At 43.5% G+C, this 144,179-nt stretch overlaps 5 protein-coding genes and 1 long non-coding RNA gene across 6 annotated transcripts; 3 read left to right on the top strand and 3 right to left on the bottom strand.

The window, feature by feature from the left end:
- Positions 1 to 55,400: 55,400 nt before the first annotated feature.
- irf8 (interferon regulatory factor 8) lies at positions 55,401 to 63,820 on the bottom strand. The gene is made up of 9 exons (XM_007889234.1): positions 63,409 to 63,820; positions 62,709 to 62,905; positions 59,525 to 59,708; positions 58,780 to 58,853; positions 58,145 to 58,253; positions 57,687 to 57,743; positions 56,888 to 57,280; positions 56,165 to 56,280; positions 55,401 to 55,758 (listed from the first exon to the last, which is right to left on the bottom strand). Exons 2-9 carry the CDS (start codon positions 62,886 to 62,888, stop codon positions 55,588 to 55,590), a joined length of 1,284 nt encoding a protein of 427 aa, XP_007887425.1. The 5' UTR covers positions 62,889 to 62,905; positions 63,409 to 63,820; the 3' UTR covers positions 55,401 to 55,587.
- Positions 63,821 to 71,763: 7,943 nt separating this feature from the next.
- On the bottom strand, positions 71,764 to 96,359 carry dusp22a (dual specificity phosphatase 22a). Its single transcript, NM_001293020.1, is given in 7 exon segments — positions 71,764 to 72,459; positions 77,867 to 78,038; positions 78,954 to 79,028; positions 84,523 to 84,572; positions 90,417 to 90,499; positions 92,281 to 92,314; positions 96,112 to 96,359. Coding segments are annotated over 7 exon segments (642 nt in total). The 5' UTR covers positions 96,133 to 96,359; the 3' UTR covers positions 71,764 to 72,252.
- Positions 96,360 to 97,856: 1,497 nt separating this feature from the next.
- LOC103175926 (cytochrome c oxidase subunit 4 isoform 1, mitochondrial) lies at positions 97,857 to 103,438 on the bottom strand. The gene is given in 5 exon segments (NM_001293015.1): positions 97,857 to 98,119; positions 99,017 to 99,148; positions 100,073 to 100,240; positions 101,225 to 101,298; positions 103,336 to 103,438. Coding segments are annotated over 4 exon segments (510 nt in total). The 5' UTR covers position 101,298; positions 103,336 to 103,438; the 3' UTR covers positions 97,857 to 97,982.
- Positions 103,439 to 105,989: 2,551 nt separating this feature from the next.
- On the top strand, positions 105,990 to 111,426 carry emc8 (ER membrane protein complex subunit 8). The gene is made up of 5 exons (XM_042340206.1): positions 105,990 to 106,570; positions 107,337 to 107,413; positions 108,315 to 108,384; positions 109,228 to 109,322; positions 109,796 to 111,426. The coding sequence occupies exons 1-5, from the start codon at positions 106,319 to 106,321 to the stop codon at positions 109,953 to 109,955; spliced, it is 654 nt and encodes a 217-aa protein (XP_042196140.1). The 5' UTR covers positions 105,990 to 106,318; the 3' UTR covers positions 109,956 to 111,426.
- Positions 111,427 to 121,057: 9,631 nt separating this feature from the next.
- LOC103175924 lies at positions 121,058 to 123,842 on the top strand. The gene is made up of 3 exons (XR_487550.2): positions 121,058 to 121,118; positions 122,090 to 122,250; positions 123,128 to 123,842. It is a non-coding gene; the product is annotated as an uncharacterized LOC103175924 (long non-coding RNA).
- Positions 123,843 to 126,907: 3,065 nt separating this feature from the next.
- gins2 (GINS complex subunit 2) lies at positions 126,908 to 132,387 on the top strand. Its single transcript, XM_007889227.2, has 5 exons — positions 126,908 to 127,044; positions 129,304 to 129,418; positions 129,816 to 129,915; positions 130,269 to 130,395; positions 131,187 to 132,387. The coding sequence occupies exons 1-5, from the start codon at positions 126,955 to 126,957 to the stop codon at positions 131,310 to 131,312; spliced, it is 558 nt and encodes a 185-aa protein (XP_007887418.1). The 5' UTR covers positions 126,908 to 126,954; the 3' UTR covers positions 131,313 to 132,387.
- The last annotated feature ends 11,792 nt before the right edge of the window (positions 132,388 to 144,179 follow it).

Below are 144,179 nucleotides of genomic sequence, written 5' to 3'. Positions count from 1 at the left end.
GCTCTTCATAGTGCTGGATGGGCACCTAAACTGGTGGTGGGAGCTGAAGGTGGTGGTGAGGAAAGATAATAATCCTTGCAATTGATACATTGCTTTATCACGTCATTGAGACAAATCAAAGCACTTCACGGAATATACTGTAAAGTGGATTGACTGTGCATTTTGTGGGGGCGAAACGCACAGCAGTATCCCATAAACAATCGTGGGGGCGAGGGAGAGGGATTATTACCCTTGGAAAGCAATCCACCATTCGATTAACAACCAGGTTTCCTACGTACTGCTAGGAAAAGATGACCTAAAGAGTGGTCAGTGAGGTAGATTTTGAGACGTCCCTTGAAAGTAGGGAGGGAGCGAGTGAGGGAAGAGTTGAACGGACTCTGAGATGGAGTCCTAGAGAGTTGGGTCAATCGCGTTATCAAACTTGACCAAACCATGTTGTGCCAAGGGGTGGCTAGGAACAACTACCTGAACTCGATACATAAAAAGTAACGGCTCGAGATGAATGTTTCCAGGATCTGAACTGAACCATCCATGTGGCAGAGCGGTGAGGATATGACTTGGCCACCCATGACGCAGAATAAATACCTTCAAATGTGAGGCTGACCAGATAGCTGTGGAGCCGGTTATAGTTCTCCTGTGTGTGCAGATGTTTATCATAATCCACGCTAGCCAGGATGTGCTGTATTTATAACACTTGTACAGTAGTAAGGCCTGCAATGGAAAAAATGTGGTGAATAATGTACCCAAGGAAATCAGCCGTCCACACGCTCTCTCCTTCCTACATCCTCACTGTGTTGAAACTGAGGCTCCTTGAACTGTCTCCTTATGCTTAATGCATTCTTTCCCAGTATCTCACGGCTACAGAACTCATCATCTCCCCCAGTCTTCCCTTCCTCCGACAATCTCCAGGCTATTAAAACCCAAGTAACTTGACTCCGCTTCTTGATTTTATTCCGTCCTCTCTCCTCATCGCCAAAGTCCCAGGTGGGGAACTTGGAACTCGCCCAGTCTAGGCTGGCGTCCCAGCGCAGTGCAGGGGGAAAGCTGCACAGTCAGAGATGTCATCCTTTGGATGAGTCGTTAAACCAAGGTCCCGTCTGTGCCTGTTGAGTTGGACGTTAAAGATCCCATGGCACTGTTTGAAAAGTGAAGGGAGCTTTTCTCTCCCAGTGTCCTGGCCAACAATCCCCCAAATAAAATTGATCATCCAGTTCTTGGCTGTTTTTGTGATGCATTGGTGTCCCTAAATTGGTTGCCGCTTTTGCCTATAAATGCACAGTCACTGTACTTTATGGTAAAACCTTTGAGACATCCTCTCAGAATGAAAGGCGCAATATCAAATGTAGGGATTATTATTATTAAAATATAAAATTACACTGTACTGGTGTCAGGCACTGTCTTTGTATTCCTTTTTCTGATGAAACTAAAGAAAAACAATAAAAAAAAACACATTGAGATATGTGTGGTAAAATGCGATGTTTCATAACCGCTTCAAAGTAAGAATTAACACATCAAATCTGCTAAGAAGCATCGTATTTTGGAGTCAAAAGTTTTCTTTCACCCACAAAATACACAGTCAATCCACTTTACAAAACATCCTGTGATGCACTTTGAAGCATCTGAACAACATGATAAGGCGCTATATCAAATGCAAGGATTATGATTATTATTATTATTTCACTGTGCAAAAAGTGCTGGACCAAAGCCATTTGTTAATTGAAATCGATGAATATTTAGATCAACCATGATCTTTAGAGAGAAGGCAAACAGGCTCGAGGGGCTGAAAGGTATTCCTGTTCCAATGTGTTCCTGTGGGATGCATCATTGATTCACTTATCAGTGCCTTTTGGCTCCTTGTTGTAGCTGCAGTGCACAATTTGTCCAAGCTTGAGAGCTCCACATTGGAGTAAGGGACAAGGAGCTGATTAAAGCACTATATCACGGCTTAATGTTTAGTCAGCTGGTGGGCCTCTCTTGTGGAATAGAGCTCACACATTCATGCAGTGTAGCCTCTGCGAGGAGGGCTGGAATATGTGTGGTGCCGGTCTGAATTTTAAATAATTTCTCGAGAACATACGGGTTAGTGATTGCTCCCAGCAAAGCACATTCCTAGAAAATGATACACTATGGAGAATTAATGTTTCCAGTCAATCAAATAGTGGGAGCTTGATAAAAGTATGCACTAATGTAAAATAAAGTGCAGTCATATGGCTCATTTGACCGATGCAATTGATGGAAAGGGGGGAAAAAAACTGTAATGCGTTACATCTGTCCAGGAGTGTAGCTTGAATAGTGATTCAGGCGTGGACACTTAGCAGTATTGTATTCGCTAATAGTGCAAGTTGGTTACCTTGATTTATTTTAAGGAAAAGAGAGGGAGGGGGGAGAGGGAGAAAAAAAAATCCTGTTAAGACTGTAAAGAAATGATTGTTGAAGGGGAACGCATTGGGTTTTAGTACTTAGTCTCAGCGGGGAAACAACTCTTGATAGAGACATTTTCCCAGCATTAGAAGTTCTTGGCTTGTATGTTTGGACGTGTTGAATGGGTTTGAGAGGCTTAATTTTCAGCACATCTTCAATGCTCAATGCTCTCGCGTGCTAGGTTACAACAACAACAACAACAACAGTAACTTGCATTTATATACTGCCTTTCACGCAGGGCATAGTGTCCCAGAATGCTTGTTATCACTGTCCCCTTGCATCTCAAGCTTTGTGGGGGGGAGGGGGCGGTGGGGGTGGGCTTGCGGTGTTGTTTATTGCCACGGACAGTGTTCGGAGAGTTTGCAAACTGCCCACGGGGCGCAATTAGTCAACGTGGAGACGACTGGCTGAGAAAACATTCAGAGGAGAGGAAGAGGAGCGCAGAGGGGAGCGGTACCCTCTGAGAGCTGCAGCTCAGCCCAGATGATTGCTGTTGACAGGACTGTGATAATGTGAAATTGGCAGGAAGACGTGACTGAGATATACGCGGAGACGTCTGCCAGCACTTTCACTGGAAGCCTAACACAGAGCTTCTGCTGGTGTTCTTTTCTAGTGATAGCAATAATAATAAGAAGAAGAATTTATAATTGATTTGGTCACTCAATCCATGACTGTTTTGTGGGACACTGCTGTGCGCCATTGACTGCCGCGTTTCGCCCACAAAATACACAATCAATTCACTTTACGTTCTATCCTGTGATACGCTTTGAGGCGTCTCAACGACCTGATAAGGAGCTATCATCAAATACAAGGATTATTACTGTTATTATTATTTGATGTGTGTATTTTGTGAGGTAGGATTGTATTAATCTGTGCGCCTCCTGGAAAAAACAAGCCCGGAATGCCACTTGCTCTGAGCTTTGAGACGTCTAAGCAAATGGGTGGATGACAGTGTGGCAGGGTGTGTGTGGGGGGGGGGGGGGAGTGGGGAGAGAGCACAGATTTTCTGCCCCAGGAGAAGACAGGACTGTGTTCGGGTGCAAACCTCCCGTAGACTGGCATCACTTGCACTCCGGGCTCACACATGAAGACATTTTTCTTTGAAGGGATTATTACCCAATGAAAGAAAAATATTCAATCAAAATAATTTTTGTTGTCTTACAGTTTTCTGTAATTTCTTCAAAAAAAAAGGCTTGTGTCAAACCGGCTTTGCCAGTGCTAATTATCACATCAGGCGTCCCAATTTTGACCCTCTTGTGAACTGCGGAGTTTTGAGCCAACGCTGTATAAAATGTAAACTGATTCATACAATGCGAGTGACCTCTGTGAGCTGGACATTAATTCCTGTGAATTGGTTTCTATTCAGGATCCTTATTATAACATTGAGTGAAACAATTAGTCATTATTGCCAAGAAAAACAACTCCGGTGCCAACTAATGAAAGGGCAGGATTATTGCATAATTTATTCACTGTAACCTGATCCGAAAATGGTTTTGTTATTTCACAAGTAAATCTCTTATGATAAGGCTTGTGGATTTTTGTAACCTTCGCTAAAAAAAATGCTCAGCTGAAAGTAGAGTGGTTTGTTTTTATCCGATCTTAATCCCCTACCCCCCCTCAAAAAAAATAATTCCCCGTACTTACGATTGTCTCGAGGGAAAATAATAATTTCTATTGCACTCCAAAGAAATTTGCGGTGTTCCTTAATGCGTTCCTTCAATTAACACTGGGAATAATTTAAGGGATACTTGGGGACCTTACCCCATTTATTACCAAAGCACTAAAATAATTATAATAATAATAATTAATCATAAACCTTGCATTTGATAAAGCACCTTTCACATCAGAAAACTATCTCAATGAGCTTCTCAGGATTTCTGTAAAGTGTAGTGACTGTGTACATTTACAAAAGAACATTAATAAAAAAAACTATCGATCCCCTGGTTGTTATTACTGTTCTTAATTTTATTTTTAGTTTCGTCTTTTGAAATCAGTGGCATTCAACAAAATGAAGCAGTTTTTCTTGGTCCAGTTGATGAAGCCTCACATCCTTGTTGTTTATCCTTTCCCTGGTGTTTTGCTCTGCAAACGTCTAAGTCTGAAATGTCAATGACATAATGAGACAGTATCTAGTAATCTGCTCCTGAGAGAGTTTCTCGGTACAATTTCTCCAGTTAATAAAATGTACAAAAACTCTCCGGGACGTTTGGAATTTTAATTTAACCCAAAAAGCTTTTTTCAAACCATTCTCTTGATGGCATTTCACAGCAAGCAATAACGACAGAGGAAGCACTCTGTAGATCCACCTATCTATCTAACTAGCCGGCTATCTATAAAATCTGGGCAAACCCTAGCTATTTGGCAGATACTTCTGCGACATAATTAGTTAAATAATCAAAATTGTAGGTAATCTCTGTCTACTCGTAGCCCATTTGGAGAGTGCTTCATTTTACACAGAGTGATTAAAGTGCTACCACACACAGTGCTAAGTACACTTTAGCAGCAGTTCTGATCAACTAAACTCATTCCCAGTATGAGCAATGGGTAGATATTGAAACAAACACGGTGACACTACTTGAGGTTAGGTGTCGATTCATTGAATGCTTGTTTGTTCCGTGTGTTTTGTTTCTTTGTGTCTAAAAGAAATTTGCATACATCTGAAGGACTTTGCGTTTTTTTTAAGATAAGTTGCGATTACCTGTGATTTTGGTAGGGAAATGGGAGCTTTAGATACACCCTGGAATAGTGGTTATTGGAAGCTAGATCCCAGGATAAATATGACGCATTACACTGTGTAATATGTTTTAAGTATTTTATTAAAGGGCTACATCAACAACGCCACCAAATAAAATTGGTCATTCACTCCATGGCTGTTTGTGGGATGTTGCTGTGTGCAATTGGCTGCCGCGATTTGCCCTCAAAATACACAGTCAATACGGTTTCCAGTCTGTCCTGTGAAGCACTTTGAGATGTCTCAACGACATGATAAGGCGCTATATCAAATACAAGGATTATTATTATTATCATCATTTTGCAGGGGAATAAGCAGAAATGGACTGTATAATTCAGTGTCCCTTTCACTTTTACCTACATGTAATGCCTCAATTGATTGCCCCTGTCGAGACTGCTAAAATAACATTGCATTGTAAATGTGACCTCCCTGCTCCTGACTGTTAACGAATAACACCATTAATTTGTCAGGGCGCCCATTGCAGACTGGAACCAAGAGGTTGGCTGTGGGGTGTGGTGTGGGGGACACACACTAGCATGATATTGCTCAGCAGGTCACAGAAACAGGATGCCGATAACATCCTGCAAGCTTCCTCTCAGTGCTTGTGTGGAAAGAATGACTGCCGCAAGGCACACAATGCCCATTCATGCATCGCAGAATCACTACTAGATTTAGGGTTGAATTGAATTGAATTGCATTCGCTCGCAGATTGGGAATTATCGCTATTCCACAGAATTCACACTCGGACATGCAATTGTTTCACTACGGAACACACCGAAAACAACAACAACAACAACAAAAAATGACATATGTATAGTTCCTTTCACGTCAGGAGGACGTCCCAAGGCCCTGAACACGCACGGACTTAGAAGTTTAGAAAACATTGACAACTCAGTATAGCTTTCTTGTATGTGTTATTTCAATACCAATATTAATTCTTACTTTTGAAACAGCTCCTTATCTTTCTCACTTGGCTATGATGATTATTATTAGTTATCAATTTAGTTATCATTATTATGAGTAGTGATAACTTTATCACTTGGTTGTAATTACTCCTCACGGTTGAATAGGCAGCCAACAATCACTGTCTGGCTCACACACGAAGAAGGAACACTTGGAGTGAGGTAACAGAGGGTAAAGCAGGGCCTGTGGAGCTATTATATATATATATATGTACACACACTTATATATATCCCATAGTGAATTGGCTTCTTTGGGAGAGAAGGAACAAAAACATAACTTAAGAAAGAACAATGACAGAGAATAGGAAGTGTTAAATATCCATCTGATGAATCATAATGTTGTGCAGATGTATAGCTTGAATGTTGCATTACTTGAAATTCAATAGCGCTTTTGTTTGCTTTGGCTGTACAAGAAAATAAAAATCGAAGATATCTTTTCTTCCCCCCCCCACCCCCACCATCCAACTGGTTAAATCAAAGCGAAATGTGGCATTAATGGGGAGCAGAGAGATTTTGCAAATCATGTATTTGTAGCATTGCTCTTGCGTCCAAATGCAGGAGATGGAATTTGAGATAATTAGCGCAAGGTGGATGCTATGGAATGACACAAATTTCACCCCTACTGTCCTCTCATTGAGAATTCGAGAGTAAAATGATAACTTTCCGAGTGGATAAATAATCTGTGACGTCTATAATGTAATGCATGAAAGTTCCATTCAAATTCCAGTTAAAAAAAATCTGAACTACACGTGTGGGTTTCTCATGGGGGTAGGGATTACGTTAACTCGTGTGCTTATGATTGCTGTCGGCAGTTTGACATCTTGGTGAAATGGTCTCTTCATAAGGAAGTAAATGAAATGAATCTGCTGTACTGCGTCTCACGGTGGGAGGGAGGGAGGGAGAGAGGAGGAAGGATATGATAACAACAACAATTTGCATACTTTCACAAAGGGAGAACCTATATAAATAATAATAATAATCCTTGTATTTAATATAGCGCTGTATCATGTCATTGAGACGTCTCAGAGCGCCTCACAGAATATACTGTAAAATGAATCAACTGTATGTTTTGTGGGTGAAACATGGCAGCCAATTGTGCGCAGCAGTGTCCCACAAACAGTTGTGGATTGAGTGACAAAGTTATTATTATTTTTGGGAGGAGGGATTATTACCACGGGAAAGCAATCTACCAATCGAGTAACAACCAGGTTCTTACATAGTGCTAGGTAACGGGAGAGGTGCGGAGTAAGGAAACTGGCTTAAGGTTTTGCCCCGGATGGGAACCGAACCTGGGTCCTCTCTCTTGCCAGGCGAGTGCTCTAACCACCACGCTACAGGTAGTAAAGTTCACACGGGGGCTGCGACGTAAAACAACATGGTTGTAATGTGGCCCTTGCCGGTGAGTTACAGGGTCGTTTTGCCCGTGCTTTTAGCGTGTTGCACAGGGGTGGTCCTGCTCACTCGCCTCCCCGTCTGGTGGCCGGGCCAACGTGACGGAACCAATTAACAAGAACGCCTTCTTACACTTTAGATCTTTGCCAAATGCACAGGCGAGCTCCCAGGAGGGGCCGCAATCCTTCAGCCTTCAGAACTGCGGTTGGTCTGGTAAGACTCAAGGTGGCGTTTAAGATATCAACACATCTCCTCGCGTTCTGATTGCAAAAATAATGGGGGCGTTTAGCAAGGATTGACATTTCACTGCTGGCAAAGCGAGCGGTAAGTAAAGGGGGATTGGGAAACCGATGGTTGTTTGAGAGTTTATAACGACAAGAGGATTCGTTCACACAAATAACATCACTTTACCCCCATTAATTCAGGCGTTTCCTCCCTGCTTTGTGCCACTTGTTTTTAACTGCATTTCCTTTCTCAGACTAGGTCCCTGCACCCAGTTCCTGCCCTGTCCAGGAGGGTAGACCAGAGTCTCAATGTCCTTCAGGGCTCCCCCTCTCAGAGGAAGCTCTGTATCATCAACAACAACTTGTGTTTGTATAGCGCCTCACATTTGGCACACTGTCTGCGTTTTACAACTCCATTCACAGCGTAACAACACGCAAGTCTGCCTATGCCACTGGGACATCCCATTGTTGTTTGCTCCTAAAACACCTGTACACTATTCCTTCATTCAATACTGCCTCTGCCTTTACGAAATATCCAGTGGTTCAATAGCACTGCGCTGTGTATCCAGGCAGACGAGCTAATAGAGAACAGAACTCTTTCTTTTTGTTCCTCTGAGTCAAACACAGCGATCACAAGCCTTAATTCTGCGGGACATCCCAACCCTGTCTTAAAACTGAAGATGCACAGTTTGAAAGCCACTTCCTTTTTTCGAGCAAACTGCGGAAATCCGTGTTTCTTAAATTAAAACTGATCTCGGAGAATTTTCCCATTAATTCGGCACTGGGGCAGGGTTTGGAGATGGAAGACTAGGTGGATTTTCAGTGCCTCCAGAGAGTGAAAGAAAAAACACTCTATTGATCGGTAAATCATCATGAAAATCTTTATTCATTCACGTTTCGAGCACAATATTAAAAAAAAGTTTCCTCCCCTTTCCTCAAAATGTGACGTTAACTCTGTCAAAGATGCTATTACTGCTTCTTCTATCTTTTAGTAAAATCTCCTTTGACTTATTTGTGTGATTTGACTTATTTATCGGTCATCTTTAAATCATCAAAGTTATGGATTCAGATAATGATTCGCATTTCCCACAACACCTCAAGCCCTTTTTAAAAAAAATTTAAAAAACAATTTTTTTTAAACAACTCCAAGTCAGTTTCTGGCTGCTGGGTTTACAAACAGGAACTGGTATTAAACATTAAGAATGCTGTATCATACTTTAAGGGAGATGTCAAAGTATTATCGATTGCTTGTTTGGATTAGAACTCTGTGCTGGGAAGAAATAACATTCGAAAGAGGTTTTTTTTCATTGAGGACTTGGCCCTGGCTGAGTGTGTGTAGATGGATGTATTGTGCATGTTACATCTGTCAGCGGAGTGTATTTCTGGGGGGGGGGAGGTTTGGAAAAGGATTTCAGAGGAAGGAGATTTCTGGGTCCTTCACAAGATCCCAATAAACAGCACTTTGAACATTTTTAACATTCCCACTTTTTCCGAGCATTTTGTCGCAATTCCTTTTAAAAAGAATAGTTTGGTCCCCCTGCAAAATACAGGGTCACTCCGCTTTTTGGGAAGCACTTTGAGATGTCCTCCCGATGTGAAAGGTGCCACTTCAAATGCAAGGATTATTCTGACAATTAACGACAGTTTGTTGCAGAGAATCTCACATTCCAGCCATTCTCTGTGTAGGATTTTCAGACGGTTTTGAAGCCACAGAGATTGAGGCGGAGGGAAATTTAGGAGGGAATAATACCGGGTAAGAGCCATGGTGTCTAAAAGTGGAATTGATACACACACTAGGTGCCGTAATCCACAGTATCTGTTCCAGTCTTGCAAACACTTTGTTCATTTTTCTTTCGAAGCCCCGACTGAGGGTTCTGTGTTTCATTTTCATTTCTCTCCTAAATGAAAGCACGATGGAACCGAAATTCACAAAGACTAAAATCAAGACTGGCTACCACACTCAGAGAGAGCGAGAGACAGAGCGAGAGGTTGCAGAGAATTATTAGCAAGAATAACGAATTGTCTCACTCTGTGTGCCTTGCTCGCTGGCTTCTCAGTAAGGTAGGATTGGAATGGAATTGCGTTTAATGGCAACTTTGCTTCTTTATTTACAGTTGGTGTACTGTGATTGGGGGGGTGGGGGAATGAGTGAGGAACAAACATTTTTGATGCTACGTGAGATTTCCCCAGTGCCTCAGTCAGTGAAGACACTGTGAAACCCGGCCATGCAGATCAGGAAAGCCCCAGGTGCTATCAGTGATGAACATGTTTGTTACAGTCATTGGGATGCAGCAAGGGGTCCCAGTGCGCCCTGGGGTAGTGTAGGGAAGGGAAGGGGTGGCAGGGGAATCAACCAGTGTTAATGATCAGTGAGACATGCTACAAATGGCTGGCAGGTGTGGATATCAGGTGATTTTTGGCAAGATTAGCTGATTTCCTCCACTTACACCCCCTTTCCACTACCCACCCACCCACCACCACACCTGATCACATAGCCAGCCAGGTACCCATGGGGAGAAATTGGGACCACCTGCGTCTGCATTTAATCTATTTATGTAACAATTCAGAGCTTTCAGAATGTGGCCTATTCCGAAATACAGTCTTAATTTCTTTTTCTGTTAGTTCAAGTCTCAGCCTGGCTCAGTCGGTAGCGCTCTCACCTCTGAGTCAGAGGTTTGTGGGTTCAAGCTCCACATCAGGACTTGAAATTCATACCGTAGAGGCTGACACTCTAATGCAGCACTGAGGGTGCGCTGCAATGTTGGAGGTGCCGTCCTTCAGATGAGATGTTAAACTGAGGTGGTTTGGGATGGGGGTGGGAGGGGTAGGGAAAGGGTATGCGGGAAGGGAGAGGGTGGAGGAACATTTGAATTAGAATTGAACGTACAGCTGTCTAAACTGGAGCCAAAGACAGACATGAGATATCTATTGCTAACTTGTAGATATGTTGTGTGAATTCCAAGCATACTTCTGTTATTCTCAATAAGGTTTGACACTGGCCGGCTCGGAAGCCACCAGTCAATACTTGGCTTTTGCTACTGAGCAAGTTTTCTACCAGGAAAAACCCACCTGATTTTCGGCACTGTCTTTCATCCTGGCTCTCCCGCTGTTTAACCTTAAAGCTGTTCCTTGTTTGAAATGGCAGAGGTGCGAGACTTGTTCCTGAGATGTTTCCTTCCTCATCCTCATGTAAAACTTTTCATTCTCTCTTGTACCTGTAAAGTTCAGACAAGATGATAAGAATTTGCTAGGCGAAAGAAGACCAAGGTCCATCCAGTTCGCCTTCCACCATCCTGGCAGTCCCATGTTGTATCCCGAGGTATTATCTCCTAACAGAATCTAACAGATAAGGTGGGTTTGAAGGGCTCTTCCTGTCTGTGCCTTCTTCCTACCATTGCCTCTGCTTTGTCACTTCCTCCAACTCTGAGGAATTATTAAACAAGAGTTGAAGTATTAAGGCATGAGCCATGGTGGATTGAAGATGAGAGGACATTTCAAAGCATATTAATGGATATACTGTAAAGCGGAGAGACTGTGTATTTTGTAGATGAACGTGGTGGCCTTTTTGTTCCACGGACAGCCATGAAGTGAACTGGGGCCGTCAGCATAGACTGTGTGAATTCAAAACCTTGCCGTGGGACTTTAACCCACCACCTTCTGACTCGGGGGTGAGAGGGCTGTCGGCTGAGCCAGGCTAGAACAGCGAGAAGAGAATCTATCCTCCATGAAATAAAACTGGCGCAGGGCCAATTCAAGTAAACCTGATCAAGGTGTTTTTTAAACTAAAGACCTTTATTAATCCATAAGGGTTTCCTTTCTCTCGCCCCCAAAGGAGCGCTGGCCCTTTTTGCCTCTTGTTGTTTCACTCTGACACACTTTATTAACCCGCAGCTGCCAGTGCCGGGCATGACACACTACTGAGCACACAGGAGGCTCGAGGTAGCTGCCTTTTTTCTCTCCCCGCCCCCACCCCCCCGACTTCACTCTTAAGTATTCTCAGGCTCTGGTTCCAATCCAGCAAATCAGGGCGTGTAACAAAGATTAGTGTAACTTTACCAGGTTACCATCCAGGTGCCACCAGACACCACCACTGCCCTCAAACTGATGCTAACTTGACAAGAGGAACGCCAGTCTGTGGGCCCCTTTAGCAAGGCTATTCCCATTGATCCCATGGAAAACCCCATCCCCAGCAGAATTTCCCACACACACAACCTGGAAATCCAAACCAATGATTTGCGCCAAGGCAGTAACTTGCTGAATTTAACACTGTGTTATAGTGCCAAGGTCTTTGACGGAGCCTGTATAGAAAGTGTAGCCCAGGTCCCCCGACCGGCTTGGGATTTTGGAGTTGTGCGAGGGGTCTGTTTATTGCCAGCCTGCTCTCAGATTGATCAAAAACAATCCCAACCACAAAGGATGGAGTAATTATGGTATTTAGCTCGTTGGCTTTGTGTGGAGAGCGCTGTTTGTGAGGGTGGGGATGAGTGGCGGGGGAGGAGGTGGGGGGGGGGGGGGTTCTGGCTGGGGGAGGGGAGCTGGAAAGACACTGTGGTGGTTGAATCCGGCTCGTCTTAATCAAGGAAACCAAAGTATAACTTCAGCCAACCTGCATTTAACCAGACAAGAATTCTGAAATGATCATCCTTTAATTAATAATATAAATGCTAATGGTCGTGGTTTTTTGAATCATGTCGGTATTTGACTCCGAAAGCCACCAGAGCAAAGCCCCTGCATGAAAGGGGCCAAGAAATACTTTGAATAAAGTTTCCATGGTCTTTTGTTAACTTTAGCCAGTTCTTTAAATGCCTTTGGCAGCTAACTGCTACTTCTCTGCCCTCCAGTGGCAATTCTCTGCAAGGCTACTTTTGCTGAACACTCAACAAGCTTAAAGCCCATCTGACACTTTCTTAAATGTTAAATGGGCTTCACTGCCCATCAAAATCCCGTTGCAGTTTGGTTTTGCTGTGAGCAGAGACGTTGGCATTTCCCTTTACCTTGTTCTTCTTTTCAACTGTATTTTTTGAATCATTGTTCAAATGCAATAAACAGGTTGCCGTAGTCCATGCATTTTGGACTGTGGCCAACAATGCCCCTGGATAATAATAATAATAATAATAATAATCCCTTCATTTGATATTATGCCTTATCATGTCTTCAAGGCGTCTCAAAGTGCTCCACAGAATACATCATAAGGTGAATTGTATGCTTTGTGGACGAAACGTTGGGTACCAGGATGAAATCACTCGTTCGTTTTGTGTCTGTCTGTGCGATGCTGCTGTGCGCAAATCGGTTGCCTTTTTCGCCTAAGTACAAGAACAACAACAACAAGATTACACTTGTATAGCGCCTTTCACGTCGGGAGGACGTCCCAAGGCGTAAGGTGTATTCACCTTACTGTGTATACACACAGTCACTGCACTTTACAGTGAACTCTGTGAAGAGCTTAGGGACATCTTCCTGACATGAAAGGTATCCAATTTTGAGAGTTATTATTATTATTATTGTTATAGAAATGGATGACACAATAGGAGACCGTGGGGCCCGTTTTGTTTTCACTCGCTCCCCCAAGAAGCCACCCACCCCGATCGCTTTAGTCTTTCCCCGTCTCCTCTAACACCCATCCTCCTGCACACACACTTCCAATTCTCTCTAGGGCCGCGAGCACATGGAAGAGCAACAACAACTTGCATTTATATAGCTCCCGTCATGTGGGGCAGCAACTCAGAGCGCACGCTTTAAGATCTGCATCCAGCCACCTTGAAAAAAGCGCGGAAGAGAGAGCTGAGGGATTGAAGCTCGGGAGGGAATGAATTCACACCGGGTCTGAATGTTTCTCCCCATCACCAGAGGGAGTAGGTTTGCCATGATGGCTTGCACTGTCTGTGTGTGTGTGTGTCTGAACAATTTACAATAGTTATTCCCCACAGAGAGTCGTGTTATCTCAACAGCATGCTTTCCTGTTTACACTTCCTGTAATTCTGCCAGTAAGATTACCCTAATTGTTGTAATAACACCAGTTGTAAATGACAGGTCATAATCGCAAGAGCTAATTGAGGATTTCATAAATGTTACACAACTGAGAATTTTCGGAATGTGCATTTTACGTCAGAGGCGCAGTAATTTATCTCCCCTAGAGTGGGCCAAGCCTCAGATTTAAAGGGCTGGACAGGTCACTGCTTGTTGTGTGTGTGTGTGTGTGTGAGATATTCAAAAGATCTCCTAGTTTTTGCCACCTTTTCTGCTTCAACCTCTCAGAAGTTTTTGTGGAGCTCTTCTTCTCTGACAACTGAGTCTGATGAAGCAGCAGAAGTGTCCGATGAGATGAGCAAATGGAGCAATCGCGTGTTTTAATCATTACCGAAGGGACGCGGAGATAATGATGGGAGCGTGAGGTTTAGAAGGATAAGCTGTCAGCCTGGCTCAGTCAGCAGGACTCAGGTGTCTGGGTCAGAAGGTTGTGGGTTCAAACCCAACCCAACCCACCACATTGGGGGGACTTGATCTCACTGGACAAGGGTGACATTCCAGTGATGTACTGGGTGGGGGGCTTACCGAGCATTGCATTGTCAGAAGGTGCTCTCCTTTGCCTCGCTGACAATCAATCGCACCCTGGAGGGAGGGCTCCAGCTGTTTCCATGGAGCCCAAGGGGAACGCACAGCTGAGAGAACAGAGTCCAGTGACCACGGTTTGCATTGGGGAAAAAGGCCTTGTGGTCCCATGTGGAAGCACTGCAGACCCACCTCTTTACAGGCCCTTGCGTAAATGGACTCACTGGAAGACTGATAATAAGAGATACCGAAAGAAATTGCCGGTAATACACTGCAGTGGAGGAGACACGTGTACAGCTTCTTACGGATTGCGTTACAATGTCCCAGGCCTGCATCAATCACTAACATGGAGTCCTGTAGCGTGGTGGTTAGAACGCTCGCCTCGCAAGCGAGAGGACCTGGGATTAACTAATCAAGATTAATAGGCTAACCATGCAGAGCTGTCCTTTTGTTGGGTGTTTCAGTGGTGAGGTGAGGTCTTGCTATCCTTGCCTATAAACACTAGAGGGCAACAGTATGACAGTAAAAGGATCTTTTTACACTACAGTACGTGTGTAATATGCTTTGGACATCGGTGGGTGAAATCATGTAAACTACACTAGTTCGCACATATCTCACCGTCTATTTTATTCACTCAGGCAATAGAAGGCCTTGGTTTAACATCTCATCCAAAGGACAGGCACCTCCAACAATATATCACTCCCCCAACACTGTATTGGACAGTCAGCCTTGACTGTGTGAGCTCAAAGCCCCGACATAATAGCGTTCTTTCACAGGGTGAAATTTGTATTGTTTCGAAGTGCAGTCCTTCCAGGGATAATTTTCACACAGAGCGCAATATAATTATCACAAGGAAAGTGCCACAACTTTCATGCTCTTTCCTCTTGCCCAACTCTGCAGTAATAACATCTACAGAAAACCAGCATGATGGTTGGCTTTCAGATTCCATGCTGGCAATCTCTTTATCATTCTCTGCTTTCTTGTAATCTTCTTCTCTCTGTGTCCTCACTGCCCCTAACCCGCACCACCCACTGGTTTTAAGAAAAGCCTTATTGGAATTATTGTGCTTTACAGTGCAAGGCTGAGGCAGAAAGCCTGAATTAATGGGACGAAAAATGTGACATTAGAGTCAATATTTTATTCTTCAACTAAACAGATACACATTTGCTATTGAGGGGCAAATCCCTCTCCAAGTCTCAATAATAATAATAATATAATCCTTGCATTTGATATAACGCCTATTCACCCCTCAAAACACTTCGCAGAACATACTGCAAAGTGAACTGACTGTATATTTTGTGGGTGAAACTCGGCAGCTAGTAGCGCACAGAATCACCCCATGCCTCTGCTTTCCTAGCCTGGTCATGTACTCTGTGTTACCTGTTGTAATCGGTTGAACTTTCTCGATCACCTTAGAGCTAATGTCTCAGAAACCTATAAGATCATTAAAGGGCATAGAAACCTATAAGATCATCAAAGGGCATGACAGAGTAGATAGTGGGAGATTGTTTCCCCTGGTTGGAGAAACTAAAACCAGGGGTCACAACCTTAAAATCAGAGGCAGCCCTTTCGCACTGAGTTGAGGAAGAACTTCTTCACTCAAAGGATGGTGAATGTATGGAACTTGTTACCCCAAAGGGCTGTTGACGCTCAGTCCTTTAACATATTCAAGACTGAGATAGATATATTTCTGATTGCAAAAGAGATTAAGGGATATGGGGATAAGGCAGGTTTATGGTATTAGCTGGAGTTAGATTAGAAGATCAACCATGATTGAATGGCGGGGCAGGTTCGAAGGGCCGAATGTTGTGTCATGTTATGTTATGTCTCACCTCAAATCGGGTTAGAAGAGAGTTTCTGCTGACAGTAAGACTGATACCAACTGCATCATCCCCACCCACCCCCCTCACCAAGCTCCCCGGCTTAGTATCACTTCCAAGTGAGTCTTTAGCCAGTGCAGTGAGTGAGAGCTGGTCAATTTGTACTGTGCACCTGGTGAGAGTGGGAGGGGAGAGCAACACTAGAAGAATTTGGGTCACTTGCTGGTTGCTACATTTTACCCACAATTTAACACTACCCAAAGTAACTGTGAATATGGATTGATTTCCACTCCAAAGCCAGGCACCGTCTTAAACGAGTAGAGAAATCATAGTTGTTGGGCAGTCAGATGCCCTCCCTGTATGTATCATCCCATTTCCCTGCATTGTTTCTGTTCCTTGTACAGTTCCATTTTTGCCTTAGATCTGATATAATTTGTGATCTTTTGACTGGCAGACATTTCATTATCAGTAGAAGAGGAAGTACCTCTCACCAATATATTAGTTAAAAATATCACCGTGGAGGCAAAGCCTTTGTAGGCTGGACAGTTCCCAAGCACCAGGTTTGAGTTAGCAGCGTTTGGGTAGAAAAAACAGTGAAGGGAAAGTAACTCCATTGGGGTTCATCTCACAGCCTCACACAGTGAGCTAGTTCCTTTCTCACAAAGAAGGATGAAAAGTCCCAGAAAGAGACACCTTCACAGACCTCCTATACTGAGTTGGGACCATTTCGACATCTGGGGAGGGAGGGGAAAGGGTTGTCAGAGGAGAAGATAAAGGAGAAAAATCTATTTGCTAAAACGAAAATACCGTGTTTCAACATCTGATAGAGATAATCTGCTTTGCTGCTCAGTTTGAATTGATGCTTTTACAACATGTTTTCCCATTGTGTCAGGCCACAGGTTACAGACACAGTCACTACAGTCACTACACCAAGCAGGAAGCGAAACCAAATTTTAGGCAAAAATGGAACTACAAAAGGAACAGAAACAATACAGGGAAATAGGACGATACATATAGGAAATGCATCTTGACTGTCTTTGCAGGTAAAAGCCTGTGAAGCGCTTTGAGACGCAGTTTCGCCCAGAAACACACGGTCAAATCATTTAACTGTGTATCCCACGAAGGACTTTGAGATATCTCAATGATATGATGAGACGCTATATCAAATGCAAGGATTATTATTATTAATAATTTCATAAAGGTTGAGTGGCACAGACGCTGCCCCCTCCCTCCCTCCCACTCTGAATTTTTTGTGTCAAACATTGCCAGTTTGTCTGTCCTCCCAAGACATTGATACAACACACCCTTATATTTATTATTATCGACAGCTTGGTTTAGTTGATACCACTAAGTCAGGAGGTTGTGGGTTTAAGCCCCAAGTTGGGGATTTTGAACCCGTAACCTATGCTGACACTCTAGTGAAGTGCTGGTGGAGCCCCGCATTGCTGGAGGTGCTGTCCTTTGAATGAGACTTTGAATCGAGATCCCATCTGTACCTTTTTCGGGTGAACATTAAAGATTCCCTCGGGCTATTCGAAAAAAAGAAAGGAATTTCTCCCGGTGTCCGTGCCAACAATCATCCAGATAAAATTAATCACTTACTCAATGGCTGTTTGTGAGACATTGCTGCGTGCAAATTGGCTGCTCCGTTTGCCTACTAAGTACTCAATAATAATTACTATAAAATACTTTGAGACAATTTGACGTTTTAGGCACTTTAGCACAGGCAATTAGTAGCATAATATCTTGTTAAACCAGTGGGTTCCACGTTCTTCCCTTAGTTCACTAATGCGACCAGATTTTTTGTTAAGTCATTAGTCGTTGCTGAGAATCTCCCTTGTATTAATACAGATGCTCTCACAGCAAGGTTCACCATGAATGAGTCTCTGATAAAACCAGTAGTTTGCCAGGCTTGTATGTACTTTATGCTGAGTCTCCCTGTTAGTTAGTAAACTGAAAGTTGAGTTGAAAAGAACTATTTCAAGACAGACACCAAGAAGAATGTCTTCACCTAAATAATAACAACTTTTGCATTTGATATAGCACCTTATCGCAACATTGAGACATCTCAAATCGCTTCACAGATTAATAATAATAATAATAATAATCCTTGCATTTGATATAGCGCTTTTCACGTCGGGAGGACGTCCCAAAGCGCTTCACAGAATAGACTGTAAAGTGAATTGACTGTATATTTGTGGGTGAATGCGGCAGCCAATTGCACACAGCAATGTCCCACAAACAGTCGTAGATTGAAAATGACCAATTTATTATTGTTTTTGGTTTGGGAGGGATTATTATTAGGCGTGTGGAGTAAGGAAACTTGCCCAAGGTTTCGCCCTCTGCCTGGAATTGAACTCAGATCTTTCGCTTGCAAAGCGAGTGCTCTAACCACTGAGCTACAGGACTCCACACTTTACAGATTATACTGTAAAGTGTGTATTTTGTGGGCAAAACATAGCAGTGTCCCAGAAACAGGCATGGATTGAGTGATCACTTTTTTTTTGGAGGGATTATTACTCCCGGAAAAGTGATCCGCCAATTGACTAACAACTGGGTTCCTACGTACTGCTAGGTAAACAGAGGTGTGTGGAGTGAGGAAACTTGTCTAAGGTTTCACCCTGCCAGGAATCGAACCCGGGTCCACTCGCTTGTGAGGTGAGGGCCCTAACCACTATGCTGCAGGACTCCACATAGGTGCTGCGTGTCAATGAATATATCCATCAGTGAGGTAGAAAATGCAGAAACTTCGCTTTTGATAGTGGATTGCGTTGGACAGAGCAGAGCACCCCCAGGGCTGAGTGACACACTTTCGGTTATTGTAAGGAATCCCTACTAAGAAATCTTACCAGTAATCAACATGTTTTAACCTTCCCTCTCCTTCCAGGGATGGACACTCTTTCAATGAATGTTTTTTATGTCTATAAGCCACCATCATGACACCAGCCAATTGATCTAGACCAGGCTGAGCGGGAAGTCCTTTTGCAATGTTTGAGTTCTCATGTCTGCCCAGATCCAGGCTATTTCTGGGCAGTCAGGCATGTAGAAATACATGTGCAATATTGCGCAGAAGTTAACAAATCAAACAATGGGGGTGGGGGTGGGGGGGTGAGTGTTAATGAAAAATTCCCAACTCGCTCACCAAACATTTTGAAATTGCAGTCAGAAAACGCTGCGATTGATTCACGAGCAGATTGTGTTTGAACTCTGTTACTTGAATCGATTTGGCAGCGGTTCGTAGATATCGATTACACGGCGATTTCCAAATGAAATAATACCGTTCCTAGATAGGGAAGCGCATCAGTTAATGTGCACCAGCAACGTCCCACAAAAAGCAAAAGCTGAGAAGCGCTGTATTGTCAGAGGTTCCGTACTTATAGAATCATAGAATATTACAGCACAGAAGGAGGCCATTCAGCCCATCGTGCCTGTGCCGACTCTTTGAAAGAGCCACCCAATCAGTCCCACTCTCCCCGCTCTTTCTCTTAATGACATGTTACGCAAAGGTCCATTATCTGTTCAAGTGGATGTCAAAAGATCCTGCAGCACTATTTGAACAGAGAATGGAGTTCCTCGCAGTATCCTGGCCAACAAGATAAAAATTGATCATTCACTTCTTGGCTATTGTGCATGTTAGCTCCCGCGATCATCTACACTTTATACTAAAATCCTGTGCTGGCCTTTATGACGTTTTGATGCCACGATAAGGCACTATATCAAATTCAAGGAGTATTACTATTTATTATTATACTGGCCAAGGTTTTTATAACTGCTATTTATCACAATCACCTGCACACCAGTGGCTTATACAAACACATGGATCAAACACAATCAGCATTTTAGATCAACATTCTCACTGTGCTCTGCAAATACAGTGTTAAGTAGATGCATATATCAGTCTCTATTTAATGTGTGTATCTTGTGAAGTAAAGTTGTATCAATCGGTATGCTTCCTGGACAAATACAAGCCTGAAATGCCACCTGCTCTAAACTTTTAAGGCCATTTAAGATTGCGCGGGAATTGTGGAAAATTCTCAAATTCAGTCTTTATTTGGAAGCCGGTACATCCGCAGTTGTTAAAAATAATAATTATAATAATCCTTGCATTTGATATAGTGTCTCATCACCTCTTCGAGATGTCTCAAAGCGCTTTGTAGAATATACTGTAAAGTGTATTGACTGAATACTTTGTGGGCGAAACGCAGCAGCCAATTGTGCACAGCAGCGTCCCACAAACAGTCGTAGATTGAGTGACCAAATTGTTATGTTTTTTTTATTTATTTTTTTGAAGGGATCCACCAATCAACTAACAACCTGGTTCCTACTTACTGCTAGGTAAACCGAGACATGTGGAGTAAGGAAACTTGCCTAACATTTCGCCCTGCCGGGGCATCGAACCTGGATCCTCTTGCTTGCTAGGCGAGTGCTTTAACCAATACACTACAGGAAGAAAATGGCTTTTAAATTCAGACTGGTTTTAAGAACTGCTCAGCAGTTTTGTGCAATCTTAAATTTTAATACAAAATGGTCTCTCAGGCCACCACTACTGTAGGTGAAATATCGCACCAGGCACTGAAGGCTATTTGTTTTATGTTCAAAAGATGAGTCATTTAATGATCCACAATATATTTAGGGAAGTCAGCATATGTACAATCCCTAACCACATAATATTGGTTCTAACTGCACTTTGATTTACAAGAAAAGGCAAACAAGGAATAAATGAGCTTTCAGTATAAGTCAGCACGTTTCCCAATTGTAAAAAAAAGATAGAAGTGAGTGAGAATATGATTTATCTGAAGTACTTAACAGCTCAGTGCTGGTTTGCTAGCACCTCTGCAAGGCCAACTTTTCATCTGCGAATTAAATTTTATAGCCCGTACCTGATCTGCTTAAATGTGATCTGACTGGGGAGATATCATTCATGACGGCATCAATGGATGAGATCTTTAAATTGATGTCCGTTGCATCTATCTCTCTGGCTGCCTGTTGAGGAGCACATAAAAGATCTTGAAGAAAGGGCAATTCTCCCACTATCCTATCCAAATTCACCCCAAAAACAGGACATTTGGCTGTTCAATTCATTCCATTAGAGCCAAGTAGCAATAAGCTAACGATGTTCAGTGATCAACCGAAAATAGTGTGGCATTATATGCACATAAATTATTTCCATTTGATGTTTGTGTGTTAATTAGATTCTTCAGAAGAGAAATATATCCTGTGTGGCTATGTGTCACCAGTGAATCTTGACATTTTTTCTGGCTCCCGTCCCATGAGGTGATGGCCTTTGAAGCTATTTATGAAAATAAATCATTTGAAACCCAGGGGTGTGGTGTGAGAATTGGTGTTAGCGACCTTTTGTCACATCACATGCCTCATTTTTTCCAATCCCGATATAACTGATTGGATATTTGCCTCTGTTTACCTAGCAAGTAAGTAGGAACCTGTTTGTAAGTCGATTGGTGGATCGCTTTCCAGGAGTAATAATACCTTCAAAAAAATATTAATAATAATTTGGTTGCCCAAGCCACGACTGATTGTGAGACGCTGCTGTGCGCAATTGGCTGCCACGTTTCACCCACAAAATAAACAGTCAATTCACTTTACAGTATATCCTCTGAAGCGCTTTGAGACGTCTGAGCAACCTGATTGGGGTGCTATTTGCACATATTATTATTACTAACTATGGATTGTTTTCTTCACTCGTGAGAAAAATAATTTTATCAATAATTTAGCAATTTTACTTCTAGCGGCAGAGGGGTTACTTGAAGAGAAGTTTCTACAGTGTATTTGTTGGATTTACTGGGTGTGCTTGTTTATCAATGGTTTATCTCAGCCACATATCACACTGATTTCCATCCACGGTTATTTTGATCCCCTGCAGCACTAATTAGCTGACAGCGAGTTTGGACAGCTGTTTTTTTTAGCTCATTCAGTTTGCATTCAATAGAACAACATCAACAAATTATACTTATATAGTGTCTTTCACTTCTGAAGGCACTGGACAGTTAAGGGTTGCACCCAAACTGGGGGTTGGAATCAAATGGGCTGGAGGGTAGGGAGCATAAGGGTGAGAGTGTGGCCGAAGGCATGGTTAAAGAGGAAGGACTTGAGATGGACCTTGAAGGAGGCAAGGGAGGGGGTGAGGTGGAGGGGACAAGATGGAGGGATTCGAGGATAGAGTTCCAGAGGGTGGGGCGGTAAAGCTGAAGACCTGACTGCAGATGGTAATAAACAAGAGATCTCTTCTGTGGTTTGGTTCTTGTTCAGTCCGAGTGATTAGAAACCTCTATACTTGACTTCCTCGACATTGTCTCTTGTTTCATGGGGTAATAAATAATTCCTGAGTTTGCTTTTCCTGCCTTTGCGAAGTCCCACGGGTGCTTTTAAAGGCAGCTCAGTCTCGGAATACCACCCTGGTGATAACGGGGGTCAATTTTGCTGTATTTCTTAACAGAATTAACCTGGATAATTGGATCTCTACATGTGTTTTATATCATAATAGTAATCCTTGCATTTATCAATGTCATCAAGACACTATAAGGAGCTTCACGGGAGTTACTGTCAAGTGCAGTAGTGATTGGGTATTTCCAGGTGAAAGCGGCAAATGTAAGGATTATTACAAATCGAGTTCCATGAAACTTATGCCACAATTAAGTCCTTTAGGAAAGAGGCATCCCTCAATCAGCCAGGATTACTAGTCCTTCGTAGTGCCAGGGGTCAACAGATTCGGGCTCAGCTTTCTCTCTCCTCCCTCCACCACCACCTCAGTGAAATAACTTTTAGAGACTTTTAGCCAACTCTCATTATCAAATCTCTCACCATTAACAATGGTGACTGGGCCAAGTACCGGAGAGCACACAATACACAGGGAGATGCACCCAGAGAAGAAGGAACCAAGAGTCCAGGCATCTTTGGTGAGATTGTCATTGGAGCAAATTGCCACAACAAGTAAAAGTTCTTGTTCCTGCTTATTGAATTTCTGACTTGGTTAATGGGGCCAGCAGGGGGTGTAGAACACTATGAGTATCAATCTCTTTCTCTCTCTCTTTCTCTCACACACACACACACACAGAGCTTTGCCAAGTCCAGTACAATAGAAAGTCAAAGTGGATCTTCCTTTGATACAGTGCCATTACCAGTGTGGAATGTCCAGGGAACAGTCTCCTGAATGGTGTGTTGTTTCTGACAGTTAGCAGTGGAACACCGGCTCATGCTTTACACGACACAAATCTGAACCTTGGTTTTTTTATTGCGATTTGATTCCAGTTTACTGGCTGGACATTTCCACGAGCTCTAGTCTTGAGGATGCTATCAATGGAGCAGAGAGCATTGACATGACTGGCTCCCCCCTCCCCCACAATCACACACACATACACGCAAACACATTTGCCTTGTCTTAAGGACAAAAGAAGGCCCTTCAGTCCATCATGCCTGCGCTGGCTTGAAAGAGCAATCACTCAATCCCATTTCCCTGTTTGCCCCCTTCCCAGTGAAAATCTCTGAAGTTAACGTTCTAAAATTTCTCAAAAGGTAATTTCAAAAGCGCTCGCACAAATCCATTGCAATCCAGAAATACGTTTGGTTGAGTGCAATGACCTGAATGACACGCAACCACATTATTATATCATTTGCTGATAGTATCATCACATTGATAAGATGTTTCGCCCACAAATGTAGAGTCAATTCACTTTACAGTATGTTCTGTGAAGTGCTTTGGGCTGTCTAGAAGACGTGAAAAGTGCTATATCAAATGCAAGGATTAATATTTTTTATTATTATTATGTGTTTTCCACAATAAATGACATAGCTGGCATTTTGTGGAGAATATATTGATAAGTATAGGACAACTCCCTCTATAGTAACGAGATGTGTAAATATTCCAACACTCCTTGATTCCTTCCGAAACACACACTTCAGCTCAGATCAATGCCGCTAACACTTAACACTTGAAAAGCCACATTTTTTGTGGTATTAAAGTGGTGTTAAATGAAACAATTATTGCATCACACACTGCATTTGTCCTCACAATATATTGTGCTGATTTGAATTCCGTCCTGTAAAGATTGTTTAAAAACTATCCAAAGTGGTTATTAACACAGAGTAAAAAATTTATTCTCTGGAAATACCCCCCACCCCCCCACCACCACTTTACCCCGAGCAGTGAAAACCCCTGTATATTATATATAGAGCTTGACTTATTATTAAGTCAAGTTATTATTGATCTGATTTAATGTGAGGTAACAAATTGATCACTTGTGTAAAAATTAGGAAATGCTTCTTTTCCTCGTCGAAATGCAGGAAGAAATTTATTTTCCCTATTGAGTCAGATGCTAAACTTTAGATAAAGTGCGACCTTTTGATAACAGGATCGCATTGGTAAAAGTAAAGTGAAACCAGACAGACTGGTTAATTGGCATGTCTCAGTGAGCCCACCGAGCTACACAGTGGCTGGGCCTACGCAGACAAGATGAGACGAGAGGGGCATTTTTGCAACTTTAATCCGCTCAATTCGACCATTCTTCCTCTCCCCCACCCCACCTGCACCCCACGCCTCCCCAAAAATTTCCCTTTTCATCATCCTCGATGTAGAATGCCCTGCAGAATGCAGACAGGATCCCTTATAGCTACCAAGAGGGAAGTCAACAGACATATCAAAGAGAGACATGCTTGAAGGGATATGGGGATAAGGTGGGCGGTGGGATTGAAGCAATATCCTTGCTCTGTGAGACGGTGTGGACTCAATGGGTCAAATGGCCTCTTTCTGCGCTGTAGAACTCTTATGTTTTTATGCTATCATTCATAATGCACGGTTAATTTGTTTTTATTTGTTTGGGATGGATTTCCCCCTCTAACCATATCTGATGCAGGAACTCGGATGCACGTTTGATTTTTAACGTCTGTTGAAAAATAAAAAAAAATTAAAAGGTTAATTTGAAAGAAAACTAAAGCTTTTTGCGTGTCTTAATTTTTGAGCGTGATCTTGAATGTGAAACTGGTCTAAGTGAATCCGTGATATTACTGCAATTTTTTTCCGACAGCTGTGAATCTATTGGACAAATAAGTTGTGAGGTTGTGGGTGACATTTTTCATATTGTTGTGACTTGCGTTTTCTCAGAAAAAATGTCAGTACCATTTACAAGAAAGGGATTGCTGCTGCTTTGGTGGATAAATTTAGACTAGGTTTGTAACCTCCGTTCCTTTGTACTCCACCTTGTGTGTAATGCCACATAATTATCATCTTGATATCACAAAGTGGTATTTAAAGCAAATAGCAAAAACAGACTTGTGTTCAGTTGTAGAACTTACAATGGCAAAATACCTGAAACGACCTTGTATGTGATTATTATCGGGTGTAGTGACTGTTTTTGTAGGTAAACACGGTCTGAGGGCAAAGGTCAATTTAAATGCAGAAAGATTGTCGGTCAGAAAACCAGGAGAAACTCTCTTCTCTTTTCAAACAGCCCTTTGGATCTTTACATTCACCCGAACTGCCAGACGAAACAGGTTTAAGGTCTCACCAGAAGGATGGAACCTCTGGGTTGTAGAGCTAATTCCCCCAATGCCCCTCCAACCCCACCCCAACATCCAAAGTACAGCACTTCCAAAGCTATGAGCTCAAACTCCAGATGTGGGGCATGAACTCACAACTTTCATACCCAAAAGCGAGAGTGCTATTCACTGGCTCAAGTTGACACCCTGCCAACAGTCTATGAAAACACAGAAATAAAAACATAGCAGAAAGTGGCCGAGTTATAGAAAACCTTTAACCCTATTCTGTCACCACAACAATTTTTTTTTGCTTCTCTTCATCAGGCTCTTATTTGGCACTTCTATTTTCATCTTGGTCGAGTGGTTTGACCTGAAGCATTTAACTATTCAACTATCCTCCTCGGGGGGGGTGGGGAGGTAAGCAGGGTCTGCTTGGAGCTGAACCGGCTCCAAGTTGACATGCCTGGCAATGGAATGTCGGAATCGATCCAGCCCTCTGTGGTGGTCTCGGTAGTCCAGTTCCTCGGTAGCCCAGGCATGTCCTTGGTCTTCCAGGGCACTGCTGATTACAGCACAGCCCAGCCTGGCTCATCGACAGGACTTGAAAGGGCAGACAAGTCACCGGGGGTAGGAAATTATCCGACTCAGCTCCTGTTTGCCCTGCAAACCAAAGCCCTAAGGGATAGGGTGGTCCTAGCTGGACAAGCAGCGGGAAAGCTTGCCCGAAAACGATGTCAATGGCAAGCTATGTGGTTTTAGTTTTTAGCCATTTATATCTTTGTGGCTGATGGAAATCCTGACATTAAAAAGATGCGTGTGACTCTTGAAATAATGCAGACAAAATCTTAAAAGTGACACCGTTCTTAACCAGCCTTTGTAAATAATGATGCTTTGCTATCAATTAAATATGCCAACTAATTGAAACGACAGAGGAGAAAAATACGATATTTCAGATCTGATAATAATCCTTGCATTTGATATATCACCTTATCACATCTTCGAGACATCTCAAAGCGCTTCACAGAATATACCAGAAAGTGAATTGACTGTATATTTTGTGGGCAAAACGTGATGTGTTAGTTATCATATTTCTCCTGCCCATCTGTGCTTCCCATGAGACTTTTATCGCAGATTCTTACCCCAGTAAAAATCTACCTTAACCATTAATGTGACAAGAACATAAGAATTGCTAGACGAAAGAAGACCAAGGTCCATTCAGTTTGCCTTCCACCACCATCCTGCCAGTTACATGGACATGTCATGTCCCAAACTATGATGGAAGAAAAAGTTCTATTTATCCAGCAGCGACTGCGGAAGATATAGATTCAACTCAAAAAGCTGATGTTCAGTGCAAAAAAAGGTTTCTTTAAATGCTGAAACTTTAGGTGTCAGCCTGGCTCAGTTGGTACCGCTCTTGTCTCTGAGACAGAAGGTTTGAACTTTGAGGAGGTCCATAGTTTGACCAATCTCCAAAACAAACCATCCACTATAAGGGCTGGAGAGAAATGTTCTCACAACTTTTGCAGTATAAATTTATAATTCCTATAATTGCTTCAAGCTTACAATTTGAATGAGGGATTCAAACTTCTTAAAATTAAATCTTTTGGTGGTATTAATGGAAGATTTATTCAGAGACGATCTATCTTGAAGACCCACGCTATGATTTTAATAGATTTTAGTCTCGTGATTTATTTTATTTTTCTCGCAGTTGACTGAAACAAATCAGGATTTGACTGTGTTTCTCTTAATAAGTAATGGCTTTTATAGTAATGTTATTTTTTTTCCATAAACAGTTGTAAAGGGGATTTCCTGTGACTTAAAGTGAACCAAAATGACATCTGCTCTATTGAAAGGTCAAAATATTTTCTGTGAATGGAAGGAAGCTTTGCTAAATACAATAGAGATATGCGGGTTGTGTGTAGACTCAATTCAAATGATTCAAAGTCACTTACTTTTACATTAATTTCATAAAGTTTGAATTTGTTTTACCAAGTGGTACGCTGATAATTCAAACTTTGAGTCTTTGGACGAAGTGAAGCAGAAGCCTCCTTCACCAGCAGAAAGGTGCGTTTGGAATTTCAAACGTAACCATTTTGCACAACACAATTTGCCCACAAAACACGCACATCGTGTCGCCGGACGTCACAGTAAATCCTGCGAACCTCTTTCAGAAGTCCTCCCGACGTGAAAGGTGCTGTATCAGATGCAAGGATTGTTACTATTGAAAATGAGAACTGCTGCTTTTTATTCTGTCAAACGTTCCTGCCCCAAATCTGGAAAGTCACAGGATGGACAGGCGGGATTTAATATCATCGTTGACAATTTCTGCTCCGCCAAGCAAATTAATGTGCAGTTGTGGAAGCGATAGCCGGACTTTTACGGTTGAAACACTTAATTCTTAGCTGAACTAATTATTTTAATTGTAGCTGATCGATTGAAATTCTTAACTCTTCATTCTCGATAAATCTCTTTAAATCAATGATCTTGGGCGTTATATTTAAGGAACATCTGGTCTGGCTGACATTTAACCACAATTTTTTTTTGCTGAAATTCAACTTTTGTGATTTCAATGTAGAATAATTTGGTTGCATTTAAACCTGTTTCTTCATTTCACAAGCTCTACACCTGTTATGTGTTACAGACCAAATAATAATAATAATAATAATCCTTGCATTTGATGGAGCGCCTTTCAAGTCGATAGATACCTCAAAGCGCTGCAGTGCAGTAAAGTGTGTGTTTTGCAGAAAGATATATAACGAAGGTTCGGTAACCAAAACGAGTTACACAAAAAAAACAATTCACGGATACATTTCAGAGTGAAAGTTGTCAGAGTTGCTTCTGAAGTGGGCAAAGGCTCGGGATGATAACCAGATTCCCTGTAACAATTCAGAGAGGATGCACGGTGTTTTATTTGGTTATGCGGCTAAGAGAGGCAGCAGCTGCTTGTTTCTCTTAAGTTTAGGGAAGTGGTGTGCACACTGGAAATCTCCCGCTTCCCACAGTATTTTCCTGATGGGTCTGAGTGTTTATCACGTGATGAGCCCATGACCTGCGTAAACTAAACTTCGGTTTGAAAACCCAACAGATTTTTACCGTGTTATGCAATTTTTTATTTCCTTTTAAAACTGCCAAGTTCATTATATTTGCTCTTTTTTTCAATACATTTCTTTACCAATGGATCCGGGTTTTCTTGTGGCTTTCTGTGACAAATAGCAAACTTGTTTTGTCAACAGACTTGCTGATTTTTTTTTCTTTTTTAAAGTAATGGGCTTCTTTATCATTTATTTCTTGATTGGTTTGAACTGTATTGACCTTTGTACTTTCAACGCTAAATGTGTTTTACCTAGCTTTTCTTTTGATAAAATCATTTTAATAATCCTCGTGTTTGATACCGAGCCTTTCACATCTAGAGCACGTTTCAAAATCTTTCACAGGATTCACTGTACAGTGTAGGGACTGTGCATTTTTTTTTGTTCCAGGTGAATTAATATCGTTATTATAATAAAGGTGCAGTAGCTTAAAATCAGAACCATGACAGTACTGAGGTCAGAAAGCATTTCTTTACACAGAGGGCTGTGAAGATGTGTAACGTTCTGCTCCAGAAGGCTGTAGAGACGGAATCTAGCATTAGTTTAATGCAGGAAAATCTATGGCTCCACTGCATCGTGAGGGGCAGTCGGTACATACTGAAACACGGGCATGTGCTGGGGAGGGAATGAATGCGTCTATTGTATGACATCGATGTGTCTCGACTGTTGTCGTGCGAAGTAACAGTTAAATAGTAAAAAGTAAAACACAGAAAAAACAAGAGTAAGGTTTCACGTGGCAATGAATAATGAATCATCTCACACCCAGAAAATACTGTTTTACTTCACACCTCTCCCTCCCACTCCAGGGTAACCAGGTTTTGTGAATTCTATCACTGATGGAAGGACTTGGTAAATCTCTGTGCAACAATGAGGCCATAAAATCCCAAACATGATTAGTATGGACACCATTGCCAGCCAACACTTGTGTTTTCACCCCTCCATTTGGAGGAAAAACCAGCCGGCCAGCGTGTGGGGAGCTAAAGTGGCTGACTTCTGGGTCATCAGGTCAAGCCAACATCACTTGCCAGGGGCAGGAAGTGACACCAGAAGTAATCTGATCGCCTGGAAGTTGACCCATTTTTAGGGTCCAGGAAGCTTTAGTTCAGACTTTGTTCTGAAACACTACCTTGATCGCACTTACACAGAGCTCTCTTGACCCCTCTCCCTCCCCTTCCCCACACATAGAGAGTGATTCATAGCGGGCAGCATAAATCAGACTCCCCCTCCCACCCCCTTACGCCCCATCAGTCAGCCTGCTCACAAATGAAGCTTCTCCCCATCAGTGCTTCAGAACATCTATTGGATTTCTCCTCTGCTTTTCTTTGAAAACACTTCTGTTTCTGTTCAGCCTTTTACATTGGTGGCTGTGTGCGCATTATGTCCACAAGATTTATGGCTACGAGAAATCAGTAGCAAGAGAGAGAGTCGCACTGTATTAAATTGATGTGCAAGTCAGTGGCTAATCCCCAACACGGTTGGGTTGCCATTTGTTGACAAAGCCATTATCACTAACCCCTGTGTAATAGCACTTCATCACTAGACACCAATGTAGGGTTGACAGACCGACCTACACAATGCATTGAATAACACTGGTTATTCGCAGATTGTTTTCTTCCCCAGTAACAAAGTCATTTGTAACTATTATTATTTCTTACAGCATTCCAACTGTGATAGAGCAATATCATTTTGAGGAAGTGGTTTGACATCTAAAATACCATCATTTCTACTCTCAACAACAGTTTGCACTTACCAGTGGCGGAGCCTAGCTCCAGGCCGGGGGTGTAGGTGGGTGGGGTGCTGAAGGGAAGTGGCCGTAAGTTCGATCGTGCCTACGGTCACTTCCACCCCCGCCCTTCTCTCAGCTCAGAGTCAGGCTCCACCAATGTTAAGCACTCTGAGACGTTAAATAATAATAATAATCCTTGCATTTGATATAGCGCTTTTCACGTCAGGAGGACGTCCCAAAGCGCTTCACAGAACACACTGTAAAGTGAATTGACTGTATATTTGTGGGCGAACGCGGCAGCCAATTGCGCACAGCAATGTCCCACAAACAGTCCTAGATTGAAAATGACCAATTTATTATTGTTTTTGGTTTTTGGAGGGATTATTATTAGGCGTGTGGAGTAAGGAAACTTGCCCAAGGTTTCGCCTTGCCTGCCCCCGTGGAGGGTGCTATATAAGTGCAAGTTGTTGTTGTTGAGCATTTAAAAAATAATAATAATTTGGTCACTCAACCCACAACTGTTTGTGGGATACTGCTGTACGCATTTGGCTGCTATGTTTCGCCCACAAAATATGCAGGCAACTCACTTTACAGTATATTCGCTTTGAGACACTATATTAAATACAAGGATTATTATTATTATATATTTTTTAAGATTGCAATCAATTTGTTTCTCTCTCCCTCTCTCTATTTCTCTCCTGTGGGGTAAACTAAACAGAGATACTCCACCTTTGTTTTTGAGAAAGAGTCATTTTATTCCCAAAGCTTTGGGTTTTACAAACTTCCCACTGGCTGTGGTAGGCAGTGCCTTACCTGTCTTGTATTTTAACTCGGTTACAAAGGAATTTTTTAACAGTTGTGATTGCACAACATCGAGGAGTGTGGCATGCCTTCAGTTCGCTGGAAAAGAATGGTTAGGCAACTGTGATTCGGTGCAAGGTGCTGCCTGACAAGATAAGGAAAGAGCTGCACCTGCATTGCTTTTTTACTCTTTAATCTGTCAGAGTCCTGTAGTGTAGTGGTTACCATGCTTGCCTCGCAAGTGAGAGGACCCGGGTTCGATTCCCAGGTGGGGCGAAACCTTAGGCAAGTTTCCTTACTCCACACACTTATGTTTACCTTAGCAGTTAGTAGTAGTAGGTTATTAGTCGATCGGTGGATCACTTTCTGGGAGTAATAATCCTTTTAAAAAAAATCCATAGCTGTTTGTGGGACACTGCTGTGCACAGTTTCGCCCACAAAATATACAGTCGCTCCACTTTACAGTATATCCTGTGAAGCGCTTTGAGAAGTCTCAATGACGTGATAAGGCGCTGTATCAAATGCAAGGTTTCGCCCCCAAATATACACTCAATTCACTTTACAACCTATTCTGTGAAGCTCTTTGAGACATCGAGAAGACGTGAAAAGCGCTATATCAAATGCAAGGATTATTATATTATTATAATTAATGTTATTATTAATCCAATCTATTGCTGTTTGTGAAGGGCCATTTGCAGGGTCACTTGCACACCAGTTGCAAAACCTGCAACCTCTACTCTTCTGATTGTTTTATTGCACGTTCCCCAATCCCTTCTCTCCACCATATCACTTGCCTGTGCAATTTCCAAGCATGTGTCATTGCAATACTCATGCCTTAACATCAAGATGTCCGTGCAGTCATAGAATGCCCAACACAATGCTGGTCAGATTTAAACTCAAAATTCGATAAAGCAGTGATTTTACAACGCAATTTGCCTCCAAACACAACAACTTGCATTTATAAAGCGTCCTTTACAAAGGGTAAAATCTCTAAGCACTTACTGTTATGGGGACTGACACTGTCCAGTAAACATGACTTTAATTGTTCCTATAAATTCTTGGTTCTTTTCTCTGTTTGAATGTACAAGAGATTACCCCACATCTGAGCTAATTGTTCCTTTAAATGACAGTTCCCAATAGCAGAGTCCCCATTAAGTGGTGAGCATTGCACTTGTGGTTTAAGACCTCAAATGTGTGCCTAAGGATTATTTGCATCTACCATAGCTCTAAATCTATAAAAGTCCCTTTTTCTTTATTTGACACTGAAAGGTGCAGGTGCTCAATTGCGAAACATATTGGGAACTCAAAAGGCTTCACTACTATATATAACTTTTTTGTTAAAAGTATGAAATTAGGCTTTGGCGTGCATTTCACAATGAGTTCTTCCAGATTCATTGTGTTATGTGCCACAGCTAAAAGTTGAAGTTGGATTGTGTAACAGAACCCAGTGTGACAGATCATGTTCAATAGCAGAAGAAAACATTGTTCTTTCTATGAACAATCCACAACAAATATAAAACAGATAGGTTCTGTGCTGTCTTCGACAACCTGCATCCATTGGGATCTGAAAGAGATTCTGTTTGCAGGGTGAACAAGTTTGGAGAGAATACAAAATCTGTTCCCTCATCCTCATTGTTTCTCTCTTTCCCCTCACCCATAAGACAAAGCTTCAAAATACGTAATAGAATCTTTAGAGAAATGGCCAGAATTTCAAATAATGCAAAATTCTGCACAATATCTTTTCGCAAGCCAAGTTCTCAGTCTTAGTCTGAGATGAAAACTTTCCCTGAAGCAGTGACGGGGGAAAATTAGTCCAATGCAATGTGTTTTTAATGCATTAACCTTGTGGCTTCAATTTCAGATCAACGTTGTTTGATTTGTGCATTCTTTGTTAGGGGATGGGATATACCAGGGATATGTTTCTAAGGACTTTGGGAGGAATGGAATTGATAGATGTGACCATCTTTAAATAGACTTGATAAATAAGAAGAATTGGATGAGTCCAACATTTCGTTCATCAAGAACATGTTCCTATGAGTATTCTGCAAAAAATACCCAAAACTTAACTTGTGCCCAGGAATGAACATTACATCTCAATGTCAATCAAACATCTTAACATATTTGGTTCTTTTGACTTGACAACACCGATAATAACCTCCAAACAACAGAAATTTGAGCAATTGAATGACCCAATTCCATGGCATGAGACACAAGTTTCACAAGGACACAAGGATATAAGTGCTTTGGGATGTCCTCCAGATGTGAAAGGTGCTATATAATGTCAATTTTTTATTATATTGTATTGCAAGTTCAACTGCTTCCACTATACACTGAGTTCATGAGGTTTTTGTTCTTGTTTGAAATTGAAGATCGCAAACTGAGTGGAATCATGAAGACATTCAGGGAGGTTCACAATGTGGACAAGCTTTAACTTTGGAATAATTGAGTTTGTGCAATACTTCTGCTTACCCTTGCTTTTACTTTGTCTTTCACGTTAGTTTTTGTTGAAGGGGTGGGAAAGGTGAATAATTTATTTTATTGCAAAGTTGCTTCCTGGATGAACTACTTTGAAGGAATTGAGGTTGAATTCCTTTTCCCTCTTTCTGACCACAAATTATTTTTTTAAAATCTATGGTCTTTTTCTTAACAATACAATGATTGTTTACCAGAACAAAGACGAGGTCAGTTCTGATAACCTTGTGTGTACTTGCACCACCCAGCTTGTTAGCTGGACCTAGAAAACAAAATCCCAATCATGAGAATGAATGCGAGCGTGACATGAAAGTTAACCTGACCTGTGATAAGGACACATCTTATTGTGCAATTGCGTTTTGTACATGTGTGATATTTTTCATGGGTGAAAGACAAATTGGTGCATGAAGATTCTTACCTTTACAAGTGAGCTTTCCTTAATACTTGCCTCTAGCCACCTATAACAATGATTACCGCACATTTCGTTGATATAAATATTGGATTCCTTCAACCTCAATAGTCATTGTATGACTCAATCACGCCTTGATTTTGAAGTAGAGATGCTTTTGGTGTGTCTTCAGTATGCCACAATCCTCGCTCATCTACAAAAATATACACTCACCACGCTTTAAAGTGGATCCTGTGTAGCACTTTGAGAAGTTCTCCTCTTATTGAAAAGCGTAATATCAAATGCAGTAATTATTATTTATTACTATTTTGGTACCTTGTGTTCTGCTCATGCTAGGAATGTGTAACAAAGTCGAGATCTGTATCTTTAGGTCATAAGCCCAACTGTACCCTGAAGGCAAAAACACTTTGTTCAACGCCACAGCCAGAGATGACTGGAAGAAGATGAAGGAGTCATACTTTTGCCTTCCAGCATACTGGAAGCCTTTGTACTTGGGGCGAATGTCATCAAATTGGCCATTGAGGCCCATATACTCACCACCAGGACTCTCAGTCACGCTCAACCACCCCCCCACCCCCCCAACCATAGACCCATAGAAATGTAGCGGTAATGGGAAATGCAGTGAATTATTGCTAAAACACCAACTTTTATAACTGAGTTGCAGGTGTCACGTTGTGTCTGTGTTTGAGGAACTTTGTTAGATATCAGAGCAATGCAGATGAACAATTATGGACCACCCCTCCACACACACAAACATACACGCTCACATGAAGATTGCAGCGTTTCGTAGCACGTTCCTTGCTATGAAATCGCGCAAATTTCACCCCGCCCCATCATTTTGTTTCTCTCTCACCCGATGGACCCTATCCTGAGCTTAAACCGAAAGCTCCCCCCTCCCCCAGACCACCAAAATTTCATATCTCTGCGGTGCGTTGTGAGATCTAAAAGTTGATGAAGTTTGACTAAATCAAATGTCATGAAGTCTGAGTCATACAGCAAGCGAAAGCAAACTTCGAAGAGTTTGGTGTGAGCACTATTCTGAAAGTATCGTCGTCAATTCTGTGTGGAGAGCAACAATAGTATAGAATCTCTGCAAAACCCTCTGATCTCCTAACCTCAGACCTCTTCACCTTTGAGGCAGGTTTGCTCACCATGCTGTGTAGGGCACCACCACCCACCTTTCCCTTTCCCAGGAGACATATGCATTTTGAGTGTTTCACTCACAAAATACACAGTCACTACACTTTACAGTACAGTCTGTGAAGCGTCTTGAAACGTCTCAAAGACGTGATAAGGCACTATATCAAATGCAAGGATTATTATAGTGAGCAATGTGTGCATCTAACTATCCTCCACTGATGATTTATCATTATCTGAGCATTTCGGATTGAATCCCATGATATGGTATCAATTGTCTTTACATCAATTGTCTTTACTGATGTTCACTAATCAAAGGTGGTACCCAGAAAGTGATCCAGGGAGGAGTCAACACCTTCAGGGGAAGGAGAGGGGCCTAAGAAAATTGGTGAGAGATAAAATTACATAAGTAGTAGAGAAAAGCATAAGCATGATGTTTCATGAGAGCTGCATTGTGACGCTAACACTAGATGTGTACTTATATCACTTACACTGTTTGAAAAGAGAAGGGAGTTTCTCTCCCAGTTTCCTAGCCAACATTCCTCCAGATAAAAATCAGTCATGGTTCATTGCTAGACGTCGCTGTGTGCAAATTTGGATGTTGTACACATTCACCTGCAAAATACACCTGCAATATTTCACAGTAACAGTCACGTGCAGAGCTTTGAGATGTTTCAGTGACGTGATAAGGCTTTATATCAAATGCGAGGGTTTTTATTATTGTTCTTGAAATGGCACATTTTTCATTCCATATTTGGCTACAGGTAGAGAGAGATTCACATGCAAGGTTAGAGATGAATAGGCAGAAAGACAGATGCAAGTATATAAATAGTGTACCCGGACATTATTTTTAAAAGTAAAATTTTTTTTAATTTTTTTTTAAAAGGCACTGAGTAATTACAGCTAATAAGAAAAGGCGAATTCCCTCTGGGATTTGTGTTTGATAATTGAGGGGACTTTGGGTACCCTCAAACAAATGTAAATTTTGTGGTGAATGCAGGCTGGTTGTAGAGAAGAAAGAAGGGTACAAGACACCAGGCACAGGTGCTGTGAGAAGATAACAAATTTTCACATCAGCGGCCTCGCAATTTAGGAGTTCCATAGGGTAGTACTTAAAACATTCGCCTCGCAAGCTAGAGGACCAAGATTCGATTCCCGGGCAGGGTGAAACCTTAGGTAAGTTTCGTTGCTCCACAGGCCTCTGTTTACCTAACAGTAAGAAGGAATCCGGTTGTTAGTTGATTGGCGGATCGCTTTCCGTGGGGCTGGGGGGGGCGGTGGTAATTAAACCAGTATGCTGCAGGATGTCATGTAGTGTGTTGAAGATACAACGCACCGCATGGCAAGCAACCTCTCCTCAAGGTCAGGATCACCTCTGCAACAAATCACGATACTCTGCTGACCATTGTACCTCTGTATAATACATTAAACTCCCTTCTCTGCCCTCTTTTCTTTATTTAATCCTTCTATCACTTGTCACCCCAGGCAGCTTTGATCTCTTTGTCACTTCGTTCTGTAATCTTGCTAGTTATAGCCCGTGCAGGCCAACCATTGTAGAAGGTAATTGGAGCGGTTTTGCCAGCAGCAGGGGAGTTTGGGTATTGACGTTGAGCGTGTGCCTTGTGCAGCGTTTGTGCCTCAGTGAAACTGAGAGGCGAACGTCAGAGATGCTTTAAAAATAAATGTTCATCGCTAAGGGATTGGAACAGAAACAGGGATTCTTCTCACTCAGCTCCTGCTAACCCTGCAAGCGAAAGCCCTAATGGTCCTAGGAATCAATTGCAATCAAGACTGAGGTCAAGGGTAAGGGTACCAAGGGATATGGAGCCACGCTCCCCCCCCCCTTTCTCCTCTTTCTTCTCTTTCTTTCCCACCACATCTACCCTCTCCTTTTCCTCTTTCTACCCCCCCCACCCCCACCCTCCACTCCGCACTGTCCTGTCTGTGCCTTCACTGGCCATGCAGATAGCACAGTAGAGATTGGTATAGGCGGGAGGCTTGAAATTCTCAGTCTGGTTTGGTCAGACACCCGGCTGACCGAAAAGCTATGGATTGGCACCTGTGTTAAAAGTATGCTGAACCTATCCATAAGAAATCAATGAAAAAAACTCCTTTAAAAATGCGTTAGTTATGAAACACTCACTGTAGGGCAGTAATGCAAGACTTTCAGACCTCAATGAGAAGTGATATGACCAACACAACACTGATGCAAGAATGTTGTCAGTCAGCACTTTATACTTAGAAGCAATGGCACATGAGAGGCTTCTTTGTGTGTTCAACAAATCGTCCAGAAAAAAAAGTGTCCCAGTCTGCTGATTTTGTTGAACATTACTCAAGCTGCCAAATTCAGCAAACGCAGCACATTTCTGGCCATGTCAGTTCATCCGCCAAAGAGCAGAGAAAAAAAATAAAACAATCAGCAAAGAGGTTGAAATGAGCTTCAAATAATTTGGCTGGTTCTTGGCCAAAAGTCCCTCGGATAAAGCTGGTCGTTCATTTCATGGCCATTTGCAGGTTTGCTGTTCGCAAACTGGTTGCCACATTCGCCCACAAATACCGTCACTACACTTGACAGTAAAACTCTGTGAAGCTCTTTGAGAAGACTCAACAACATAATAAGCTTCTATACTAAATGCAAGGATTATTAAAATCCAACCTTTTTGGTTGGTCGGCCAACAAGATGAATTTTCTTGATTGAACGTTTCTTCATTCTTGCCATAAATCAAGAAATATTCAAATCAAGAAAAAAACTGGAAACAAAACACTGATTTAAAACAGACTAGTGTGAATGTTCAGTGGGGTGAGGGGGGTGGGGGAGACACTTATGGACAGACCTGAGGGCCATTTCCCTTAATAGTAATCAAGTAGTGGCCATGGGTTCACCAACACTAGATTATTATTATTAAGAAGGCCTTTCAGCCTATTTGATCTCATTCTTTCACAGTACCCACTCTACTGTCAATCCAGCACAGCTTTGAGCTGTTTCTTAAATGAATCCCAGCATTCTGGCCTCAATCACCCTTCCCAATAATTTCATTCCAGTTGTTTGTGGGACATTGCTGTGCGCAATTGGCTGCCGCGTTCGCCCACAAATATACAGTCAATTCACTTTACAGTATATTCTGTGAAGCGCTTTGGGACGTCCTTCCGACGTGAAAAGCGCTATATCAAATGCAAGGATTATTATTATTATTATTAATTGCCCTCTGGTTAAAGAGCACTCCTGGTGTCTGTCCTGAAATTGCACTCTCCGACTCTGAACCTGTTTTGCTGCCTTACTGTACCTGAAAGTATTGTTCTTGGCAATGTTCCAAGTGCTAAGCATTGTCGTGAGAATGAGGATCAAGAAAAAGCTTCCGGCGTACTTGGCAAGTGCGAAGTACATTAAATTACAATTTTTGTTGCTGTTTTCCAAAAAGCTAGAGTACATAATGACATATCTTAATGTGTGATGCCAAACTGAGATGGGTGTGAAGCACTTAGCACAGCTGGATTCAATGGATGGCTGATCTTCTGATAAGCAAAATATATAAATAATGATTTTTATACAAAGAAAACCTCACATGGCTTCATTTATTAATCACGTACTTCTTACCTCTCTCTCTCTTCTTTCACCCCCAATCAGAGCAGGGGTAGAAACACATCTTTTGTCCTGCAGGCAATTGCCCTTTTTGTGAGGAGTCATGTTTCCCCCCTTTCATTCTAATGGGGAACAATAATAATAATAATGATGCAGTACAGTGCTGTTTAATCAAAAGGTCTCACAGCGAATTGCTGTAAACTGCACTGACTGTGTGTATGTTGTAGACATATGGAGCAGCCAACTTGCACCCCCAGTATTATTGAGGAGGAGCGGGAGGTGGATTGTTGGCCAGGACACCAGGGAGAAACTGGCTACCAATCGCCCAGATAAAACTGATAATCAGATAAATCAATCATTCATGTCATTGTTGACTTGGGGACTTTACTGCGGCTAAACAGGTTATCACGTTCGTTTATAAATATAGTCCCTGCCAACAATGACTGAAAGAAGTTCACAATTGCGAAAAATTGTGATCTTCTTTGAATCATTATTGGCACCGTATGAATTACACAGATTATTGTTTAATAATAATAATTCTTGCATTTGATATAGCGCTTTTCACGTCTTCTCGACGTCTCAAAGCGCTTCACAGAATATACTGTAAAGTGAATTGACTGCATATTTTTGTGGGTGAAACGCGGCAGCCAATTGCGCACAGCAGTGACCAATTTATTATTGTTTTTTTTTTCTTGAGGGGTTATTATCAGGCGTGTGGAGTAAGGAAACTTGCCCAAGGTTTTGCCCTGCCAGGAATCGAACCCAAGTCTCTTGCATGCGAGGCGAGTGCTCTAACCACTGAATTACACGACTCGACATCATAGAATTATCATAGAATCATGGAATCCTACAGCACAGAAGGAGTTCATTAGGCCCATCGTGCCTGTGCCTGCTCTTTGAAACAGCTACCAATTAGTCCCACTTCCCCACTCTTTCCCCATAGCCTTGCAATTGTTTTCTTTTCAAGTATATATCCAATTCCCTTTTGAAAGTTATTATTGAATCTGCTTCCAGGACGGGTTCAGGCAGTGCATTATTACAATATTATTTCCTTGAAATCGACTCTAGAAGTCCGCATAACCACGAGAACAGTAAGCGGTAGCACATGTGAGCTCTAGCCATTCTTGTTCAATCTTAATAAGCGGAAGAGATGAGTAAGGGCTTACTGTAAAAATGGGATTGCTTCACTCATCCGTCAAGAATAGATCGACTGGTTCCCATATACCTAGACACCATTAGACAGTCCCGTCTTTTATTTTTGGACAGGGAGACTACGCTGCTAACAGCTAGAGTGGACTGCAATGGTGTTCTAAGTACAAATGACAGTTTTTAACTTTGCTTAGAAATGTTTCAGTGATTTCTCCTTGAAAAACCTCCACGAACAATGTGCGAGTTGGTACCTTTTTTGTGGCCAACTGTAACAAATTCACCTCTTGTGCAACACTTTTACATTTGTTGTCAACAAATCATAAGAACAAAAGAAATGCTAGACGATAAAAGACCAAGGTTCACCTAGTTCACCTTCCACCTTTCTGGCAGTCGCATGCACATATGTCCTGAACTACCTATGTAATATATCCTGTAACAACAACAACAACAACAAAATTACATTTATAGAACGCCTTTCATGTCGGGAGGACGTCCTAAAGCACTGAACAGTCAGATGTCGGGGCACGAGCATGGGGGAGGGGTGGTGTAGGTGTGAGGGAAGACAGAGAGGTGGGAGGGAGACCAAAGGCACGGTCGAAGAAATAATAATGTTATTTCCTAAAAGAAAAATCTGTGTTTGAACGAATCAACACTTCGAATCACTGGAATTCACCAAATAACTTCACCAAATTGACCCTTCCTCCCACCCGCTGGTGAGACCGAGAGCACCCAGCCTCCCCCAAACTCACGGTTGTGTGTCAGCATGCGCTAGGAGCCTCCCAACAATCCATTCACACCACTTTCTCTCTTCCCAGCCTTCTCCTCCAGTCCTGCACACTGGACTGTCACTCCACCTGCATTACCTCACGCATCCCTCCCCTTGGAGTGGCTCAGGTTAGAAAGAGGAGCGGAAAATACAAGTGGCATCCAATAATTTTTGTTAGGTGAGGATATCAAGGGATATTGGGCAAAGGCGGGTAATTGGAGTTGAGGTACAGATCAGCCATGATCTTACAAGAATGGCGGAACAGGCTTTAGGGGGTGAATGGCCTCCTCCTGTTTGTATGTCGCTACGTTCCAATGTTCCCGTTCACCATCCCAGTAACAGGGCAACGCCAAATAGCACTCATATGCTTTCATGTCATGTTGGGAGAATGTCCCAAGGCGTCAAGGGCAATGGGCAGTCAGCACCATGTGATACAGTGTGTCAGTCATCAAAGTGCGAAGCCAAAGAGCCCCTCTCCCTCTCTCCCTTCCTCTCCCCCCCTACCCTTTGCAAATCTCAAACCTTGCCGGAAATGGCAGTCTTCCTCAGCCACTAACTGACTTTTCTGTTGTAGAATATAGCATGGTGGCAGAATTCATCTTAGCAAAGGCGGAGAGGGAGTCAGACAGACACCCTTTGGTTTCCTGTCTGCTAACCTTTCATCTAAGACTTCAGATGCCTCTGTCTGTCTTTCTGGTGCTCAGGATGTACTAAAGGCAGCAAAAGAAAATTGTCGGAGTGGTGGGAAACAGGAGGGGAGAGGAATTTATTTCCAAACGTGTGCTTGCACACAATGTTTCGCTGTTCACTCTGCTCACATGCAACCTCAGCCACAGCACCTGGTATAACTACTGACCAATGGCACCACAGAAACCTCAGTATTGGTGTTGCAATGACTTGGGTCTTGCCACATGCTCGCTCTGCAGAATCAGTCGTGAAGAGACAGCACACTGACCCTGGAAAATAACTACCAGGCTATTTTGAGTAGCCTGAGATTTTCAGAGGCTGTTAATTCCTACACCCCCACCCTACGCACACATACATACACACACACAAACACTACAGACCTTTAAACTTGAAGTCATTTGACTAAGCACAAAAAAAACGAAAATCGTCAAAACACTTCCTTTTTTTATATAATCCTTAAATCACATTTACGATTCTTACAGTTAAACAGTTCGGTGCATTTTGAAGACTGAATAAGAAACATCTGGACACCTGGCCAGAGGACAGCTTTTGTGTCCAAGTGATTTTAATGGGGCAGAATTGCCACCCTTGGCTTTTGATTAGATTCAGTCCATTTACTCAGCCTTTCACAGCGTCCAGAATTCAGGGGAAGGGGAAAGAATCCTTGAACGCTGAAGCTGATTCTGACCAGTTCGTCAAAGAACCGACAGACAAAAAAAAACAACTTCGAAGTTAAGACCAAACTCCCTGAGGATTTGTCAATTTCTGATCCTTCTGAAAACCTTAAGAGAAATAGAGTAGACATGGAGCCAGGTGGAAGTTTTCAACCCCTGACATTGAGCGGTCACATTTGCTCTTTAAAATGTCTACTAAATGGCCACTGCATTTGAAAGAAAGCAACAACAACTTGCGATTTATACAGCGCCCGTCAAGGAGCGGTAGCGTCTCGAAGAACTTAACAGCAGCGTGGTTTGATACCGAGCTGGAAAGAGAAGGGAGGTGACTGAATTGCTTGGTGACTTGCTGCAGATTTGATTTGGTATCCACAGTGTGGACAAAGTTAAAGCAACGACCTCTTCAACTCTTAACCTCACAGTTTAAGACAAAAGCGAAATGCCCAAATTAAAATTTTTCATACATGTGTTCTCCACTAAAACAACTGTGTTTACACGTGGCGTATAATTGCCCCCTGCTTAAGCAACAGTCTATTTGAGGACTACTATTTGCCTGCACCACTTGCCTGTATCACGACAGGAATTATACAGACAAAGCAGAAATTTTGCTATTAATTTTGCTTACACTAGACTTTACTGTGTTGTTTAGAATCACGCGAGGAGTCATGTTTCCAGACAGCCTCACATTGCCAAGAGTCAGTTAATAAAGAGCTGAATACAGTGAGGTCGAGAAAACTTCTGTCACCAGAGGCTCAGGTTTTTTTTATTTCATTCACCGTGAGACTGAAAGGAAAAAACACAGCATCGGGTGAAATTTACAAACCATCAGGGCAGCTTTATTACCTTAATGACACTTCTGAGGCGCTAAATTAAATACTTATTAAAATTAAAAACAAAACATTGTTGAGGGACAGCAGTGTTAATGGCTGAGAGGAGGGAGTGGGGGAGGTGGGGGAGAGACAGTGATTAAATACCAGAATCTCATGAGCTTATATTGATGGAGTTGGAGAAATCTCGACTGAGGGAATTCTGTCAGCTCGTCACCATTGGTGATGATGGTGATGATGATGAAGAAGGCACCCTGTCTGCAAACGTGTTTATGTTTTTGTTTGCTTTACTTAGACACACGGGTGAAATTTACAACATCTGTGTCCGCAGTGCTAGGTCTATCGAGTTGGGTGGGTTGCAAATGTTACCTTCCTGTTCTTTTTATTGAACGTGTGACCAGCGGTGCAGTCAGCCAGTGCCGTATGTGCCTGGGACCGACTGCTGTTAATTCGTAATCAACGCAGAAATGATCTTATCTGGAATTTGAAAGGGCTTCAATCTTTTTTNAATTCATCTAACGTGAGCTGACGAATTAAGGAATAGCAATGAGACTAATTTGCACACCGCGAGAGCGGGACTGAGAGATCTGAAGAGAGAGAGAAAAGAAATACTTGGTTTCCTGTTTATTTATCGGTTGTGTTGCAAATATCTTTGAGGCGGCCGGCTGGCTTGGAGTCAGTTTCTGACAGATATCTGAAGGGTCGAAAGATTCATTGTCAGAATTATAAAATAATATCTAGATAAGCAATATATACACTTATTTGAAATAAGGAGCCCGCACCTTTGCAGAGCCCTTTGTAATAGTAATTAATAATAATAATTTGCACTTTATGCAGTGCCTCACATGTAAAAATGTGCCTATAAAACACACAGTCACAGTACTTTACAGTACATCCTGTGAAGAGCTTTGAGACATCCTTTCATGTCATGAAAGGTGCTATATCAAATCTCACGATTATTATAATCCCCTTACATGCCACAAGCCATATGTACGTGAATGTTATACAAGCAAACCCAGTATCACATTCATGCAATTTTCTTCAGTGAATTTTTATTAAGTCAACTCTATTTTTAAAACTCTGCATTGTTGTTTTCCCTCAAGAAAAAATATGTTCTGTTACAATGGATTCTGTTAACAGAGCCAGCCCCTGTCTTTGCCATTGATCTTTCCGAAATAAATGTCTTACAACCCGAAAAATCCTTCTTAAACAATCTGACCTTTATTGATTTGCATTATCAATGTGTGTGCATGTCATATTTGTGTTGCATATTTGCTGGCGCTGAACAGATTTTGTTTATGATGGTAGGATGAGGGTGTTATATAATCATGGCACAGAATAAATCTTATGCTTTTAAACTGGACATTCTGTCTTCTAATGAATTATGGCTCTAGTTGGCATATTGGTATTAAAGGTGAGGATCCCTCATTAACAATAACAATCTTTTTGTCGGGTGTTTACAATGGGATTTTCGTTTTTTTTAACACATAACATGTCTGTTGCTCGTGTTAGGACCATAAGAGATCCCTATCTCTTCTCCCCCCCCCCCACCCCGCCACCTCTAACTCTGAGCCCTCTACTGTCTTTCTGATTGTTCAGATCTATTGTACACAAGTAACAACTCCTAATAAAATGCAATCGTTCAGTTATTGAAGTGTCGTTGTGCAGCCAGTGTCTTGGTCGCAACCAACACTCTGGCATTGGCTCAGCTATGTGAACGGGGCTGGATTCAAAGGGCTTCTGATTTAATTTTATGTTTCTTCCATCGATATTTACAAAGCAAATGTGTACCTTGGCAATACCGCGGCCAATTAAAACAGTTTGGAACAGGCAAACAGGATGTTGGGCTACATTGCCAATTCAGCTGGAGTTTGCATCCCCAGAAGTCATGCTTGAGCTATACAGTGCTCTCTGGTTTGGCCACACATGGGGTAACTGCGTACAGTTCTTGTTGCTGTGACATCTATAGTCTCTGGAGGCCGTGCAGCAGAGTGTTAAACTAGCATTAGAAGGATGAGCTGTGAGGGGCTATTGCTCTTGTGTCTAGAAACAAGTCATCTCAGAAGCAATACAGTATAGTGGTGTACAGATGCTAAGTACGAAAGAGAAAGTAAACTCAGAACAATCATTTCAGATATGCCGAGGCAGAGGATAAAAGGGCAGAGGATTTGAGTTGTGAAGCGTGGTGTTTGGTGATTCAACAAGAAGTGACTAAGAAACAGTCACTAGCCTTCAGTGAAATTCATTTCCGGGTGAATGGGAATTTGCAGTGTGCAAATTGCTGTGTTCTCCTACAAATACAGTCACTACACTTGACCGGAAGAAAACCGTGAAACACTTTGAGATGTTTCAACAAAAGGAAATGTATCACATGCAAGGATGATTATTATTATTGCTAATATCATTGGGGATTATTGTATTAGACAACAATTCTCCCTCCCCCTCAATACAATTGATGATTCACTGAGAGGCACATTGTGGTGCTGTCATGTTTGTCTGCGAGATATGCCTGTGCTACAATTGACATTAACTTTGAGATGGCCTCTCAATGCGAATGGCTCTATATCAAATAAAAGGATTTTTAAAAAATATTTATGAGATCGCAAGGTCGAAAGGGCCTTCTTCATCCAACGGTGTGAGCGATTGTAGCTGGTGATCGTTCTCATTTTTTGGACAAAAAAAATGGGGAAAGGAACAAAGAAATGATAAACGTTCAGCTTTGCCCAGTCCATGACACACTCCAGTGACCTTGAAGATACTCCTACAATTCACATCGTAAAGTTAATAACTCCCTTTGAGGTTTTGCTTCTAAGCCCCCTGGGCACTTCGACTTCTTTTCCTTTCATACTTCAGTAGGTTTGCGAACAGTAAATAATAAAAGTCCCACAGCCACAAAAAGTACTTCCTACTGTATCACTGAGCTCTCCTCCAACCTTGGTCACAACAGTTCCATTTCCCTTTGGGTTCAGTGTCAAAGATAAGTAGCGGGCCCTTTGCTGTACATATCAATACACGTAGTCATTGATAGGTTGTTCCTTTCAAAATAGTATTTTCTCCAAAGTATTCGCTATTACATTTGATTCACACCCGTCCACTCTTCCTCCTTACTATTACTGCTTTCACTCAGTGGTTCCCCAAAGACCTGCTTGTTATGGAAGCTGCCTCTATCTGTCACTGTAGGTGCAGCCATAAGAGAAATATTGTACTAATTAATGCTAATTAATTTCCTTGGCTTAATTAAAGAAGTATCCCCATTGCTATCTAAAGAAAAAGAGAGCTCCTTTTCTCTTTATTTTTATTCATCAAAATTATTTGGAAGGAGCAGTCTGATAGTGGAGCACATTAACAATTAGAAGGCAAATCCATAATTATCTTTTGCATCTGATATCTCATCTATAATATTAATAAAGCAATAAATTACTGTTAAGCACAATAACTGTGTATTTTGTAGGCAGATGCAGAAGCCAATTTGTGTACAGCAATATCCCACAAATTGGTAGGAGGTGACTGATCAATTTATCTAAAAGATCGTTGGTCAGGACACTGGGAGAAATGAAGTGCTCTCAATGATTAAATGAAGTGAAAAAATTAAACACAGATCCTTAACTTGCCCCAGCATAAAATATAGAATTTAACATTTTAGAACGAGGCCATTCGGCCCATTGTGTCTGTGCTGGCTTTCTGAAAGAGCTCTTCATTTAGCCCCAGTACCCTTTCCCTTTTTATATTCTCCTATTTCGACCTATTTCAAAAGAAATGCCTTTTAAGCGCTCCAAGACGGTACTCCACACGCAGGGTCTTATATAAATGCAAGTTGTTGTTTAAGATTTGTCCAGCTAGATTCTGGCCTTCTCTGCGACTTTCACGATGTGTTTTAAGACTGAACGTTAGTTAGCATGCAAGGCACACACAAGACAGATCAATCTTTGAATAATTTGCCGTTGAACAGACATCATAAAACTGATTCTGTGGAACTAAATACAAAAGGCGCCAACGTGTAGAGGTTTATTGAAGGTTACCTTCTGGTAAATACTTACTGAAAACTTTGGACTCTATCTGCCGGTCAGTCATAAACATTTTAGCAGGTTGAGTCCTAAATCCAAAGCATAATGACTTTTATCACTGTAAGCTATAAAAAAGCCTTGATAATCGCGATAACATCCAGTAAAGCCCTGTTAATATTGGCATTAGAGACCATTAGGGGAAATTGTGTCACTGTGTCTCAGAAATTGTCAGTCAAACCGTATATGGAAAAATATGATAAGGTGGAGATGATTCCCTCATGACAAACTTCTCCTGAAGTCATTTGAATTCCTTTTCCCTTCCACTCGATTGTTCCTTCCCCAAACTCCACAATCCCTAAGTCCTTGTCAGGCTCCTCTTGACCGACTCCCAATGGATCAATTCCCAACAGATTAATTTCCAGGTCCTTACCCTCGCCTACAAGGCTATAGAAACTGATTGACCAAATCTTGTCTGAATCTAATTGCACTAAAATGGTGGGAGACAGGCCTCGTCACGGAACAAACAATTCAGCCATCCTCTTAGAGTTCTCTGATTTATCGTAATATCGATTAACAATCCATGCATATGATACAACACTATAACATCACAGAGCCCCTCACAGTTGTTGACAAGTGTAGCGACTGTGTATTTGTCCTTTAACTCTTCTTCTGGCAATCTTATATCTATATCCCCTTAGTTCCTAACTCCCCAACCGGAAGAAATAACTTCTCTCTATTTACCCTCACAAAACCTCTCATCGTTTTTTACACCTTAATCAGGTTCCCCCCTCAACCTTCTACGTTCCAAACACTGGTGCATCAGACATTTATGTGGGACACAAAAGTGGTGTCAGATCAATACTTTTCTGTACTGATCATTATTACTTGATTACTTGATTAATTTGTTACTTCATTAAAATCAGTGGTAAATGATCTTTGTTTTTAGACGAACAAATTGACAANCAACAAAATTACATTTGTATCGCGCCTTTCACGTCGGAAGGACAAGTGGTTTGGGTTTTTTTTCAAAGTGTGAGACAAATTTGTTTTCTAAAGTTTGACAGAGAGACAGGAAGCCGCTAGCAATGATTGAGAAATAATTCCAAACTTAGAGCACTTGCTCGCCAACATGTGTGATTCCCCAATACCAGATTGAAGATGGAGAATGAATAAGGTACAACTGGTTACCTTGGTTGGTTATATTGGCACAATTCTCTCTCTCTCTCTCTCTCTGTCTGTCTGTCTGTCTATCTACCCCACCACCCCCTTCACCCCCACCCTCCCTCCCTCCTCTTGAACTTTGTGCATTCAGACCACAATCGTCCCAGTATTGGCAGCGTGCCTGAGCAGACCAGAAGAGGAAGCAGATGTTATATAGAGAGAGGCCTACATTCCACATTAAAAAAATTGTACTGCAAGAAACAGATTTGTTTCTCTTCAAACAAAAAAAACCTCTCTCACTCACTCTGTGTCCCTGACAGCCCTCGGCAGAGATGTACAATGCAACTGTCTGCTGCATTTTTTTTTAAAAAAGGGCTTATAGCACCTGATTATCAGAGAGAGAGAGATCAGAGACAAGGGGAAAATTGCAACATGTGAAATTACATCCGAGCGGTGCAAAAAAAAACCCAGAGTTGAATGGCTCGATTACAGTTAAGTGTTGGGAAGAGGTGAAGGTTACATAATGAGACAGTGATAACAACTGGTTATGGTCAGATACAGATAAATATAGCCTCAGCATTTACACGGTTGCTTAGTTCTGACTGATTTTGCTTGTGACCCCACAAGAGTGATTGATTTCCATGTGTAGGTGGGATGCATGGAAATCTCAGCTTGGTTTGGATACTCTTATGCCTGGAGATGGGTTTCCACACGTGTCAGACTCCCGGCTGACCAAAAAAAAAAGACATGATTGCACTTTTTGCATGTGGAACACAGTTTAAATCATTGCGCCTCCAAATCACAGAAAAACTAACTTTGCCAAACACTTTGTGATCACAGCAAATACTGCTCCTGAATCGCTGCCCTACGTGAAGAGTGCTATTTAAATGCAAGACTTTGTTGTTGTTTCTGTTGAAAAGATGCAATGCACAATACACAGGATTTTCACTCATTTAATTTTTGGAAAAAAATTGTATTTTTCTATCTGCAGTTGCGCAAATATTTCAAGCTGAGAATTAATTATAGTTGGAATAAAGAATTGCAAAACTCTTTCTCCAATTTCTGTTGCAGCTTTTCCTGGGGAGGCGGGGGGAGTTGTGGTGGGGAGGAGTGGGGGGGAGGGAGGGGTTGTTGAGGGAGAGAGACAGCTGCTGAACTAAGTGATTAGCTGTCTGTATATCTATTCAGAAGCCTAGAAGGCTTTGTACTTTCACATAATAATTGCTTCTCATTTTTAAATTTATATCATTTGGTAAGTTATTCTGCATTTTGCTTCCTCTTGCTTTGTTTATTTCTCTCTCGCTCTGATCTAATGCTGAACACTTGCTCAACGTTCACTTGTGGCTATGAACAGGGCAAAGATCTGGGTAATGGCCAAGGCAGAGCGGCACTGGCTTCACATGACCCAAGACCATTTTAGAGGGGAACAACTTGACTACACGCCCGATAGCATTGCTAACTCCACACGCCTCTGTTTACCACACAATCAGTGGGAACCCAATTGTTAGTCAATTGACAGATCGCTTTTCCAGGGTTTGTGGGACATTGCTGTGCGCAATTGGCTGCCGCGTTCGCCCACAAATATACAGTCAATTCACTTTACAGTGTGTTCTGTGAAGCGCTTTGGGACATCCTCCCAACGTGAAAAGCACTATATCAAATGCAAGGATTATTATTATATTATTATTATTATAATCTCTCCAATATTTGACCAAAAAAATGTGGTCACTCAATGCACAACTTTTCACGTCTCAAAGCAAGTCACAGAATATATTGTCAAATGAATTGACTGTGTATTTTGTGCGTAAATGGGGCAACCAATAGCGCACAGCAGTGTCTTACAAACATTTCATTGAGTGCTTTAGGTGACCACATTTTCTTTTAATTTTGGAGATTATCATCCCCAGAAAGCTATCCACCAATCGATTAACAACCGGTTCCTTTTTACTGCTAGGTAAACAGAGGCAAAATAAATATAATATCAGTATAATCTTCTTGTCAAAAAAAGCTGAATTACTGTGATCAGCCACAAGTACTTCTCGTTCATGTCCAAATTCCACCCTCAACAGCAGATGTGTTCAATGCAGGCACACCCGTACATCTTTAGAGTAATGTGTTGCCAAATATCTGTAATCTGTTTATTTTAATTAGGGACCTTTCACATTTCGTAATCACTTGTCCATTCACTCTTCCCAAATTAGAGATTTCAGACATCTCCTAAGCAACTGGACTTTTCGGATGAGAGGTTAAACTGAGGTCCCATCTGCCAGGTTAGGTGGACGTCAAAGATCCCCATAACGCTATTTCATACAAGAAGGTTGTTTGCCCCAGCGTCCTGGCCAACAATCCTCCAGATAAATTGATCTTTCACCTCATGGTTGTTCGAGGGACTTTGCTAAATATAAATACTGTTCATGATATTATCTACATCTGAAACATTTCTTACTTGAGATAAGGTGCAGTAACATGCAAATCCTATCTTCCTTCCTTATCTAATCAATGGATGAGATGATGTAAGTGTATGTGTGTGTGTGTGCGTGTGTGTGTTCCTATTTATTGCAATTTGTTCCATTTCTGCTCCATAAGATCAGGATTGTTTTTTTGTTTCTGAAACAGATCATTCGTTGACTTTCACCTTATTCAACCGAACCGCATTTTAAGCCAGTCTGTGGCTCGCCTCACAGCAGCTTGAGCAGTGACTGAGTGTTATTTCTGTACTCCAGATGTGAGCTTCAGTTGGCGAACGTTTCTCAATGAGCCGTGTGGAATGTGGAAGCATCCCTACGAAACCTCGGCAGTTTCAGTGCTTCTGCAAGCCTGGATATAGCCGTCTATTTCTGTTGGCCCATTTCCATTCCAACGCCAGTGTAAGACGTGCATGGCGCTTGAAATTGAGCGAAGTTTCAGTGGAACCTGTTTCTTCAGGATGAAACATAAGCTGGAGGATCTTCTTATGTGCAGCCATGAAGAGCAGTTTGGACATGTTGTATGTTGTTTACCTTGCGCACCTGACTGCTTTACAACAAGCCCGGCACCATGAAACTGGAGCCCAATTAAATCCCTCCAGCGTTCCTGCTGATTGTTTGCCTTCTACGTGAAGAAGAAACCAAGAAAAGTATGGAAATGGCTAGACTGTAAAGATATCCAGGTCATGAATTGGAATTTAAATACAGTATACTAATAATCCTTGCAGTATATTGCGCCTCTCACGTCGGCAAGAAGTCTCGTAGGGCTTCATTGGATTTATTGTAAAGTGTAATGATCATGTATTTTGTAGGCAAACTCAGCAGCCAATTTGCACGCATAAATGGCCCACAAAAAGCCATGAACTAACCCGAACTAAATGACCTGTTTTATGACCTATGGTTGATTGTTGGCCACTACACTTGGAGAAACTCCGTTCTTTTATGGAATAGCGCAATGGGATTTTTAACATCCATCTGGATGGGCACAGATTAGACCTTGGTTCAACTTGTCATCCAAAAGATGGTACCTCTGATAGTGTAGCATGCAGCACTCCCCCAGCACTGCATTAGCCTGGACTATGTGTGAGTTCAAAGTTCTGGCTCAGAACCAAGAGCGATACCAGCTAAATTTTGTTGGTACTGTAGTAATAAATATAATATTTATCAATAAAGTTCCTTTTTTTCTTTCTCTGTATTTTTCGATTTACTCTCAGTGTGGCTTTCATTTTCTTTTACTTCTCTCTCGTTCTCTTGGTCACTTTTCCCCTCTTTTTAATTGCATTTTCTCCCCCCCCCCCCCCCATTCTCTCTTTCTCTCTCTCTTTCTCTCTCTATCATGAATTACATGAAAAAGGTTTCGAAAAGGAACTAAAGAAGTTCCTGGAAATCGATAGAATTTAGGGTTAGTAGATGATGAAATAGACGTGTCAAAGGAATTTTTGGGAAAGTTGGGACGGTTGTGTCGATGGTTCACTATAACCTGAAGCAGTTATTATGTCATTAAATTGCCATCTGAATAGTGGAATTTTAGCTTTGGTCACTGGCTTGTGATTCACACAGCACCGCGCAAAGGAATTTTTTTTTGTTGAAAATTTCAGCCGCCCGGAAAGAAGCCACAACAGAAAAGTATAGAGACTTTCAGCGTTGATCTGCTACAATCTAAGTGACCACAAACACAGGTTCAGAAAGGGTAGATCACGTCTGATCACCTTCTTAGATATTTTGAAGAGGTGGTGACCCACGCTGACTGTTGGAAGCCGTATGATGTTGAGCATCGTAGACTTTCAAAAGCAGTTTGACAAAGTAATGCATGAAAGATACCTTCCCAAATTGATGTCACTGGGTAACATGGACAAAGAGATGGGCCTGGATGGGACGAGTGGGAGGGATGTTAAGTGGTGTACCTCAGAGGTCTGTACTGGGTCACTTTCTATTCGTTTTGTGCAAAGCACTTCACACTTTAAAGTGTAGTGACTGTATTTTGTCAGCGGATTTCCTGTTCATTTGAGGGTTAGGGTTGCAGTCATTTGAGGGCTTGTGCCTGTGTGAAGGTCGTTTCAGTCAATTCAGTTCAAGAAAAATCACAGCTGTTATTGCAGCATCACAGCAATGGGTCGATGAAGCAATGGCTGGAGCAGCTCCAGGCTGGGATGGTTTAAACAGATTCTAATCTGCCAGCTGAGGGGAATGCAGCCCTGACTGAACAGGCTGGACCTGAACGACTGGTCTCCTGCAAATAAGTGTATCAATGGCTTAAGCCCTGTGTGAACCAACGTACACGGAGCGATCACAAAATGAGAATGTGGAAATAACCCCTCATCTTATTTCCGACAGCACAATCAAACACTTTAGGTGTGCAGTAACCCTGTGAATGTGAGTGACAATCAACTTGCTTTGAGAGAAACGTATGTTTTCCAATTTCATCCCCCGAACCACTGCCAAAAAATACGCCATCATCATAATAATAATAATAATCCTTGCATTTGATATAGCGCTTTTCATGTCGGGAGGACGTCCCAAAGCGCTTCACAGAACACACTGTAAAGTGAATTGACTGTATATTTGTGGGCGAACGCGGCAGCCAATTGCGCACAGCAATGTCCCACAAGCAGTTGTAGTTTGAAAATGACCAATTTAATTATTGTTTTTGGTTTTTGGAGGAATTATTATTAGGTGTGTGGAGTAAGGAAACTTGCCCAAGGTTTCGCCCTCTGCCTGGAATCATAGGGGTGATTCTCACGCAAAGATACTAAAAAGAGACGTGGGAACAGCTTGACAAGAATAAAAGGGCAGGCGCCTTTATTTACAGCGTTTTATTTACAGTAACAACATTAACACCTTTCCTTTTTAAAAAAAATTTGTTGAGAAGTTTGGAACATAGAAGGTTGTACATAACTCTGTAGCTCACTGGAATAAATCCCTCGCGATACATAGATATACTTTTAACAATCACCTGGTGTGGTTCCATGCAGTTGAATGCAACGCAAAAGGCTCATAAAAAGGCACTCATCACTCCCCACTGCAGTATAGAAGTACAGAACATTTTTGAGTGCAATTGAGAAAATAAAACAGGACACATTGCCTTCGGATCCACAAAACAGTCGACCAAAAGGACACAGGTTTGTTTTTTTTGGTTTCAGGACAGACACCAGGAAGTATTTCTTTGTCTACAGGCTAATATGAGCAGTTTGTGGTGTCTCTAGGTGAAAAGCGTGATGTATTGATTATGTCAGTAATAGGGAGGGGCTCAATGCTGGAGAGGCTCAATGCTGGTGGGGTTCACTCCCATTCCCCTGGGGCTGGGGACGGTGAGTGAGGAGAGGAATGTCAGTGTACGATTCATTAAAGCAAACTCTGTGTAAATTGGAGGTGAGTGAAGCAAATCGCTGTGATGTTTGCAAAATGTGGTTATTGATCACTGTCAGCACTGGGGAAATGTAGGTTATTATGAGAACAGTCGTTAGGTTACAATGTCAGTGTTAGCTGTGATAATGGTAGCTGGCTGATCAGTGCTGAAATACCAACAGATGGCCAAGTAATAATGACCAAATAAAGCTTTGTGGAGGTACATCGCTGTAAGGAACAACAATGAACTAACTCCCCAGCACAGCACTGACATCAACTGGTTTGTGCCTGGATATGAGTGCAACACGTGACTTTCAAAAAGAAAAAAAAGTTTATCCCTGAGCTGGGGGCATTCCTGAATGTACGAACTATTTATATACAAGTTTTCCCTGGTTACAAACGAGCACTGTTCCCTGTGTTTTCCTTATAAGCATCAAGTCCCTGATAGCAGTGTTGATTATGATCAGTGCGGGTGTGTGTTGGGGAGGCTTTCACCTGTTTAAACACAGCAGGTTATCTTCAGTGAGTAAGAAGTGGAACGACCCTGGAACACTGTGCATTTCAACTCTCCCGCCTTCACCTACCTATTGCCCAATTAGCCTGCTTTACACCTGACCGCCCCCCCCCCACCAATCCCCCCTCACAAATCTGAATTAATCCCCCAAATTCAAATAAATTCACCTGCTCGCCTCCCTGTCTGTGGGACATTGCTGTCTTTGCCTCTGTAAAAATCTCACTTTCATTTCAGCTATTTTGTGAAGCGCTTAAGGAGTGGGGTTTTTTGGAAAAAAAACTTAAAAGGTACTGCGTAAATGTAAGTCACAGACCATGTATTGCAGACCACATTTTGTGGGAGTAACTGATCGTCAGCTGCACCTGGGGGCAAGTGTTATACAATCTCGAGCCCATGTTCCGTTTAGCTATTTGTAACTCATTTATTTATCCCAATACATCCTGCAGAGTTTGGTTGTTTTTTCCATTATCTCTCCCCCTCCCCCCACCGCCAACAAAGTGAAGTTAAATGCAAAGTACGTCACTGCTCTATTCTGAGTAAAACATTTTGTTACTCTGCTCAGTTACAGTTAGCAAATTGGGCGTTGTGTGTATCAAGTGAACTGAAAAGTTACTGGACAAAACAAAGACGAAAACAAAACAAAAAAAATCAAGGATTATTACAAGATTGTTTAGGAAAAAATCAATTTGCAATGCAAAGCGCTTTTCACCCAATGTTTACGATCAAATCTCCCAATTGGCTTGAAATCCCCGTGAATCCTTCTTGTCTTGATATTTAAGGTGGCGCAGAACTGTGGAACATTCTTCAGTTCCAGCCTCCCTTTAGAAGCTGGGGGTTTCCATACAGTTCTTAAGAAACCGGCTTCCAAATTAAGTCAATTCTGAAGAAAAATGTTCCACATTTCCGAACCATGATGATAATGATCCTTGCATTTGATACAGTGCCTTATCACGTCTTTGAGACATCTCAAAGCGCTTCACAGAATATACTGTAAAGTGAATTGCCTGTATATTTTGTGGGCAAAACGGACCACCTTAATTTTCAAGACAAAATGGTCCTATGCGCTAAGACTAGGCAGAATTCCGGGCCTCAAGACCCTTAGCATCACTTTTAGCATTCATTGAAAAGCAATCACTCACACCAGAGTCCTCGAAGCACAGAATCAGCAACTTGTGCAGCTCCTTTTGTGGGTCTTATCCCATACTCACTCGCTGTGCGTTACCGTAGGTGGTCATACAGAGTTCGTGCATAATTCCGGAGAGTTTGTCCTCTGACGTCTCGCTGGAAATCTGTAGATTGGGGTTTTCAAAGTTCCTTCTGCGATGTAAGAAGTCCAAAATCTGTCTGGCTTTGACCTGCTCGATCTGTTAGGTGAGAGAAGAGGGAATTTTGTTTGCCAACAATTAAATTCACTTTTACTCAAACATTAAGAAAAATACATACATACATACAGTCCGACGACACTTGTTGTAACAGGATGGGTTGGGTCCACCCATAAAAAAACACAGCCCCACCACGTTATAAAAATGGCTGCCGCTGATTTCACTTCCTGCGCAAAGTGTATGCGTGCCACATGCATGAAGTCAGTCAGTTAACGCCTGGAGCCGTAAATAAACTGTCCTTCCAGTGCGGCCTGGCTTCAACACCCACCCCCAACCCCCCTCCACCCGCACTATACCGGGGCATGTTAGAACAGGCTCCGACTGTGTATCCCAACACATGGCACTGAAGTCAACACTGCTCCCAGTGCTTATGAACTGATCACCTTACCTCCACTGTGATTAGTTTTTTGCTGATGGGTTTGGAGTCCGGATATTCCTCCCCGAAGCAGATAATAACTTTGTGATGTGGGAGCAAGATCTGGTTTTCGCTGTAGAGATGACAAGCTGTGAAACAATGAACATGGTGTAAAGAGCAGGCAGCGATGGTACCAACACGAGTCTAGTCCATTTCGAACATTGCACATGATCAGATTTATACCTATTGACATTTGTAAATTCCCCCCTCCCCGCCCCACCCCTATCCATCCCCCTCATCCATTCATCCCGCACCCTAACCTCTGGCAAACCTGCCCCTAATACTCTCCGGCTTTAGGTACAAGATACAGCAAAGTCACTCTACTTTGGGATATATCCTGTGAAGTGCTTTGAGATGTCTCGACAACATGATAAAGCGCTGTATCGAATACAAATGTGAGGTAAGCAGGGTCCAGTGGGAGTGCGCGTTCCAGACAGGGAAATTTCCACATATAGGTGACGTACATATGTCTGGTTTGGATACTCTTCAATGTGATGGGTTTCCACTTGAGCGGCAAAGGGTGTAATAAACAAAGTACTGTTTAATATGTAAAACTCTTTTGAGACAAAACCCCTACTGATGGATCTCTCTCTCGCTCTGAATTGCTGATGTTTCTACTTCTTTCTCTGTCTACTTTCGCTCGGAGGAGGGAGGGAGGGAGGGAGGGGGAAAGTTAACGCATCAAAAGGCACAAACCTTGTAGGAAGAGCTTGGTGTCAAATAGCTTGACGACGGCATCTCGGTCCAGCTTGTTTGGCCTGTCGGTGAAGGGTGCGCAGGGCCCACTCCAGAAGACCCTGCCTTGGCAAAGCCGTTTGATGTAGATGCCCTCATCATTGCTGAGGAGCAGGACTCCCCTGTCCAAGTGGGTCAAGAGTTTGTTGGTGACAATCTGCTGCCGGAGGTTGAGGATCTTCTGAGTCGTTGGGAACAGGATGGGCTCCATGGTCTCAGGGCCGTAGGGAATCTCGCCGTTAATGGGAATGGGGCGAACTGTGATCCGACAGCCTTCCGACTGCCTGATGGAGGCCTGGGACATGGCCACCCCTCCATAATAAAACGTGATCAGCATGTGGCAAAATTCGGCACCTGAAATGGTAACATATAAAAATAATCAATAATAATCCTTGCATTTGATAGAGCGCCTTATCATATCGTCGAGATGACTCAAAGCGCTTCACAGGATACACTCTAAAGTGACCTGACTGTGTATTTTGTGGGCAAATTGCACACAGCAGCGTCCTCACAAACAGTCGCGGATTGAAATGGCCAAATTATTTTTGTTTGTAGATTCATTGTTTTATTTTTTTGCTTGTTTGTTTATTTGACTGCACTGAATAACACAATGAGAGAGCGGAGCGGATGGATGCAGGTGGATGTCAATTTGCAAATCATTTGATTTGATTATATTGTGTAAATATAGAGTGTTCTCGTGTGCATTAACAACACAGGCACAAGTAACCAACTGAGCGAGCTATGAAAGGCATTTCATTACCTAGGCTGAAGTGCGTGGGTTCGCACCCGTGGCGATAACTCATTATCATGGGTGTCTCTGTGAAGGGAGGAGAACAAACAGGTTACAATCAGCAACTGCGGACACAAAAGGCAGGTTAATTCGCACGCATGGATCTCACTAACTGAAGGGGAACGGTGCAGTAGATAGGCCAACACTCTTCCCTTGGTTGGGGAAATTTGTGTCAAGGTGAGCATGTTCTGAGGTTGATTAGCAAAACAAAAATAGGCAATAGGCAGGAAGGTGACAGGAATGTCACATTGTTCTTAAATCTCCTAAGCCGTGACGGTTGTTATGCAGTGACCTGAATTCCCATCTGTTCTACACTAACTACATTGCTTTAAAATGTACTGCAAACTCCACACGATGAAAGGAAAGTTTCATTTACAACACAATCGTATTTATTGTCTATACCATATATACAAAAAAAAATCCTTTACCCTCGTAACCACTGAGTCTCCACCAGTCTTGCTGTTGGTGAGTTGTGCAGTTCTCCTGTGGTGGCGAATGACTTCTCTTGATGATTCCGCTGTAATCTACAAAGCTCTGCTAAAAGGGATCAAAACAGAATGAACGATTATCGATCAAAGCTATTAACTAGGATAGATAACAAACGATATGGTTAAAAACATCATTTTTCTAAGTCATTCAATATCAATTGCAAGTATCCTTATTATCCAGCGCTCCTGTATACACAATTTGCTCAGACCAACAGCCAAGAGGCTCTTTCAAACTGGAAATCTACAAACTACTAAACATAGGGATATAGCTTCCACCCACATCTAGATTCACTCTATTTATTTCGCATTTCAGAGCCAATAGGAATGCTTTAAATGCAGCCTTAAGTTTGAAGCCAGTTTTCTGGTGAGTTTCTTTTGAGAAGTATTAGAAAAATGGAATTCAAAGTTAAGACTGAATTCAACATCTTACCCAAATTCTGGCCACTGTGAAATGTTACATCAACAGAGTAAATTTAGACCCGGCTGGAATTTCTCCCCCTTCCCGTAGTACAATGAGGGTTGTTCTATGTGGATGGTGCTTTGAACTATAAACTTAGGGTTGAAAGAATAGTTACCTCCTTCATCATCTCATCCTGATGCGATGGGTAGGAGCTTATATCCACCATCTCAGACTGGCTGCAAGATTTACCTGTTTCAAAAATGGTTAAAATCTGTTTAGTTCAGGGTAAACAAACAGAATACACAGAGAGAGAAAGCTATGCATACACATCAGGGATATTTCATTATATATCTGTCAGCCCGCCACCCCAGAATGATTCAAGAGGTTTGGATCAAAAAGGTTTTTCAGTTTTACTTTATGTTCCCTTCTAGAATACCAGCTACAGCTCCTCCCATACAGTTTCATGTGGATGGAAGCTGTTTGGGACCCATTCCACTGCTAATTACCCTTTCTGAAAAGAAATACTTTTGGTGTCTGTCCTAAAATTACTCTTCATACCCCTGAACCTGGGGTCCTCTTGTCCTGCTAACTTGGCAAATCTCTTTCTTAATCCCATTTAGCATTTTGTTAATATAAACCTCAATAATGTTCCCTCTGAGGCAGTTTTGCTACAGCCCTAATAGTTCCCCATAGTTCATCCTTTCCAACACTGGGGTTTGACCTCATTGCTCTCCTCTAAGGCAGGTGTCCTCTGAGCTGACCGTATATCTTGAATGCATCTTTTATGGGTCTGAACTCAATTTGTTTGGCAACCTAACGCAAGCATGCTGCTTGTTTTGTTTATTGCTGCCACTCTCACTTGCTGGCAGGGGCGATAGTGCATCTTGTGTAAACACAGCTCAAAGCAGTTTTCCGCGTACCTTTTTGCTGTCCTTCGGGAATGATTCTGTAAACTTTATAGGGCTCTGATATATCGAGCTGCGAGCGATCGAGAGCTTCCTCAAAATCTGGGCTCTTGTTAAGTGCACAGCGAAGTCTTGTCTTCCATGTTGCAGGCTCTGCCCTGTCTCCTTCCTTAAACTTTCCTTTAAAGATAGCCCATGCCTAAAAATATAGTGCAGAGCATACATCACGAGTTAGCAACAGATCTCAAACCATTTCCTGTAGTATCTTTTTTTTAAAAAAAAGAGCATTTAAAGCAATAAATTGCAACTTTGCACTTTTGGAGATATCAGTTGAGAGGTTAATGCAGCAAAAGTTTGTGTTTAGTCGGCCTACAGCTGAAAGTATCAGCTTGCTTTAAAACCTTGCAGGCCGCTCCCTTATTGATTCAGCGGGCAGCTGGCTCCAAGGTTGGACTCCCTGGTCAGTCTTTAGTTAGAGGCGTCACAAGTGACCTCCGCCCCTCTCGGCCAGGAAGAGGGTTAAAGACAGTTAAAGACAGGGTTTTCACTGTTGATCGCTGTCTACTGAATTCTGTCCCACGTGCAGGCATCAGGCAGTGAGGGCAGAAACAGCCTCCGTGACAATGCATCGCAGCGTCTTGACATAGTCAAAGCTCAGGCGTGAAGAATGGCTGAGATCAAGGTTGGCGACCAGTACAGAGGCTTAAGACAGTGCCTTAAACAACAACAATTTGCATTGATAGAGGGCTCTTCAGGCTGGAGTGGCAGTGTCTAAGAGTGTTTAACCGCGGCGGAGCTTGAGGGCGAGCCAGGGGTTGGGAGCAGATGACCATAAGAACGGTCAGACATCAAAACGTTAAAGGGAGAAGAAAATAAGGTGTGAGTGTGTATGGTGAGGGGAGGGGTCTAGGCTAGAATCAGTGGTAAACGTTACAAGATTACTTTCCACAGAAGGGTACATTGGTCCTCAATTGTTGATTTCACCTACAAAACTGTGTGAGTTCAAGTCCCGAAGTGGAAACCGTTCGGAAGGTAACCACATTTTTTTTTTAAAAAATCTACTAATCTACTTGGATTCCAAGCTCACAAGCAAAATTAATCGCAGGAGATTTAATTTAAAAAATAAGTAACCCAGAGATATTATTGAACTCAATTTAGATTTATCTTTTACGCTCTTCCCGCCCCCTCTCCCCCCCCCCCCCCCACCCACCCCTCCGGCCTCTGAACACTTCAGAGCCAGTTCAGCAAGTTCAAAGTTCTCTCTGGTATTTATTTTGCCTCTGCCATTCATTACAAACTGAGATCAACACCTCCGGGACCTGAAATTCCACCCAGTCTTAGCCCGTGGTACCACTTTCTCTCAAAATGTAAGAAGATTCAGAGTTGCGGAAAATTCTTAAATTAAATCTTAAATCTTAAATTCTGCAGTTATATTCAGAAGCTGGTTTCTGTTTCCAGAAAATGGGTGTGGAGGAAAAACATCTTCTAAATTAAGACTGGAATGAAGATTTTTCACAATCCTACACGACCTTAAATATTAACCCAAAATGTTCTTATCGGTGGGATTTCGGGGCTCAGAGGTTCGTCCGAGGTGAATTAGGTAACTGGGAAAACATGAGGAGTCCGTGACTACAGCAAAGGTTTTTTTNGCTTGTAGTGTTCTAATTGAAAAATGACAATATCAGCAACAACAATAAATTGCATTTTCACATCAGGAGGACATCCCAAGGTGCTTGAGCATCACTGTCATTGTTTCCCATCCTTCCAACCACGTACAGTGCAGAATCAATACTTTCTCAGATGCCTTAACATAGCGCTCTACATAGCATTAAAAATAACCCACTTATATTTTCAGATGGTGCAGTTTCCTTAATCGCTTTAAAGCCAAGCTCCTCTATTTGGATTTAGGGTTCAAATGCTTAACTTCCTAAACTTGGGCGCCTCCCGAGATGTGAAGCTAAAGTTTTTAACTTTGAACTTAAAAATTTTCGAACTAAAATCTTGACCTGATGAGACAAACATCGAATCAAAACAGTTGGTCAGAACGGATTTGTCAACTGTGCATTATTTGATGTCAACTGGGATTAAAAGTCAATGTGTGACCTCTTTTCCTTCCTTAATAATTGAATATACATAGAAGTTAGTTATAATAATAATCTTTGCATTTGATGCAGATCCTTATCACGTTGTCAAGATGGCTCAAAGCACATCAGTTATTTCTCTGTATGGTCGGAAACACATCTTTGTAATTCAGTCCAATTCATACACACCCACATTATTAGATATTTTCACACGATACCCACACCAGCTCCAAATAAAGTAACAGCACGCAGATCCCACAGCCCTATTCAAAAATAGAACGGAGTATCTACCAGCCTCCTGGCCAACAATCCCCACCCCTCTCACAAATAAAATTGATCGTTCATTTTATGGCTGTTTGTGGGACATTGCTGAGCGCAAATTGGCTTCTGCCTTTTGCCTATAGAATACACAGTCACTATGCTTTACAGTAAATCCTGCAATGCACCTCAAGATGTCTTCCCGACGTGAAAGGCCCTGTATCAAATGTAAGGATTATTATTATTATTAAAAGTAAAGTTGGGATTGAACGCTTCACCCCACAAAACACTCATTCAAAACCACTTTACAGTTTATCCAGCGAGGAGCCTTTGAGACGTCTCGATGACATGATAAGGCACTACACCAAATGCAAGGATTATTATTACTGTTGAATTTTTTTTAAAAACTGCAAAACCAGCCTGGACGGTTTGTGGGACACTGCTGTGCGCAATTATCTGCCACGTTTCGCCCACAAAATACACAGTATAGTGAATACACTTCACAATATAAATGTATTTTGGGAAATGCTGTGAGACAGCTCAAATGACATAATAATAATAATAATAGTAATAATAATCCTTGCATTTGATATAGCACCTTATCACATCTTCGAGACATCTCAAAGCGCTTCGCAGAGAAATGCAAGGATTATTAGAATTATTATTATTATTTGCAACCTGGTTCTAACTGTCCCCACCTTTCTCTCACTCTCTCTCTCTCTCTCTCTTTCTATCTCTGTCTAGCTTTCTCCCAACAAAAAAAAATCGCCCTTCAACGAGAAAGGTGAGGCTTTTGAATGAACAGAGAGACGTTTAACGACTGCGGTTCGAGAGTGAGCGATGGAAAGACCCGCATTTACTTTAAAGATCGACGCGTCCACCTCTTGGATATAGTCCTGTTTTCCGGCGTGTTTCCAGGGAATACGGAAGGTGTTCTTCTCCTCGTCATCCCAAACCAAACCAGGGTAATGCCCACTGTCTATTTGGTCGATCAGCCACTGCTTGAGACGTCTCATCCCCGACACACTCTTGTCACCCATCTCTCCCAACTGGTTCCCTGCAAATAAACCCCCCAATAACAACACCCCATTATAACACAGCCACAAAAAAAAAGTTGGGGGGAGAGGACCTGATCAAAATGCAATCTAAATAAAACAGCAAACACACACACACACATAACAACAACAACACAAGAAGAAGAAAAGGTACAAAAGGACCCCAGCAATCCCCCCACTCAGGAATTTAAGTGGCAAACACGGTGGGGGATGACTTTTTAACAAACAAAACAACTTTGGAGCAAACAAACCAACACACAAACAGCAACTTTTGGGGATGTTTTTTTTTGCACAAGTCCAACCCAGCGTTTAAAGTCATTAAAAAACGAGAGAAAACGATGTGAGAGAGAGAAAGAGAGAGAGAGAGACGCACTGTAAAGCCATTTAAAGTTAAGATTTGATGACACCCTCTCCCCCCCCCCCCCCCCCCCCACCACCCCACCACCACCACCACTCTGATGGTATATTTTACACACACAGTGTTTTAAATAAAAAGTTTCCTCACCTTTTGCTGTGTGTGTTCCGCAGATCTGTGTTGATTCCTAACAGTAAAACCAGAGGCAGAGAGAGAGAGAGAGATGTAGAGGGGGGGACACACTTTTTTGGGGGGGGTTGGGGGTGAGTGTTACTGTCTGGTTTTGCTGTTCTGATTTGTTGGTGACACTTTTTTTGGGGGGAGAGGGGGGGTTTGCCCTGAGATCCTCTGCCTGGGCTCTCGAATCAGATAGGTTTCCCCCTCCCACCCTCCAAATAACACACACACACACACACACACACACAATCTCACGTCGGATCTATAGAGGATTATACTTTACTGTATTTATTTATTCATCTCTGGGGAAGGCGGAGCGAGTGTGTGAGTGCGTGTGTGTGAGTGTGCGTGTAATTGACAAGGAAACACGACCAATGTAGGGCTGTGCTCCAAAAAAAAAACACCAATGAGAGGACACAGAGACACGACACACAGACACACAGACAGACAGACAGACAGAGAGAGATAGAGAGAGAGAGAGAGAGAAGGCTTCGGGGAGGGATTTTCCTCCCAATTCCACCTTTTACAAGAAATCAAACTGGTACATATTTCTGTTCCGAATTGCGAAACTGGGAGGTCGCTTTGCGCATTCGTTTGTATCACGACTTAAAGTGTCCCATTCCCTCCCCCCACACACACACACCCCCACACACACACACCCACACACACCCCCACACACACTGATGCCACTACCTGCACAGCTGTGTTGGCACTCATCACCTGGAGGCTGAGGGCACCATCACACATTCAGAGGAACTTTCAAACTCTGCACTTTATTGGGGCAAAGGGAATTTTTGCAAAAGCCCTTTTCCTGATGGGGGTGGGGGTGGGGTGGGGGTGTGGGGGGGTTTACAGAGCACCACTCGATGTGTGTGTGTGTGTGGGTGAGTGTGTGTGTGTGTGTGGGGGGGGGTGAGTGTGGGTGAGTGGGTGGGTGTGTGTGTGTGGGGGGGTGAGTGGGTGGGTGTGGGGGTGGGTGGGGGTGGGGGTGAGTGGGGGTGGGGGTGTGTGAGTGGGTGGGTGAGTGGGTGTGTGGGTGAGTGGGTGTGTGGGTGAGTGGGTGGGTGTGTGAGTGGGTGGGTAGGGGTGGGGGGGGTGGGTGGGTGGGTGAGTGAGTGAGTGAGTGGGTGGGTGGGTGAGTGGGTGGGTGAGTGAGTGGGTGGGTGAGTGGGTGGGTGGGTGGGTGGGTGAGTGGGTGGGTGGGTGAGTGAGTGAGTGGGTGGGTGAGTGAGTGGGTGGGTGAGTGAGTGAGTGAGTGAGTGGGTGAGTGGGTGGGTGGGTGAGTGAGTGGGTGGGTGAGTGGGTGAGTGAGTGAGTGGGTGGGTGGGTGAGTGGGTGGGTGAGTGGGTTGGGGGGAAATCCCAAGTCATTACGCCTCCCCCTGTTTCTTCATGGTATCACTGCCTTTAGTATTTCACCCAAAGGACTCTTCACCATCAATTTGCTGTGAAGCTCTGATGAAACGACAACGGTTATGTGAAGTCGGGATTTTTATTGATTAAAGGTAAAAGAAAGCAAGTGATCTCCCACTCACTCACTCACTCACTCACTCGTGTTGTCAACCCAATCCCAGAGCCCTCGACCCAACCACAGTCAACACGAGTCACCCAACGCTGTGATTAATCTGCGTGAAATCGTGGCCACCGGTCCAAATGCTTTGGGACACTTCGGAATATGGGAAGAGAGAGAAAGGTGCCATCTCCTTGGGGGCTGAGGTGCCCCATATAGTACACTTCCTACCAGACAGGGAGATTTCCAGGTAGAGGTGCGGTGACACTGGTGGAACTCTCCGTCTAGTTTGGATACAGTAAAACTTGCGTACCTCTGATCGCCATAAGTCGTATAATCACCTGAGTCTCACATCTGCCCAAGTCCCGTTCAAGAACTTATATTCGATCCAAGTTTGACAATAATTCATACTTTGCATATTAAAGTCATATTAAATCTATGATTCCAATTGATGACTTATATGAGCTTTACTGTACTCTTAAGTATGGTGATGGGTTTCCGTATGTACCCGACTGCCCTCAAACAAAACACGAAGATAAGAGTTACGAAAGAAAAGTTTGAGAATATAGGGTTGATTGAAGCCAGAAAAGTTGTTGATTTGGAGTCGGGTCTCGAGGTGAAAGACGTTTTCCACAGTACTTTGAAAGTAACCAGCACGGAAATAATAATAATAATAATTCTTGCGTTCGATATAGCCCCTTATCACGTCGTTGAGCTGTCTCAAACCGCTTCACAGAGTATATTGCAAAGTGGATTGACTGTGTATTTTGTGGGTGAAACAACAAAATTAAAAAACCCAAATTTTTTTTTAAAAAAGACCTTGTAGCAATCCTGCACGCAGATTTTGTTTTGAATCCTGACTTCCTGTTTCAACAGGGAAGAAAGAACCAGTCAATGACTGAGGGCTCAATTCTGATTTGTAAAACCTAAGATATATCTTGGCACACACTGGTATAAACACACTTTCTTGGCCAAGTTACTATCTCATTTGGCACTGTCCTCATTCACTGCCTGCTCTTAACATATATTAACCTTATATTTGATATTGCGCGTTAAGACTTCACGGGATTAAAACGTGGCAGCCAATTTGCACACAGTAATGTCCCACAAAGAAACCTGCATGAAGTGGGTATCTCGGGGATTGTTGGCCAGGACACTGGGAGAAACTCTTTTCGATTTTCAAGTAATGCCACAGGATCGATTAACATCCACCTGAACAGGCAGACGGAGTCTCGGTTTTAATGTCTCATCTGCAATAAGGCACCTCCGACAATGCAGTGCTCCCATTTATTGCGTCTAAAGTTAGTAGCACTCTCGACCAAAGGTTGTAGGTTCAAGCCCCGCTCTGGGACTTGGGCTCATAGTCCAGGCTGGCACTTCAGTGCAGTACTAGGTGAGCACTGTATTGTTAGAGTTGCCAGCTTTTATGAAATAACATTAAAACTGAGGTCCCATCTCTGCCTGTTCAGGTGGAAGTCAAATGATCCCACAAAACTATTTGAAGAGAAGTGAGCTAATTCCAGTGCCTTTACCATCCTCTCATTCACTGCATGTCTTTGTGACACGTGGCTCACGTTTCCTTACAAAAACAGTAGCTCCGTTTGACAGTAATTGCCTGCGAAGTATTTGGAGACATTTAACCAATAAATCCTCCAAATCAAAATTGGTCACTCACTCCAAGGCTATTCGTGGTCAATTCACTGTACAGTCTATCCTGTGAAAGGCTTTGAGATGTCTCGACGACATGATAAAGTGCTACATCAAATGCCAGAATTATATTTATTCTCATTATGTTGACATGAAAAGGCATTATAAAAATAAAAGCCTTTTCTTTCATGTCTGGCATCACTCCATCCCGGACAGGCAAGTGAAAGTGCCTCAGGTCAAGTTGGGTTGGTGGTTTTCAAGGCTGTGTTTGTACCTCAGCAATTCTGTAAGCATGTGTAATAAAGCAATCTCCTTTCATCACATGGCAGTAATTACTTCCTACCAGTGATCACTTGGAGGTCGCCTTCCTGAACATACCGCTTTTTGCTTGAATCTTTACGCTTTGGCACTGGACGCAGCTCGTCTCTCCAATTATGTATCAACATCTGGCTCGAGGTTATTCCGTCCTGTTAAATATTGTGCCAAATCAACGCTAATTTCTAATTGACCCATTTGTGGTCTATATAAAGTAATACTGTGGCTTCCCTTGGAGACCGCTGTTTGGGGTTGTTTGTTTTACAGAGAATGTGATTGTTTGAATGCCAGCCATGTTCTCTTTATTCATGATATGACCTACCACCTCATTCACTGGAAGGGTTCATTTTTAAAATGGGCGGGAAGGAGGAGAGAAACAGTTATTGTACCAGTAACATGACAGAGCAGCTTTTTAAAGAGGTAACTTATTACTTCTTAATATTTTAAATCCATCTCACTGTGTCAGCTTGACTCACTTGGTAGCACTCTTGCCTCCGAGACAGAAGGTTTGTGGGTTCAAGCCCCAACTTCACGACTCTGAGCTAACAGTCCAGGCTGTTGCTCCAATGCAGTGCTGAGAGAGCATTAAAGATCTCATTGCACTATTTGAACAGTGAAGGGGGTTTTGCCTGGTCAACAATCCCCTTCCCCCCCCCCCATCCACCCCCCACCCCCAACACACCAAACTATTAGTCAGTCATTCACTTCATGGCTGCTTGAGGGATATTGCTACGGTATATCAAATATAAAGATTATTATTATTAATAATAAGTTCTCCACCAACCTACAATGAATTAAATACTCTGCTTGCACACACATACCCACCCATGAAGCTTGGACAAAGCTTCATTGTAGGTGTATTACTTACTAATCTGTGGTTATGTAACACAAATCAATCGTTTGTATATCAGCAGCAATAAATGCCACAAATGCAGGTTACAACCTGATTTCCAGTAAAAGCATTTGACACTGCCTCAACCACACAACACACCCACTGTCAGTCAATATATTGATAAAACTTGGGGGAGAGGGAATCAACGGATATTTGATGTGCACAGAACGCAAATTTCACCTTAATGTCACTTGAGAGAATCTTTGCTTCAAAGCTCTGCTCAGAGAAGGAATAATTTCTTATCCCTCGAACTGTGCTGTACTGTGTTTCAATGTGAGGTGCTATCTTTCGACGACTCCAATCGTGTCTGGTAACCATGGTTAATCAGTGAGCTTGAAGATAATCAGAATTATTTGAGAAGGATTTTCTGTGCTGAAGTTTGTGTACGGGATAAATTACTCTGATTAAAATACAGTTCAAATGCAGTAGCAAAGATGGGGATTGGTTTTATGGGACCTGGGAGTGGCGCATGCTTTAGTTAACCTCACTTTCATTTTTACGAACTAAGTTTGGTTCCGTTGCAGAACTCCCAGCCAGCAGTGAAAGTAAGGTTAATTCCAAAGACCCCAAAACTGACTCAGCCTTAGCTCGAGAAACAGTTTTTGCCTTAAAAATGTAAGATTTTGAATGTTACATTTAAGGCTTAAGGGCTCTGAAAAAATTGCATTTGGGAGTAGGTTTCTCTTTAGAAACTGTCGGAAAAAAATTTCAACCTTGAGACCGAATTTAAGAATTTTCTTAATTCTGTGAGATCTTGAATTTTAGAACACAAATGGTCTCACAGGCTCGGAGCAGCTGGAATTTGAGGTTCCAATGGTCATGAGTTAGTACCAGAAACAATCCATTCTGAGAAGTTACAAGCATGGTTTATTTGGAAAATTCATAATGATTCTGAAATAAAATTGCTCACTCACTTCGTGTCAGTTTGTAGGATAATTTCTATATGCAAATTGGCGGCTCTGGTTTTGCCGACAAAATACACAATCACTAGACTATGCGGTTAAAAAAATGTATCCTGTGAAGCACTTTGAGAGACACTATATCAAATGCAAAGATAATTATTATTATTATTATTCCTATGTCAACTGAAAATTGTGCCTTTTATTCATGCTTTTAGATAAGAACAACTGGGGTCAATTTGTTTCATAATTAATTCTTTATGAGGCAAAAAACAAGACATTTCGTTTTGTTCAGTCCATTTTTCCAGCTTCTGTGAAAACGAACGGATCCGGTAACTTTATTTTGTTGGTTTAAGTTTGGCTGATGTTTTGCCAGAGAGATGATGAATGCTTCCGAGCTGTCCATGAAGACCAAACATTAATGCTGGATCAATCACTGGTGTTGGTTTTGGCTTCCATGATTCCTTTTTGTTGACAGTGATGTGCCTCAGCTTGTGCAGAGGTGTCTCACACAACACTCATGCTAACATGTTCACTCAGACTTTACATCACCCCAACGGTAAAAATAGATATCTAAAGGCTTTTGCCCTGCAGTTCTGGTTTGGAAATTGTCCAATTATTAGCTAATTGCACTTCCAACGAAACCATCACATATCACTCAAACCCATTGGATACCTTCCATTGATTCAGTAGCACAGGATATCATTTAGCACCGAGACTGCTTAACCTATCCTTTCAGGAAGACCTACAGAACTGGAATGTGCGCTCACACTTTCTGTATAGTTTCTAGAATTAGGTAAGTCGGCTGTGTCCCTCTGAGAAGAGACAATTTCTAACAAAGGGACTTATCCATTGATTAGGTAGCAGGCATGGGAGACCTCTCTGACTCTTCTGGGTAGTGTTAAGAACAGTGATGGGGATTTGTGTGTCAGACTCCCAGTTGACCAAAATTAAAAATTCCGTGATTGGCACCTACCTATTCATTCGTCGAGTTAAGAACAACAAGAAGAACTTGCATTTTTATAGCACTTTATTAAGTTGAAATACTCAATTTCACAGTGGTAACCGTGAGGGTAGTGACTGTTTTTTAGGCAATTGCAACAAATATTGTGTGCACATCTAGCAAGAGGATCCTGGTTCGATTCCTGGGCAGGTCGAAGCTTCAGGCAAATTTCCTTACTCCACAAGCCTCTGGTTACCGAGCAGTAAGTAGGAACCTGGTTGTTAGTCGATTGGCGGATGATTGTTTGTGGGACACTGCTATGCTCAATTGGATGCCGCATTTCTCCCGCAAAATATGCAATCAACCTATACAATATATTCTGTGAAGTGCTTTGAGACATCAGAAAGATGTAATAAGGAAATATATCATCTGCCAGGATTATTATTATTATTATTCAGCAAAGAATGTTTGTATTTTAACCGACCGGTTAAGTTATGTAACTGAACACAAATGTGCACCAATAAGATTCGTGAAACCAAACCCCAAAATTCAAGCAAAGTGCGGAGAACGTACTTTACTTTTAGTTCCCTTCTTTATTTAAAACTGTTGGAAAAACAAATATCTGGGGTATAGAAACATAACCGCAATCATTGTTCATATCCTTAAACTCTGACCAGTTTGGAGCACTGACAATGGACCGTTCACCTTGAGCATCCTTTTTTTGAAGTTTCTGAATGACAAGGTTAAAACCACATTTTTCTTTAACCCCTTCTCAGACCACTAAGCCACTGTACACTGGGATTTTCAATGGAAATCACTCAGGACTCTTGATACAGTAGGTTTCTACCTCTCTGCTCCACTCCATCTGATATTAAGGAATACATCATCCCCCAGAGCTAGACATCCTGCTCCGTATCAGTCGGAAATGGTGACATTTATGGGGTTAAAGTGAAAACGATTGCCATTTTAATGCATATTGATGACCGGGCAATGTGAGGTTCTGGGAGAAGCAGCCTAGAGCCTGACATATAGAGTGATTGAGGAAGAACAAAACAGAAAGGATAATAGTGCAAGCAGTCATGGTGCGCCGCAAGTTATTGTTATTTTATAGATTTTTGGTCTTTTAATTAAGTTTAATCTTGATGACATGCCCTTGGCTTAGCTGCTAGAGTCAGAATCTTGCCAAAGACAAAGAGTGAAGCATCTGATGCTGGAGATGTTGCAGTGGAAAAGTGCCAAATGGCATTCTTGTCTAAAAGCCACAGAAAGAGAACTCCACACCACCTCACCCACCACAACAGAAATGCTAGGTCAGTAGATATGGTCACCTCCATCCCTACAATGTCTGTGCCAGGCACCATCTCCGCAAAAGCACACTCCAAGACATAATAATAATAATAATAATAATAATAATAATAATAATAATAATAATAATAATAATAATAATCCTTGCATTTGATATGGTTCCTTGTCATGTCGTTGAGACGTCTCAAAATGCTTTGCAGAATATACCTGAAAGTGAATTGACTGTATAATTTGTGGGCGAAAAGTGGCAGCCAATTGCATAGAGCAGTGTCCCAACAGTTGTGGATTCTGGCCGGATCTGGCATCCTCCTTGTCCCCCGAGTCCTCTGCTCCACCCTCGGCGGCCGTGCCTTCAGCCACTATGCCCCGAGGCTCTGGACCTCCCTTCCTCACTCCCTTCGCCTCACTCCCTCTCTTCCTATTTTCAGATCTCTGCTGAACACCTTTCTCTTCGACCGCGCCTTTGGTCACCTTCCCCCCCCCTCCCCCTGGCTCAGCCCCGGGATCCGTTACTGTGAAGCGCTCTGAGATGTCATCCAAGTTGTTGTTGAGTGACCAAATTATTATTAGTATTTTTTTAAGGGATTATTACTGCCAGAAAGCAATCTCAACAATCGACTAACAGCTGGGTTCCTACTTACTGCTAGATGAACAGAGGTGTGTGGAGTAAGGAAATTTGCCTAAGGTTTCACCCTGCCTGGAAATCGAACCTGGGTCCTCTCGCTTGCGAAGCGAGTGCTCTGACCACTAGGCTACGAGATTCCACGAGAGAGAATGTTATAAGCAACACTTGCAAAAAAAAAAATCCCCACAACTTTAAGACTGAATTTTACTTTATTCCTTCGAAAAGTGAATAGGATTATCTGGTAATAATAAATAAGCACTGATCCAGGCTGCAATGCGCAGGAAGCAAATTATGTCCACATTTTACGGCACGGGGGCTGTGGGTAAGATGTCGCTGAGTTGCAAATTGTCGAATAACTAAGCAGTAGCCCTTGTGCCACAGTATGAAGTCCCTATGCTGCACTTAATAAAGTTTAACAAGAAACCTAACTGTAGTAGGTTAGTTGCTGTTCTTAGGCACTTTGAATAAGGTTTGGAAAGACTCTGGAAACCTTTCCATGAAATTACGCAGCAACAACCCATAACTAGTACAAGGAAGGCGTTACGAAACATCGCAAGTTTCACTCCTGTGCTTTTGTCTTGCATTGGCGGTTGATATGGCTGTATATATACATAGATATATAAAGATATATTCTGCCTTGGTTGTGGCAATGAACGCGGCAAAGCTACAGCTGTGAGCCTCCTTATCGATTCACCCACCCATGCTTGGCTGTGCCATAGGCGTTGTAGGGCAGCGGGTAGACAGTCGCTGTAGGGTTTGCCCAGCGAGGCTGCCCACATCCTGGCTGCTGTTGCTTCTGTTGCTCATTGTACTCCGACAGCAGCTTCCCGATCTCTTGTTTGTCATTAAATCTGCTTTCTCCCAGCTCCATCCGCAGCCACCTTCGATACTGTAACAAGACAGGCTTGTTTATAATGATGATGATAATAATCCTTGCGTTTGATATAGCGCTTTATCACGTCGTTGAGACGTCTCGAAGGCTTTACAGCATATACTGTGAAATGAATTAACCGTATATTATGTGGGTGAAACCAGCAGCATCCCACAAACAATCATAAATTGAATCTTAAAGATTTCGAATGAATCAGTTCATAACAATAAATTATATAACATCCGAAGCACTGCGTCTCTGCCAATGCAGTGTGTGGCACGCCCCCAGCTATGAGTTTAAAGTCCCTGAACATAGGAGCTTGAAACCACAGCCATCTGACTCGGAGGCCAGAGTGTTACTGAATGAGTCATGTTGACACTGTGCAAACCATGCTTGCCTTCAGCTGAAATGTGCCTACCAAATTAAAATGAATGATCCAAATCTTCTCTTATTTGGACTTCCCCCCCCAACCCCCAACCCTCCCTTGGGCAAACAGTGTTCCAGGAAAAGCCAGGAAATGAACATCATCAGAAACAAAGACCAACCTAGTTTCCTTTTTCCCAGACGCACGCACAAACCAGACAGTCGTAAGCGCTATGCCAAAATCATTCTAAATACTAAGTAGAGCTCTCCTCCTCCTCCTCCTCCTCCTCCTCCCTCAGCCCACTTCATTCCAAGAAAATATGCACTCAAACAATAACATTGCTGGATCATTTTGAATTACCTTTTGCAATTCAAACGAATGGTGCGTAACTGTGAAGTACCCCCACTCCCCCCACCCCCCACTCGGCTCCAATTATAATATGCTAACTAGGACCCATAAAATGCCAACCAGAGCTATGGAGGGGTGTGATTGCCGATTGCCGATCGATTTTCACATGCACGTTCACCGTGAAAGATAAAACACCATCCAGGGGCAGGAAAGCCAAACTTCCAGGTCATCAAATCTCCGCTGATATCACTTCCCGCTTGCCAGCCAGCATGCTGAAGTGACGATGGAGCGTAACTGCACCCTTTATGATTTTTTTTTGGTGTGGGAGGCGTTGGTGGGGGGGGGGGGGTGATTAAATGGCGAGGTCACACACAGTTCCCAATAAACAACCCCGCTTAGTAATGGAGTGCTTTATAACAGAGTTCTAAACTGTGCGAATAATGCGAGCCAATGATACTTAGTAAGAAAACGCATCAATTCTGAAGACGTCTTCACATTGCTTGCACCCACCAGATATTATCTACAGATGCCAGAGGCTGACTTCACAGCTTGTTTACTTTTGTGCCAGGGAATTTCCGTAGAAACTCTCCCTAGTTGCTGTTGGCTCTCAATGTGTCTCCGACCCAGAAATATGTAACTAACACTGATGCAATCAATGACCCTCCCTCGCACACAAGGCCCACTCACCCATCTTTGGGTCACATTTCCATTAATTGATCATTGAAGGCTCAATTGACCATGGAGTCATGGTGTTCAGATATTAAAGGGGCATCACGAAAATAATTTTTGCCATAACCAGCGTAAACTGCACTATCTACCATGCAGAGCACTGGTAAGCTTCCTACTGCTTGTCCAACCAGGACTATCCCAACTGCTAGGGCTTTGTCCATATCCTTGACTGTTCAGCACCTTGGGACATCCTTCCGAAGTGAAAAGCATTATACAAATATAATTTGTTGTTGCTGTCTTGAGTGGATTATCAGAAGCCCAGTGGGAAGAATCACTTCTTCTCATGGCTGGTCTGTACATCTAAAGTCCCACCAATGTGTCTTGGCAGCCAAAGTAGCTGAATTGCGTCTTTCTCTGCAATAAACTTTCTAGGATTCCACGATGTTGCCCCTTTAAGGAAACGGAATTCAGGCCAAGGCTCTGAGGGGGCGATGCGTCAGAATGCAGAATACAATCTCCGTGTGTATCCAGTAACCCAACACAGAGAAGCATTAGTCATTCTCTTGCACAAGATTGTGCAAGCAGCAACAAGGGCTGTCTGCCCAAAATATCTGTAGGTTAGCTTCAAAAAAGCGTTCAAAGGCATAAATGATCCCCAAAACAACAATCAGACCAGATTTTGGCTTGGTTCCAATCTTTGTTTTTGCCATTCCCATTGCTTGTCCTGCCAGGACTATCCTAAATACAATACACACCTACGGGAGTTTATGGGAGGTTGTCTCAAAGCACTTGACAATGCTGAGGTGGGAGCTGAGGGGAACAGCTGACCCCCACTTATTGTGCAGCGTTATCCCAAGATAGAGGTCAGGGCTCGGCCTCTTTGATACACAAAGACTTAGGGAAAAATTCAAAACAAATCTGTGGAAACACTATTTCAATGAACGAGTAGCAAATGTGTGGAACAGGCTACCGAGGGAGATGGTGGAAGTGTAAAGTGTCGATACTTTCAAAAGCAAATTTGATAAGATTTCTTTTGGGAAACAATGTCTTGGGAAACAGTATATAGTTTGGGGCAATTACATGTGCATATGACTGCCAGGATGATGGACTGGATGGACCTTGGTCTTCTTTCATCTAGCAAATTCTTACGACCTGAACGACCCTGTCACTTTGTTTGGTTTAACGAAGAATAGAAGCCAACGCCTTGCTGGTCACATTTCTAGGACAATTCTGATCATCTCCAAACTGTAGGTGGATATTGGGCTTCTGTCATTAAGGAATGATAATACTTGCATTTGATACAACATCTTGTCACCTCATCGAAATATCTCAAAGCACTTTGCGGGATTTACTCCAAAGTGTAGTGACTGTAACACATTTTTTGTTTTTACATATTTTGTAACACAGCAACTAATTTGCATGCAGCAACGTCCTGCCAACAGCCATAAATATCCTATTATAAAATTGATCATTTACAGCCAGAACACTGGAGAAACTCTGTTCTGTTTTCGAACAGTGCCATAGAGATCTTTTAAGCTCCCTTAATAGTCAGCTGCCTTGGGTCCTGTACGTTTAAAGCACTACTAGGAATAAAGGTAAACAGGAACAGGAGGAGGCCATTCAACCCATCAAGCCTGTTTCACAAGTTTATTTGGTCTTTTAAACCCAATGCTCCACCCTTTCACCACAGCCCTATATACCTGCACTACCCAAGTATCTCTCTATCTCTCTTTGAAACACCATGTAAATGCTGGTAAATCTGCCACTTGCACATGAAGAGGGGGGAAGGGGGTTATGATACAAGTCTGTTTTGATCAAAATGCGATCTTCCCTCCACTAGAAAAAGTGAGGTAGGGTTTCTGATGGAACTTTTTTTTAACACCCTGCGAAGGTGAGGAACAGGAAAAGCCCAGTAAGCTCTCTGCCTCATGTACAAACTGTTTTGTCAGGGACTATCCAATGAATTTAATCCCCCGAGAATAATTTCTGCAAACTTCCCCGCCCCACCCCTCCCCTTGGCCACTCACCCCCCTACCTCCACCCGGGTAAACTCCAGCAAACTCCACAGTATCTGCTGAACTCTACCTTCTCAGTGATTCACTCATACTGTGGAGTCCTGTAGGGTAGTGGTTAGTACGCTCGCCTCGCAAACGAGAGGACCTGGGTTTGATTCCCAGTCTAGATTCCCCATTTCGTCATGGGGGGCACTTTTATTTCCATGAAATGCCATGGTACAGCATTCAACAGGAGATGTTCCCCTATCATTCCTGGTGCAACTGGATGTAAAGGAGTCACTATGGGGTACATCCAGGGATGCGTGCCTTAACACTGAGTGTATTTTCCCTACAGCAGTGTTCCTCTTTAAATATGAATCATACAAAACCTCCAGATTATGGTGGGTGAAACATTCACTGAACACCCACAGGCAAAGTTTCACTGGTTCTTTTCGTGCAGAGTATTTTGCTATTAACACACTCACTCTCCTAGAACAAGAGTTAAAAGCTGCACTTAACACTGCAACATCTGGAGCTATGGTAGAGGTGATGGAAAATGACTGGGATTAAACTGGGATTATTAATCACAATATAAGTGATAATTCTCACATTTGATTTAGCGCCTATTATGTTAAAATGTCTCAAAGAGTTTCCTGTGAACTGTAGTGATATTATTGTGTGTAAATTGGCTGCCGTGTTACAAAATATACAGTTACTACACTTTGCAGTAAATCCCTCGAAGCATTTTGAGATGTCTCGACAAGGTGACATGACGTTATATATATATCAAATGCAAGGATTATTATTATTATTATTCCGGAATGACAGAAGCACTTGTATTTGTAGGCGAACAGAGCAGCCAATTTGCGCACCTCAGAGTCCCACAAACAGCCATGAAGTGAATGATCGATCATATCCGATTAGTTGTCCTTGAGATGAAACATCATCCACATTTTAGATGCATTGCATGTTAGTTGCTTTGCGTCTGCATGCGAATAGGTCGTTTTACTGCAAGTCTCCGTGTTCAGCGGGTGTGAAACCCTCAGAGGCACGTCAGTTGAGGTACATGTGGTTAGTATCAGGATTGGAATACCTGGATGGTGTTCAAGGGTCAAATGCAATGAAGCTGGCGATTACGAAGTACAGACAAGGCTACAAAAGCCACTCGTATCACTGTTAGAAATTAAATTAATTGGGGGAACGCTGCTTCCTTCGGAAGAGACGTTAAACTGATGTCGCATCTGCCTACGCAGGTGGGCGCTAAAAATCCCATGGCATTATTCACAAAGAGGAGGAAGAGGAGGACTCCTTTGCTAGAGGTGGACTTCCATTACATTAAAGCTCCATTTGAATCAGAGTCATTAATGAATAGCTCTGAGGAATCTGTTGTTTTGTTTAAACAGGTGTGGTTTCAGGTACCTGTGATATTTGCAGCTAGAGGATTCCACAGAAGTTTCACAAACTTGCTAACGGGAAGCGATCCTATGCGTCAGTCCACACATTTGGGCACAAATCCAAAGCCTTTCCCTCCCATCCCCACCACTACCACCCCCTCCGTGGGACAAAACTAATAGCAGTTACTTTCGCATCATAATAATCCCCACAAGGTCTGCTTAAAGGGCTCTTCAGTTAAAGTTGTACAATATTTACCCGACTCCATGTTGTTAACTTCACACTTCAAACACACAAGTGAGCTTGCGCTGCACTGACGGAGGTGCCATCCTTTGGCTGAGATGTTAAACCAAAATTCCTGACTGTCTGTGGGATTATTCGAAAAGGGAAGGGAGTTCCTCGTGATATTTTAGCCAACAATCCCTCAAATAAAATTGGTCATTTACTTCAGGGCTGTTTGTGGAACATTGCTATTCACCTACACAATCACAGTAAATCCCGTGAAGCACTTGGAGATGTCCTCCTGATGTGACAGGCGCTATATCGAATACAAAGATTATTATTACTATTTTATCATGTATTACCAGGTTTCTTATAAGAAATTCCATGAAAACCCCCCCCCCTTCCCAGTGGCCTTTCAGTGCTCTTAGGGAGTTACCTCTTTGACATGGTTCATCTCAAACTCTTGGAGCTGTTGCTGGAAGCCAAAGTTCGGACTGACATACGATCGGCAGACCTTCACTGCGGACAGGCATTCTTCCCAGCCGTAATCAGTCACAGTCATCAGGTAAGCTACCACCACTGTGGTGCTGCGGGAAACTCCAGCTAAGCTGTGCCATGGGAGTCGGAGAGACAGCAAGGAGACGTAGACAGAGATAGAGACAGAGAGAGCTGTCAACCAATCGCTAGAAAGAGCATAGTCTTGCTAGGCTGCACATTGTGTGTTGTGTGTGTTGTGCAGTGGTGCGGGTGGAGGGGCGGAGGGGGAGGGGAGGGGGAGAATTTGGAGAATGTTGTTGTGTACAAGTCTAATTTGTGATGTTTGCAACAATAAAATAAAGCTTCGTTGGGAATTCCAGAGAGGGTCCGGGGAGTAAATAATAATAATCCTGCATTTGATATAACGGCTCGTCACGCCTTCGAGACATCTCAAATCACTTTACAGAATATACTATAAAGTGAATTGACCGTGTATTTTGTGGGCGAAACGCGGCAGCCAATTGCTCACACCAGCGTCGCCATAAACAGTCGTGGATTGAAGTGACAAATTTTTTTTNAAGGATTATTACCCCCGGAAAAGCGATCCACCAATCGACTAACAACCGATCAACTTGGTTCCTACTTACTGCTAGGTAAACAGAGGCGAGTGGAGTAAGGAAACGTTTGCCCAATGTTTCGCCCTGCCGGAATCGAACCAAGGTCTTTCGCTTGCGACGCGAGTGCTCTAACCACTGAGCTACAGGACTCCAGTGTAGTCCTATACAGTGTACAGGATTACAGTCCAGTGTACAGATCCAATCCACCCTAAGGCCTTCCAACTCCCTCGCTCCCTCACTCTCCTCACTCAAGGTTCAACGCGAAACATATCTCTTTGGCCGCGCTTATGGTTTCATTTGCCCTCCCGTTCCCCTCAGCTCCCAACCGTAGCATTTTGAGACCTCCTCCCGGTGTGAAATGCGTTGTGTAAACGTAAACTGTAGTGTAATTGTGCCGCAAAGGGTTTGAAGGAGAGAGAGAAAACCTACCAGTGCACAATACACCCTCCGCCACGTAGTCGACACATGTGAATAAACTTGATGCACTCCTTAAAGTACTGCAGCCTGGATAAAGCAAACAAGACAACAGTTACTGGTGACGGTATCGGCTCATTTATATTAGATTTCATCTCTGGCGAAATAATATTTCTGGATACAGTATACAGTTTGGGACACGACATGTCGTGCTGTAGCCAGGATGGTGGAAGGTGAACTGGATAGAGTTTGGTCTTCTTTCGCCAAGCAGTTCTTATGTTCTTATGCTCTGACCTTCTCAGCAATGTCAAGCACTTTGAGACATGCAACTCCCTGTAGAAATGTAAATGACATTGTAATTGTGCGTGGAATCCCAGAGTGGGAAGCAAATTTCTGTCTCTATCGTTGTGCTCTCTTTCAATGTACTGTAACCAGTACCACCTCATCTCTATAAATTCCATTCTCTTGGTCGCTTAGAGTTGAGACACATTTTCCTCCTGGAACATTAGATAAGACATTAAACGGAGGTCCCATCTGCCTGTTCAGCTGGATGGTAAAGAACCTATTCCAAACGTGAATGGAGTTTCCCCGGTGACTTGGCCAACAAAGTTCCAGATACATTGGTCGCTCAGCCCCTGGCTGTTTGTGGCACGTTGTTGCGCACAAATTGGCTGCTGAGTCTGCCTACAAAATTGCAGCGACTACGTTAACAGTAATTCCTGTGAAGTGCTAAGCAACATGTCTATTATCAAACGCAGGGATTATTGTTATTATCGATGCTATTGTTGCAGGAATCAAAGGACAAGAGAAGGCCGTTACAAAAAGGAATGGTGCTCTGTAGTGTAGGGTTTGGAGAGCGAGCGTGAGGGTGTGATGAGTTAGACTGGGTGGCTCGTATAGAGAAGAATACCAACAACTGGACTTGATGGTCTGTTTCTGTGCTGTAACATTCTTTGATTCTGTAAGTAAACATTTGCGCACATACCTTTGTCACTTGGAGAGGCTTTACAAACAGAATTAAAACCTCATGTTTGCCCTGATGTTTTCAACACTTGAGTTTTCCTTTTTAGAGATATTTCTCCCAGTTACTAAAAAATATCCGGCCCTGACTCCGATCCCAAGTCTAACTATCAGTGGAAGGAGAAAAAGAACGCTTGTCCTGAGAGCATGGTTTGGCGTCTTCCCCGGACATCACCTTTGTCACTCTAAGGTACATTCAGCTCCAGCTCTGTTACAAGTACAATTGGTGCTTGGGGTTAACCTCAAGTAGACTGAACAATCCCTGGCACTGAGACAGTAACTGTGTCCTTGTCAAACACCACAGCCGTTGGACCCCAGGTCATTTCCGTGAACATATAATAATAATAATCCTTGCATTTGATATAACTCTATCACATCTTCGAGATGTCTCCAAGCACTTCATAGAATACACTGTAAAGTGAATTGACTGTATATTTTGTGGGTGAAATGTGGCACAGCAGTGTCCCACAAACAGTCGTGGATTGAGTGACCAAATTTATTTTTGAGGGATTATTATCCCTGGAAAACCGATCCGCCAATCGACTAACAACTGGGTTCCTACTTACTGCTAGGTAAACAGACGGGTGTGGAGTAAGAAAACTTGCCCAACATTTCGCCCTGCCGGGAATCGAACCCAGATCAATACCGGCACCAACAAGTTATAACTTGAATTTACTTTGCCACAACGGATAATTAAAAAATCCTTGCATTTGTTATAGGGCCTTTCATGTCAGAACAAAGTATCCAATTGCTTTATGGGATATACTGTGAAGTGTAATGACTATTATTTGTGGAGTTACAGAACACAATAGAGGGTGGTTCTGGGATAACACTGGTCAGTGCACTGACCAACCGAGCCGTCTGTGGGAAAATCTGGAAGAAAGTCATTTTTCCAAAAGCAGAAGTTTCACAGCTTCAAAGACTAGGAAAGACCTTGATTGTTGAAGGTGCTATCCTTCGGATTACATGTCAAAGCGAGATCCCGGCTGCCTGGGGGGGTTTTTTGGTCAGCCGGGTGTCTGACACATGCAGAAACTCATCGCCCTTCTTATGAGTATCCAAACCAGACAGAGCGTTCCACATATATATGCCACCTACACATGGAAATTCCTGCTCTTGCCAGGTCAGGTGGATGTTAAAGATCCCATGATTCGAAAAGAGAATGGAGTTTCTCTCTCTCGGTATCTTGGCCCAACAATCCCCCAATTAAAAAATTGGCCATTCAAATCACGGTTTTCATATTGCTATGCGCAAATTAGCTTCCACATCAGCCTAAAAAGTACATAAATCACTTTGCAATGAACCCTGTGAAGCGGTTTGAGATAATAATAATCCCTCCAAAACCAAAAACAATAATAAATTGGTCATTTTCAATCTACGACTGTTTGTGGGACATTGCTGTGCGCAATTGGCTGCCGCGTTCCCCCTCAAATATACAGTCAATTCACTTTACAGTATATTCTGTGAAGCGCTTTGGGACGTCCTCCCGATGTGAAAAGCGCTATATCAAATGCAAGGATTATTATTATTTATTATTATTTGAGATGCTCATCCAATGTGAAAGGTTAATATTATTAGCATTCTCTCTGTGGAGGTGATTGGGGTGTAGGGAGAGGTTTGGGACAAGCTTCCAAAAATGAGATCTGTCATTTGCCGATTAGTAATCGCAGCAATCTCTGCGTTATGCGCTCCGAGACGGAAAGGGGGCTATAAAAATGCAAGTTGTTGTTTTTATTGTTGTGTCTTTATAATGGGATTTCCAGGGTTGAGGTGTCATCAATCAGGATAAAACCAGATAACACAAAAAAAATCACGCACTTTTATACTTTATACTACTCGAATACAATCAGCAGACTTGACTCTCTGAGAATCTGCACAGACTGGACAATGGGTGGATGTTGCCTTGGCAATTCTTATGAGTTTCCTGTGCAGGTGCAGCCCTGTGCAATGTGTTATTTCCTCTAGCAAGCTTCCACTCCTGCACCCAACGCCGCCGCCCCCCACACCCACCCCCCCCACCACCACCCCCCTCCTTCCCCACCCCCCAACACTCCTGCCAGCTTCCAACCCCTATATAACACCATTTACCCACACCTTCACTCCCTTCCCAACCCAATCTGAATCAAAGCTTGGAATTACTAGGAAACAATTGTTCTGATTGCTGAGTCTCACTCATGCAGAAAGATATTAATAAGAAGGCTTTGCTCTTCACAATAGTTTCCTCCAGCCCTTCACGGTGCATAAAATATCTGCAGTCAGTAAGACCTGAACCATTTAATGACACCTGGGCTCAGCTGGACTCCCAACGCCAAACGTGATACGTTGGAAAATGTTTGAAACAATGCAGCTGTAAGCGAACATGTGCTGTAGTGAGGCGTGTTATGTAAAAGAGTTGTCCTGTATTTGGTAATTTGTCTTGTATTTGGCAAAGCTATCTTTATGGAGGAAGCACTCTCATACCAATGACCTCTGGTACCTCTTATATCTCTCAGGACTCAGATTGCCCGAGTGAGCAATTACCGTCCCCTGGGAATGGTGTTCAGGACGGGCTCATCCCAAATGGATCTCCCAGCGCTCATGACAATTGTGAAATCAAACGGAAAAAAAAAAGCACATACAACTGCAGAAAAAAAGGCACTTCTGTAAATTGAGCGTTCTTCCTTCCTGTGGTCGTTGCTCTTAGACACATTCTGAATGCAAAAAGGAATAAAGCGGTGCAGTACCCAGAAAGGCATTTCTTGTAAACGGAGCCATTAGTTCTCCATAAAGATACAAGAGGCAAGTTCCACTGGTGGATCATTTCCCAGCTGTTTTGTGGAAAAACGTTGGGAAAGAAAACAATGGGGTCCAAATGGCCAGTCGCTGCCAACAGAGTTTTGTTGGCCATTCAAAACCAGGGGGAGGGGCGATGTTATAATGTTATTGGCTTAAGGATAAACCCCGCTCTGATCTTAGTCTCTTATCGGAGGGACAGAAACAATGCAGAATTTTCACTCTGGTAAGAGAAGGAAGAGAAGTCCCCTACTAGAGGAGACCAGAGCTGCTTTGTTGACTGCACAGAGGAGGGGAGGAGGGCGAGGGAGGTTGAGGCATTGACTGGCCTGAGAGCTCAATGATCAACAGTGTTCCAGTGAGGCACCTGGAGATGCCATTCCACATGAAAGGCAGCTTGGGGTAAAAAAAAAATTCCATTCAGCATTAACTCACAGCCTCTTCAGCCTTTAATCGTAGGAAACGCTCAACAGAATTTCTACCAGTAAACAAGGGCACCTTGTTCTTGTTGGACCAATGAATCTATTTTGCGTGGGTTTCAACAAGGGTGTTCCATTGACCAGAATAAAACTGACAAAGCTCACAGCAACAATTGCCGATAAGTACAACATCAACAACAACTTACATTTATATATTGTCCTTAGCTTAGCTCTGAGAATCAGAAGAAAGAGAATCATTCTCCTTGCTTCCAAACTATGAGGCAACGCAGAGGTCAGAGCTAGGAATTATATGGTGATATAACCTGTGTATTAGATCACTACAATACATCAGGCTTTTGACAGTATGAGAATGATTAGCTGAGAAAAAAACACCTGAATGTGGGAGGTACAGTTTCAATTGAAAGTATTTCCACCCCTCCCAACCCCCATAAAGAAATTTCAATTCTTTTTATAATTTCCCTTCTGTGAAAGAAAAAACACATAACTTTTCATCGTGAGCAGTTTCGTGGCAGGGGCATTCATTCATTTCCTCTTTAAAGGCGTAATTCAAAAGTCATTTCGCCCACAAAATATACAACCAACTCGATTTACAGTGTATCCTGTGAAGCACTTGGAGACATCTCGGAGGCACTGTATCAAATGCAAGGATTATTAATAATATTATTATCAACTGCCAACTGACTTCAAAGCAACAGCGTTGAGATTTAAGTCCAATACTTTGGGTTAATTTATGGTCAGTCATGGGAGAGGCACTGCTTTTGCCAAAAGATGGGAAGGCATGGCTATGGGGTGGGCGATCAGCAGGGAGATTGACATTCCACATCAGTGTAGAGCCTGGTCCATTGAGTAACTCGATAACAATAATAATAAACCTTGCATTTGGTAAAGCATCTTATCATATCGTCGAGACATCTCAAAGCGCTTCACAGAAAATACTGAAAAGTGAATTGCCTGTGTATTTTGCGGGTGAAGCAGGAGTGTCCTACAAACAGTGACTTGCCGTCGGGGAGAGGTGAGAATTTTGCCAGCCGCTCCGTCCCAGCAAGACACAAGAACCGGGACGCCAACACAACAACAACAAGATTACATTTGTATAGCGCCTTTCATGTCGGGAGGATGTCCCAAGGCGCTGGACAGTGTACAGCATTTCAGACCCGAGCTGGGGTCGGGGAAGAAGGGAGGGGAGGGGAAAGAGGGGTGGCCGAACCATGGTCCAAAATAAACAAGACACTCGGGCCTGAAGCGGGGTATAATAAGCAAATCAGGTGCCTGGGTAAATCCCCAGTCACAGGCATTCAGCTCACACCTGTACGCACTCAGACTTGGCAACGTTTGCTCTTCTTGTTACTCACAGGTTCTGGTTTGAAGCGTCTGCAGCAGGAATACACAGGTATGTCATGTCCTGTGAGGGGAAGACAAGCACAGAGTCAGCCCCTAAAGTGAACCCTCTCCCCACGAGCCCATTCTCACCCCACCCTGCCCCACCACCTACTTCCCTCACCTGTCCACCTGTGGCTTTCCTAGTAAAGACTTGGTGAATAAAAATAACCATTAATAAACCTTGCGTTTGATACCGTGCCTTATCACATCGTCGAGACATCTTAATGCTCTTCACAAGATGTTGTTACAATAATAATAAAGTGTAGTGACTCTGTATTTTGTAGGCAAACGAGGCAGCTAATACGCGAGCAGCAACATCCCACAAACGGTCATGAAGTGAACGACCGATTTCAATTAGAGTGATTGTCAGCAGTGCCCCCAGCGCTGTATTGGAGCATCAGCCTAGAGTGTGTGAGCTCAAAGTCCCCGATGTGGGGCTCGAACCCACAAACTGACTCAAGAGGCGAGAGCGCTACCGACTGAGCCAGGTGGACACATTCCACCTGAATCTGCCACCTCTGGTTCACATCTCTCAAACTATCCTGCCTTGTGACATTAGACCCAAAGGACCATCACATCACTGGGTACAAGGTCCCATGTCCCGAGTGGGATTATTTTATTTGCATATTACTCTATATATACTCCGCATGGATTTAAAAATATCTAAATCAAAACATTTTTTTTACACAAACGCACTTAATGAACTCCTCGTGACAAAGCAGTCATTGTCCACTCATTCTCAGCAATCTGACTGAGACCAGAGTAGATGTAATCGAAACCTGTACTGTTTTTCACTGCAGTAGGTATAATTGAAGCTGTTCCAAAGGGATTTAAGATGCTTAAAGAGTGATATAAACTCATGCGGGGGAAATCACAGGAAATGAAAAACACATACCAAGAATTGTGGTAATGAAGAAATTATCACCAGCACAAGCAGGTGGAGGACAGACCAGGAGGATGTGTTCGAGCAGAGCGCTCCCAGGTGGAAGTTGGCACCAGTAGGGATATGAAGGGATAAATGGCTTCCCTCTTTGTGCACAAATTTTCTGGTTCTTCTGCTCTGTATACAGATGTTTGCACACAGACACTGAGTGCTACAAGAACTTTGGCACATCAAGGCTGCACTGGTGTAAATCAAACCTGCGCTCATGAATCGAAAACTGCATTGGTGAATCGAAAGCTGGGCTGGTGCATGTGAAGAAATAGACACATGTTCCATGCAGTGATTCAACCATTTAAAAAAAAGTAGACATTCAACTATTTCCAGCTATTTTGGTCTGAGCTATGTCTTGGTGTATTGATGTATTGAATCAGTAGACCCATTATGCGCGAGAGAGGCAAGATCTCAGCTCCAGAGATAGCGTAAAGGAACCGCGTTGTGAAAAACAGCAAAAAAAACATGTCAGCCTAAGGCCAGCCCTTTTGGTTTGTTTGGTTTGGTTTGTTGTAAGGAAAAGGTTAACACTGGTTAGTGATGCAGTAGTTTCATTGCAGTAATTCAGATGTGTGACTTGTTCAGCATTCTGCTGCTACTGCTAGTGGAGTCCTGTAGCTCAGTGGTTAGAGCACTCACTTTGCGAGTGAGAGACCTGAGTTCAATTCCAGGCAGAGGGCGAAACCTTGGGCAAGTTTCCTTACTCCACACAGAGCCTAATAATAATCCCTCCAAAACCCCAAAAAAACCAATAATAAATTGGTCATTTTCAATCTACGACTGTTTGTGGGACATTGCTGTGCGCAATTGGCTGCCGCGTTCGCCCACAAATATACAGTCAATTCACTTTACAGTGTGTTCTGTGAAGCGCTTTGGGACGTCCTCCCGACGTGAAAAGCGCTATATCAAATGCTAGGATTATTATTATAGGATTACTGTGTCGGTTACAGTAAATGTCACCCTTACCCAAAAGCTCAAAACTATTCTGTATTCCTGTGTGATACTGTAGCTGATATTACAGGTACCATTCATACAAACTGCTTACAACCTAGGAAGCCGACAGCAATCACACAATGTATCACATGAACACCCACTTTTTCAGTCACTTTTCCAGTGCCAGTTATTAACAGAGGTTAAAGAACCAATGGGACACAAAAGACAAAGGAGTTGGGACATGATATAGGTCTCTTTACAGTGCTCAGAGCCATGGATTTTATAGATACAACCAGGCTATTTGAGGTAGATTGTGAGTTAATAGATAAATATGCCTGCATTTCACAGAGCACCTCTCATGTTGAGAGGGTTCATCAAAGCGCTTCACAGGATTCACTCTAATGTGACTGTGTATTTTTATAGGGGAACATGGTAGCCAATGTGCACACAGGATTGTCTCACAGACAGCCGTGAAGTGAATAACCGCTTTTACCTGAGGGAAGAGAAACTTCCTTTTCTTTTTGAATAGTGCCAGCATCCAGCCATGCAGGGCATCGGTTTAATGTCTCATCCGAAGAACATCACCCCCAACGCATTGGATGTGAGAATTTGCTTAAATTCCCGATTAAATTATATTATTTATTTCTGATAAAATTCTGGACGCCCAAAAATCTTACATCAAAAAGGGTAAATCTAGGAATTTCTTAAGGGTGTTGACAGATGGTTACTCTTTAACTACTGAATTTATGTTACAGCTAAAGTTATTCATGTTTACTGAAACAATGGGTCTTATATCATCAAAAGGGGCATGCTGGATCAGGCCTGGGCATTTGTGCTATGCACCGCTGGTCAGAACCATGTGTCTAGGCAAATCTCTAAGCAACGCACTACGAAACGCTGCTGTGATTTTTGATGGCAGTTGTCAAACCCATTACAGTGGGTTCCCAAAAACCTTCAGCCATTGCTCTCAGGGATTATAGCAAATGTGAAGAGTTTTGATTACTTTGCAGTTAGGAGTGATTTGGTTCACGTCTCAATAGTCCTCTGGTGATTGATTCCGTTGCCAGATTCCGTTGCCTGTCGCTGTTTAGGGGGGAGAGCCAACCTCACACCCTGTCTCAACTTACATTTATATAGCGCCCTTCACCCAAGGTAGCGTCTCGGAGCTCTTAAAGGTAGCGGAGCCTGACGCCAAGCCGAGGGGAGGGAGAAGAATTTAAGAATTTCTACAATTCTTAAATATGTAAAGCAAACTGGCCTCACAAGTTTAGACAAGATGAAATTTCAGGGCCATTTATCATAAATTCATTACATTTTGTTTGATATGTTCCTTACATTTCATATAGCGCCTTTGGCGTCAGGAGGACGTTTCAAAGTGCTTCACGGGATATACAGATGTACTGTAGTAAAGTGTAGTGACTGTGTATTTTTAGGCTTATTGGCTAGAGCTTTAGAATGAAATTAAAACAGAAATGTTGGAAATCCACATGAATCGGCATCTGAAAACGAAAGCTAGGTTTATGTTTCGGGCACAAACCCATCATCAGAACTGAAACAGAGAGAAGGGGGAGTCCCTACAGAGCATATCCCCCACTACACCCCCCCCACCGCCCCACCACTCTCATACTCTCACTATAACCTCTCTTTCCTTGGCCGCCCACACAAGGCGAAACTTCGGGAGCAAATTATTATTACGTTTCAAAAAGTTGAGTGGCCTCTCGCCTCTGAAACAGGGAGTTTGTGGGTTTGAGCTCCACATCAGGTACTTTGAGCTCACAGTTTTATTTATCTTTCCAGTGCAGCGCTGCGCTGTTGGAGACGCTGTCCTTCAGATGAGACATTAAAACCCATGTCCTGTCTGTCTGTCTGTCTGTCTGTTGAGGTGGACCTTCAACAGCAACAAAAATAACAAATTGCATTTATAATGAGCCTTTTGCGTTGGGAGGACATCCCAAGGTGCTGGATAATAAAGAGCTTTCATCAGCCCAAGGTTCATCCAGCTTGCCTTCCACCATCCTGGCAGTCGAGTGCTCCAAACTATATACTGTATCCCGAGATATTACTTCCTAACAGAAATCTATCTAATTTAATAATAATCCTTGCTTTTGATATAGCGCCTTATCACGTCTTCGAGGAATCTCAGAGCGCTTCACAGAATATACTGTAAAGTGGATTGACAGTATGTCTGTGAGTGAAATTGAGTTCTCTTTTGTGATTTTGAATAGATTCTCAAAGGATGAAATGCGGGAGCGAAACAGCAGGTTGAAGACAAGGTCGAAACTATCTGCTCTCACCCCCACCCACTAACCCCATCCTCAATTTATTTAGATGCTGTTGTTATTTGCCCGAATCTCTCGCCCCAATTTCCTGCTATGATGCTGGGAACCTGATACTCTCTCAAGTCTCCCCTGAGTTGGCTGCTGGGAGGGACACAGGAACACCCTGCAAATTGCTTATCATTCAACCACCCCTCCCTGTAATTCGCAGTCTCGGTAAATTTTGATAGTGATAAACACTGAAAGTGTTTAGTTTTAAATACTGTTGCTCCCATCTATCCGATGGACTTAACCTTTAAAAAATGCTCGAACCCTCAGAAGCCATACGAAACTACACAAAAAAAAGCCACAACACTTAACAGTGTTAAGTACTTTGAGACGTTTTACTGATGTGAAAGATGCTGTATCGAATGTAAGGATTACTATTATTATTAATTAATGGGGCTTGTTTTATGCTTTTTGGGAACATAAGAATTGCTAGACGAAAGAAGACCAAGGTCCATCCAGTTCACCTGCCACTATCCTAGCAGTCAGATGCACATGTCGTGACCCATACTGTATTCTGAGATATTATCCCCTAAAAGAAATCTTATCTATATAATTTGCTTTTGAAAGAATCAACACCTTTTGCTTCCACTTTCTGTCTCCCTGGGGAGCCCGTTCCATGCATTTATATTGGGAAGTGGGAATCATTCCTCTGGAATGGGCAGCACACACCGCCAGGCTCCGTGGCTTTCCCGACAGATGGAAAATATTGCCTGGAGTTATTATTTAGCACGATCGGTGGGAACCAGTTTGGAGTCTGATCACAACCTGTACCAAACACAGTAAGGCAGTACCACAGCGCCGCCTGTGGTCAGAGACACCCACCACCAACCCACAAAGACCAGAAAATGCCCGATTATGTAACATGATGTTCAGGTGAATACTTACTGCCCTCTGGTGTTTCCTGACTGTAATAATAATAATAATAATAATAATAATAATAATCCTTGCATTTGGTGTAGCACCTTATCACTTCAGAAGGACTTCTCAAAGGCGCTTCGCATGATTTACTGTGAAACGTAGTTACCGTGTGTTTACAGGCAGCAGCCGGTTTGCACACAGCAATGTCCCACAAATAGCAACGAAATAAATGAATGACCAATTTTATTTGGGACATTGTTGGCCAGGGAGAAAGAAATTCCCTTCTCTTTACGAATAGTGCCATGGGATCTTTAATGTCCACTTGAACAGGTAGAACGGACCTCAGTTAAGGTCTCATCTGAAGGACAGCACCTCAACAATGCATCACACTCTGAATAGGAGCGTCAGCTTAGACTACGTGAGTTCAAGTCCTAACATGATATTTGACATATACAGACAGATTAGTAACAGACTCCTTAGCCTCAAATGCAGGATTTATCCAGCACATTTTGTAGATGAACGCATCAGTCACTTTTCGCATTGAGTAAAATGTATCATCCAGGGTGAAGGTCAGCTTTGCAGAACTAGGCTTTATCTCTGCTCCGTGCAGTTAGTCACATTTGATATGATATACATATATATATATATATATAGTGCTGGAGTGTTAGCCTGGAGTGCAAGTTCAAGTCCTGACATCGGGCTTGAACCCACAACCTACTGACCCAAATCTCTGCCAACTGAGCCAAGCTAACAACAGCAGAGGAAACACTTGTTTTGCCTCCAGCTGAATGGAGATATCTCTCTCGCTCTCTCTTACCTCAAGCACAGCCTCCGCATTGTGGCACACAGACAGGACATGTGTAACCCCATTCTTTGTCAGATTCTCTCTATCCTTGGAGTCTGTGGAGAGGAGAGAATGGAAAGAAATGATTTCCGCAGCTCTTTTTTTTTCAAAAAATCATATCAATAATTTTTAAAATCCTTGCATTTGAATTAGCGCCTTATCACGTCATTGAGATGTCTCAAAGCACTTCACAAAGTATACTGTAAAGTGAATTGGTGCGAGGTAAACAGACGCATGTGGAGTAAGGAAACTTGCCTAAGGTTTCACCCTGCCTGGGAATCAAACCTGGGTCCTCTCACTACAATAGACTACAGGACTCCACACACAATATCATCACGCAAAGAGATACGGCATAGAAAACAAAGTCTTGGGCTAAGAATGGAAAAATTCTTAAACTTTCCGGGTGCTGGAGATGTGCGGTCAGAGTGTCAAGGAAGATGGACAAACTAAACAACTTATCGTTTATCCACTTCATCAGCATCTACCATAACATTAAATATACGCGCAGTGAATAGCAAGGACCTCACCCGAAGATGGCTGAGCTTTGAGAGGGTGAAGTCTCGCTTGGGAGAGACCACTACAGCACTGTATACACTGAGCTTTCTGTTTATAGTTCTCCCTGTTTGTATTCCAGGGTACTTCAAAGTCCCAGGGTCAGGCCACCCAAAGGGAGGGAATAAACACTATGGACACATTTATTAAGGAAACCTGGGGCTGTGGAAGGTAATGTGGAACCAGTTTCCAGCTGCACGTTCGAAACAACCGTACATTTTATTATTGAATGACAACATGGTCATGAGTGCAATGAATGCAATGAATCTGGTTTGCCAAGTTAATTGCCACACTGACGCCCATCAAGGCTCCTGACAGTTTGTTGGATCATGTCAGATATTTTAATCCCATTGCCCTGCCTTTTCTCCGCACCCCTTAATACCTTTACTTCCCAGGTATGTGTCTACCACAAACACATGCACTGATGCAGAGCCTCTCACACAGGATAATGCCTCAAAGCATTTTACAGAGGGTGGAGTGGAAATCTGAGCGAGGTGAAGAAAAGGGGAACTGGGAGAGTTCTCTGCTTTTCACACAGCCTTCCCAGCCCAGGGAAGCGGTTGGCGCACAGTGCGCATTAATTTTTCTTCAGTCTCTGACACTCCCTCTGCAAACAGCCACAGCAAGAGGAGGTCACCACTTAGCCTTCGCCAAAGCCTTGGCAGGAGGTGAACAACATGCCTGAACCTGCTTCAAATTTGGCAGATCAGTGAGTGGCCAGGTGCAAGCTAACCCTGTATCAAATGCAAGAATTATTATTATGATTAAAACAGAGTCGGAAAAACCACATGACCCATCAATTTGTTTTGCAGTTGCCTCGGTTCCTGACTTAACTTACCTAAAACCAAGAGAACAGACATGATTCAAGGTGGTCCAACTGGCGGCCCACGGGTCGATTTCATCCCCCGCCCACCCCCCCCCCACCCCCACCCCCTCTCCATTTCACCTGGTCCCATCCACTCTCTCCATAACCCATAAATGTTATGTTATGTTTCTGGAAGGGAAACACAAACATATTGCTTATGTGGCCCACAGGGCATCAAATGCAAGAATTATTATTATGATTAAAATGGAGTCGGAAATAGGTCATCCGGACCTCAGCAGCCAAAGGATTGGACCACACTGTAAATAAGAGAACTTTACAACGGTCATTTTCTCAATAACAAGACATTGGGAAAGAGAAATGCTTAAGACATGACTTCATGATGATCAAAAATGGGGTTTTGTATTTCAGCCAGAACTCTTAAGTAATTTTCCCCCCCAAAAAAGTAGAGTGTGAACGTACCTCTAATATTTCCGAGATAGAGTCCATCTAAAACCTAACGAGAGAAAACAAGAATGACTTATTAAATTAATTGTCTCCTGTTACCAGCTCCAGCAACACTCTTAACTCACCAGTATAAATTATTATTAATATATTAAAATTAGATTATTGTTATATATAAAGCGTACAGGATTACAGTGTGCTAAGGTGCTCTTTATTCACTATTTTCATCAGTGGCTTGTTTCAGTTATCGCCCATTGCCCATCATGACCTGGGGCGAGATCAGAAACTTGATGTAAAGTAGCAACAACTAGCATTTATATAGCACCTTTCACACAGGATATTGATTTCTGAGCTCTGTAATCTCATCAAACATCTCCACTGGCAAAAGAGAATAGTGCACTCACACACACACATTTAACTCCTTCATGGTTATATCTTAAGAGATTTGTGGTTAGAACCTAAGAAAACTGACAGGGTCTGAAAAGGTAAATAAAGCGAGGAGATTTAATAGCGTTTGGCTGTGCAGAGCTGGTAAACAAATACAGCTATACTGGAGGAGAAGCTATCAGTAATTACAACATACACTGCTTTTTCAGGAACTTTTTGTGTGGCAAATTACAACCACAAGCCCACATCCTGGCACAAAACCGACCAACACTCGCAGATACATGATCCCACGCTGCTACTTTTTAGTCAGAGTTTTAGCAGTGTGGATTCAGTCATCTCGGATGATTAAATTCATCCCATCACGTCACGATATTTGTGTCAGCTTCCAAGTCAGAAGGTTGGGGGCTCGAGCTGTGAAGCACTTTGAGACGTGCTCCTGACGGGGACAGGCGCTATATCAAATGCAAGGAGTTTAATATAAAGATATAAAAAGGGTGTGAAGAAAGAACAAGGAAATGGAATTAGAGCAGGCAGCTATAGGGAGAGGCTCTAGGCACAAGTACAGTCACAGCAGCCCTGTTGTGCTGACATTTCCATGAGTTCAACAGAATGACTCTTATCCGAACAATAGGTGAGCAACATCTGTAAATCACATTGAGGACAAGCTACTTGCCGTAGCTCACTGTCCCACTGAGCGAGTACTTCCACCTAATCTGTTCAAGGCACCTTGAAAAACACACGGGCAGATTGGCCGTCAAATGACCTTTGCACAGAATGCACTTCACTTGCCAAGTTCTTTTCCTATAAACAGTTGCTGAGAAACCAGGAGCTGTTTGCAGTCAGAGCTATTCCCAGCATCATTACACAAACCCCAGATGGATTTGGATTTCAGTCAACGCTCTGGGTTCCACTCGTCTGTCGCACATTCCTACGTGCAAGGATTGAAACTAACCACACGCTAGGAACGTGTACCACGTCAAGCCGTATAGGGTAAAACCTGTAAAGAATACCCCAGGGCCCCGTGTTTTAATGTTGTACAGTAATTACTTATTTGCTGAGCGAAACAGCTGATTTGAGAAATGAGGGGCTCAGGCGTGTTTGACTAGCGAGCGAAAGTTGCCTGTTTATCAGTTCATCTCTTACGCAGGAAGTTTGTTTGTCCTTTGAAGACTAAAATTCTTAAATTGAGGCACTCTTGTAAAAGAATCAAATGGACTTTAACATTGTTTGGACCTCTTTTCTACCCTCCCTCTGCGGGATATTGACTGGTGCTAAGGATACAGCTCCAGAAGTGCCTGGGAGTTCTCTGCTATCTCTCCCGCTGTGTGCACATGAGCCTGGATGCTGAGTCCCGGAGGATTATTGTACTGTTAAGGACATTGACCCTGTTCTGACTCTTTGTTTAAATGCAGGCCCCATGCAGCGAGTGAGGGGGTGGGGTGGGGGGGGGTGAGGAGGGAGTTCTCGATAGCAATCTGGAGCCAGAAACCCTGGCTGATCTTTCCCCTCTCCCTAAGACCAATTGTAGCACTGCTAACGGAGCCATTGCAAACCTTTTGGTATGAATGGCGCAATGAGTGCCTTTTAGCCATTGGCAGAGTGTGGAAGCTACAACCCTTGCTCAGAAAAGATCTTTCCAAACGTTACCATTCTGCAAGGCGTCAGACAGTCCGAGTTCTCGGGAAAGAGCGCAAACACCTCTGCTCTAAAACTGCCTACAGGCCATGAGGAGAAGAAGGGTCTACATCAGCAGACACACAAACATATAACGTGAACCCTTGCTCTGTATTCTTTCAATTAAAACAGACACTCTGGGGACCCCAAGCCTTAGCTCCTGCCAACCTGCACCTAATACTTCCTGGAATTGGGTAAACAGGATGCAGTGTGTATTCCATTCCAACAATCTATCTCTGGAATTTCCATGTGTAGACGGGATGCATGGAATTCTCAGTTTGGTTTGGATTCTCTTAAGCATAGTGATGAGTTTCCGCGTGTGTTATTCCTGAAAGTATTAGGCACAGGTTGGCAAGGGCCAAGGCTTGGGGACCCCAGAGTGTTGGGGTAACTGCTGGAGTCTAACCAGCTAAAATCGTACAGCTTGCCATTGATCACACTGTCTGGCAAGCCTTCCCGCTGCTTGTCCAGCTAGGACCACCCTACTCTTTAGGGCTTTGGCTTGCAGGGTTAACAGAAGCCAAGTGTGAGGATTCCTGGCTCCCACTGACAGCTCATAATGGTCACTTGAGCAAGATACTGGAACGGCAGCCCTGAAACTATACCCCCAGAAAAAGGAGTCAAAAGCATCTTGAGAAGAGGAAAGGAAGGGAAGAAAAAAAAATGTTCAGCGTACATAAAATAAATGTAATAAACTTTGAGAGGAGGCTTTGTGTTGACTGCCATCAGTTTAGTTGAATGCAAGTCTTTGTAGCTGAAATAACAGCATCATGTTTAAGTCGCAACGCTCATTGGAGCTGACAAGCGGTGCTATTTGAGTGGAAGACATTTGCGAAGAATGGACAAGCATCTAACCACAAGTTAAATTTAGTGTTTTACGTGGGCTGTCGGTAATTGAAGCCAGGTCCTTAGGGAGTGTCTCTTAAACCCAAGGACAGATTTAAATCGGCTGCAGCATTCTGTCTCGATGACTCAAGAATTGTCTGGAGCAGCTACAGTGTAAACTTAGTCCAGATATTACCAACTTTCACACACACACAGACTCTCGACTCTTCAATAATTCACCAATATATTCTATATATTAGAATATATAATAGTAATCCTTTCTATATATTCTGTGAAGCGCTTTGAGACATCGCAACATCGTCATAAGGCACTTTATCAAATGCAAGGATTATTATTCCTATCATTATTAATATGTATATTTCACACCACTAACCAATTGCTATCATTAAATCAATAAGATTTGCAATTCTCTTTATCGTTATTATCAATAATAATAAAATAATATCAAATTAAAAACCCATCGTTTGACGTCTCTGAATAATTTTGCTCCACCAAATCACTTTCTAGGTTGGTTCTGCATTGTGGGGCTGCATTGTTGGAAACCTAACACTTACATAATAACACGTTGCTTTTATACGTGTGGGCAATGTGAATGTTTTTTTGAGAGCTTCCCTTAAAGAGCTGCCCTTGCGACGTTAATACAAAAATACCAAACAGGCTTCCCAATTCAATTCAAATACCATTTAGATCAAAATATATAAATGCATATCATACCACAGTAGGGTTCAAGTTAATATCATTCCAACCCACCCCCACGATGGCTCCATCAACTCAGCGACCACAATAACAAAATATGATCTGGTGTCACAAAGGCATCATTTAGGGATTTATAAAAGCAAAACACATGAGCTGAGGAATCATTTAGTGATTTCCATTGGCAACAACGTCAACAAGACTCAGGATAGAGAGAGAGAGAGAGAGAGGTACCAGAGCCTTCCTTACCTTGCTCATTCCATTCCCCATTGCCCCCGATAAAGTGGGTTGCAAAAATCTGCAATGAAGCACAGACGATAAAGAGAAGGTGGTTCAAGTTGCAAACATGATGCCAGTTGCAACAGACAAAAAGGGTGGGTTTGCAATCGGAGGCTGAACCTCAGGCAGTGATTATGTAAGCGAGGTCCAGCACTGAGCTGATTTTTGCAGATCAACCCCCAGTGCTATAATCCTCAATCCACATTGAATACCTCAATCTCTTCCGGACTCCTTGAACAACACGTCAACCAACACACGCTGACATCAGCAGCAATGTGCACTCCAACGAGGCTGAGTTGAGAGATGCAAAACAAAGTCTTGGCCAGTTATTTGGGGGGGGGGGGGGGGGGGGGGGGGGTTGGCAATTGTTTGGGTGGGCTTTGGGCTATCTTTCTTGCCTGTTCAGGTGGTCGTTCTAAGATCCCCTGGCACTGTTCCCGAAAGCGTTTCTCCAGTGTCCTGGGCACCAAACCCCCAGATTATTAAACCGATCACTTCATAGCTGTCTGTGGGACATTGCAAGTTGGCGGCATGTTTGCCTACAAATGCACAGTCACTCCATTGTCACAGCAAATCCTGTGAAGCGCTTTGAGATGCGATAAGGCAATGGATTGCCTTACGTGTAAGGATTATTATAATTTTTAAGGCGCCACATCAAATGCGAGTCATTTTATTACAAGTGCCGTGGTGTAAACTGTACACACTGTACACACAGATCCAATCAATCCTTCTCACCCTGCTCAGGAAATATATTTTCCAAACAAAATCTTCCTTTTTAATTCTGTGTTTAGTTTACTTGAGCAAGTTATGAAATGCTAAGATTGATTACCAAGTGGGGTACATCTGTATTTCCTGGTGGTGCCCCCACACATTACATTATGAAGGGTTAGGGCATACTCATCCTTCCAGAATACCCACTCAGACACCGACCATTGTTTTTGAGTCAGACATATGCAGAAACCCGTCACTGTACTTAAGAATATCCAAACCAAACTGAGAATTCCATGCTTCCCATCTGTACATGGAAATCCCATAGATTGTTGGAATGGGATACGCACTCTCTCCCTGGAGGAACTCCTCCTGCTTACCTAATTCCAGCAAGTATTAGAAGCAGGTTGGCAGGAGCCAAAGTTTGGGCATTGGGGTAACTGCCTGAGCCTAACATCTTCAAACCCCTCTTCAACCACACCACTCCCCTCCACACCTCCTGATCCCAAATCCCTGACTGTCCAGCTCCTGGGACATTCTCCTGATGTGAAAGGCGCTGTGTAAATGTAATCTGTTGCTGTTGAATCATTGGCAAGCAATCTCCCCCATTCTCCTATTTACAACACTAATAAGAATCCTTGCATTTGTTTATAGAGCCTTAAAATGGCTTTGAGCTATCTCAATGAAGTGCAATACCTAGTTTATCAGTTTTTATTTTTATCCTCCTTATCCCATGTTTGATACAATACAAAGTTACATTTGTATAATGCCTTTCACGTAGGGAGGACGTCCCAAGACACTGGATAGTCAGGGATTCGGACCTGAGCAGAGAGTGGGGTTGGAATCAGGAAGGGTAGAGGGCAGCCGAAGGCACGGTCGAAGGGAAGGGTCTTGAAACATGCCTTGACAAAGGCAAGGGAGGGAGCGAGGGCAAAGGGAATGTGGGATGGAGATCCAGAGGATGGGGAAAAATAATCGTAAAAAATACAACTCATACCCAAAGTCATGTAAACCAGAGGAGTTTATTAAATTTACAGATAACCCCCGACAGTAAATTAATTGTTTCAACAGGTAAATGCTTCCATTTGAAAGTGGTAACTTGAGTAAGTACTCCGACGAATCCTAGAATTTCTTCATTTCTTCCACTCGTTCTTCTCATAGTCCCAATGAGAAGCAAAACCTGTGATGGGGTTAACCCTCATGTCCAGCATCCGCTTGGTTTGCTTTGCTATCCATTCGTCAGAGAAGGTGTGAGGGACTTCTCCGTAAACTGTGGGAAAGAAAGAGTTCAGTGTCATCCACATCAACCAGATACCAATGGGAGTTAATTGTCAATCATTTCTGAGCAGTGAGCAAACAGACTTCAAGTCAATTCCAATATATGGACTATATACACTAATGCAAATTTCTACGGCCCTTTACTGTTAATATTCTGTTGTTTCTGAACACACTTTGGTCAAAATACTTTCAAGACTATGGAGCTACTGAGTTAATAAAGAAGAAATGGAGAAATTATAGTTTTGGATCTCCAGGTAACAACCATCACTGATCTTTAACCTGCCAAAGCAATCAGCACTCAGCCTCGACGACAAAGCCAAATGCAACTTGATTTCTGAAGTACGCTCGTATTCGGACTGATCAGGATTTTTAATAAACTCCTGTGGCACTAATTTCAGACCACAATAAGCACAAACCCGCCCCCCCCCCTTCCTCCCCAATCCCAGACCTTTGCGATGGTGAGCATGAGAAAACAAAGCCACGTGCTGAAATAATGTCCTTCTTTTCAAACCAATTTATTCCATTCAGGCACAATTTCTCGTGTCAAACTCAACACGCTCTTGGGGGTCCCCCCAAGCCTTGGCTCTTGCCAACCCGCAACTAATATTATCTGGAATTAGGTGAGCGGGATGTATCCCTCTAGGGAGAGAGTTCTCATTCCATTTTGACAAGCTATCTCTGGAATTTCCATGTGTAGGTGGGATCCTGGAGTTCTCAGTTTGGTTTGGATACTCTTAAGCCCGGTGATGGGTTTCCGCATGTGTCAGACACCCGGCTGACGAAAAAAAAACAAAAAAAAAACACTCTGACCTCATTTGCTCAGTTAAGTAGAGACAAACCTATTGAAATAGGACTCATTTTCACATAAACATCTCTTTTCTTCACTCACCGAATATTCTCTGCCACCAGACAACAAGTCCAGTAAGGCCCATCATGGTCAGGATCCCGCCAACAACAGTCTTCCATTCGCTCGAAGATTTGTTCATTTCAGCAAAGGTCAGATGGAAGCGGATGTTGTACACTTGATGAAAGAACAATAAAACGTTTATTTCTATTCAAAAAAAATTCACATATAAAACCACCTCAAAGTGGTCCACTTTTTCCCTGTGTCCTGGCCAAAGATCCCACAAATAGAATTGGTCGTTCATTTCATGGTTGTTTGCGGGACTTTACTGCAGAAATAGGCTGCCATGTTCGCCTACAAAATGGACAATCACTGTACTTTACAATAAGTCCTGTGAAGCACTTTGACATATCCTTCAGACAAGAAAGACACTGTATCAAATGCAAGGTTTTATTATTGATATTATTAATAATCCCTTTTCAGTTCCCTTCTAGCAGATCACTGAGACAATGGGCAACCTTGGCATTTGTTCAATGCTCGTACTGACTTTCAAATCCTTCAAAATCCTCCCCTCTCCACATCTCCCTCCAACGCCACTCGCCTATGCAAACTCAAGCCTGTGGCACATCTCAGTCTCTCCAACTCACCACCACCATCAGCAAGCTTTCAGCCACTCACCTCCAAAAATTGTTTCACCAGTCACCCTCTCTCCCACATCTACTTAAAAAAAANCTCTCTTGATGATGCCTTTGATCACCTTCTCCGTATCACCCTCTTTCCTCATTGCCCCCAACAGTCCATATCAAGTACTTTGAGATGTTCTAGATGAAAAGCACTGAAAGTCTACAAATAACTTATAAAAACTAAAAAGAGTTGATTACCCTACCAGCTCTTTTCCATCATCAATCTGAATCTTAACTGGCAGCAAACAAATTGCATTTACGTAGGGCCATTCATGTCAGGAGGACGTCCCATATTTGGTATAGTTGCTCACAGTACTGTTTTAGTTAAGATCTCTGTTGCTCAATATTATCAAGTGCAATTCAAACTCAAATCAATACAAAAGAATGCCAATTAAAGAGCATTAATTAGTCTACTTACAGTCCACTTTCTCCTCATGGCTAAGGGTAGCCCAAGAACCTTTCTCTTTCTCCTTAAGAGACTTCTGGTTTGCATCCAAATTTTTCACATAGTCAATTTCTGGGAGAGGATCATCTTTGCGATCCAAGTACTTTGGAAGTGAATAATCGTCGAGCTTTGCAACTCCAGCTGAAACAAAAGACAAAGGGATGGCTCATATCAGAATACAATAGATCAACCACTGAAGCCAGCTACACATTCATAACCCTGTGCGCTCTCTGCTTCTCAGCACATGTAAACATAATAAATAAACCTGAAACATCAATCTTTCAACACGGGGCGTACACTGTGCCGATCATCTGAATGGAAATCGTATTCAGCTAATTAACATCTACAAATTTGGCCAATGTTAGTGCATGTTTCGGGTTTATGCACAGCATGCCAATATTAGAGGAAACAGTATCTCCACAATGAATAAAACCACCAGCACATGGCATAGTGCCACTGATGAACTTGAGCCTGAAGTGTGCAGGTGGGAACTTGCTGTCTTCTCCCTCCATCGTACAGACAGACCAGGGTGATGAATAAAATCACTCGAGGCACAGGTAACACAACTGTGCGCACGGCACCTCCCCAGTGTAGCACATCAAAGAACTGACAAGCTGTGGGCAAATTTAAATGATGGTTTTGACTTTCAAAAGCAAGTTAGATAAAAAAAATTCATCGAAACCGTCAAGATAACCGTCATTTTGGTACAACTTACATGAAATCCTCAAGGATGGCGACAAGGACTGCACTGAGTTGGGGCAAGTAGACATTTTTCATATCTCTGAATGTTAGTGCTATCCCTAGTCACCAAAACTGGGTGTGTGGCTTAAAGGTTTCTTCTATACTAAAGCCTCATCGCTCATAAATGGTTATTATAAATTGTGTTATTATAAACATAGAACATAATACTAAATAGTAATATTAATATATAATATTCGGATACATGGAATAAAAGCAAATACCAAAAAATGTCAAAACACACAGTCGAAAGAATATGCTGGCCGGCACTATCAGAATGATGACAAAGAATCTCTTAGAACAGAAGAAGCCTATTTTGTCTATCGTGCCTGTGCCGAAATTGGAAGCGGAAAAATAATTCACTACATCTCGCCCCACCAAACTCACCATGTCCTTGCAAGCAAACCGAAGTAGAAAGTGCACGTTTGGTAACAAACCCCAGAGCCCTTGAAGCCAACATTCTGCAACGAGGAAAGAGGTTTGTCAATTAGTCAGTCAGTCAGTCCATAAGCAAAGCTAGAAATATTTATAAAATGAGGATGCAAAATAATTCTGAAACCCAATACTTTTCGCGGGTTGCAACAGATTGTATTTGTATAGCGCCTTTCACGTCATGAAGACGCCCCAAAGCACAGATGGCGCAGAATTAGAATAAGGCCAAATTTCCAAATACGTGGAGGTTATCAAATTCAAATTTGCAGATGAACAACTAGTAAAGTTAAAAGTAGATTTTGTTGGCTTTCACAATAAACTATTACATTCTAAGCTTCTTTGGTGCTCCAATTCCAGTCAGCATCTTCAAACGTTCCAATACTATTATATCCACTTGCACAAAGCACACAACAACCCTTCTATATGAACAGTGGGGAAGTCTCCCCACATCAGTATTCATACAACCTTGATAATTAAAAATCCCTGGTACTGTTTATAGCAACCAAAACCTCAAGGATCATACTACCTTGCAACAAAGTGCAACCTACACTGAACCTATAGATCTGTACCAGGGAGTAATCACAACACATCACACACTCAATGCTTCCAAACATAAAAGCACTCCTCAGTGAAATCGTATTCAGGTACATACAGTCTCCGTGTCTGAACATACGCACTGACCGAGAAAAAGGTCACGTAGCCCACAGTCTCTTTCTTTCCAACAGACAATGTTAAACCAGCAGTCACTCACTCACTCCTCCTAATTTAGCCGGGCCAGACAGCAATGAACAAGGTCAAACTGTGAGGAACAGAAAACTGTAAAACTGCACCCCACTCCAGGCAACATACGATATCTGAAGCATTCAAACCCCACCTCCTACACACAGCAATGTATTCCACCATTTTCTTCCCTATTTAAATCAATGTGCGCTACTGCGGGAGAATGCAATGAAAAACTTGGTTCATTAAAATCAATGCACAATGTTCATCACACGCTCGAAGGAACCCAAAGATAAACACCGATCAATATCCATGCCAGCAGTCCTGTCTTTTTCTACCCTACATCTGACAGCCACGTTTATTGGAAGACTCCGCGAGGGCAAGCTTCGGTTGTAGTTTCAATTTCTGCAAAACATAGGATTCCGCCGCCGCCGCCGCCGCTCCAGGAGGTGCATTTTTAAATTAACACGAGCGCTTTCTTTTCACAGTCAACCATGACTAATAATCCTCGCATTGGATAGAGCGCCTCATCGCGTCTTCCGGACGTCTCGAAGCCCTTCGCGGAATATACTGTAAAGCGAACTGACTGCGTACTTTGTGGGCGAAAGTAGCTTCGGCTGCACGGCCCTCAGAGATGGCTGAGTGAGTGAGTGAGTGAGTGAGTGCGCGAGAGTGACAAAGTGAGAGTGAACGAAGGAGACAGAGGGAGGGAGGGAGGAGAGAGGAGAGAGGGAGAGAGGAGAGAGGGAGAGAGAGAGAGAGGGAGGGAGAGAGAGAGAGAGAGAGAGGAGGGAGAGAGAGAGAGGGGGAGAGAGGAGAGAGAGAGAGGGAGGGAGGGAGAGGCCGCCATTGAAGTGATTAAACCCTGAGGGTCAGGCTGACACCAACAACCTTCCCGTTAAACTTGGCGGTGCCTCTGCCTCACCGCCCGGGGTGCGGCCCGGTGCCGGGGTGTGTGAGTGTGTGTGAGTGTGTGTGTGTGAGGAGGAGGGAGGGATCGAGTCAGGGACCCGCTTCGCCTTCCCTTCCCAAGGTCAGCCGGTGCGGCCTCGGGCCCCTCAGACCCGGGCCTTGGCTCCCCCCCCCCTACCCCCCGCCAGCCCGGGGAGCGGCGGGAGCGGGAGCGGTGGCGGGAGGAGGGGGGGTAAGAGGCCGGAGCGGGAGCAGTGAGTCAGACCGCGACCGACCGGAGAAAGGCCGCGACGCCCGGGGCCTGGTCGGCTCAGGGCCGCCTCCGCGCTCAATGTCACCCCGGGGTGGGTGGGGGAGGGGAGAGGGCTCGGTACCGGCGGCTGTGGGCTGAGCTCAGGCCTCCCGGGGGGGGGGGGGGGGACACGGACACTTACTCGCTGTCGGGGCGGCGGCGGTTCCGGGGCCGAGGTCGGGGGGGGGAGGGGGGGAGGCAGTCGGCGCGGAGGCGGCGGCGGCGGTAAAGCGGACACGGAAGAGAGCGGCCGGAAGTGCGGCCCCAAAGCACTGTGGGTAACGGCCCCGCCCTCAGCTCCTTATATGGAGTCACCAGAACTGTCCGTCAGTCAGTGATCACCGGCAGTAGTAATAATAGTAATAATAATACTATTATTATAATATTATAATAATTATTATTATTATTATTATATATTATATATATTATTATATTATATTATTATTATATTATTATTATATTATTATTATATTGTATTATTATTATATTGATATATTATATTATTGTTATATTACAGTAATATTATTATTATATTACAGTGATAACGCTGTTAGTAATAATAACGTTAGTGATACTAATAGTAATAATAATATTTGTGATGATGATACTAGTGGTAGTAATAATATTAGTAATAACGCTGCTAGTAGTAATAACAATATTAGTAATGATAATACTAATGGTAATACTAATACTAATCCCGGGGGGGAGGGCGCTATATAAGTGCGAGTTGTTGTCGCTGTTGTTTTGTGGGCGAAATGCGACAGCCAACTGCGCGCAGCAGTGACTTCCCCACACACAGCCGTGATTTGAGTGACCACATTATTATTATTTGGTACTATTATTTTTCTGGGGGAGTGGCATTATTATTACTCTGGGAAAGCGATCCGCCAATCGGTTAACAAGCAGGTTCCTTCTTACTGCTCGGTAAACGAAGGCTTGTGTGTGAGTGTGGAGTAAGGAAACTTACTGAAGGCTCACTGCCCTGTCCGGGAATCTAACCCGGGTCCTCTCGCTTGCGAGGCGAGTGCTCTAATCACTGAGCTACTCAGTGGTTAGAGCACTCGCTTTGCAAGCGAGAGACCTGAGTTCAATTCCAGGCAGAGGGCGAAACCTCGGACAAGTTTCCTTACTCCACACAGAGCCTAATAATAATCCCTCCAAAACCCCAAAAACAATAATAAATTGGTCATTTTCAATCTACGACTGTTTGTGGGACATTGCTGTGCGCAATTGGCTGCCGCGTTCGCCCACAGATATACAGTCAATTCACTTTACAGTATATTCGGTGAAGCGCTTTGGGACGTCGAGAAGACGTGAAAAGCGCTATATCAAATGCGAGGATTGTTATTATTATAAATACAATGTGTTCACCAACTGACTGTAGACACATTGTATCTGAGTGACTGGTTATCCACTCATATACACTGTATCCGCTCATCAATTAGATACATTGTATCCATTAACTGGTTGGACATACCCTTTCCACTGAGTGGGTGCCATATATTTTACAGATACGTTGTATCCACTTACTTCCTGTCTGGAGACATATTGTAGCACTGGAGACACAGTAACTACACTGACAGTGTGTTTGTGATGTCCACTGATTCTATCACATTGATCTGGATGGAGAAGGCCCTTTTTGGCCCATCCAATCTCACCCTCCAAAACACACTGTATCAAATAGCTTCTTTTAATTGAGTCCCAGTGTCTTGGCCTCAACCACCTTTCTCGGCAACCCTGTTCCAGTCATTGATGACCCTCTGTGTTAAGAAAAACTTCCTGGTGTCTGTCCTGTAAATTGCTCTTTACAACTCTAAACCTATGTCTTCTATGACATGTATCTACTGTCATGATACATCCCAAAACATTAATGTGGGTTTACCTTTTAAATACCATTTAAAAATGAACTCTATCCATCTCCCTCTCCCCTCTCTTGTATCTATTTTTAATCCCACCTTAAATCCTAACTCTTCAACAGAGTCTACGGTCACCTCCAAAATATCCAGTGGCTACACTTTACAACAAGTCCTGTGAAATGCTTTGTGGCATCCTCTCAGCATCAAAGGTGCTGTAACAAATGCAGGAATTATTATTTTGTTATTGTAATACAGTACTTGTATATAATTGAATATCTGCAATAAAAAAAGCGTTATGCAATGCGGCTTAATATTACGTTACAATATTCCACAAAGTAGTAATTATAGTATGTTTTTGTTGGACCATGTGTGGAAAAAAAACACCTTTGGGCAAAAAATCAATTATTACATTTTTAATTTTAATCTGCGAAAACACTCCCTCGGCGTCGGGGGCAACAATCCCCCAAATAAAACGGATGACTCGCTCCATGATTCGCTCGGGGGGGGGGGGGGTGGACGCTGCCGGGCGCAAACCTGGCTGCCGCGTCTCGCCGCCCCCCCGCAAGAAAAAAAGACCACCACCACGCGAGCGGCTCCGCTCGACGGTACATCCCGCGCAGCGCTCGTGAGCCGTCTCGGCGACGTGTGTGTGTAAAAAAAAAAGGGGGCGCTTTACCAATTGCAAGGATTATTATCATCATCATCATCATCATCATTACTTTTGGGTTACTATTTAATTGACTTGAGGGGTGGTGTGTGGGGGGGGGGGAGGGAGAGGTGTGTGTATATGTGGGGGTGTAGCTACCAAACATATTTTAATTGCTGACCAACCCTAAAAGTTGGGTGGAGGAGGAGGAGGAGGAGAAGAAGAAGGAGGAGGAGGAGCCCTCCCGCCCGCCTGCTTTTCCGCCCACCCGCCCGCCCGCGTGGCTTTCCAGGGGGAGCGGTTGAGGGTGAAACAAGCGTCGTGGTCGTCGTCGTCGCCGCCGCCGCTGTGGTGTGTTTCTTCTTTACGGCACTCGCTTTACGGCAGCGAGGCCCGGGGCACCGGAGCGAAGCCTCGGGGCGGATTTTTTCTTTCTTCTTCTTCTTCTTCTTCGAGGAGGGAAGGGAACGGCCTCCTCGAGCGACCCGCCGGAGGGAGAGAGGGAGGGAGTGTGAGAGAGAGTGAGAGAGAGAGAGATAGAGAGAGAGAGGGCCCTGGAATGAGCCTCGGCCTGTGATTTCGAGGTGTGCGGGTGGTGGTGGGGGGGGAAGGCGGCCCCAGCGATGCCCGACTTCAGGCTGACCACCCAGGCCTACTGCAAGATGCTGCTCCACGCCGCCAAGTACCCGCAGTGCGCCGTCAACGGCGTCCTGGTGGCGGAGAAGCTCAAGAGGAAAGAGGCGCAGAGCCATGGCCAGGGCCAGGGCCAGGGTCAGGCCCCCGGGCCGGGCCGGGCCGTGCTGTGTGTGGACTGTGTGCCCCTCTTCCACGGCACCTTGGCCCTGGCGCCCATGCTGGAGGTGGCCCTGACTCTGGTGAGACACGGGGGGGGTGGTGGGGGGGGGGGGAGAGGGGGCTTTGCTGGCCTGTGACTCTCCCCCCCACCCCCCCCCCACCACCCCCGCTCATTCCCTGATAATTCCCCCCCACCCCATTTCCCACCTGATCATTTCCTCCCACCCCCTCTCCCCCCACCCTCCCTCCACCCCCTTCTCTCCCCCCACCCCCCTCCCTCCCTCTCTCCCCACCCCCCTCCCTCCCTCTCCTCCCACCCCCCTCCCTCCCTCTCCCCCCCACCCACCCCCTTCTCTCCCCCCACCCCCCTTCTCTCCCCCCACCCCCTTCTCTCCCCCCACCCCCCCTCCTTCCCTCTCCCCCACCCCCCCTCCTTCCCTCTCCCCCCACCCCCCTCCCTCCCTCTCCCCCCACCCCCCTCCTTCCCTCTCCCCCCACCCCCCCTCCCTCCCTCTCCCCCCACCCCCCACCACCGACAGTTTTCTCCTTCCCTTCCACTCCCCCCCCCCCCCCACACACATTCCCTGATAATAATTCCTGACACTCGTTTGACTGACACTTACCTTTCTCTCCCCCTCCCCCCACCCCCCGCCCCCGCCCGTCACCCCCCCCCCCCCCATTCACAACACTCGGCGCCGATCCCTCGCGAAACCCTTTGCAACGTTTCGACGTCCCGAACAAACGCCGTAGTATTGAACGCGATTGTTACGAACGGCCGCGCGGATGATCCGCGCGTTTCATTCATCGCGGTTTCTTTCCCGTTGCTTTCCTCTCCCGTCCTTTCAGGTCGATTCGTGGTGCAAAGAAAATAGCTACGTAATAGCTGGATACTACCAGGCAAACGAGCGTCTGAAGGACACCAGGTGTGAATACTTTGTTGTGGGTTATTTTAAACCAAAGGGTTGGAAGAGAAAATATCCCGCCACACCGCACGCCGAGTGAGAGGGGAAGCAACAAGCGCTCTTCCGAATGCTAGTCCTGGAATCCCTGCCTCGCATTGTGTCGCAGCAGTCTGAAGCGACTTGTTTTCCGGTGTTCCTTGTGCCTGCTCTGGTGGTGCATCTGAAATCAGGAATTAGAGCGAGCGAGAGTGAGAGAGAGCGAGAGAGTAGAAAGATGAAGAGCGCAAACTTGTTTTTCGTAGCGTCTCACAGCACAATGTGTTCATGAACGCAACACCCCTCATCAAAGAGAAAAGAGGTTTAATTTAATTGCTCGCAGAATGACCTTAATATTGTCCTCACGTGCCCTTGAGTTTTGGTTCAAATACTGCTCGCCGAAGATTCATTAACTGTTATGGTTTATATTAACTCTGCAAGTGATCTATCTAGCCAGAAGGGTTTGGGATAATTTCTTGAAACATGTATCACCCTGCGTCAGTGGCAACACGGTAGTGCAGGGTTAGTGTTGCTGCCCCTCCATCATGGAGCGGTAAATACTCTTGTAAATTGGACCTTCCTGTATCCTCTTGTTCATTTGAGTGTTGTTGGTGTCGGATTCATGTGTCACTTGGGGCCATCTTGCAGGTGTAGCTGGAAAATTATTACAATGGTTCAAAAGTTATGCAACCCACAGTCCCCCGGAGTGTTTTAGTTCAGTACTGACATAAACATAAAGTGGCAGATTGGAGGTCAAGTGTGGCAATCGCCTATCCTGAAATTCTTTGATGAACGTAAGAAAAGATACAGACAGTGACTGATGATGTGCTGATCACGTTTGCTTCAGGAGCATTTATTGTTGAATTTTATCCCCCTCTTTCCTCAGCCCAAATCAGGTTGCTGAAAAGGTGGCTTCTCGGATTGCAGAGTCCTTCAGTGATGCTGCGCTAATCATGGTATGATTTTGCTGAAACTGACCCCTGTTACTGTCAGGAGCACAAGAAGCTTCAAAATAGGCTGGGAAGCCCGATAACTCTCCCGGTCTATTTATACTCCATTTTGAGTGACAGTTCAGTGTTACTTGAGCTATTCAGAGCTAAATGTATAGTGAAACTCCGCTTTCCCAAACCTGCGCCAGCAGATGGTGTCAGGGGGGAATCGACACAATCAGTAGCTGTGTAAATCCTGTTACACCACAGCAAGTTTCCATTGCTCTTTTAGACTTCAGACTAAGTTTAAAAACCTTTGGGTCTTTCCATGGACTCATCTTATAGAGCCACTTGCACTAGAAATTCCTATTCCAAGTGCATATCAAAAACTTTGCTGCAGTTAATACTAACAATAATAATCCTTTCATTTTATATAGCGCCTTATTAAGTCCTTCAGACGTCTCAAAGCGTTTCACAGAATATACTGTAAAGTGGATTGACCGTAAAAATAGTTAACAAACAGGGCAGAGGATCTCCCTTGACATTGAATTCAAATAACCGTGGGTATCTGATTCTGATGGGGAGCCAAGCCAATTAGAGTTGCGTATATCGAATATATTTTTCAATGCCAACGCAGAAACCTGGAGTTGTCAACAGCTTCTTGTTCTTGCTTTTATACATATATATTCATTTGTTGATTTAGCCCTTCCTGTTTTGGGTCTTCGCACCCATTGTACCTCTCTTTGCCCAAGAAGGTAAATGCTTTACTCACTGCCAGGACTTTGATAGTAAGCTGTGTAAACCGCTTGCTGGAAATGGGTAAGAGGAAATAATGTATTGTTCATCTCTGACTGTGCATCTATATTTTAGGTGGATAATCATAAATTTACCATGGAGTGTAACGAACAGTCAATCATAGTATATGAGCACCATGACAACAAATGGCGCTGCACAGACCCAAATACGTGAGTACTGTATACACTTTCCCTCAACGTTTATTCAGTGCAGGGGAAAGTAGAACTGGCTTCCACAGTTTGTACACATTTAGCAGGAAAGACCACTCACTAGATAATGTTTAGTGGAATACACTCTGCTTAAAGGGTGAGGTGTACTGTGGTTTGATTTTAATATAAATAATAATAATAATCCTTGCATTTGATATAGCGCCTCATCACGTCATTGAGACATCTCAAAACGCTTCACAGAATATACTGTAAAGTGGATTGACTGTATTTTGTGGGCGAAATGCCACGGCTTTTTGGTGGGCCAGCAAAATAAATGTTGATTGAATATTTCTTGATTTATGGGGTAAATCTTTGCTAATTTGTTCTTTCTATGATTATTTTGTTGGCCAACCAAAAAGGTCGGTTTGAGGTTAAAAAATGCAGGAAGCTTGAGATGGATCTGAATGCAACGTGTGTGCTTTTCATTTTTGTAGCGATTTCTGTGAAGACTGGTCAGAGGTGCAGCGAATCGCAGCCTGTCTGCTAGAAAGCAAATCCTACGACTCTTTAGTGGATTTTGATAACCATCTGGATGATCTGCGGAATGACTGGACAAACCCAGAGATCAACAAAGCTGTTCTCCACCTCTGCTGAAACCTCTTCCTTCCTACAAAAGCATTTCAAGGCATTTTTCAATAGATGGGAGCCACGGATCGCGTACGGCTGTAATGAGCATCCCTTTATGAATGTGAAGTCTTAAGCGGTAAAAATCAAACGGGCGGAATTGTTACTCTCACGCACCAGTGTCCGCGTGCCAAGATCCAATGTTCTGAAAGAAAGCGAATTGTTTCGAGCCTGATATTAAGCCATGGATCAATTGATCTCGACCCAATTGTTAATTGTTGAGGTTGATTTTCACCGTGAAAATTATTAAGAAAAAAACATGTTACGGTCACGATCCAAATATTCTTGGCCCCCAATTGTGGTATGAATCTGATTAACTGCACGTATCGAATCAAACTTACAATAACCGAGTTGTTGACCATTAGCTAACGACCAGTCTTTTATGATCATAGTTCATTTTTATTTGATAATTTACTTTATTTAAAAGAGTCATTCAAATCCTGTGTGTGTGATACGATAAGATCAATAACAATTAATCCCCTTTTTTAAAAAAAATTGTATCTCAAAAAGCAATACCATTTGTTGGACATTTGTTTAAATCTTGAGTTGATGTATTTCTTCCAAGTGCTGTTACACAGCTGTGTTTCGTTTTCTCCCTTTGCTAAAACAGTTGACTTCAATTTGCGTTTAGCACGAAACGTTTGATACGGACCCAACAGAAGCCTTGATACATGTCATTTAATACCACGCTAAGCCAAGAGCTTATAAATCGAATTTGTGATGACACCTTTTTGGATTGTTAGTGTACAAATTATTAAAAGATGTGCATATAACAGTCTCTTAACCCAGGCTCCTCGGATGGCTCCAAAAGTTTGTTCATTGAGTGGTGTTGTAGTTCCTTATCTGCTGTGAGTTGGCTGGACTCAGTTATAGTAGCTCTGGGGTTGGGTGTCATGGTTGGTCTAAGCGCTCCAAGTGAAGAATGGTTAAAACCAGCCAGAATTCATGCTCCCTCCCTGTGACTATCCACTGAACCTTGCTGGAGGTGCAGATGTACAGCCATTGGATTAAGATGGGTTACAGGGCTCAGCTGTGACACCCCTTACGCACAGTTTAATAGACTTGTGGCATTCGTTGTAAAGATTCACAGGTGTGAAGGCCACCCAGGAGAGGTAACCAGAGGATGACCAATAGAGAGAATATTAGTGGTCAAATTAATATTAGAACTGGAGCCTCTCCAATATCTATAATAATCTTTCACTTTTGTTTGATTTTGTATTCATGTGTTTAGGTCTGTTACTGTAAGATTTTCCAATCAAATTAGCGGAAATAAATCCATGTGCCCTAATAGTTTGCAGATAGCTGTAAATGAACATAGTTCTTGGTGGTGGTGGTGTGATTTATCGAACGAAAATGTAACAAATCAAATAGAGATTGCGATGAAATATGTATATACAGGTGATTGATTTTTAGTTTCAAATTAAATACTGAAAAAGATCCATCCCAGGAACAAGAGAGTCATTTTTATATCAGTCAAGAGATTTCTCATGCAAGCTATTTATTCCATCAGCTAGCCTGTGTGCCTGCTTGCTCCTCTACAGAATTAAGTGTCTTGAGTGTAGTTTGAACAAAGAGCAAATGGTTAACTGAACCTTTTTTTTGCCCGTAAAGCTTCATTGAACAAACCTTTTTGGTATGAAATTGTTTTGAATACCTTCTATTAAGAAGCATTCGTTCAGGGTCACGTCAGCCTGCAAGGGAAAATGCCAGAACACAGTTGATACCTTGAATTTATTACCTGCCATCCAAGAGCTGAGATTGCAGCTTTCAAAATAAGGACCATTCGCCCACCTTTGGAATCTCTGTAATTCTAATGATAAATGTCATGCAGTCAAATGGAGAAGTGTGTAAAACAGTGGATTATTGCTCAAATTACAGGATTGCGAAAAAAAAACACAAAACTGTTCTCGAATTTTTCTGCTGAATTTCTACTACGTACTTGCATTTCTCAAAAGTTTATTATTTGTGTAGGTTTTTATTATTTGTGTACCTCATTAGTTCCTTAAACTGAGCCTTGAACCTTTACCTGAAGAAATTAGCAACCTTAAAGAAATTCAGAGTGGTGAGGCTTGACACTTGTGAAATAGTACTAACAATAATGTTTTACAATGGAAAACTGACTAGGAGCATATTCCTCTTAGAAAAATGGGCAATAGCGATCTTGCAGCCAAAAGAAAAGCCTGTTAAATGAAATGATGGGATGGTTGCATGATAATTGCATGGGGAACGCAGAAATGCGAGACAGATAAAGTGTCAGAAATGGGGATCAGGAATGTACTCACGGGTCATTACAGTGGCAGTGGAGCCATCGTTTTAAAGGGTTAAAAAAAAAGTGCTCCTTAACTTTGTGTATCATCAGCTGGAAACTGAGCAGAATGCAAACATGCACTTGAATTAAAACATGTGGTTGGCATTGATACTCAGTGCTAAATTAAAAATGTGATGAGGTATTAAACTCTACTGAAATGGGTTAAGCCCGTCATATCTCCTTGTAATGCCCCTGCTGCCCCAGGCAAGAGGACAGTAACTGGTTTGTTCTGAGGCCCCCACTCAACTGGCACATGGCGGAGTCTTGGTTTCTCCTCCCAACCCCCCACCCCACCCCCGAGTGATGTACTTGTACTTGAGGCTTTTTTCCCATCAGATTATAACACTGTAGTTAAGTGGTTGAACAACCTCTGTGAGTGAGTGTGAACCTGTGTACCACAATTAACAAAACAGTGCATGCCCCGCTCCACACAACCCGTTTTGCTCTTTTTCAAGACAACTATCTCACCTAGGACCAGATATTTGATGGGAGAAAATATAAAAGTTTTTCTAGTGATTAGATATTTGATGGATACTAAAAATCGCTTGGGTGAGCGTCTTCTAATATATCCAACTTAAGTTAAAAATAAATTGACCACCCAAATTATATAATGGGTAATTTGACCTGGCATCGTCCACACACAATTTGATTATTGGGCAAGAACATTAAATCTGCACAATACAAGAGGCTTTTAGACATCGCTCCTAATTGCATCTAATCTAGCCAACAATGTCAGGTCAATAGGATGTGGAATGTAAAAGGACTGTTCTCTGAAGGCACATTGGGAAGAAATTCCACCTGGGTCTAAATTTGCTCTATATATGTAACATTTCAGAGTAACCAAATTTGCCAAATTTCTGGAATACAGCCTTAACTTTGAGGCCTGTTTTCTGTAAGTTTCTTTTAAGAACTACACAAAAGCAGCTTCAAAGTCAATTCAACAATTTTCCCAAGTGTGGATGCTTGAAAATGCTACTGTAACATAAATAAGAGTAAATCGAGATCCTGTTGCAGTTTCTCCCCAATTCTCGGAGAATTGTGTGTTCACTTTAATCTGAATCTAAGCCATCCCATACTCGGATGCAAAAAGTCATATATTCCATTCTTTGCCTTGCTCTTCACCCACCCTTAAACATAAATTCCATTTATTAGTCCTACATTTATTTATGAGTAACAGTAAGGAAAGGAGCTAATAGTGCTGCTGTGTGCCATTTGGCACCAGCTTTTTAAAGGGAGAATTTCTGTTTAAATCTGGTATAAAGTGGCAGGTCAAACAGTACCTCAAACAATTTCGTGCATGATTTAGAAAAGGTTTTGCTATCCCCCTCCCCCCATAAGATTAACCACAACATTGGACTAAACTTATTACACTGAACAAGATATTGTACACAGAAAAAAAATGACTACATGTGTAAGATTACTCACTGCCCTGAATCCGAATCCAAATCTCTGGCAATGGCTTGCCTTGGGACTTAGCCTTTTACTGAATCCTGCCTGTCCCCTCCTGATTCAATCCCCAGGCACTTTCATGTAGGTTACCAAGTGGCAGTACAGTATATTGGACTATGTTGCACTATAATGCTTTCCAGTCCAGCAAGATAGATTGGTGGTGGCAGCGAGGAGGGACATAGTTGGTGGTTGTGAGTTGGATGTGGGGAGGGGAGAAAGCACAAAAGTGAAAAATACAACACTAAATATTTCTAAATTGCTATCAATAAATATTTTTTGTGAAACTTCAGGGAACAGCCACTGTTCTAACCTGCATCTTTCAAAAGACAGAGGTCGTGACTTAACGTTTTTAAGAGGTCACTGGTTGCACATGCCCATTGCTCGGGTCTAATAACAGTCAGGGTGTGGGGCTTGTTTGTAATGTGTTAATATGTTGTCATTTTTAACACTTGTAATAAAACCTCTCTTAAAAAAAAACTGATGAAAATGTTGGCAAGTTTGTACAGTATTCTGAGTGAAACAGATAATTCTGCGCGACAAAATGATGGGTTCATTATTGAACAGCGGTCAGCTTTATGGGGGACTCAGAGATGTTCAATGTCGCTGGAACTGTACTGCAGCAAAAGAACAAAAAGAATGAAATACCTTCGGGGAAAAAGGAAGAAAACGAGATATTTGTCAGGAGAAGGCAGAAACATTCAACGTCTCTGGCAAGTGTTATTAACCAAGAATTGTGACTTGCAGCTAATATTTAGGCTTCCTCTCATTGGAGTGTTTTGAGCAGCCAGAGTGTCTGACATATCAGAACTCTTGTGTCATGCTTAAGAGTATCCAGACCACACTACTGAGAATCCCCTGTATCTGTGCAGAAGTTTACATTTGCCTGAAAGCACTGAATCGCTGGAGGGAAGCACCCTGCTCATCCTAATCCCAGAAATCACGATGGGTTTCCCAGCTCTGAACAAAGTGGAGTCCTGTAGTGTACTGATCAGAGCATTCACCTTGCAAGCGAGAGGTCCTGGGTTCGATCCCCGGGCAGGGCTAAACATTAAGCAAGTTTCCTTACTCCACAAGCCTGTTTACCTAGCAATAAGTAAGAACCTGGTTGTTAGTCGATTGGCGGATCGCTTTTCCGGGGGTAAAAATTCCTTCAAAAAATAATAATAATTTGCTTACTCAATCCATGACGGTTTGTGGGACACTGCTGTGAGAAATTGGCTGTCGTGTTTCACCCACAAAGCATGCCGTCAATTTACTTTAAGGTATAGTTTGTGAAGCGCTTTGAGACGTCTCAAACAAGTGATAAGGCGCTATATCAAATGCAAGAATTATTATGATTATGATTAAAGTAGCACTGGTGCGGGGAATGGAACCATTGTATCAACGGAAAAACCGTACACATCTCCTGAGCAACAAAGTTTTCCAAATATTTAGGACATCTTAGACTTCAATCTCATATAACTTCTAATAAAAGTGATTACCTTTCTTTGACCTCCTGTAACAAAACTGTTTATATCAAAAAAAAGTTAGTGTCATGAATCACTGAGAACTGTTGCCAGCAAGATCCCAAACACAGCAATGGAAGGAATTTGGAGGTGGGGAGAAATATTGGCCAGGATATCAGCAGAACTTGCTGCTCTTCATCCAAATACTGACACGGGAGTCAAAAGCCATATCAATCTGTAAGAAGTAACCCTTAACAATGGAAAGAAAAAAAACACTGCCAACTTTGGAAATCAGACATCCAGTTCATATCAATATAAATAATAATCCTTTCATTTAATATAGTGCCTGTAACATCAAAATGTCTCACAGGTAATCACTGTAAAAGTCAGTGACTGAGTGTACCTTTGTGGATGAGTACGACAGCCGATTCGCCCATAAAATGTCCCACAAAGAGCCAAGTGAATGATCAGTTTATCTGGAGGATTGTTGGCCTGCAGTATCCCGGGTCCTTTCACATCAAATCAAACACACAAAATATTAAAGATCCCATAGTTAAGGATCATGTCCAAAAAGTTAACCTATTTGCTTCTTTCATTTCCATTCCATCCAGTAAACTGTTGACATTTCAGTGGCTGGCACCCACTTGACACCACTTTGCTAAGATTTAGCAAATCATTTACCACTTGTCAGCTGGTTGCCTACAGGACTCTTGTGATCCTTTTTAACAGAACAGTAACAGTGATGTTTTAACAGTGACTTTTCTAAACTCATCAGCAGTTCCCCGGAATACTGTGGACCTGCCTGGCTCGGAAACCGGACTACCGAGACCGCCACAGAGGGCTAGCTCGATTCCAACATTGACCTTGGTGCCAGTTCAGTTCCAGGAATACCCCGCTTGAGGAGCAACAGGCAAGTGCAACAAACTCATTTCTTTGCATGCAAGACTTGCGCGGAGTAAAGAGAATGTCTTAGGAGGATTTGAAGATCTCCATAAAAATATCATGGTACAGTATACTGGTGAATATCCACTATATCTCCGGGCTAACCGTTATAACCATATATGTCACACTGGGCACTGGATGTGTGCATTAGTTACATTCACTTTAAGATTCCCCCTTAATGTATGTATCCTTTTATTAATCAAGGCATTGTGACCGTAATGTGCTCGGTGCTTTTTTAAATGCTCCAGCCCGCCTCTTGCAGAAAACAAGGAGGAGATATGGATCTTTGCAATTTCCTATAAAGTACGGACAAGATGACCTGTGGTGGTGCCCTATTACATGTCTGTTGCAACTTCTGTGCAACATAAAACATTTTACTGCCTATAATTCCTCGTGTGCTTTCAATCTGTGCTTCCAGTTTTTGACTACAGGAAATATTCTTTGCTCTCATCTCTCTCTTTTTGGGTGGGGGGGGTTGAGTTTCTTGTAAATACAAAATGTGCATTAGGGCACATGGATTTATTTCCACGAATTTGATTTGAAAACCTTATAGTAATAGACCTCAACGCACGAATACGAAATCAAACAGCCACAACAGATAAAACAGCCATGGTTCCCTCAAGCCCATCTATCCCCTGACCCTATCCTGAAATCCAACCCCATTATCACCGATCTACCCCTCCTGACTCCATCTCGGGTGCAAACCCTTCACTGTCCAGTGCCTTGGGACATCCTCCCAACATGAAAGGTGCTATATAAATGCAATTTGTTGTTGCTGTTGATTTCAGCAGGATTCGCGATCCAGCTCCTTTGACATCATCCCCAAAACAGAGCTGAAAGTGCATAAAAAGTAAAAAAGTTCCTTTTTTTCACAAAAGAAAAGAAAATCTTCTCGTGCGTTTTGTATTCTGCGTGCTGCGAAGATAAGTTCCTTGATGGAAAACATTTGCTACGCAGGAAGGGAAGCCGTGGGTAGCCATGGTAATTCACTGCCTTGTCTTAAAACCCGCAGCCAACACCTGGGAGCGCTCCGATCAGAAAAACAAGAATAAAGAGAGAGAGAGACACACGCACACACAAAAATGTTTATACAGACTGGTCTAAATTTACAATGTTTGTAATAGCTAAAAAGGAAGCCAAATTCACTCAGTGTCTGTTCCTGCTCCAGTTCCTGTTTGGCTCTTATGAGATATCTGAAAGAATGACATGTTTGGAAGTGAATTACTCCTAGATCAAACGCTCGGTCGAAGTTGGGGTTTAAGGCACTTTCAGCGTACCCAATGCTTTTACAGTAAACTCCTGATAACCCGACCCTGACTTTAACTTGTCACTGCCACGTAAGTCATTGGCCGCATTTATTTATGTACATACACCTAACTCACCACTTCTGATAACTTGTCATTGAGCACTTTTCCTCAGAGCGATGAATTATCAGGACTTTACTGTAACTGACTTGCAAGCGCTTGATGTTAATACTTGTGCATAAATGAACAGAGAAATGTTCCAACCCAGCTTGATTTTCAGAGGAAAAGAAAGTTGTAAAACGGGTTACACTGCGATCCAATATAGCCTGTAAAGTAAACGATCAGGCCATTTCTGTACCTTTCTTTACAATCCTTGTTAAAGCTTTTTTTGCATAGACCAGTGCTATTGGTGCTATAACCAATGCTATTTATCTCACGGATGTAACACTTTAAATAAATACGTAGCATCAATACAACAGGACAAACCTTTTCCAACTGCTCCTTATAAGTGAAGTGCGGAAATGGACTTAACAGTAACAATCTTGATGCATTCCAAATGTCTCCACATCAACATTACCCCTGGCTTCAAAATCAAAGCTAACTCCAGACACCCAAAGCCATAGATCAACGCATTGTTTTATTTGAGTGAACACTTTTTTCAAAGCTATTTTTTTTTGTTGGTGAAGGCGCCGACACCATCAGCATCCAAGGCTGCACTCTCCACCTCTCAAAGCCAGTCAGGAACCTCGGCGTTTTGTTCGACCCTGGGCTGTCCTTTCTCCCTCACATCCGCACCACAACTGGCACCGCCTTCCATCACCTCCGGAACATCGCCAGATTACGGCACTACCTCACCCCTCACGCTGCTGAAACCCTGGTCCACGCCTTTGTCACCTCAAGGCTGGACTATGGGAACTCTCTCCTCACCGGCCTTCCCGCCACCTCCCTCCACACTGCAGGTCATCCAGAACTCTGCAGCTTTATAAATGGAATCTTCTTGTTGTTGTTGTTGTTGTTGTTGTAAGTGATCCTCTATCTTTTTAAGCTTACTTTTCTCTCCTTACTCGTTACTCTGGGCTCACCAGGTTCTGCGCCAAGTCTGGCCAAGAGGGAGGGCAGCCAGCATTGTTCTAGTGCTATTCTCAACGAAGAGTGATATGCACACATGATGAGATATACCTGTTTTTGCCCTCTATCAGCTCCTGCCAATCGCTGGCAGCTCTGATCAGACTCTCCGCACATTGGGTACAGTACAGTCTCTTCGCTGCCAGGCTGCCCATCCAACAAGCATGCTAGATATGAACTTCAAACCAAAATGCTACAAAGGGAATTAAACCCTCAAAGCGGCTTCTCTATGTGCCCCCAGGAGTCAAAATTACTGAGGTGCATGATTCCAAACAAAGTAACATGCAGTGCGTTCCAGGCAAGGAACAAGTCTGAGGTTTGATTTATTACCAATTCAACCCATGTATTTCGCTGTTGGCACACATTCTAGAGCGTGTTATCCTTTCTAATACGTAGAGGGCATTATTCTTTATCACACACGAAGCTTGTTATCATTTGAATTTGTATAGAGGGCATTATTCTTTATAACACACAGAGACTGTAATTCTTAATAATAGATACGCATCACTTTTTTTTATACAGAATTGTTTTGGGGTGGGAAGTGTTTGGCCAATAAGGGTTCTGTGAATGGACAGGAATAGAAAGCCAACTCCCCCTTACGAACCCATCACACAATTGAGGCAGGTCATATATTAAGCACAGCCTGACTCCACTCATGCTGACTCCTTGTTGCAGAGTATTTGTGTTTCTACTGTTGTTAGTAACACAGTTACAGAATGGATCCACTGTTGTGAGTGGTGTACACCTCACCGGTTTGAAAAAGATGTTCAATGTTTGGTTCTGCTCACAAAACAATGCGTCCTTTATGAGTTGCGAAATTTTAGAACAATTCTTAAGAACAGTCTTAAGTTAGATTTCTGCAGGCGTCTTCTGTAAAGCCAACAGAAAATCTAAATTAATCCAAATGAAAACAAAATTTCCCCACTTCTGCAGTCTCCTTCAGACAATGATCCTGTGATTAAAACCATGAAAAATGTCAACTCTTGACTGTCTTGGGACATCCTCCTGAGGTGAAAGGCGCCATACAAATGCAATTTGTCGTTGTTGTTGTTGGGCGCCTGATGTGCACATATACTCACGGATGTTTTACCTGGAGATATTAAACAACAACAACAAATTACATTTGTATAGCGCCTTTCACGTCGGAGCTGGAACCTAAGCTGATCTTTGCCATCCCCAAGATTAGGGTTAGCCACTAAAATTTACGACAGTATAACTCTGCAGCTGAGATCAGCCAACCAGGCTCGGACCGCAAACCAAACATGGGATCTCTCAATGCATTAACTTTACTAAATGGGATATTTACCAATACAGCATTATACTACCCAAGTGAAGTGGCAATATAAATTGTTGTTGATGTTTTATTGAACCATCTCATGTCTTTGTTAAAAAGGACTATGTTTCGGATTCCGCTCCTCACATTACCTCATTAGCATGGATCGTTACCTACAATAGTAAACTCGCTGCTCTGTTGTTTAAACTTGCTACGACGCTGACTTGAGTTACATCTGTTTAGATTAGCCGAGATGTAGAATTCGCTTCTGAAGTATATCACTCCTTATTAGGTCCTTGGTGAGTTTGGTATCAGGGCTAGAAATTGGCGAGACAGCATATTGGAACCTCTGTTTCCTACTGAGGACCATCAACCGTCTGTGTTCCTCTGTTGAAATATTCCACACAGCATTGCTGCATCTCCTCCAGGTCAATCCGGAATCAAAAGACATTTAAAGCATCAGCTGTCATCACTTTACACAAGATAGGTTCAGGTGATGAAGGCCATTTAACCCCATTTGATTTCACTCTTCCAGTATATCAGCCTGACTGTCTTCTCATCACTCCTCATCACATGGCTATAACCATCCTTCCTGATAATGTGTTCCAGCTGTTGATTGCACTCTGTATAACAAAATACTTCCAAGATGCCTAGCCGGTAGTTGTCCTACTCAATACTGAACCTGTGCCCTCTTGTCCTGCTCGATATCTAAGGACTGCTACCTTGGTCATTCCTCATAACTGATCCCTTTAATGTAGAGTAAGGAAACTTGCCCTAAGGTTTCTCCCTGACCGGGAATGGAACCCAGGTCCTCTCGCAGGCGAGGCAAGCGCCCTAACCACTATGCTACAGGACTCCATTTAGCCTCGAGAACACCAACAACAACAACATTACATCACATTTGTATAGCGCCCTTCACGTCGGGAGGACACTAAGACCAAGTTGCATTTGAAGCCCCTCCAGGAAAGGAAGGTTCAGGAGAAGTAGAAACAGGCAACATATGCAGACTTCCAGTTGACTGATAACCAATACAGGTTTTGTGAAATAATGGACAACTCCCTGGGAGGGTACAGGGTGATTAAATCCAAGTTGTTGCACAAGGTCTGAGGTCATCTTCGTTTGAACCGGAGCTATTACATGAACAGAATGACACAAGGAGATATATTTTGAATGAATTTGCCAATGAATACAAAACAAATCTACTTTATCCTATTACGAATATTATTTATGGTGTTGCACAAGAGGGCGTGTAAAAACACGTGCAGTAACTAAGTCATTCAGAGAAAGAAACGTCAAAATAAGTTGCTTTCAGAATTGATCCTCGAAGGGGAAAGATTTTCTTTAAAGGTAAAGCAAGTTCTTCGCTCTTTTTGTCCTTGATTTGACATAAAATGTGTTTTTCTTATCTCGAGTTTAATTCGTAAAAAACTCTATCCTGGCACATGGGGGGGGGGGGGGGATATATCAGTGTATACAGTATATACCTGTGTGTCTTCAGGATGTAGACAGAGGTTGAGACAGCTGTTAGCAGTCAGTGTGGAGTGTCTGTACTGTGTTCTGTGATGTAGCGTTTGGGAGTTAATGTGACATGTGTGTGTGTGTGTGTGCGTGTGTGAGAGATGCATGCGTGTGTTTGCATGTGACATGTACATGTGTGTGTCTGAGCTTCACGTCCCACAAACATACACAAGTCGCATTTCTTAGAAGTGTCCAGTTGTCTCTTTCAATTTCCATTCACCGAATTAGACAAACTTTAGACAAACTGTGTGTGGGTGTCTGTGTGTCTGTCTGTGTGTGTGTGTGTCTGCGTGTGTCTGTCTGTGTGTGTGTGTGTGTGTCTGTCTGTCTGTGTGTGTGTGTGTCTGACTGTGTGTGTGTCTGTGTGTGTGTGTCTGTCTGAGAAAATCACACACCATCTCTGGGGTTTTTATGTTTTAAATTCTCTGGTCTCTAAACCTTTTTTTTTTGCTCGTGTTTCCAGTTCGTTCAGAAGGCTGTGCTCCCTCTCTCCCTCTCTCTCTCTGTATGCAAAAGAGAGAGACAGACCTAGAAAGAGAGAGAGAAAATGATCTGGAATTTACTGTGTAAACCTGTCACCACGTTGTGTGTGTGTGTGTGGGTGTGTGTGTTCCTCAGGGGATTACTTACACTGACTGTATCTGACTTGGATCTTCCCCCTGATACCGTCTTCGCTTCTGCTGCTTCTTTTTTGTGTGTGGGATGTGTGTGTGTGTGGGGGGGTGTGTGGGGTGGGGGTGGGGGGGAGATATTCATTAAAAAAAACAGACGTGATCACAGGCAAAACAATTCCTCTACAGTCAGTCAGTGAGTGGAGTGAAGCGAATGGTCACTGGGACCACACGACTGGGGATCTCAGCCCTGAGTTACCAAAGTGAATCAGCTGAACCTTCTTCATTCAGAGTGTCTCAGCGCAAGTCTGAACAATGAGCCATGGGGCTTCGACATTCATGCCTGGGCGGTAAGTCATCCTAAACCAATCTGCCTCCTCACCCTTTACCTCTCCTTCTCTTTCTTTTTCTCTCTTTTTCTCTCTCTCTCTCTCCCTCTCTCTCTGCCATCAGTCTCTGTGACCAAAGAAAGGTTACCTGGGGTCACCTGTCTCACTGTTATCTCCTCCTCCTCCTCCTCCTTTGGATAAGATTCCTGTCTTGTCTCCCAAACCTACCCCCCACCCATCCAACTATTTAGTTATCCGATCGCTTCTTAAACCTTTGCTTTCCACGTGTGTGTTTTTTTATATAAAACAAAAACAAGTCCTACATTTGCAAAGTGCATGTCCAACTTTCTCTCTCTCTCTCTCTCTCTCTCTTTCTCGCTCATCAGTTAGAGATGTTCGTTATTTTGTTTGCAAAATACTTCTTTTTTTTAAAAAAAACTTAAAACTCACATAGGTTCACAACCATCTGCCACGTTGTCTTTAAATTGGTTGCACAATTTCCTGGAATTACACAACTCACCTAGAAAGGGAGATTCACTCTTAATAAAAGCAATAATAATATTCCTTGCATTTGACACGGCGCCTTATCACTTCTTCGAGGCGTCTCAAAACGCTTCACGGAGTATACTGTAAAGGGAAAGGACTGTATATTTTGTGGGCGAAATGCAACAGCAGCCAATTTGCGCACAGCAGAGCCCCATAAACAGTCGTGGATTAAGTGATCCAGTTATTATTTTTTTGAGTCAAATAAAAGTTCTCATCTTTGACATTAAACTCTGTAGCTTTACCTGAACATTAACTTAACAAAATTAATTCTCTTCAGGAAAGCTGGTTTGCAAAGACAAATTGAATACTGTGTATGATTTGGGAAACAATTGTTGTTTTGCCTTGTCTCCAGGTTGCAGCTTGTGTTTGCAAGGCGAGTACAATGAGAGAGGTCGTTCAGGGCAGAATCGCTTGAATATCCCTGATATAATCGTCACACCTCCCACCCCCACTGTGCTCTCAGCACCAGACGCCTCCAAACCTGCTGACAGGGAATCGCTGGTGGACGATAGTTACCGAAACAGATGTTAAATTGAGAAGAGATCAAGAGAGGGAGAGACAGCGAGCGAGAGAGAGAAAGAGAGGAGAGGAGACTGGAAAAATCCAGGCGAGCTCACATCAAAAACAAATACATCCACAGATTGAAACGGCGTTCACAGCAGGTTGCACACACGCCATCTGTCTTGTTTCACTTCGAATGCAAATGATAAACCTCACACAGATTTGATCTGTCAATCAGTTCTCTCTCTCTCTCTCTCTCTCTCTCTCTCACCCACTGAAGAAATGAAAAGTTTTGAACTTGTCGCACACACTTCTTCGCAAGATTGACTTGTTTGAGAATTTTTTCCCCACCACGTTAAGGATTTATTTTTTTATGTGTATGTATGTAACAAAAAAAAAGTGTTTTTTTTTAAAAAAATATTGTTTCTTCTTTCTACTGCTAGCAATGGGTTCCGTTGACTCAAAATCAATTCACACAGAGATCCTGGAGCACACCTGGTCTGGTTGAGTCTTGCAATAATAATAATAATAATAATAATTCTTGCATTTGATACAGCACCTTATCACGCCGTTGAGACGCAGAATATGTAACAATATATTAAATAAATATAACAATGCAAGTTCTTAGCAGGAACCAAAGACTGAGTTTGATGCTAACATACTAACATGTCCAACATGCTGAAGACCGCAAGATCCTTAAACCAGGACCATCTGGGAATGCCAGCTCCTTCTCATACTGTTAATGCCTGAAGGATTTTTTTTNAATGGCGAAGAGGACAGATGGGAAAAATTGTAATTCATTGTGACAGCCAACAGAAGGCGAAAGGCATAATAATCCACACGCGCATGATGTCAGGAGCTTTTGCAATGTCGATAGCCAAACGGGAAATAGCACCTTGCACTGCCACTCCTCACCCCATCTCTCAGAAATGGAAATGTGAGATATACTATATATATTTATATTGGAAAACTAAAGAAATTACACTGTAGAGTGAGACACTTCACAAGGGCAAAGCAGATGTGACAATTTCATCATCAAAGCAAACTTTGAACAGAAGAACATAAGAATTTGCAAATGAAGACCAAGGTTCATCCAATTTGCCTTCCATCATCCTGGCAATCACATGCACATGTCATGTCCCAAACTATACACTCTATTCCGAGATATTATTTCCTAACAAAAATCTATCTAATTAGTTCTTGAAAGAATCAAACCTTGATCTCCATTCGAACCACAGACAGGACTAATCCACTGAGAATGGTGTCGTTGGTTGGAGTTGAGTTCAGTTCCCAATACTGTGCAACAATCCCTTATTATTTAACTGTTTTCAAAATAACTTTTGAAGCAAAAACATAAACAAGTGCCAACACCAAACTAACAAAACTATCCTGTCTTTTATAACAGTATGTTCTTAGCTTAGTTTATGTTGAACAGTAGAAACATATGTTTTACAAAATATTTACATGTAAGCCAAGTGACAGTGATTTATAATCTTTATACCTTTTGCAAAATAAACAGCATGTGCCATCGACTGTGTGGGTATGTAGTGCAATGGATTCAAAGTAGGAATCTATTTACCAGATCCATTAGCAGGCATCACACGTGGGTCTTGGGACGTTCTACCGATGCGAAAGGCGCAATATAAATGCAATTTGTTGTTGCAGTTGATGATGAGAAGATAAGAATGAGAAAACCCCACTGAACCCATCCAAATTCACCCCATCATTTCAGGACATGTATTAAACCCTTCTCCAAACATAATGTGACCCTGTGGGTGGAGTGCAGACTGATGGGGGTTGATCTACACTTCCAAATGACAAAGAAAGCCTAAGAATAAACGTAGTGATACTTATGCAAAATCTGTAAGGGCTTTGCAAACTAAATACATTGTTTTATTTTATAATCACAATGCCTCCAGCATTTATTGGAACACTCTCACAACAACAACAACTCACATTTATACAGTGCCTTCCCCATGGGGTAGGGTCTCAGAGCGCTAAACAATGACACTAAGCCGGGGAGAAAGTGGTGGTGACCTTAGGCACGATCGAAGAGGAACGTCTTCAGGTGCGATCGGAAGATGGGGAAAGAAAGGGCAAGGCGGAGGCATTGTATGACAGTATCCAGGAGATATGTGCTTGAGTGTTGAGGTGCTTAGTATTTTCACTGAGAAACCTCAATAAAGCCGAAAATGTGATTGCGTAGCCACGGGAGGATATTCCACACATTGTGTTTGTAATGCATCAGTTTTGACATGTTCCAGACCCCATCACACAGGGTGCTGTAACGTTGTTAGGGGCAGGATTTCTAAGGGATGGGTTGCTAGGGGCACGTTGCCAGTGGGGTTGGGATGGGTTGCTAGGGGCACGTTGCCAGGGGGGTTGGGATGGGTTGCTAGGGGCACGTTGCCAGGGGGGGTTGGGATGGGTTGCTAGGGGCACGTTGCCAGGGGGGTTGGGATGGGTTGCTAGGGGCACGTTGCCAGGGGCACGTTGCCAGGGGGGTTGGGATGATTACTAGGGGGGGGTTGGGATGGATTGCCAGTGGGGGAGTTGGGGGGGTGGTTGGGATGGGTTGCGGGGGGGGGGGGGTGTGGGATGGGTTGCGGTGGGGGGTGTGGGATGGGTTGCGGTGGGGGGGGGTGGGATGGGTTGCGGGGGGGGGATGGGTTGCGGGGGGGGGTGTGGGATGGGTTGCGGTGGGGGGTGTGGGATGGGTTGCGGTGGGGGGGGTGGGATGGGTTGCAGGGGGGGTGTGGGATGGGTTGCGGGGGGGGGATGGGTTGCGGGGGGGGTGTGGGATGGGTTGCGGGGGGGATGGGTTGCGGGGGGGGTTGGGATGGGTTGCGGGGGGAGGGGTGTGGGATGGGTTGCGGGGGGGGGTGTGGGATGGGTTGCGGGGGGGTGGGTGGGATGGGTTGCGGGGGGGTGGGTGGGATGGGTTGCGGGGGTGGGTGGGATGGGTTGGGGGGTGTGTGTGGGATGGGTTGCGGGGGGGAGGTGTGGGATGGGTTGCGGGGGAGGGGGGGATGGTTGCGGGGGGGGGGTGTGGGATGGGTTGCGGGGGGGGGGGTTGGGATGGGTTGCGGGGGGAGGGGGTGTGGGATGGGTTGCGGGGGGTGTGTGTGGGATGGGTTGCGGGGGAGGGGTGTGGGATGGGTTGCGGGGGGGGGATGGGTTGCGGGGGAGGGGGGGATGGGTTGCGGGGGGGGGGTTTGGGATGGGTTGGGGGGGGGGATGGGTTGCGGGGGGGGGTTGGGATGGGTTGGGGGGGGGGATGGGTTGCGGGGGGGGGGGGATGGGTTGCGGGGGGGGGGTTGGGATGGGTTGCGGGGGGGGGGTTTGGGATGGGTTGGGGGGGGGATGGGTTGCGGGGGGGGGGTTGGGATGGGTTGCGGGGGGGGGGGTTGGGATGGGTTGCGGGGGGGGGGTTGGGATGGGTTGCGGGGGAAGCGTGGCCAGGAGGGTTGGGACGTGTTGTTAGGGACGCGTTGCCAGGGGGCGTGTTGACCGCGGGCGGGGGAGCGGCACTTCCGGTTCCGGGGGATCTGGGTTCGAGCGGGACGGTTGACAGTTGAGAACTGAGGCCCTGAGTCGCGCGGGGCCGGAGCCTGGGGCCGGGGTCTGGGGTCTGGGGCGGGGTCTGGGGCCCGGGGTCTGGGGTCTGGGGGTCCGGGGATGGAGGCGGCGGAGGTGGAATTTCTGGCGGAGAAAGAGACGGTGACGATTATCCCGAATTTCAGCTCCGACAAAATCTACCTCATCACCGTGAGTGTCGGCCTCCGCCCCGCGAGCACTCGCCATCACCATCACCATCACCACCATCATCACCACCATCACCATCATCACCATCACCATCACCACCATCATCACCATCACCATCACCATCCTCATCATCATCATCATCATCATCACCACCATCATCACCATCACCATCACCACCATCCTCACCCTCACCATCATCATCACCACCATCACCATCATCATCATCACCATCACCACCATCCTCACCCTCACCACCATCATCATCATCATCATCACCATCCTCACCCTCACCATCCTCACCCTCACCATCATCATCACCACCATCCTCGCCATCACCATCATCACCATCACCCTCACCCCCATCACCATCACCCCCATCACCCTCACCATCATCATCACCACCATCATCATCATCATCATCACCATCCTCACCCTCACCATCCTCACCCTCACCATCATCATCACCACCATCCTCGCCATCACCATCATCACCATCACCCTCACCCCCATCACCATCACCCTCACCATCACCCTCACCCCCATCACCATCACCCCCATCACCCTCACCATCATCATCACCACCATCACCATCATCATCATCACCACCATCACCATCATCCTCACCACCACCATCCTCACCCTCACCCCCATCACCATCATCATCATCATCACCATCCTCACCATCACCATCCTCACCCTCACCCCCATCACCCTCACCCTCACCATCATCATCACCACCATCCTCACCATCACCATCCTCACCCTCACCCCCATCACCATCATCATCACCATCATCACCACCATCCTCACCCTCACCACCATCACCCTCATCATCATCATCCTCACCCCAATCACCCTCACCATCATCACCCTCACCATCATCACCCTCACCATCATCACCCTCACCATCATCACCCTCACCATCCTCACCCTCACCATCCTCACCATCATCACCCTCACCATCATCATTCTCACCCCCATCACCCTCACCATCATCACCCTCACCATCATCATTCTCACCCCCATCACCCTCACCATCATCACCCTCACCATCCTCACCCTCACCATCCTCACCATCATCACCCTCACCATCATCATTCTCACCCCCATCACCCTCACCATCATCACCCTCACCATCATCATTCTCACCCCCATCACCCTCACCATCATCACCCTCACCATCCTCATCCTCACCCCCATCATCCTCACCATCATCATCATCCTCACCATCATCATCCTTACCATCCTCACCCTCACCATCATCATCCTCACCATCCTCACCACCATCATCTTCCTCACCCCCATCATCATCCTCACCATCAGCCTCACCATCATCACTTATTGTCATTAAAATAATCATTATTAAAGTCACACACCAAAAAAATAACAACTAATAAATGTAATTGTGGTTGCAATCCTGGTCATTGTAACTACATCTTATTATAATAATAATAATAATCTTTGCATTTGATATAGCGCTTTTCACGTCTTCTCAACATCTCAAAGCGCTTCACAGAATATACTGTAAAGTGAATTGACTGTATATTTGTGGGCGAACGCGGCAGCCAATTGCGCACAGCAATGTCCCACAAACAGTCGTAGATTGAAGATGACCAATTTATTATTGTTTTTTGTTTTGGAGGGATTATTATTAGGCTCTGTGTGGAGTAAGGAAACTTGCCCAAGGTTTCGCCCTCTGCCTGGAATTGAACCCAGATGTCTCGCTTGCAAGGCGAGTGCTCTAACCACTGAGTTACAGGACACCGTATAACATTGTATGTCATAAACACTGTGTAATAACTATAATGTAATAGATAAATAATGAATAATAATAATAATCTTTGCATTTGATATAGCGCTTTTCACGTCTTCCAGACGTCTCAAAGCGCTTCACACATCTTAACTGTAAAATGCAGAGACTGTATTTTCGGGCGATCGTGGCAGCCAATTTCAACCGCACCACTTTGCAGTAAACCCTCCCTGTTGAGCGCTTTGAGATGTGACAAGGCGCTATATAAAATGGGAGGATTATTATTGTTAGTATAATTGTTTATTTCAGTAAACTCCTTATAGCCCAACCCTGACTTAAATTCTCACAACCATTCAAGTCGTCAAGCTGTCGGTATCCCGTCTGCATTTGTTTTTGTATTTACACATCCACCTAACTTGCCACTCCGGAACCCTCGTCACTGAGCCCTTTTCCCTTAGAGTGAAGAGTTACCAGCAGTTATTCAGCAGGCGCTGATGTCTCTTTGTACGCAGGGAGATTTGGGACCGTTCAATCCAGGGATGCCAGTGGATGTGCCCGTGTGGCTTGCGATTAATCTGAAACAGAGACAGAAGTGCAGAATCGTGCCCCCCGCCTGGATGGATGTAGGTGAGTGAGATTCCTTATATTATTGTAGTCTTATCAAACCAGACATCTCCCTCCTTATCAGAGGAGGGAGAGGTCTGGTCTGATAAGACTACAATAATGTAATATATAATCCTTGAATTTGATATAGTGCCTTATCACATCTTCGAGACATCTCAAAGTTCTTCACAGAAAACTTACAACAACTTAAACCTGGAGAATGTCCTGGAGTGCTGCCAATGGCATTGGGTAGAGCATAGTAATAATACGTATAAAGGGCCCTTACATATCTGATCAGTCCAGACACAGGTTGTGCCAAGCTGCCGAATGATTTATGTTTCATACATTGCCAGGATTCGGCGGGAGAGGAAGGAATCATACAGATACATAAAACTGACATATTTCTTCACTGACTTTTCAGAAAAACTTGAACAAATGAAAGAGCAAGAGCGAAAAGAAGAACCTTTCACCCCGATGCCCAGCCCTCACTATATGGAACTGACCCAGTTATTGTTAAACCAGTGAGTATAACCAGTGCTGCATTGTTGCAGGTTCAGTCTTTCAGATGAGATAATAAACCGAGGTCCTGTCTGCCAGTTCAGGTGGACATTAAAGGTCCCGCAACACAGTTGAAAAAGGGAAACAAGTTTCTCCTGATGTTTTGGTCAATAATCCTTCAGATTAAAATTGGGTTTATTGGATGATAATTATTAATACCTCAGTTGAAGTGGTCCAGTCCAGTTGGCCTCTGCACTCTGCAGTGAAATGGTGAATTGAAGTTTGTCTGGTAAATGAAACGGGTAAACACTAACACTTCTCAAAAATATTATGTTTCTTTGACCTGCTTCTTAGAACTCTCTTTCCTCCTCTCCAGTGCCTCAGACAACATCCCCAAAGCAGATGAAATCCGGACGTTGATCAAAGATACCTGGGATACTCGCATTGCCAAGCTGCGGTTGTCTGCGGATAGCTTTGTGAATCAGCAAGAGGCACACGCAAAGGTAAGGTGCCCATCGCCACAGCAGCCCTGTGCTCACACTAACGTGAAGTTCCAATTTGGAAACTACTTGGAATTCCTCAGACTTTGGGAGTGTTTTTAAATTCAATTTCAATCCTCATTCTTTGTCCTTGTATTCAGCTTTGTTTCCACTGGAGGGCGTTGTTTTCATCAACGGCCTTAGCTCGCCTTGAAGATCAGCAAACAAACATTTAGAGTTAGCACAAGCCTTGCTTCTCAATGTAAATGTTTAATCATATGAAGATTCACTGAAAGCTTTGAGCCCAACCCCCAGGAATTGAGCTCATAGCTTAGGCCAACCCTGCAATGCAGTAACGTGGAAGCCATCACCACATTGCTCTGTTAATTGGATATCTTTCAAATGTGAGGTCGAAATGGAGTCTCTGCTTTCTTCTCATTTCTGATAGGTATCCAACATTGTTCCTAAGGGAGGCTGCTGAAATGTGTGAATACACACATTGGTTGGACTGCTCCGAGCTAATCCTGTCCCTCAGCTGACACAAGTCAAGCACACATATGGAAACCCATGGCATTATACTCCAGAAATATCTGTGGTGCCACCTTCCTAATGCTTCTTAAAAAGAACTGGCTGGCAAATTAAATTCTGTTTCAACCCTTACATTTTTAATACAAAATGGTCTTGCAGACAAGAGACTAGGTGGGATTCTGAGTTAGATTTCACGGGATTTTAAAGTCAGAGCTGCCACTGACATCCAGGAAGGCTAATTTTGTTGTTCATGCGATTCACGGGAACTTTCTCGTTCTCCTTTCTAGCTGGACAACCTGACTCTGATGGAGATCAACACAATCGGGGCGTTCCTCACCGAATCACTGAACCAGATGCACAAGCTGCGCACAAACCTGCAGCCCGGAGATAGGGCTCATTCGCAGGACTATTAAGCTGCCTTCAGCAGGAAATGGTGATTATTTTATAAGGAGCGGTGAGAAGATGTGGGGATGGGGGCAGAGCGCAGGGAGCTGGTGGACCGCTAACGTTATGTAATTCTTTTTTTATAAAACCTTGAAGATCTTCATCAATTCAGTTGTTAGGAAATGCATCACTTGGCAGAGGGGCAGCTGCAGAATGGCGCACTCACTGCTCCAGAACAATACCTCGAGAGCTCTTTTGAAAATCCGTTTATTGTTAGCGGCGGCCGGGTTAAAGTTGCTTCAAGCTGTTGCTTCTGTGCTCAACTATGCGAGTGGGGACTCTGTTGGGAGCTACGCAGCATTGCACTGCGGTAAAAACTGGGTTGGTAAGATAAGTGCTGCTGAAATGACTTGGTTCACAGCGATTTGGAACCCCCGTTGACTCTCCTGAGGATTCGAAGGCAAAGCAGGCAGAGGAATAGTGATTTGCTCTCCATGACTGCTGTTAGGGTTTCTAGATAAATGGGTTCTTGACACTCAGTTAAGTGGAAAATAAACCATAGCACAAAATTCTTGAAAGTCAGTGATGGTTTTTCAGTCTGTTTTTTTTTTTGGTGGGGGTGCGTGGGGTGGGAAAGAGAAAAGAGACAACATAAAATACATGGAAACTAGCCACCACAGGATTACCCTGCGGACTGAATATAGGTAACCGTGACAAGGTATATTTCAAATGGTTGTGTTAAGGATCAAAATAGCAGAAGGGGGAGTAAGATTGGCTGTAAGATCTGTAGCGTATTATCAATGTGCAAACGCTTCTCCAGTTGTTACCAGCACGCAGGAACTGAAGAGATCCCTGCTGACTTCCGAGTGAATTCCCTCAGCTGTCCTTCTTTCTGCTTCAACAACAGGAATGTTGTTCCCTCCTGGGCACTGAGTCACAGAGCCGATGGAGTGGTGTCAGGAACACACCAGTGAGCACCATTACTGGAGAAGCACAAGTTTAACCTTTGGTGGTTGAAGGTATTGCTGTCAGTGCCTGGGATTTTACCTTATGATCAATTATATAATCCAATTTGTATCGATATAAATTAAAACATTTTATATTCTGCCCTTTTCATTCTGTTCTTTTGTTGAGCTTTTAGCAAACATTGAAGAGCAACACCTTGAAATGAATCATGATGATTGAAACTGAAAGCATCATATTTAAGAGGAAACTTGGTGCATGTATGAGGGAGAAGGGAGTAGAGTATTAGGAGGGGGCTAAAGGCTTGTTTGGAGCACAAATGAGTTGGGTTGAATGGCCTGGCATCGTGTTGCAACAATCTATGGAGCAATGTTACCTGTTTCAGCACCCTGGCTGCACTGGGTGATGAGGGCCTAGAAATTAGTCATTTTGATCAGGTGATTTGGGAGACTAAAGTTCAAAGCCTCACAACAACAACAGCTTGCACTTCATAGCGCTTCTCACGCAGGGTAGAGCTTGACTCGGGAGAAAATCCTGGCTTTCTAACTATGAAATGAGGTTGACAGTAAGCAGCCAGCGCAAAGCACACACAACGGCCCTGCAATTGGCAATGCTGCTCAGCTGTTGTGGGAAATAGAGAATGCCTCACTGGCGCGGAAAGGTGCGGGCACTTCTCTTGCATTGAGCCAGAGTAAAGCAAAACATCATTCCTGATCTGGCAGTGCTCAATGTTGGCAAAATGAAACCGGCTCATTGCTGAGTACAAGCGTGTTTTTTTGAAGCTGTGTTGAGAGAGAGTCTCCAGTTTGCAGCTGAAGAGAAGCAGAGTCTCTGTTCGCCAGTTTCGGTGTTCCACGCCTCCGACCAGTGAAAGGAAAAAGGAGTTGACGGCTTCTGGAGAGGACGGGAGATAAATAGCTGGGAACTCACCCCCTCCCCAGGAAAATGCCGGGCAAAGTCAGCTTCGAGGCTGACCTTGTATCAGAGCTGACACAGATCAGCTGCTCGTTTACCTGCTGCACATTTCAAGCCTTTTCAGCTTTGAATATTGCACGTTGCCCGGCTTTTGTGGTCTCTCCCTTTGCGGTGAGACACTGGCACTCTGCTCAGTGCCCTCCTGCCTGACAGTGAGCGTGAGTGAGCGAGGAGCTCAGCGGGTGACTGGCACTGTGCAGGTGCAGCCTGGCAACCTATTAATCAATGACAGCACCACTACTCCACACACGCTGTCTATCGAGGTTTGACATGCCATTCAACTGCATGTGTCCACATCACACAGCGGGGAGTTAGGAGGTGGAGCGAACCTCGACTCAGTCGCCGTAAGAAGATTGATCGCAGGAGTTTGTGGGTACGATCGAGTCGGTGGAGGCACCAAATTCCATAATCTTAGCCTTAAGGCCATTATCTTAAAATTTACGACTGCAGAATTTAGGGCAGCAGAATTAAAATAATTTTTTTTAAAAGAAACCACCCCATCCCCCCAGCCGCCGCCCAACCTAAGATGATGCAAAATTTTGTGTAGCTGAACCAGGCAGACAGGATAAATAATAATAATGATGATGATAATCCTTGCGTTGGATGCAGCGCCTTTTCACATCAGGAGTGCTCACAGGATTCAGTGTAAAGTGTAGTGACTGTGTATCGTGCAAGCAAACGATAACTGCAATAGAGTAACACCCAGGTTACGTAACTCGAAAAAGACAGGGTTAAGAGAGAAAAGGTACTACAACGCGTGTCGACTTACAGGACAGGCTGTTGGACCCAATGAGGGAGAAAAATGCTTGGCAACAACAATACTGTGAACATAAGGTAAAGTGGGAGAGTTGGGGATGGGGAGGGAGGAATCAGAGGGCAAATTGAAGGAAAGAAAGCACATCATGGACATTAAAAAGTAAAGAGCGTAAGCTGGAATAATGTGCTGTCTGTGGTCCCAGGAGACACCGAGCTGTGTACAGCCCCGCAGGTTTGATGTAAAGGCTTTGTGATGTAGCTGTAAAGTGGCTTGAAATTGAACGCTGCTGCCCCCAGAAGCCTCATTTATCCCTCGGTTGTGTCACTTACTGTCTGGTGTGGATGAGTGAGTTTCTCTTACTCTCCGCACTCCCCTTAAATGCGTTTTGATGGATCTGCAGGATGTCCTTACCACCTGACCTATCTTGACTGAGAACACAGAGGTCTGTGCGAAATGCAGCATGCTCCCCTGGTCTGACACAGCCACTCAATTTTTACATTTATAGATGGAACCTATATTTTTTCCAGCAGTTTTTCTCACGCGTACTTTGCAACGAAGACAGGGACTAATTTGTCACTCCAGCCCACGGGCACTGAGGGCACTTGTAGCTCACACACAACCGTTATCAAGCTGAGATCGACTTAATTCAGCACAGACTGTGCATCAAACCTGGGACACGTTTCAATCTCACACAGTCGTGCCTCTGCTAACTGGGTTAGTTCACCCTGGTTGCTGTGACACAGTGTTGGTCACCTACCTACCGTCTCATCTGTGAAAAGTGGGGAAAGGATTATTGGAGGGAAATAATGTAATAATAATAATAATCCTTATCGCCTTATCACATCGTTGAGGCATCCTAAAGCACTTCACAAAATACACTGTGAAGTGAATTGACTGTATATTTTGTGGGTGAAATGCGGCAGCCAATTGCGCACAGCAGTGCCCCACAAACAGTCAGGGATTGAGTGACCAAATTGTTATTTTTTCAAAGGGATTATAAAAAGATGTTTCTTTAAAAATATAATAAGATGATACAATAATACTAATAATAATCCTTACATTTGCTAATAGCATCTTGTCATGTCACAAAGCCCCTCACAGGATTTAATGTAGCGTGTATATTTTTGTAGGCGAACACAGCAGTTAATTTGCACCTAAACAGCCATGAAGTGAATGATTGATTTTATCTGGGACAGAACACTGGGTGAAACTCTCAGCTCTTTTCGAATACTGACATGGGATCTTTCACGTTCACCTGAACAAACAGGCAGGACCTCGGTTTAACATCTTCTCTGAAGGATGGCACCTCGAACGATTCAGTGCTCCCCCCAGCACTGCACTGGAGTGTCAACCCCAGGTTGTGAGCCCAAAGTCCGAACCCACGACTTGAATCTTCTGGCTTGGGAGGCGTGAGGCAATGTAAAAACTAGGGCAAAATACAACAGTGCGAAAAAGATGTTATTCTTCATTTTAACAGCAGCAGTCTGGTGCAAAACACATTTAGTAATCTCCTGTCTGCAGGCTGCGAGGTGAACCTGTGATTTATTTATTGGTTGGTTGGAAGGAGGAGGAAACAAGGGGGGGTAAAGGACAGAAGAGGAAAAAACATGTGTAGTTAATTCCAGTCAGGGGCTAATGAACGAAAGGACCAGTGTGGCACACACATCCCCACTCAGTGGCTGAGTGCGAGACGGCTTCGATCTGCCGTCTAAATGCTGAATTGCTTGAGCTCAGCTGAGAAAGCGAGCACCAGAGAGCACCAGCTCCGAGGACACCAATTTCCCAGCCCATCAGTTGATTTCCATTGATAAATTGCACTGAAAAAAAACCCTGAAGGTGGCAGAGTGTTTCATCAATACAGTGATTCAGATTAGACTCCACTTGGCTCCGGTTCTGCCAGGGAAATGCGCCCGTCAGCTTCAGCCTCTAATTTATCCGAGATTAATATCACGTGTAGCTTTCTAAAGGATTAACTGCTGAAATGTTTTTTTTCGGGAAACATTTTCACACTTGAAACGCAAATGGACTGTTTCGCGGGGATCGAAAGTAATGTCCATTGCTGTCATTCGTTGCTCTTATGTGGAGCGTTGGCGCAGAAGGTGGGGAATTGTGTTACGTCAGCGCTAATTTTAGGAACACCTTAAGGAACACCGCAAATTTTACAGAATAGATGCGTTTTCTTTCAGAAAAAAAGTGATGACTCCTCAACACAGCCGTATCTTGTCTTTACAATGGCAACAAGAGTGACTACCATCAAGTGTGTTGCTCCAGTGCCCTTGATAATGCACCAAGACTATTGTGTCTATGAGGTTAGAACAAAAATATTTCCCCCACAAATACACAGTCAAGGTGTGAAGTTTCACTTTCACAGCATAAGGCGTGAAGCGTTCTGAGACATCTCAATAGCGTGATGAGGCGCTATAGGAAATGCAAGGATTATTATTATTATTCTGTTCCAAGTAGCACATGTATTACTACGTGCTGAGCGCTGTTGCGTTGGCTACCCCTCCCTTCCCTTTCGCACCCCCATTTCTGGGAGGTGTAAAGAATTTAACCCCATCGGCCTATCTGTTACACAATTTCAGAAGTGTAATAGGCTTCTAACATTGCATTAAAAGTGCACAGCAAGAGCTATCGAATGCAGGAGCAATACACTTTGCCTTACAGGCACACCAGTAAATGTACTGTGCAGAACATAGCGAGCAGAATAATCATTCACCTCCTTCATTCCCTCCCTCCCATTGTTGCAATGCATCACAACGCAAACAAGTAAAAGCATCTGGCAAGCACCAAGCATGAAACTTTTAATGAGAAAGACTGGCCACAAAATAAAAGGGCCCCAAATCCCCAAGGAAAAGGGCCCATATGTTTTCAGCCACAATGCACGGGAGATATCCCTGCGGAGTTTTCCCCTTATTCATCTGCAGCGAAACTCCCTTTAAATTCCTTTTTTTGAGCTCTTGTCTGGTGTAAAAAAAACTGCTATTTTATTTTAAACTTTTTTGTAACACTTTCTTACAATACTCAACGATTCATCGGCAAGGAGAAAGCAGACGGGTTTGCTGCTCTTGTCTAGTTTGGCCACAGGATGGAGCCACGGTATCTCAGTGTCTCAGCGTATTATGAGACAAACCTCTGTTTTTTCACACTGCCAATTATTTCCCCAGTTTTCTCTGTTCCTTGTCCTTTGCAATTGTTTTTTTTAATGTGACTACAGTACGCTTCCACAGTTGGGGTCCCATCGGCTCTGGATATCTCCTTTCCCTCCCCCCTCCAAATTGGTTTCCTCATTGCCTGAGTTTTGAGCGTTATGGGCTATGGGGCAAGTGAGGATGGAGAGGGTGTGGTGGTGGGGGGGGGTGCTGTGTGGAGCAGATACTCATTGCAGCTGAGCTTGACACCCACACATATCATCGGTACCTGGATAGGGATCAGGATCAGAAACCTTGGCTGATTCTTTCCTCCCGAACTCAACTAACTCACGGGGCTTGAAGCCAATTGTCGTACCAGCCCTCCCCCCCCGCCCCCCACAATCCATCCGCCGCCCCCTCACATTCCCCCAGCCCTCCTCCCCCAGTTGCTCACCCCGACTGAGATCAGCCACAGGCTGGGATTGGAACCTTCCACGTTGGCTGGGAAGCTTCCCAGGAAAGAGGCAGCGTGTTCGGGAGGCGAGGGGAGCGCTCGGTTTCCACGGGGGAACGAGAACGCACTATGTCTCCGAGGAGCGACGCGGGTCCCAGAAGGAGCTCTGTGTTTAACATATTAAAGCAGCTCATCAGCAACAACTCATTGCGACGCCAGTTAATTACGAGTTAACGCGGCTGTGCCTGTGACGAACCAGGGAACAGAGAAGGTTTTCCTCTGGCTTTCTCTCCCTCTCCGAACGAAACACGGCGTCACACGCCAACTGCCGCAAAGTCAGACCCACGGGTCGATTCGCGATTCCGAGTGTATAAACGTCACCCCCCCCCCACCAGCTCGCGGAAACCTTGCTGACGAGGTAAGATTAGCTCCTTTAAATATCTTTTCTCGCGTTACATATCGTTCCCCAGTTTGTGTGACGCTGTGATCAAGCTACGGGAGGCGTATCAAACCCGTCTATGGGGGTCCGGAACTCTGTCTGTCCAGCGCCTTGGGACATCCTCCCGACGTGAAAGGGGCTTTGCAAATGTCATTTTGATGTTGTTGTCCGACTGGTCAATCTAGTATCCTGTGTGGACGGTTGGGACGCGAAAACACTTGGGAATATACATGTGACAGTTCTTATTAATATTATCAATAATAGTAAGGTGAACAAAATATCACCCTCCTGCAGAAAGTAACTAAATTAGGAAGCTCAAACATAATTAAGAAAGTGGCAGTCTTATTGGTCTGGTTGACCCCTTATTGAAAACCATTAAGAAATTACCTCTATGGAGTGATTTAAACTGGAATAACATCACAATAATAATCATAATAATAACCTTTGTATTTAATGTTGTGCCTTTCACGTCAGGAGGACAATGGCACTTCACAGGATTTACTGTAAAGTTAGCCTCTGTGCTTTGTAGACAAATGGTGGCAGACATTTTGCGCACATCAAACAGCCCGACTTCAAAAAAAAAGGATGTCAACTGGCCCTCACTTAGCAGTGAAGCTGACTGTGGCCTGGCTTCAGACCAGCACTGCTGTGTTTGATATGTTTGTCACAGTCTTTGAACTTCCTACAGTTCATGTGTTCCTGATTCACATTCGTACAAGAAAGTATATTCATTACACAGCGAGCTGCCAGCTTTTACAGTTGCGGCCCTCCACAACGTCAACAACGTGTCTCTCGTGTCAAAGGAACCTCTCACTGTTTGACACTTAATAGCCTGTATTGGAGAAGTCCCTTCACACTGAGCTCTGTGTTGTGGTTACAGGTGCCAGTCACCCTCCACTCTCCTGCACGCTTCTCATTCTTAATGTGTAAACCCGGTGCCCGTCCCCAACAAAGGCTATTTCCCAGCAGGAGGCAGAGGGAGTCATGAATGAACGCCAGCAGCAGGAGCCCTGCTTTTAATTTCCTCCCATGCAGTCGGTCCATGAGCGCGGAGGCCAATTGCTAGCGCCCCCTAGAGGAGATCAACTCCTGGTCAACTTCATCATCACGTGATTGTGCTTTCTGAAGTAGGGTTCGGCTCAGCAAGTGTTGAGTCCTAAACCAGTTATTAATTTCCACTCATTAGATCACAAAGTGAGAATGTGGATGTCTGATATTCAGTCTGTTTGGCCTGTGGCACCTGTGGCCGGAGCTGGAAATAATCATAAGAACGCAGAAATTACTGTAAAGTGAATTGGACTGTATATTTTGTGGGTGACAGGACTTTCCCTGCATGAGGGAAAAGGCAGCGGAGTGGAACTAACAGATAGAGCGAAGAGAGAGCCAGTACAGGCACGATGGATCGAATAACATACTGTGTATGACCAGATGCCACCTCCACGCTAGGATCATCAGGACATTTCCCTTCCTCTATGTTCCATTCAGCACGTTTCGAAAAAGGCATCTTTTTCCAATTATCCGGTAGCATTGTCTGCGCTTTGCCTTTACGACATTGGTGCCGTTGCTGTTTTATCACCAGCAATTCCTGGCTTTAATCAGCGGCTTTGAACCCGAGACTCCAAGAAGTTTTTCAAAGTCGTAAAAAACGGTCTTCGGGGAAACGGCATGAACCAAGAAATTCCAGCACATCAGGGCAATAAATCAAGAGGAAGCATTTGGTATTAGTGCCCCATATTACTAGGGATCCACATTTGTTTCCCTAATGGTTTAATTTACTGCATTACTTCCAATCGGGTGGTTTCTGTTGTTTTTTTTGTCAATAGGAGGTTGGTAAATTCATAATGGTCTGTCTGTAAAGGACCCAGGGCATAGTAAACATCACTGCAACAGTAGCTATAAAAATGGGAAGATCTGAAATGAAGAGAGAATTTAATAGGGTGAATAATGGCACTTTATGTGCTGTATCAGCAAAGCTAATGAGGCAGAATCTCTACCAATATAAAGCAATATCCGATGAAGGCAATTCCATCGGAGGACATAATATAATAAAACCATTTTTCCTATAATCAGAACACACCGTTAATTCCCTCTTTGAATCGCAGGAATTCTCAGCACAGGTGGAGGCTGCCCTTCGGATGAGATGTTAAACCCCGTCCGTGCCTGTTCAGGGAAACGTTTAAGATCCCTCGGGGAAAGAGAAGGGAAGTTTCTCTCTCCCATTGTCCTGGTCGACAATCCCCTCGAATTAAATTGTTCGTTCACTTCACAGCTGTTTGTAAGAGTTTGCTGTGTGCAAATTGGCTGCCGCATTGGCATGCAAAATACACAGTCACTATACTTTACAATGAATCCTGTGAAGCGCTTTGAGGAGTTCTTGCCGACGTGAAAGGCACCAAATCCAAGGATTATTATTACTGTCTTTGGCCTTTTTGTAATCACGCTGTATTTCCTCATCCCCATTCCTTCTCCAATGTCCTGACAAACGCTCACAGGGACAAGAGAAACTTGCAGCTTGTGTTCCCGACCTGCGCTGAGCTCAATGATCAGGGAGTTGAGAGGCTACAATTGGCTTTGGCGCAAGAAAAAGAGATCAACAACAAGTTAAGATTTATCTCGTACCTTTCGCATCAGGAGAACATCTCCAAACACTTCATAGCTGCAATCAGCCAGCTTAAAGCCAACATCCAGTGACGCCTGTTGGTAACTACACTGTGAACATGTTGGGGAAGGACCAGAGAAGTCTCACAGCTAACCTCCACCCCCTCGCACCTCACACACCCTCTCTCGCCTGTACACCCACCTCTGCCCCCTGCACCATTCCGGCCCCGCCAATCAATTCCCCCCCCTCACAAGCCCCACACCCCCACTCCCCCGAACCCTCTCGAGGAGCTCACAAACCCACCACTGTCCTCCTCCCCACTTCCTGACTACTCCCTGTGGCATTCTGATTGAATCCACATTGGCGACTTTCATTCTTTCTTTCATCCTATTTCGTGAAACAAACCCCCTCTCCCCCCTTCCCCCTGAATCTCCGGCTGAGAAGATCTGACATTCAGTTTCCTTTTATTCCCATATAAGCATGAGATACTGAGACATATTATTATTATTATTGGCATTTTTACCATTGGTGTAGATGAACTCACTGAACCAGTCTCCCAACTGTACTGCAGGACAATACAAGTTTACATTTACACAGCGTCTTTCAGGTCGGTAGGATGTCTCAAAGCGCTTTGCTGAATTGACTGTAAAGTGTAGTGACTGTGTGTTTTTGTAGGCAAATGAGAACTTCAAGTGGGGTAGTAAACGGAAACAAGGCAGGCTATTTACGCACAACAAAGCCCAAATAGCCTTGAAGTGAACATCCAATTTAATCAGGGTGATTGTTGGCCAGGAGAGAAACGCCCTAAATCAGCCAGGAAGCTTGTGATGGGAGGAGGGGAGGTTGGGTTTTCCTCAGGGAGGAGATCAAATGGGTCAAAGGGCCTTCCTCGCTGTAAGCTGTTGCAGAAAGACCAAAGCACCACCCGCAGAGAGAAGACTCTCGTCTCCAACTTGCTTAGAAGTGAGGTGGGGTGCAGTGTAGTGTAGTCCGTCATGGCAAAAGCCACTGAACCCCACTCCCTTCACCTGGATCCCATTTCTCTGGCTCCCATTTATCACAAATGTTTTTTTTAAAAAAAGAATACATTCACTGAGTCAAAAGCAGGAACGTTTGAATCCAATGCCAACGTTTGTAACAAACAGTCCGTGGGAACACTCGACCACATGTGTTGGGATAAATCAGAAGCAGATGGCAGTTCCCGAGCAATGCCAAACGGCAGTTCCTATCCTGATTGCTGGACAGACTCAGCGAGAAGCTTGGACCTCCTGCTTTTAGACACATTTCTGCAACACAAGACAAATTCACATTTATGCAGCGCTTTTCATGTCGAGAAGACGCCTCAAAGCCCTCTGTACTTCAGCTGAGGGTGGGAGCCGAGGGGGGCGGGGAGGAGAAAGGTGGTTATGAAATAGTAATAATAATCGATGCATTTGATATAGCACCTTATTACATTATATGTTATCAGAATATATTGTAAAGCACTCAATTTTAGTAATAAATTTAGCACAGCAGTGTCCCACATACACAAACCAGTCAATTCAGTTAACACAGAAATAATATATAAATACAAAAAGAGTGATTCAAGCTCAGACTGATGAGGATCCAACACTTTGCCAATTCCATCAACCAACAAGCTAACCACGCATTTGTACAAGATTTTTAATTTTTATTTTTGTCAGAAATTACAGCAATATATTCATAAATACCTAATTACTACATTCAACAAATAATATATTACATTACAATAAATTCAAATACACTTAAAACAGGATCTTCACAGCATCAACCTCTCCCCACGTCTCCCCCCCCACCCTCCCCATATTATAGTGGGATCAAGTCACCTTCCTCCCTCGAGAGAGAAAAAAAATTCTAGATCAAATGTGCACAGACTGTGGCAGAAATGCAGAACCAAAAAGTTCACTCATTAATGGCAGGTCTTTTTTTTCAGGTGCAATGGCTTGTTAAGGATATGTCTGTTCAGCAGAACAACAGAGGTGCAAGGCAGGCGGGTTGTGGCTTATTAGCGATGGGCTACGGCAATGCAGCCCCCCAGATAGAATTCACCCCCCACCACCGCCGCGCCCCACCCCCACCCCAGATAGAATTCACCTACCACTAGTTTGGCAACTCCTTTATCTCCCACCCTCCACCAATTTTCTCCCTTCCCGGACACTTTCACTCCCATTATTCCATCCCCTGGGATCAGTTTCCACAGATACTTTCCAAAGTGCTCAGCGTTCGATCACCTGGGTCCTTTAGATAGTGAGCATTGAGGTTCATCACCTTCGAGTCCAATACATAGTTGGCATCTGTGATTAGGTCATGATCAACACACCGCTACCTTGTGACATGTGAACTCGGTGAGGTCTACTCCACAGAGAGCTCAGGAAGGTATCCCTCGTTCAACATCCTCACAGCGATCAGTGAATACTAGGGGCACTGGTGAACTCGAGGGGCAAATTTGCAAGGCTTGGTAATTAACGCCGGCATTAATTATTAGGCGCAGCAAACGTTACCCCTTAGTGCATGGAGATGAGTACCGTGGAGATGCGGATGGACACCTGAACACCTAGACGTACGTTGGACAGAGCCTATGTGAAACACTACTAACCTCTCTGGGGTTAAAAGCCACACACAACACACAAGGTCAGCGTTTGCAGGAGTTAGTGGGAGGTGATCCAGCCCGCTTGCTGCCTTGGGACAAACGGAAGAGTGAGGCAGTTGGATTGTTGGCAATGGAAGCTGCGGAAGGCACAGACCTCTCCTGCATTCCCTGCAAGGTTCTGAACATCACCGCACAGGGAGGGAGGCCAAGCGGGAGAGAAAGATCTATATTGTCATCTTCACCGATACAAGCAATCGTTCCTCATTCTAAACACTTACAAAAGATTGTTGGTGTCAATGATTGGGCTGCTCTCTTCTTCCGCCCCACCTCCGCAAATTGCTCCTGCTTCATTTAGAAGCCACTGCAATCAATCAAAGCCCCTCATTTCACATCTAAAGACCCCCGCCATCAACTCCGCACTATGTAATCTCAACAGTGGGCCGTGTGAAATTAAGGGGGGAGTGGGGGGGGGGGGGAGGTCGGGCAGAGAAGAGATTATGGGATTTTCTTGCCTGTAAACCACGTCTCAAGACCTGTGGATGTGCGAAACGTGAAATGAACTTTCAGATTAATTTTCCCGCGGAAAGAAGCAGTGGAAAATCAGTCGTAAATTCAGTGGGGATGGGGGAGGTGATATGAGAAAGTGCGTTTTATGGGTGGAGGAGGTGAGGGTCTCAGTGCACGGTGGATGGAAGGGGGTGGGGGAGGGAGCGGAAGGGAGGAAAGAAGAGAGAAATGGTAGAGTAGCTGATACAGCCAAAATATACCAGTGACGCTCATTTTTCTCAAGCACACGGGGAGGAAGAGGAGAGGCCTCTGTGCTGTACTGTCCATGCACCAGTGAAAACTTCCTTTGTAATCCTTTTTTATGAAAGCGTCAAATCTTTTCTCCCCCCCGCCCTCCTTTTCCGTGAAGCACTTCAATTCTTTTCTCGACCAGCAGCGATGGGGAGGTGGGGGAAGGGAGGGA

The sequence above is a fragment of the Callorhinchus milii genome, unplaced genomic scaffold, assembly GCF_018977255.1.
Source record: "Callorhinchus milii isolate IMCB2004 unplaced genomic scaffold, IMCB_Cmil_1.0 Scaffold14, whole genome shotgun sequence".
NCBI classification, from domain to species: domain Eukaryota; kingdom Metazoa; phylum Chordata; class Chondrichthyes; order Chimaeriformes; family Callorhinchidae; genus Callorhinchus; species Callorhinchus milii.
The sequence above is the reverse complement of the archived record's forward strand: the minus strand, read 5'-3'. Positions and strand labels throughout refer to the sequence as shown.

Bases quoted from the DNA above. Each gene is read 5' to 3' on its own strand.
- gins2 (XM_007889227.2), top strand. From the start codon at position 126,955: ATGGAGGCGGCGGAGGTGGAATTTCTGGCGGAGAAAGAGACGGTGACG. The intron at 127,045-129,303 runs GTGAGTGTCGGC...CTTTGTACGCAG, and splicing joins ACAAAATCTACCTCATCACC to GGAGATTTGGGACCGTTCAA. The intron at 129,419-129,815 runs GTGAGTGAGATT...CTGACTTTTCAG, and splicing joins CCCCGCCTGGATGGATGTAG to AAAAACTTGAACAAATGAAA.
- emc8 (XM_042340206.1), top strand. From the start codon at position 106,319: ATGCCCGACTTCAGGCTGACCACCCAGGCCTACTGCAAGATGCTGCTC. The intron at 106,571-107,336 runs GTGAGACACGGG...CCGTCCTTTCAG, and splicing joins TGGAGGTGGCCCTGACTCTG to GTCGATTCGTGGTGCAAAGA. The intron at 107,414-108,314 runs GTGTGAATACTT...CTCTTTCCTCAG, and splicing joins GAGCGTCTGAAGGACACCAG to CCCAAATCAGGTTGCTGAAA.
- irf8 (XM_007889234.1), bottom strand. From the start codon at position 62,888: ATGGGTGACAAGAGTGTGTCGGGGATGAGACGTCTCAAGCAGTGGCTG. The intron at 58,254-58,779 runs GTAACTATTCTT...GATCCCTTTTAG, and splicing joins AGGATGAGATGATGAAGGAG to CAGAGCTTTGTAGATTACAG. The intron at 57,281-57,686 runs GTAATGAAATGC...TTACCATTTCAG, and splicing joins ACCCACGCACTTCAGCCTAG to GTGCCGAATTTTGCCACATG.